This window comes from Amblyomma maculatum, unplaced genomic scaffold, assembly GCF_055883805.1.
Source record: "Amblyomma maculatum isolate TAMU_Amacu unplaced genomic scaffold, ASM5588380v1 scaffold_28, whole genome shotgun sequence".
Lineage (NCBI taxonomy): Eukaryota > Metazoa > Arthropoda > Arachnida > Ixodida > Ixodidae > Amblyomma > Amblyomma maculatum.
The window spans coordinates 1,823,341-1,967,519 of NW_028146753.1; the positions used below are offsets into that span (position 1 = coordinate 1,823,341).

General features: G+C 44.4%; 1 protein-coding gene across 2 annotated transcripts; it reads right to left on the minus strand.

Annotated features, from left to right (window-relative positions):
- Positions 1–51,990: 51,990 nt before the first annotated feature.
- On the minus strand, positions 51,991–118,057 carry LOC146170909 (uncharacterized). Of its 2 annotated transcripts, XR_014703078.1 has the most exons (9): positions 117,926–118,057; positions 93,509–93,654; positions 89,549–89,566; positions 87,196–87,213; positions 73,552–73,628; positions 71,162–71,254; positions 67,251–67,272; positions 58,002–58,088; positions 52,187–52,216 (listed from the first exon to the last, which is right to left on the minus strand). XR_014703078.1 is itself a non-coding variant. In XM_084586722.1 (8 exons), exons 1-8 carry the CDS (start codon positions 118,046–118,048, stop codon positions 52,044–52,046), a joined length of 735 nt encoding a protein of 244 aa, XP_084442848.1. In that variant the 5' UTR covers positions 118,049–118,057; the 3' UTR covers positions 51,991–52,043. The 2 variants fall into 2 exon arrangements, 1 of the variants encoding a protein (XP_084442848.1); XM_084586722.1 differs by lacking the exon at positions 67,251–67,272 and having other exon boundaries at positions 51,991–52,216.
- Positions 118,058–144,179: the final 26,122 nt, after the last annotated feature.

Genomic DNA, 144,179 nt, shown 5'->3' on the forward strand with positions numbered 1-144,179 from the left:
AATTGCGAGCTACAACAGACATCCACATTTAAGTAGTTGGGCTTCATATAGCATATAAGCTCTGTCTGCTCACGTCTTGCTGCTGGGTGCTCCGCATTACTACAAACCCGGGAGTATTTTGATGCTGGGACTTTTTGGATCCTCTATTCTGCATTCCCTAACTACCACCTTACATATTGCGTCGCAGCTTGGGGGTTCACCTATAAGACTTACCTAAACTCCATCATGGCCATTCAGAAAAGGCCTTTCAGCATTACCACCTTTTCAACCGCACTGATCCCTCAAAACCATTGTTCGAAAATCGCTACAGATTTTTCCATTCGAACACTTGCGCGACAAAAGCAAGCCTGAATGCGTACATGATGTCCTAAGGCATAGCCGCCCTTTTCATGCCTGTCTTTCAAATCGCTAATCGTATAACACGAGGTGTTCATTCAGAAAACTGAAATTTACTCCCAAATAATAACATTTATGGGTAGCAATTATTGAAAACTGTGGGTACTAAAGTTTCGAAATAGTTGCCGCTTCATGAAAAATGATTTCATTTTTCCAAACATCTGAGTCATCACTGCTTAAGATAGACAGCCACTTGTACTGCATAAAATGCTTATTTTCAAAATTCTTGTTTCTTTGCAGCCATAGAAGTCACGACAATAATGAGATTGGCGGTAGGGAAATGCAATCAGACGTTCCGCCAGCGAGAAAGGACGAAGTTAAGAAAGCATTAGAAACTGTGCAACGGAGAAAACAGCTGGAGAGATTCAGGTAACTATAGATTTGTTGAAGGAGGGGGGGGGGGATATTTTGCTAGAAAGACTGGCCACCCTGTATATGCAGTGCCTGGTGTCATCAACGGTAACGGATCCATGGCTGCCCGCAAACATTATCTTAATTCATAAAAAGAGACGCTAAGGACTCGCAAAATTACAGACCAATCAGCTTACTGTCTGTTACGTATAAGGTATTTACCAAAGTAGTCGGTTATAGAATTGGGGCAACTTATGCTACAATAAAGCAAGAGATTAAGCAAGTTTTCGGAAAGGATAAGGTACTATCGATCATATCCATACTATCAACCAGGTGATAGAAAAATTCTCGGAATATAACCAGCTGTTATACATAGCATTCATTGACTACGAAAAAGCCTTTGACTAAGTAGAAACATCGGCGGTCATGCAGGCTTTGCGAAATCAGGCTGTACACGAGCCGTACGTGAAAGTGCTAGAAGATATATATAGAGGGTGCACAGCAACCACAGGTCTGCATTAAGAAAGTAACAAAACTCCCATAAAGAAAGGTGTTAGGCAAGGAGACATGATCTCCCCAGTACTATTCACAGCTTGCTTAGAGGAAGTATTCAGACTTGGAATGGGAGCAGTAGGGATAAGGGTAGATGGAGAATACCTCAGTAATCTGCGATTTGCTGATGACAGTGCCTTGGTAAGTACCTCGGGGGATAAACTGCAAATGATTGATGAACTAGACAGAAAAAGTAGAAAGGTAGACTTACTCGATGTATATTACAAATACTCGATACTAGGAAAAGCTGTAAATTTTAGTGGCCACAGTGAGCAAAACAGCATAAATATTGAGAGCCTCGCGTAAGTCATATTGCTTGAAAATATATTGCTGGTGGGAGAATTTTGTGGTGTTTTGAGAAGAGTTGCTGTGTTTTTATGCGGTTAAAAATTCAATTTGCAATATTCCATACACACCAGGCACCATCAGAACAAACCTCTCGCACCGGAATCGCTGGAGATCCTCCAGCATTTGCGAAATAGTTGACGAACGCATATACGAAATCGACCGTGGAGAGAAGCGACATGAAGATGGCAGCCAAAAATTCAGGAGAAGGCTTCGAAAGAGAGTTTTTAAGCACAACTTCGCAATACCCATCTTCACAAGTTTAGAATTAGCAAACCCAAATGGGAGCATTGGCTTATTAGTGCGTGGTTCTAACTTCCAGTAAACCTGTGAGCTACAGGATAAAAGCCTGATATCATGAAATCAAATAATCTCGTCGGAAAGCATCTCGTTTGTCAGTTCTAAAGGCGTGAAGCCTGCGCGTTAAGGGGTTAGTGGGTTAGCGGCTAGTTCTTCAAATGAGTCCGAACTGCAGTCAAGGAAAACGAAGAAATCATCATCATACCTAAAAATCTTGGTTACGGTAAAACTTGGTAGACAGCTACAAAGGGCTCCGACAAGATCAGCTAAATGTAAATAACTAGGAACTAGAACTCTACAAGTATCAATAAAATCTCTTCCTTCTGCAGATAAGGCTGCCCCTCCCACTGGATAAATGTTGTAAGAAGTTCCAAGAAACTACTGCTGAACATCCCACTCTCAGTCATTCAAGCTACATCTCCAAATGTATTGATGCAGCACTGGACACATGAGAACACACCTGACTGAGGTAATGAATAGAACAGATCCCTAATGTCTACTCAGAACGCTCTAATATCCTTATACAGTAAACACCCAAGGTAATTCAAGACTGCGTCAGAATCCTTAACTAGGAAACAATCGCCTATGCTCAAATGTTTGAGCTTTTTCTAAATAAAAACGGCAATGGACTTTTTCCAAGGGCGTTGTTCGAGACAATTGACTTGAAGGGGGTGTCAGCCTTGCGCATTTGGATGCTGAAAAAAAAACACCTCTAGATAATTTTGGTGACCAGCTCTTATGCATTTAGCAAAGGTTTCTAGCTTCAGCCTGGCACAGAGCTTATTTTCATAGGTATTCAACCTTGACATGAATACGTTCTTGCTTGCAGTGAAAGCATTCGAAAGAGCTTTTAAGGCTTTTACTTAAAAAAACCGTGAGTCAGCACAGCGAAACTTCCCTACTTGTCAGCAGGTAGAACGTAAAAAGCGCGCTTTTCATAAATAATCTTTCAAAAAGGAAAAAACGCGCTTAACTGCTCCCTTCGGTACAAGCGGCTTGCAGTGATGTAAAGCATCCATGCCGTCGACACGCAGCGCAGACTCCTCAGCGGAGGAACGTCGATACACTTGTCGAACAAGGGAAAAGAGCTCCGGGGCTGTCCTCTCTTCTACTGCGAACTTCGTTCCCAGTACGATCACCTTCTGTACATCTTGAAACAAGCTCAGTTGTTCAGGGACATGGTAGTACTATGTGACACTGAGCGCTTCTCAGGGAGCGCTGAGACGAAGCTGCTTACATTCAAGCTGCCAGATGTGCTCAGTGTCTTGGTCGATCAGGACAGAAAATTCACGGAGCCGCTTCCTTCCGGTGGACGGGCCCCCGCTGTGCTGAGTTGCACTGTAAGAAGTCTCCTTTGGAGACAAGCTAGGCCATTCAGACCTCTTGATTCTTCCGACCCGGTTGCCATATTTGGGGGAAGGCAGGAATCCTCCAAACGAGGAGCGTATATCGTGTCGTAGAATCTTGTTTCTAATGCATAATGAAAGTGACCGGGCTTTGTAGACAGCCCCTTGTAGCCGTCTAGCAATCTTTAACGTAACCAAGATCATTAGGTATGTTGACTATTTATTAGTTTTCCTTAACTGCAGTTCGAACCCATTTGAAGAACTAGCTGCTAACACACTAACGTTTTTACGTGCAGGCTTTCTGCTCCTAGAATTAACACACTAGACGCCTTTTGACGACAGCATTTGATTTCTGAATATCATGCTTTTATTCCATAACGCAAAGATTTACTGTAAGTTCCAAACATGATCAAATAAGCCACTGCTTCGATTTGAGTCTGCAAAATTCTAAACTTATAAAGAGGGGTATTGTGCGGCTGTGCTTAAGAAACTCTGTTTAGAAATCGCCCCGCCGGGGCGGCGCAGTTGTAACGGTGCTCGACTACGGTTTTTAAGGATGCCGGAACTAATCCCGGCCTCTGCGGCCGCTTTTCGCTGGTCGCGAAAAGCAAGGTGCCCGTGTGCTGTGCGATGTAAGTGCACATTAAAGAGCCCCAGGTGGTCGAAATTTCCGAACTCCTACACTACAGAGTCCCTCTTAGCAGGAGTTGCTTTGGGAAGTTAAACCCTAGCAACCAAACCAAATGTCTTTGTATGCTGGTCTTAGACAACACAGAAATGGACCGACCCTTCGTATCCGAACTGCGAGGTATCCCAAACATGTCATTATCAGTGTCGCCGAAACCCTTATTAAGCGCTTGTGGTCAAAAGAAACTAGAAATCCACTGCCGCCTACAAAAACGCGGATTGCCGTGGTCCTGTATATTCATGGTTGTCCCATCGCAAGAAAAAAATTGGTGAACGAGGGAACGTGAAATTTGTTTTTTTTTTTTCTTTTTTGATGCCCGATAAGCTAAGGAAATTGTACAGACTGACTAGGCATGGTAGTTCGAGAAAATCAAATTGCGAGAGAAGCACCGAACAAAGTTTGTAGACTGTACGCATTGAGTTGTTGACAACATCCATTTGAAATGTGGGAAAAGCTATTTAGGACATAACGGTAGGTGCTTGAACGACAACCTCCGAATACATTGTACCAACGTGCATGAACATCGAGGAGGGTGTTTGGATGCACACTGAGGAAATGTAAATAAAACAGTACAGACAAATTTGGGAACCAGAAAAATTCAGATTAAATGTCCGTGTGCCAGTCTGCGTGCCAGGAATGCTCTTTTATCTCTAAAAACTGCTGTCAAATGACTAGAAGGATTCTAGAAGCCTAGATGACAGATTAATTGGGAGTGTCCTGCATGGCGAAGCTTCTGTTGCTCTTACACTTAAGCAGCTGGTATAGCTACGTCAAGATATGTACGTTTCACCTACTGTCCAAGTGTAATGAGGATATTTTCAGCTATATACAGGCCTCCGAGGCCCTAAATAAACTGTTGCAAGTCAGCGCTCGTGTGTAGCATATGTCTTCATTTTGTCGTCCGCCGCCGACCCGTTGACAATGCAAGCGCGAAGTGCGCGGCCGCCGGGATCCGAACGCGACCCACCTCGAGTGTGGGTGGATGACGGCAGCCGACATGGCGTGGTCTTTGTCCCTAAAGAACACAATCAACCTGGGCAACAGCATCATTGGGGTCAGCATCTTAGCCATGCCATACTGCTTCGAGAAGTGTGGCATAGTGCTGAGCTCTCTAGTGCTGCTGGTCAGTGGTCTGGTGACACGCATGACCTGCCACCTGCTGCTCAAGTCTGCCATCACAGCCAGGCGGCGAAACTACGAGTTCCTTGCCTTCCACACCTTTGGCCCAACTGGCAAGCTGGTGTTGAGATCGGCATCCTGGGCTTCCTGCTGGGCAGCTGCGTGGCCTTCTTTGTCGTGATGGGGGACCTGGCCCCTCCACTGACGTCGGACTTCTTCCTGCTGGAGGCCTCCCCACGGCTGCGGCTCACCGTGCTGAAGCTGCTAGGCACCTGTGTGGGCCTCCCTCTAGGGCTTTTCCGCCGGTTGGACAGCCTCACCTCCCTCTCCGCACTTTCCCTGGGGTTCTACTGCCTGCTGGTGTTCAAGGTGTTTGTGGAGAGCTTCCCGGTGCTGTGGTCCGGTGCCTGGTGGGACCGGGTGGCTCTGTGGCGTCATGAGAACCTGCTCTCTGTGCTGCCCATCTTTGTCATGGCCCTCTCCTGCCAACCGCAGCTGTTTGAAATCTTCGACACGGTGAACGATCTGTCGCTCAAGCGCATGAACTCTGTGGTCAAAGGAGCGGTCCAAAGGTGCTCCCTAGTCTACGTCATGATGGCTTGCGCGCACTGCCCCTGCTGCTGCTGCTGCTTCTGTCACTCGCTCTACAACCGATCGTCACCCCTGAGGATCCCTCTGCATTTGTGCAGAGTGGTGTGCGTGTATTTGCCCTGGCGTTTTTGTTTCTTTCATTTCCTTTTTGTCCGTAAATTCGGAAGAGTACTGGGAACCACATCTGATCTCGACGCACAGTTTGCTTTCCTGGCATCTTTCGTTGGTATCTGTGTCCCACTTGTGCCGACAGCCGAAGGATATGGATCACAGGACAGAAGGAATGGAAATAGTGTACATTATTGGACTTAGTGCTCTTTATATTGAATGGCTTCATGGCTGAAGTGTTGCTATGTTTGTGCATGCAAAGTATTACTCCATGTGTGTTTTGGTATCGGTCAAATATTTTTCAGAACCGAAGCGCAAGACGTGGAAGTAAACGCATTCAAAGGAAAGGTTTAGGGCGCTTTACCGCGATTAGATGATGAGCAGAAAGATAGGCTGGAGCTGTCAATAACCGCGTCGGAGGTCGAGCTTGCCATAGAAAAACTGAACCCGGGAAAATCTCCCGGCCCGGACGGGTTAAGCGCGGCGTTCTACAAAGCATACAAACATGAAATAGTGCCGGTGTACAACGAGTCCTACAAAGTATATGTATTGCCCCCGTCTTATGGCAAATCCCACACAGCGTTGATTCCTAAATACAATGAAGCAGATAAGTTACAACAGGTTACAGCATATCGCCCTATCGCACTCACGAATGTTAACTCCAAATTTTTAAAGGAAAATCTAGCCCTTAGACTACAGTCAGCAATTCAACAGTTAGTTGGACAACACCAGATGTGTGGGATCAAGGGTCAATCCATTGTTTCCAATGTGCATAAAGTGAGGAGTGTGTTTGAGTGCTGTGATCACACAAACAGTTGTGTAGCCATCCTTCAGTTGGATCTGGAGAAAGCATTTGATTGTGTTTCGCATGAAATCCTGTTCTGCATACTCGACCATGTGAATGTAGGGTCCATCATTCCCGAGGGAGTGGCCATGGCGTACCGAAGCTGCACAACAAGATTGATTGTAAATAAGAGTTTGGGGGCCCCCATAAACGTGCAGCGATCGGTACGCCAGGATTGTCCCCTCAGCCCTCTGCTATTCTGCATCTACATCGAGACACTGTGTTTAAATATGATAGAAAAAGACAAAATTCGTGGCTTCCAATTGCAAGCTACAGGGGTTAAGCTGCTGGCATATGCGGACAATGTGGCTTTATTCGCAGTGAATCGCGAAGGGGTTATCGAGGCCGTGTCGTCTGTAAAAGAATTCAATAAGGTTTCCAGCAGTAAATTTAATTGGTCAAAGTCCCTGGGGCTTTGGCACGGAGAATGGCCAACGACGCCCGAGAAGTTCGCAAACATGTCCTGTGTGACAACACCAGTAAAGTACTTAGGAGTCCCCCTAGATAGATATCGCGATAGCGAATCGTACAGGAGGGTATGGACTCAAGCCATGCGGGAAAAGGTGGAGGGGTGGAAAGGGCAACAATTGTCAGTTTTCACCAGGGCCACAGTGTGCAATATGTTTTTTTATGTCGAAGCTGTGGTACGTGATGCAAGTGTTGCATTCTGCAAGGATGAACGTACAGAGACTGCACCAGACATTTGCCATTTTTGTGTGGGCAGCAGAATGGAAACGATGTAGCCGGACCAGTTTGTTTAGGCGTGTGAAGAACGGTGGACTGGGTTTGGGGCATTTATTTCTACGACAGATTGTCAGAAGTTTTCTTTTTGTTCGCGATGTAAAAGATCCATTTTTGCGTACTGTGTGCCAACCCTAGTGAAAAATCCCGTATCGCGACAAACGGGTTTTAATCGGTCCTGTATTATCCCGTATAAATTTGATACCGGTGGGACCAGTCCTGTATGAAGCTTAAACGGGTTTATTTCGGACAGGTCATGTCCGGTATGAATCTCAATGCGGACGGTCCAGTCCGGTATAGAGTTAATACAGGGCAGACCATTTCCCGTATGCAACTTATACATGACATCCCAGACCGGTATGGATATGAATAGGGCGGACCAGTCCTGTATATAGCTTAAACGGGTTTATATCGGACAGGTCAGGTCCGGTATGAATCTCAATCCGGACGATCCAGTCCGGTCGAGTTAATATAGGGCAGACCATTTCCAATATGCATCTTATACATGACATCCCAATCCGGTATGGATATGAAACAGGGCGGATCAGTCTGTATTGAGTTCATATACAGGACAGGTCATGTCTGGTTTAACAGAAACCGGACAAATCCGATATGAATGAAACTGATACGGGACAGAGTATTTCCGCTTCTCAGTACAACTCTGGCGGATCATGAAGCTCAGCCAGGATACCACGTCGGACCATGCCTTCACGCTAAATAAGCATGAAACCATACATAATATACATTAAAACTTTTCTGTATATGTGGAGCACGCGTTGTTTCGTACATACCTAGAAGATATGAAGCCGTAAATGTGTGCGCTAGCGCAATACATACATGCATTGCGTTTTGTTTTTGCGTGATAACAGTCGCTGCAGCTTGTACGATCTTGCGGTGCATCTTCATAATCTGCGACTGAAGATCTGCCACCTTCAACGCGAAAGTGCAAGCAAGAACGTAGCGTTTCATTAGCGCGGATAAAATACGCTCGAGAATAAATGAAACATCGCTGACCATCGAAATATGCACAGGTCAGCCGAACATCGAGAGTCGCTTCCTCGAGTGTTTACGCATGCAAAACACTTGGTCAGAAGTAAATTCATTGACGTCGTGGCTCCGCTGGCAGCAGTTGAAGCTAAAACAAGCAGTATTACAAGTGTTGGTGCACCGCATATATCTATATATAGCAAAAATTAGATGCGTTCGAAGACGATGACAAAACACATCAGCACTAGTAAATTTTGACATTTGGAGGTTTGTCTGCAAGAAAGCGATACATTGTATAGATGCGGGAAACGGATAACCCTTCGTGATAGCCAGGAAAAAGATGCAGCGTGTTTAAAGGGCGATCGTTCAATTACGACCACAAATTCTACACCCTACAAAAATACACAAACTACAAAAGAGCAATCTCAACTACATAAGTAGATATATAACCACCACCACCGTGTCCTGCCGTGGTGTAGTGGTTAAAGTGCGTGCTTGCTGGCTGAAAAACCGAAGTTCGAAACACATGTAAACTTTTTTCCTTTTCTATTTTCTTTTTGTTTCTTTTTCTTTTTTTCCATTTTCCAATGTAGTGGTGTTATGTAGTGTTCAGTCTGTATCAATTACCAGAAACCGGATGAACGCGTCATTTCTGGAACTGATACCGGGCAGAGTATTCCGATTCTGGACAGAAGCCGGGCCGAATGACGAAGCTCAACCAGAATGACCATGCCGGACACGCCAGCGCACTAAATAAGCATGATACCAAACATATTATACAACTGTTCTGTATATAAAGGGCGCGCATCGTTTCCCAAATACCTCGAAAATGCGAAGCCGTCGAAGTGTGCGCTAGCAAGCATATACGCGCGTCGCGTCGCTTTTGCGCGTACAACAGTCGCTGCAGCTCGTACGATCTTGCGGTGCGTCTTCATATCTGCGACTGACGATCTGCCGCCTACAGCACGAAAGTAGAGGCACCAACGTATCGTTTCGCTAGCGATGACAAAAAACTGTTCGAGAAAAAATAAACAAACAACGCTGACCATCGAAAGATGCGGAGATAGCCGCACACCGGGCGACGCGTTCTCGAATGTTTACATATTGAAACCGCTCAGTCGGAAGTGTATTCATTGACATCGATGCTCCACTGGTAGCACGTGAAGCTAAAACGCCCAGTATTACAAGTATTAGTGCACCGGATATCTCTGTATGTAGGAAAACTTACAAGCGTTCGCAGATGATGAAAAACACATCAGCACTAGTAAATTATATCTTGAGGAATGCCTTCAATAAAGCGACGCATTATAAAGATGCGGCACATTTGTTAACCATCTTGATAACCTGCAAAGATATTCAGCGTGTTTAAAGGGCGATCAGTGAATTACGGCCACAAATTCTACTGCCAAGGAAAATATAAAAGTACGAAAGAGCAAAAGTAGCTACATATACTGAATAATAACCACTGCAATCGTGACTCGCCGTAGAGTAGTGGTTAAGAATTTCCACATTTCCACATTCCACATTTCCAATTTCCACATTCAATAATAAACACTTGCAGGATGAACATTTTACCCGCATAGTAAAAGAAGAAATTGAAAAAATAAACCCAAGTACAAATATGCACGTTTGGCAACAGTGGGAGCTGTGTAAAGAAACTATAAAAATTAAAGCAATAGAGAGGGCAACCTGTATACGGTTTGAGGAAAAACAGAAAGAGACGGAGGCAAGGACACTGCTCCGTACGTTGCTTAAACAGGAAGCTCGAGCGCCGGGGAAATGGATTGAAGATATACGGAAAACAAAGCAAAAACTAGAATTGATAGACGAAGATCGTTATCGAGGTGCGTTAGTGAGGGCAAGGGCAGAAGACACAGCTGCAGGGGAGGCGCCATCAAAACGAGCGCTGGGGTTCGAAAAAGCAAACGCTCAACGGAACCACATCGACCAAATAGATTGGGGCGGTATCTTGGCGGCGGACAACGACCACATCAAAGCAGCGTTCAACGCCCATTACCAAACCCTCTTCGCATCCCACACGGTAGACGCTATCACTTTTAAGAATAAGTTTCTGGCGACGATACCGCGTCTGGACGATGAAGTGAAAGAGAGATTAGAACTAAAGATAACTGAAACAGAAGTGGAGCACGCTATTGACAGTTTAAATGCCGGTAAATCGCCGGGACCGGATGGGTTCAGCGCGGGTTTTTACAAAGAATTTAAGTCCGAAATCACACCTATTTTGAACGCAATTTATAACGATGCCTACACAGTAAATGCCCTGCCTCCGTCATATGGGTCATCCCACACCGTACTCATTCCTAAAACTGATGAAATAGACAAATTACGCCTGGTAACATCTAACAGACCCATAGCACCTACAAACGTTGAATATAAAATTTTTATGAAGATTTTGGCCCGAAGGTTGCAAACGGTTATTAAGGATATAGTAGGACCACACCAAACGTGTGGGATAAAAGGGAGGTCAATAGTGACCAACATTCAAAAGGCGCGAAGTGTCCTTGAGTGTTGTGATGACTGGGATGGTCGGGTCGCCATGCTTCAGATCGACCTCGAAAAAGCATTCGACTGCGTCGATCACGAAATTTTGTTGTCCCTTTTAGAACATGTGAATGTTGGTTCAGTTATATGTAAGGGTGCGGCCCTGGCGTACCGTAACTGCACGACGAGAGTGATTATTAATAAGAGTCTGGGAGCCCCCATTCGACTGCAGCGTTCGGTGCGACAGGGCTGTCCCCTCAGCCCTCTTTTGTTTTGCATTTATATTGAAACATTGTGCATGAAACTTATGAATAATGTCAACATTAGTGCGTTTAGGTTACAAGCAGCCGAAGTGAAGCTGCTCGCGTATGCAGACGACACCGTTATTTTTACGGTTTACCAGGAGAGTATCACCGAGGCTGTCAAATGTATCCGTGAGTTCTCTCAAGTTACCGGTAGCGGGGTGAACTGGGCCAAGTGCCTTGGGCTCTGGCATGGACAGTGGCCGTCGAAACCAGATCGCTTTGCCAATGTTACGTGGACAGACACACCGACACAGTACTTGGGCGTCGAGCTGGATGCCTACCGCGAAAGCGAGCATTATTGGAAAGGGCAAATGACCGAACTACGGGAGAGAGCCGAGAAGTGGAAAGGCGCCAACATGTCGATTTTTGCCAGAGCTACTGTATGCAATCTTTTTTTTATCAGCAAACTTTGGTTCGCAATGCAAGTTTTGAGTTGTTCGCGCGTAAACGTACAGAAGTTACACAGGATTTTTGCCGTTTTTGTTTGGGCAGGTAAATGGGAACGCTGCAGCAGGACGAATTTGTTCCGTCGGGTAAAAGACGGCGGTTTGGGACTCGGCCATCTGTTTTTACGGCAGGTGGTCAACCGGTTTTTGTTTTTTCGGGATGCTTCGGACCCTTTCTTACGCACCGTCTGCCAAGTTAGGCTACGGCGCCTACTGCCGGAGTTTGTTGTCTCCACCGAAGAAGCTACGGGTGGGATTTTTGGTTATTACAGGGAGGTCGTCGCTAGTGTAAGATTTCTTTCAGTGCGTTTTTCTAATGAATATTTGTCCACTGTAAAACGAAAAAAGCTGTATCGCGATTTATGTGACATTGTTTTGCCACAACCCTTGTACAGAACCTTATACAGTGGAGGTCCGGGCAGAGATGTCTTGAAGAGAGTAAAGAAAATGCAGGTGTCGCCAGGAGCTAAGACATTTTTCTTTAAATTACACACCGGAACATTATCAGTAAAGAAGTTTTTGGAGGAAAGGGATTTCTTTTTACCGTGGGGGGCGCACTGTTTAATCTGCAAGCAGCCGGAAACAATAGACCATGTTTTTTTGCATTGTTGGGAAGGGGTTTATTTCTGGGATGTTTTGCAACGTACGATAAAGAAAGAATTTCCACTAGACTCCCACGGCATCCGGTATTTAAGCATTGATAATGAAGATGGCGTTCCGTATGATTTAATCATGCTCATGGGCCTCCACTCTATATGGCTCTCCAGAATGGCGGGCTATCACTGCGACAGGGATGCTCGACCCGCTAGAATATACTTTCGAGAAAGTGTGAATTGGTTTATTGCCATACGGAAAGTGGCTGCTGAACCTCCCGAATGGCTCTCAATGGTAGAGCCTTTGCTGTCGTTGCGGGAGTTTTAATGTACTGAGACGAAGCCAGCCTGACATTGGCTGATGATGACCTTCCAATATGTACTTTGTTTTGTGTTATTCGTGTTGTGTTCTTGTGAAATGGTATGAACCAAAGCCAGGAAGTAACGAAAAAAAAAAGTAGAGTAGTGGTTAAGGTGCCCGTCTGAAGACCACAAGGACCGAGGTTCGATTCCACATTCGGTAGTAAAAGTTTTATTATTATTTTTTATTTTTTAAAATGTAGCTGTTTTATTATGAATTTTTGCATGCTTTTTCCACCCTTGCGACGCGTTTCTTTCCGGAAACGAGGGCCATCAACAATACAGGCCAATCCGGTATCAGAGCTCCGCACGGTTTCATTCCGGACTTTCCAGGGCAGTACAGGAATTTGCTGAATAGCCCCCAATCCTGTATCCCAGATCCTGTACAGTAAACCTGTATACGATTTCCTGTACGAATTTTATACAGGAGTTTTCAGTAGGGAATTAAGGCTCGGAAATGCACTGCCGGACTTTGTTGTCTCGACCGAAAGTGTATCGGGACGCATTTATGGTTATATTAGAGAAGTTGTCGCTAGTGTGCGATTTCTTTCTGTTCGATTTTCTTAAGAATATTTATCTTGTGTTAGCAGGAAGAAGCTGTGTAAGGATTTGTGTGATGTAGTTCTTCCCATACCAATGTACAGGGCCCTATACAATGGAGGACCAGGACGCGACGTACTTAAGCGGGTGAAGGCGATGCAGGTGCCGTCAAATGCAAAAACGTTTTTCTTTCCAGTAAAGAAGTTCTTGGAAGGGAACAATTTATTTTTACCTTGGGGTTCGCATTGTTTAATTTGTAAACAGCCAGAAACTATAGACCACGTTTTCCTACATTGTTGGGAAGGAGTATATGTTGGGATATTTATTTATTCATACTGTTAACCCTTACTGAGGGTCATGACAGGGAGGGAATCAACAATACATATAAAATCAATAACACATCTAAAATTTCAAATGACAGAGCACAGTAACAAACATCTTGAGTTACGATTATACAAACAACATCTCAGAAAGCTGCTGAGCTGGATCAAATGACACAGAAAGCAAAAAAGCACATACAAAGTAATAAATAGTACGCGACGCACGGGCGTTCATTAAAGTATTGGTCTAGACTTTTCTGGAATGCTGTTTCACTGGCACTTTGTACAATATGAGTAGGCAATTTATTCCAGAGCTCTATCGCGTCAGGAAAAAAAGAAAACCGAAATACGTTAGTGCAAGCGAAGTACGGCCGTATGGTTGCATTATGATTCAACCTCGCGCTATGCTTAGCAGGTGGGTGGAAGTACATTTCTTTATTTATCTTTAAATCGTCATGCAGTATTTGGTGCAGTACTGTCAACCTTTGCTTTATTCTTCGCGTCTCCAACGGCTCAAGGTTGCAGGAGTGCAACATTTCAGTGACAGTCCTCCTATATCTGCCACAGATAAAGCGTGCCGCAAGTCGTTGTATTTTCTCGAGATTGTCTTGCAGTACCTTTTGGTGAGGATTCCAGGCTGCTGAAGCATACTCGAGCACTGGTCGAATGAATGTCTTATATGACAATAACTTCACATCCTTTGTTGCCCTCGACAATTTCGCTCTCAAAAAACATAGTTTTTTAAAAGCAGTCGATGAAATCGCTTCAACATGCAAGCACCAATTTAAATCATGTGCAATAGTTATACCCAAATATTTAAAGCTAGACACATTTGTCAAGTAATTATTACCTATAGAGTACTGGAAGGTAAGTAGATTTTTCTTTCTAGTGTAGGGGTGTGTTTATTCGGTGAACCCAGATGATTCCAGCCGCTCAGGGGAGACTCGCAGCGAAGCGTCAGGCGTGGCGAAAGAGCAAGGCAGCGAACAACTTCTTCGTCCTTGAGAGCGGCAGCACGCGACGCATGTCAGTGGTTATATCGATGAAGATTACCACACTACAGTTTCCCCCCGGGCAGAGAAGGAGCCATCCTGGCGACTCATGGTGCCGAAAGGACAGACGGATCGTAGTAGGGCTTGATTCGGTCCACATGGACTATTTCGCGTCCACGGCGACGCAAGTCCGCAGATGGCGTAACGGGCTCAACTACGTAGTTCACAGGAGATGTTTTTTGAAGGACTCGGTATGGACCGTGATACCGAGCAAGAAGCTTCTTTGACAGGCCGGCGGTTGTGGCAGGAACCCAGAGCCACACCAGGGAGTTGGGCGCATATGAAGGCGCCTCACCAGTGTCACGATGGTGTTTTTGTTGCCACTGATTTTCCTTTGTGAGCGAACGAGCGAGCTGACGGCATTCTTCTGCATACTGGGCGGCGTCCGAGAGTGGCGTCGATTCAGAAACATCAGGGCGGTAGGGAAAAAGCGCGTCCATTGTGCAGGTTGGCTCGCGCCCGTAAAGAAGAAAAAAGGGAGAGAATCCAGTGGTGGTCTGTATCGCAGTGTTGTACGCGTAGGTTACGAAGGGAAGAACGTGGTCCCAGTTGGAATGAGCGTCGTTGACGTACATGGCCAGCATGTCACTCAGAGTACGGTTGAAGCGTTCTGTCAGGCCATTCGTCTGAGGGTGGTAAGAAGTAGCGGTGCGATGAATGATGCGACATTCTTTCAGTAGGGCCTCGAGAGCGTCGCACAAGAAAACGCGTCCGCGGTCACTGAGCAGTTCCTTCGGAGTCCCGTGGCGAAGAATCAAGTTGTTGAGAATGAACAAAGCAACGTCTCTTGCAGAGGCAGAGGGTAACGGTGATGTTTCAGTGTAGCGAGTCAGATGGTCTACTGCCACAATAATCCACCGGTTTCCAGCAGGAGTAGTCGGAAGAGGGCCGTAGAGATCTATGCCAACGCGGTCAAACGGACGAGCAGGGCAGGGTAACGGCTGCAACGAAACAGAGGACTTCTGAGGAGTTTTTCGGCGTTGACAAGATTCGCAAGCGCGCACGAAATGTCTTACGAAGCGGTACATTCCACGCCAGTAAAATCGCAGACGTAGGCGCGTGTAGGTTTTCAATACGCCACCGTGAGCACATTGTGGGTCACCATGGTACGCAGCACAAATGTCGGCGCGGAGATGACGCGGGATGACTAGAAGCCACTTCCGTCCATCAAGCAAATAATTGCGGCGATAGAGAAGACCGTCACGAATAGAGAAGTGGTGGGCTTGGCGGACGAGCGCTTTGGATGAATGACCGGGAGTAGGACTTGAGAGAAAATTCAAAAGTGCATTGATCCAGGGGTCATTCCGCTGCTCGGTAGCCATGTCGATAGTGGTAAGAGTCGACAAATCGTAGGCACAGACGTGGTCAGACGAATTATCTCTAGGCAATGGCGAGCGGGAAAGAGCATCCGCGTCCGTATGCTTCAGGCCTGATCGATAAATGACATGAATGTCAAACTCCTGGAGACGAAGAGCCCAGCGAGCAAGGCGACCGGATGGGTCTTTCAGAGAGGCAAGCCAGCACAAAGCGTGGTGATCGGTCACAACGTAAAACGGTCGACCATACACATAAGGACGAAATTTTCCGATAGCCCAAATAATGGCCAAACATTCCCTTTCTGTGACTGAATAATTAGATTCTGCCTTTGTCAATGTTCGGCTGGCGTATGCCACAACATACTAGCTGTAACCAGGCTTACGTTGGGTAAGGACGGCACCAAGCCCAATACCGCTGGCATCAGTGTGGATCTCCGTAGGCGCAGCCGGATCAAAGTGGCGTAGAATGGGCGGCGAAACCAAAAGGCGGCGTAAAGTGTCGAAGGCTTTATCGCAGGCTGGAGTCCAGGCGGAAAGGTCGGAGCTGCCGGCAAGGAGCTGGGTCAGAGGAGCGATGATAGAGGCGAAGTTCAAGATGAAACGTCGAAAGTAGGAGCAGAGGCCGATAAAGCTCCGAAGCTGCTTCAGGGAGGTTGGCTTCGGGAACTCTGCAACTGCGCGAAGTTTGGTGGGGTCGGGAAGAATGCCGTCCTTAGAAACTACGTGGCCTAAAATTGTGAGTTTTCGAGCGGCAAAGTGGCACTTCTTCAAATTCAACTGAAGCCCAGCGCCGGCGAGACACGTGAGGACATCCTTTAGGCGGAGAAGGTGAGAAGAAAAGTCGGCAGAAAAAACTACGATGTCGTCCAGATAACAAAGACAGGTCTGCCACTTGAGTCCACGAAGAACAGTGTCCATCAGGCGCTCGAAAGTAGCCGGGGCATTGCAGAGGCCAAAGGGCATAACGTTGAACTCGTATAATCCATCCGGTGTTATAAAGGCAGTTTTCGAGCGGTCATTATCAGCCATCGGTACCTGCCAGTAGCCGGAGCGCAAATCCAAAGAGGAGAAATACTCGGCTCCCTGTAAACAGTCCAAGGCGTCGTCGATTCGCGGCAAAGGATAGACATCTTTGCGCGTGATTTTGTTAAGCCTACGGTAATCGACGCAAAACCGGATGGAACCATCTTTCTTGGTGACCAAAACAACCGGAGAAGCCCATGGACTGTTAGATGGCTGTATGACGCCCCGGCGAAGCATGTCGTCCACGTTGTCAGCAATGACTTGGCGCTCAGAGGCCGACACGCGATAAGGACGCTGTCGTAAAGGTGCGTTTGTACCAGTGTCGATTGCGTGCGTAACGACAGACGTGCGACCCAGAGCAGTGTGAGGAAGGTCGAAGGCAGAAGTGAAGTTCTGTAGAAGAGCAGCGAGTTGATCGCGTTGTGCGGGTGGGAGATCTGCGTCAATAGCTTGTTGAAGAACATCGGGTGGTGTCGAAGCGGTCGCTGTATCGCAAGAGCTGAGCACATTAACGTCTAATGAAGTAGGCGTTGCAGGAAGAGTATTTACAAGCGCGGGATCAAGTTCTTCAATACGACCGAGACACTCGCCGCGTAGCAGGACGGACGGGCACGAAAATGGATTTGAGACGTACATTGCACTAAGGCCATCTTCGAACTTGAGGACCGCAAATGGAAGCAGGAGGCAGGGATGGCGTGAAGCGGCGTCGGAAGGTGTGAAGAAGACAGTCGAACTAATAACGCTTTCACAGGAGAGTGGAACGAGGGCAGCAGAAAATGGAGGAATGTCTGTGTCACTGGCGACGAGGAGTTTTGCAGGCCGGGTAGGGACGTCACACAAGACGGTATCACAAAGAGGTAAAAAGGAAACTTCCGCGCGGGCGCAGTCAATAACGGCATGATGAGTGGAAAGGAAATCGTAGCCCAGGATGATGTCGTGTGAGCAGCGAGACAGTACAATAAACTCGATGGTGTATAAGACGTCTTCGATGAGAACACGGGCCGTGCACGCCGCTGAGGGATGAATGCGCTGTGATGAGGCAGTGCGAAGCGAAAAGTCGGAAAGTGCGGTGGTCACCTTACGAAGACGACGGCAAAGAGCTTCACTGATGACTGATACGGCAGCGCCCGTGTCGACTAGAGCGAGTACTGCGACGCCGTCGACAAACACTTGAATTACGTTAGTGGGAGAACACCGAGGACTTGAAGAGTTCGAACCAAGCGCAGTTCTTGCCCCGGGAACTGCGACTGTTAGTTTCCCTCAACGGTGCCGGTAGAACGTCGGAGTGGGGACGGGGAACGGCGACGAGGGGAAGGTGATCGGCGAGTTGTATACGTTTGATTGTCACGAGATACAAATTCGGAACTGGGCGGATTTCGAGGCGAGGGCTGGTCTGTATTGTAGGAGTAGTTCCATAGTTCAGGTCGAGAAGGTGGAAGGCGTTGGCGGCAAAGGCGTGCGACATGGCCCGGCAGCCCGCAAGAGTAGCAGATTGGTCGGTTGTCCGCGGTACGCCAAGGGTTCGTAGGGCGTTGGCGTACCCTTGGAATAGGGACATGGAATGCAGACCCAGGCAAAGGCGAAGGAAGGTTGGAAGGAGCGGCCTGGTAGGAAAGAGATGCTGATGGCATGAGCGGCCTGGCCGCAACTTGGGCGTAAGTCAGTGGTGCCGTTACTTGCGCTGGCACGGGGCTGGGCGGCAGCACAGGGCTGGGCGGGAGCATGGAGCTGGGAGGAAGGACGTCAGCGATGTGATCTTGAACGGCACGCCGTATGGTAGGGGCCAAAGACGGAGCCATGTCAGGAACAAGGCGGCCACTATCCTGTAACTGAGGGACCAGCGATAGCTGGCGGGCGACCTCTTCTCGAACGAAGGCTTTGATTTGCTGAAGTAAAGGGCTGTCCTCTGATGGGGTAGAACCGCCCAGCGCAAGTGTAGAGATGGCGTCGTCTCTAACACCGGACCGCCGGGTAGAAGCGCGCTTCTTACGAAGCACGTCGTAGCTCTGGCAAAGCTTGATCACGTCACTCACCGTGGCAGGATTTTTTACCCAGAGCATTTGGCACGCGTCGTCAGAGATGCCTTTCATGATGTTCTCGATCTTATCCGCTTCAGTCATTAGCGGATCGACACGCTTGCATAGGTCCACGATGTCCTCTATATAACTAGTGAACGACTCATCGACTTGCTGAGTGCGCTCACGCAAGCGTTGTTCTGCCCGGAGCTTGCGAACTGCAGGGCGGCCGAACACTTCTGCAAAATTCTTTTTAAATGCAGACCAAGATGGCAGGTCTGCCTCATGGTTGCGAAACCAGAGGTTCGCCACGTCAGTCAGATAAAAGATTACATTGCTTAGCTTGATAGCGTCGTCCCATCTGTTGTAGCTACTGACGCGCTCATATGCCGCCAACCAATCGTCGACGTCCTGGTCGGCTGTGCCACTGAAGAAGCACGGATCACGCTGCCGTAGAGCTCCAGAACACAGCACGGTGGTTGGGAGGGGCGACGATGTCGTGGCGGTGTCGTCCGGCATGCTGGAAGCAGAGGGTAACGTGCGGCTTCTTAGTTCCAGGGTGGACGGGAACGTACCCAGCAGCACCTGCACCAATTGTAGGGGTGTGTTTATTCGGTGAACCCAGATGATTCCAGCCGCTCAGGGGAGACTCGCAGCGAAGCGTCAGGCGTGGCGAAAGAGCAAGGCAGCGAACAACTTCTTCGTCCTTGAGAGCGGCAGCACGCGACGCATGTCAGTGGTTATATCGATGAAGATTACCACACTACACTAGTAATATGTGTGAAAGTTGTTTTAGCGTAATTAACTTGCATTTTCCAATTTGGACACCAGTCATTCAAAGCACTGAGGCATTGTTTAATTTTAATCTGGTCTTCCATAGAAGATACTGTTCCATGAATTAAACAATCATCAGCAAAAAGTTTAATTTTTACAGGCAACTCAACAGCAGCAACAATGTCATTTATATAGACGAGAAAAAGCAATTATCCGAGCACAGACCCTTGTGGTACGCCTGAGTGCACATCCAATAATCCAGAATTACAGCCATTAACGCGTACAACCTGCTTACGGTCAGAAAGGTAGGCCTTAATCCATTTCAGAACCTCATAACTAATGCCTATTTCATGCAGTTTAAAAAGCAAGTCATTGTGCGGCACCTTAGCAAAGGCTTTCGCGAAATCTACACATATAATGTCAATCTGCTGACGGTCATCTAAAGCCTTTGCAAAATCATGGATAGTTTCTATAAGTTGCGTGGTCACTGAGAGCCCTCATCGAAAACTGTGCTGGCGCTCATTTAGTGATCAATTAGCCTCCAGGTACACAGTGATATGTTTTGCTATGATGTGTTCCATGAGTGCAACAAACTGAAGTAAGCGACACAGGTCGATAGTTGGTTACGAGCAATCGGCTGCCATTTTTATATATGGGAATAACGGCCGCACAACACCAATCTTCTGGTACGGAATGCACTTGGAGCGATTTGTTAAAAATGGCAACCAAGTAAAAAGACACCCATTCGGCATATCTTTTCAGAAATGCAGTGGGTATTCCATCGGGACCACCTGCCTTCTTCGCATCTAAATCTAATAATAGCTGAAGTACGCCCCTTTACGTGAAAGAAATGTTTTCCATTGTACAGTCTTTTGCCCGTGCTAAATCTAAGTGATCAGTATTAAAGTTTCCGGCAGATCTCGTGAAGACGGTTTGAAAGAATTTATTAAAACCGTCCACTATCTCCAAGTTTGCAGTCAAAATCGTTGTTCCCAGTTTGATCTGGTTTTTACCTTCAGCTTTTTTACCTAAATATCGCCAAAATTTATCGGGAGAGGTTTTGAAATAGCCGGTTAATGTTTCATCGAAGAAGCGTTGCTTCGATGCTGATACAGCAGCTTTTATTCTGTGACGTAGTTCTATCAGGGTCGCAGGAGTAACGTGCTTCTTACGTAATCTATATAGTCTACGTTTCATGTGTATGATATCTCTGGTTATCCACGGGTTGTGTTTCCGTATCTTGCGCCGTGTGGGAATAAAACGATCCACGCAAAATTTTATTATATTTTTAAACCGCTGCCATAAGTATTTTACAAAGGACTTTAAAAAAGGAATTTCCATTAGACTCGCATGGTATTAGGTACTTGCCAGTAGAGAATAAGGATGGGGTGCCATTTGACCTTATTATGGTAATGGCCCTCCACTGTATTTGGCGCTCGAGAATGGCAGGATACCATTGCGATCCTGACGCACGGCCAGCACGGATCTATTTTCGGGAAGGCATGAATAGATATATTGAAATTCAGAAACTTGCTCCTGAAGCTCCCGAGTGGCTCGGAAGATTGTAGCCATTAGTGACCCTAAGAGAATTTTAGCATGATGACGCCACAACCCACCTGGCTTATTGTTGTATTAATGAATGCTCATTGTGCCCTGTAAGTGGTTTTGTGTATTGTGCCGAAGTCAGGCAATAAAGAAAAAAAAGCGGTGGCCTTGTGGTAGAGCATCCGCCTCTCATTCAGGAGGTACCGGGTTCGATCCCTGGTGCCGCCATTTACCCACCGGTTTTTTTCAATGGGTACAAGTTTTCCCCCGGCCTAGTGCTCGGCTCTTCTGGGGTAAATGCTTGGGAAAAGGTGTCACGGTCCAAATAGTTGCGCCGATGTGGCAGCCATCGGACAACAATAAGTCCGCCTCGCGCGGCAAAAGCCCTTTATGTGGCCGTTTTTTTTTTCTCGCAAAGTCAGACGGGCCGGAAATTCGGACTTGCTATGGGACTGCAGTGATCTGTGAGAAGTGAACTTCGTCAGTGACAGTGAACATTTAAGTCTTTCGACACGATGGCTTAAAGCGTTTCGCACTTGAAACAAGGCTTTTCTCAGTTTTCGCGTGTGCGGGACACGACTCGTTTTCAGTTTTGAACCCCATGAAACACGGTAACTCGAACCACCTTTGCAGGCTGAAGTGTTCGAGACTATTTTGCCCCAGAGGGAGCGCAGCGGGGTTTGCGGAGCCTCTTCCAAGCGCACACCCCTGTGAGAGCCGGGGGCCAGGCCGGGGGACGTCTGTACCCATTTTTACCGGTGGGTGTTCGGCGGCGGGTTTCGAACGAACCACCTCCCGCAGCCGAGACGGACGCCCAGATTGCTATGGTATTGACCTTTTTTTGCAATCAATGGTATTTTTCGTTTTCAAGGATAATATGAAGCTTTTTGTCGCTGAAAGGAGCATCATGATTAATGCGAAAGCATTACTCGGCTATGTCACCAAGGTTTGCGCGTGTGCGGAAAACGTGTATGGAATGTGTGTAAAGTCTAGCGCCTTTCTCGTATGAGTTAGGATGAAGCAAGTGGATGGAATATGAACAGGATAGTGCGAATATGCTAAATAAAAATTATATCAATAGGATTACTAGTTAGTTATTAGCGCGAATATTTGTAAATCAATCACTCGCACAAAAAGCCATATGGCTAATGTAAATGTCCAAGCGATGGGACGTCAAGCCAAACGGAAGTGGATGTGTTTCTGCCTTAAGCAGCCAAATAAATTCATGATATTGAGCACGAGTGTGTAATTAGTGTCGCCTATTAAAATAAAATACAGTTATGAGGTAAAAGACCATAGCATATTCCGAGAGCACTGCAGAGTATGCAGTAGAGAAATGCGTAAGCCTGCGTTTGCGATTTTACCCGAGATGTGAGCGCACTATTTAGCGAAAGACAGAGAGTGCGCCTTTCTTTTCTTCCACACCAAATACAGAATGGGGGTAACTTTGATGCGTTCAACGGAACGCTGGTTGTGCGATGTTCCGTGTGCAGCAAAGGCACTTACCGCCGTATTCACAAACGGAACTTATCTTATCTCTACGTGCACTTAACAGCGGCTTAACATGTTTCAGAATTCAACTTGTACAAAAGCCGAACTTTTTCGCGATCTTAATTTAATGATAAGTGGGCATTTCCAAAGGTAGCTTGGAAGCTATCTTAACGCGCACCTTTTGACGTCCAAGATGGCTACCCACCACGAAAGCTTCTCGGCGTTCGTCGACTTCGTCGCCCTCGTAAGAGAAATTGAAAACCGCGAAGGCCGCCTATATGTGACAACATTACGGCGCACATTCAGGGACCGCACCAACCTGACGGAAGAGTACACGGCCAGCGAGTTTCTCTCCCGATACCGGTTCTCGAAGTAGGCCATTCTGCAGCTGCTGGCAATGCTGCCGCTTCAAGCGTACACAGATGACCGTGGTAGCCCCGTGCCGCCGCTTCTCCAGTCGTTAGTGACATTGCGCTTCTAGGGCGCCGGAACCTTCCAGGCAGTGAGTGGGGACCTGGTGAACATTTCACAGCCCACGGTGTCGCGAATCGTCGAGCGCGTTACTTCGATGATCGCTGCCACACTTTTCCGGCACTCGTGAAACTGCCTGATTGCACGCGAGCACCGCAAGTAATGCAGGATTTTTATACGATGGGAGGTTTTCCTGGAGTGGTCGGGTGCATAGACTGCACTCACGTCCGCGTCAAGAGTCCCGGAGGCGACGACGCCGAAGTTTTCAGGAACAGAAAAGGCCACTTTTCGATCAACGTTCAGGTACGTGTTTTTAATCCCCGCCAGTTCGTCACAGGGGATAAACTTAAACGGAGATGCATTTTTTTTCCGGGTATACATTACTCGGAAAAACTCGAACTCTTGTTCTTTTATGTAAAGCACAGCGAAATATCACTTGAAATCATTAACAGCGATAATACATTCTCAATTGTTATATTTACCAGTCAGCCTTCTATTTGCGGTTGACATGCATAGTAGTTAACTCACTACTGAAGCTGATTCTGTGCGAGCGTCATATTGAATGATTTGAATCCAAGCAGTATCAAAGTGTCCCAGTTCTAAAAGCTAGCAAATTGGCTGTGTTGAATGCAATCTCTTATTTTTGCTGCAGAACTAGCAGTAGTCACAGTGCCTTGCTTACAATTTTTTATGCAGCCAAGGGACTTATACATTTGTAACATTACCCAAGCAGACAAAAAAGCTCGTTCCGACGTTCTGCCAACCTACTTTGGCCGACCATATTTTGGTCGTGCCGACGTTCGCTGCCAAGGTCGGCCCGAGTGTGGAGATTGACACTGGCCTTAGACTGGCCGCCGTGTCGGCCGTTGACATAAGGCCGACTTAGGTGGCCGACCTTACCGGTCGGTTCTTAGTTGGCATGCCGAGGTTGGCACGATGTCGGGAATTGACACTGACCGGGAAATGGCCGACCTTACTGGTTGGCAGGCCAAGGTTTGTCCTACGTCGGGAATAGACACTGGCCGGAGACTGGCCGACATGCCGGCCACGGACGTATGGCCAACTTTTCCATTCGGATTATGGGTGCATGCCCAGGTTAGGCTAGCATTGGGGATTGGTCCTGGCCAACCTGGTCGACTGCAACCTGCTTGCAATAGTTTGAGGCCATACAACTGAGGGTTCCATACCAATGTTTATTCTTCACAAGCCCAGAAATATACATCTCACCCTGTAAGATTGTCAGGAGAGTTTCCTCGTGCAGAGAATAGCAGCAAAACATCAAAAAAAAGAAAGTTGTGCATGCATTCCCTTTTGGGAGAACTGTCCTTGCCATATCGTGGCTGTGTAGTAAAACACCCGCAAGTAAAATGTAAATGAGAAGCTACATAAAAGATGTAGGCTTTGTTCTTCTTAGAATATTTTTCTTACTGCTAGATGAAAGCAGCAAAATAACAGGCTAAAAAAACTGCCTCATTCTTCAGGTATACTGTTCCAAAATTTTGCACTTTGAGACTATAGACATCAGATTTTTTTCTGTGTTAATTTGCTTGTTTTTTTTAAACGATGCTTTAGACATTAGCATGCATGAATCAGTTCATGGCATTCCCTTAACGGCACTAAAAAATGTACATTCGAATTTTTTCTCTTACTCTTCCAGTTTCAGCAGCCAAACTATATGGCTGTGACATCTAAGAAGTGTTTCTAATGTTGCAAGCGCAAAGACGGCACACACAGAAAGAGGGACATAGGACAAGCGCTACTTGCAACAATTTATTGAAGCAGATGAACAGCTACTTATATCGTCATTAGAGGGTGGGGGAAAGAAAAAGGGAACAAAAGGTGGTGAGCATGTGTGTGATCAAAAAGAAGGCACAGGAAGGGACATGGGTGACAAACAGTGCCTAAAACATATCTAAAAACTTGCACTCGTTTTTTACGCATCATGATCCAAGGAGTGCCTCAATAAATTGTTGCAAGTAGCACTTGTCCTGTGTCTCTCTTCCTGTGTGCCGTTGTTGTTGCACTTAAAATATTAGAATCAATGCACCACGCCCTGCAAAGTGTTTTACTGATGTTTAAGGAGTGTCTAGGTCATATATGTGACACACGAAAAAACTGCAATATAACCAGTGATACATCGTCTTGTTTCACTAGAACGTGTAAGCTATAACCTGTTTCAAGAGATGAAATAACAGAAAAAAATATGATTATAGTTATGTGAGTTTTTCATCACTCACAGGACAGGAATGTCATCTGCATCATTGAAAAAAATATGCAACTAAAATGATGTCTATAGCTATAAAACAAAGCATAAAATAGTAATGCACTACATATGAAAGACTATGGCATTATCATGAGAATAACCTTAAGCAAAGGTCGGCAGAACTCTGTTCAATTTATTGGATCTTAACCCGCCGTTTTCTCGGTGGGAAATTAGCACAGATAAAATTGTTCAGGTACAGTATTAATAAACATATATTAGCAGATATAAAAATTTGTGAGATGTTATCACAGAAGTGGAGAAATAAGAAAGCACATAAGTTTCCAGTTAAAATAGTGTGCATTATACAAATAGCTAAACAAATGAATAAACTGGACATTGCACTTTGCCCACCATAAGCACAGATAAAATTGTTCAGGTACACTAGTAATAAACATATATTTGCAGATATAAAAATTTGTGAGATCTTATCACAGAACTAGAGAAATAAAAAAGCACATTAGTTTCCAGTTAAAATAATGTGCATTATACAAATGTCTAAACAAAGGAATAAACAGGATATTGCACCTTGCCCACCACTTTTTCAACTCTACAAAATAGCACAGTAAAACACAAGTATAATATGAACTAAATCAAAGAATGAGCACCGTCGTAGACTTGACATTCAATACTTTAAAAATATTACTGTATGTGACATGCAAGTTGCATGAAAACATCAGCAAATAAAAACTTTTGTATGATAAAAAAAAAACAAAGGTGTGCATTTGGCCTTTGTGGCATGATAAAAACGAAAGCTGCACCTTTCGCCTTTGCAACATGACCAAAAAAGAGAGGAAGCTATGCCTTTGGCCTTGTAACATGACCAAGAAGAAAAAGCTACACTTTTGGCCTTTGTAATATGACCAAAAAAAAGAAAGCTGTGCATTTGGCCATTGTGACATGATCAAAAAATAAAGCTGCACCTTTGTAACATGACCAAAAAAAAAGCTGCGCATTTGGCCTTCGTGACATGATCAAAAAGAAAGCTGCCACTTTGGCATTTGTAACAAGACCAAAAAGAAAGCGAGCTGCACTTTTGGCCTTTGTGACAAGACCAAAAAAAATTCTGCGCCTTTGGCCTTTGACATGATAAAAAAAAAGAGTTGTGTCTTTTGCCTTTGCAATTCAGTGTTCATGGTTCCATGTTCACGTCAGGGCACTCGATTCCTTTCGCTTCGAGGTGTTGACCCTAATTTCAGTGCGGCCTCCTTCTCTGTCGTTAGCCCCTATCAGCCATCGCTTAACTACAGCACTGACTTCTCGCTGAGACGCTTCTTTGGCATGGTTAGCACTTGCACAGCCTGCACAACAAACATAAATACTTAATATAATAACACAAAATTCAAGAGTACACATTTCTTTTAGCAAGAATGGAAAACAAGCAGAGAGCCACAAAAATACTTGAGCAAGAAACTTTAACAAAAATAAAACTTTGTTCTATCTTATTCTCTTGTACCAGCAGCGCAAGGAATATGTCCTTATTAGAATTACTTTTTCTATAGCCTTTTAATGAAGCAATTAAGAAAAACCACATGACTTCCTTCTATGGCTGTTTCATATTACACAAACGTGCATCAGTATCATTTAATTTTCACTGCTTCCAATGAGGTAGTATGACAGCAGGTCTTGCATATTAAGACCTTTAAGGCACATCAAGACAATATGAATGACTTGCTCAGGGTAAAGAACACAGCACCTACCCAGTATCATGCCGTTCAAATTCTTGAGGCTGGCAAATGCATTCTTGCTTCCTCCTGCTCCTCTCCAGCTGAACTGGATTGCTGCACGTTTGGAGAGTAGCTGGCGGAGCAGCCTGCGAACGGTGTCAGCTAAATCCGTGCCACCATATGTCGAGAAGTAGCTGACCTGGAATATACGAAAACATGTTTAGTCTTGAATGGCGGATGCATTGCTCGAAAATATCTAATTACGTGATTAAGACCCTGGCAAAGAATCCCTTTGGTACTGGCAGGGTTATCACCAGAAAATGAGGGGTGGACATTTGAGGACTGCGAGTGGGTTGGAGGGGGGAAGAAGCTACAGTATTCAGGGAATAATAACACAGCAAACGTTTCAAGAGAAGAAACTGCAGCACAAAAAGCTATGCAAGTTTTCTTTTTGGACTGATCTCCATCATATAGCACGACTCCAAATTGTTGGCGTTGTGTACAAGGCCTCACTAGGGCCTTTAAACAAGGTTTACATAGGCCTTGCCCCAATGCGAGATGTTCAATGGCAACTCACCATGGTGAAAAACGAAACATTTTGAAAGCATAAATGTGCCAGGCAAGTAAGCACTGTATTAGGAAAAAGGAGAATGTAGCATCTCAGAAACAAGAAGCCACACTCTGAATGCAGTAAAATAGTTATTTAGGCATTCAGAAATTTGTTCGAATTTTCCAAAAGTTCAAATTGTGTAAAACTCTGAAAGCCATTTGCCTAAGCAATTTTATTTATTGAACATCTGACCTGAACATTGATTTGCGACGAAGGGTAAGCTAAAACGACCGTATTTCATCGACTCGCCAAGTGCTTTGTTGTACAGTGCACAGACTGTAGGGAGCACCCAAGCATTGCTCCAAAATTAAAAGTGCTACGTCGAGCCTTTTTGCAGTGCAGAGTAGTAGCAGTGGTGCTTTCTTACAAATGGCCTCATTGTGGTTACAAGATACTACACCATACAGACTGTGACCTGTCCAGTGATGCGTCCTCATAACTCAATGTTTCAGCCGATTCAAAAGTGGAGGCAGCATGCGGGCGCAAGAGAAAAATATGAGTAGCAAGTTGAACAGCGTGATGCCATTCCGAAATAAAACTAAAAGGCCAGTGATGCATGCTGCAGTTTCGAAATGGTATGTTTAGCCACATCACTACAGTGTATGGCAAGCGGCATTTAGGCTTTATGGCTTGAAAAATAAAACTTACCAGTCTGTCCGAGTTTTCTGACGATGAAAGGTAATTATCTAGTGCGAGCACGTCCTCAGCACAGGATGCTGGAAGCACTGGACAGTCCTCTGGCAGCCTGATTATCGCTGCCCCTCCTGATCCAGATGACTGCATCCCTTCCCGCATACTCTTGAGCTCAGACAAGATGATTATCTGGTTTTGGAAAACCTTCTTCTCAAAGGCTGAAATAAAAACAGCAATGTACATTAATTCTACAGGGTGCACCAACCACCAGCAAAAGTTAAAAAAATGCCTGGTGTGTGCTATTATATTTACATATGACTGAGAACAAGAAAAAAATTTACCCTAGTGTTTCTTTCTGCTCCAGTATAATGAGACCCTGATTCAGTCATTCTTCTGTGCTCAAAACTTCAGTAATTATTCTTTTGTAAAAGATTCTGATGCCCTAAGCGACTATGCCACCCCAATCTCTCACAATAGTAATAGCTGTGGCATCACTTTTGATATAACAAGCAAGCAAAGCATAATCATTTCACCAACTCGCTCCATGTGTACCCTCGTTACGGAGGAACCATAATTAACCAGTTCAGACAATGCAGCTACATTTGCATATAACTGCCGCTACATGTGTACATTCAACTTGGAACACCATGAAATCAATGTAAACATAGTATGTCTTAGCAACTAACCTGAAATTGGTGTATTGATGTTTTCTGCAATTTTTACTTCTCCGTAAAAAAAAAAAAATATCCAACACAATTGTAGCATTATCCCTTTTTCATGCATGCAAGGATCAACCGTTGAATGGTAAGTAGCAATTCGGGAGAAACATGCAAGATTATAGGATTTTTATTGGCTGATGCCTCACACAAATGCAAACAATGTCCAGAAGTAAGAGAACTTGACTCAAGGAGTGATGTTAAAAAGTTGACGAGCTTTCATGCACACTCACAGCTCCTAACTGATCTGTTATGACTCCCATCAGCTGTATTGAATAGCAAATCTCTAAAAACACTAAAGGGAAAAAAGGCACATAAAATATAGTGCTCATGATTCCTGTGCGAACAAAAGCCCTGCAAATTCAAAGTTTAGTAATGAACCATGAATCCAGAATGCATTCTTACCGACAAGACGTTCGGATACCTCTTTAATAGATTTGCGCACACCCGCTGGAGGAGGCTCTACTGATTCTGCAAAAAATAAAATAAAAGCACGTAAGCAGCACTTCCTACAATTATTAGATGAGGTAGTGTCTTTCTCAGCATTCAGCACATTATGAACATTTGTAATAGGCTCTAATTGAGGAAGCCTAAGAATATACATATCAGAACTCCACAGTGCTGCTAAAACAAAGAAAAAGATATTTTACATGTCAAGCAACCCAATATGTTTCTTGGCATTAGCAGACCATCCAAAAACGACTGGAGCATAGCAAAGTCAGGTTTATATACATATCACGTACAGTCACTTAAGATTGCTCTGCTGAAGCTAGACCTAGTTCTTAAACTTGAAACATCATTTATTGTATTCACCACAAAGAAAAGGTACTGCAATATGAAGGCAGAAGAAATATGTGACAACAGAAAAACTAGTTCTTCTATAAAATATAAAGCTTTTATAAGTTCTCATCGGTTCTTGTAGTGTTTTAGCTTGAAAACTAACAAACAATTTTATACCTGGCACATTAAGGAGGGCTGCATGTTTTCAGCCTTTAAACACATGTAAAAATGTTTTAGTAAATTATTATATCTGAAAAAAACAGTCAGGCCATTTTACAATATACGAAAATGAGTAAGCGCACGTGTACATTAGAGCACACCTCGTGTCACAGCTTCATATTATGACAAATGCGCTCAACACAAACCAATCTACTGCTTTGGGCTACTCTTACTACTGTTGTAAGGTACTCTACATTTAAAACCCTGTATCAGTATCAATGCAAATGAAACTATTTTCGAATTAAACAGCAGTAACAGTGCATTTTACTATGAACACAGACTGAAGGGCGAAATGGGCACTACCTGAGGAGTGAATACCTTGTTCATTCGTGGAGGTTTTGCTGAATTGATGTGAATAAAATCTAGCGCACGAGTCATGCATTCGAGTGTGGGAGGTATTTACCCTTTTCTGTGCATCCCTTGGGGCTGAGCCAGATGGTTGTGAGGCTTGTTGCACAGTTTGCTTTTGTGCACCTGTAACACACAAAAATGTCTCCTTAAGTAAGGCAACTTTTCAAATACTGATTAACACCGCTTGCTCTGGGTGAAGCTGCACATTGAAGTAAGCCATTTATTTACCAGGTTTGTGGTGCTGCCGCATCTGCTCTTTCCCATTATTGTACCGAGGTTCATCTCTATCGCTTTCAACTAGTATGAATGGGCTTTCACCTGCAAAATCCATAAAATGTACACAGCTGAGCTACATGTGTGTTACAATGAAATAATTGCATTAACATAATCCATACTGAACATCAGAGTCAATGATAGGCGAGTAATTACCCACTGCCATTCACGCCAAGTGCAGCTATATGCAATATAAGTTTGTAACTGAAGAAAAATGCATCCAGGTCTGGCATTTCAACCTGGGACCACCACCTCATCGATAAATGATCTAAATTGAGACAGCTATCATTTGGTGGGGCAAGAATGAATTGATCAACAATTCAAAGTGAGCTAGAATGGTCTTTGGTGCACTCTAAAGTGGAGTAGATTTTTCATCGGGCAGTAATTACTCAATAGCATTGTTCCAAGCACATCCATAGCTACAAGCTTTCTTTCGTAGCTATATGCAATTATATGAATGCTAATGATTACTTCCCTATTATAAACCTACTGCGACTTAATTGGGAGCTTTCTTTAAACAATGGACTATTCACAACCAATGGCATTACAAAAGAGAGTGGGTCTAATTTAATACAAAAAAAAACTCAGTGAATGCTGTTTCCATTCAAAAATCTCCAGAATGAATGCTCGGCAAAATATTTCTAGAGCATTTCTGACAAAACCACTGTGGAGTCGACCACTTGCACCACTTGAATTGATATGCATGTTAGAAAAATTACACAATCACGTGCAAAACAAAATGTCAGATGATACAGTAAGAGGAAGTTCATTATATGCCAATTTCATATGCATTTGTTGTCAATCGTGTAACATTTTTGCCTCCTTTGAAGTTAGCATTGCAGTTAACTTTGTGCATCAAACAATGTAATCACAATGTGAAAATCCCATACATTAGACCTAAGTGCCAGCATTCACTTTCTGGCAGAACAGCAAGAATACAAGTTTTTTTAACCTGTTTCAAGCCATTAATAACACGAAAAAAAAAGTTCACTACTAAGACATTGCAATTAATACTCCATCACGCCTTCTGTTTAGCTCCTCAAGGTGCAACTGCTATTTTCCTTGCTTTCCTTGCATCCCCGCCAGTAAGCGACAGGAACTATTTCCAACTTCTGCAGCTTGTGATGTATAAGACGTAGGGCTTAAATAGGTGTCTATGGTAAGGTTAAATTCAAAACATATTGAAGTATACAAGAAGCAAACTGTCAAACACTCACTCTGCATGAAGGAACTATGTAGGCTTGAGCTTGACTTGTCATCCTCACTATCAGTGAAAGTCCTTTTTTTTTCGCCTCCTCCTTGACTCTTTTGCAGCATCAGAGTCTTCGGACTCCAGATGAGATGTAACCAATGCGTTCACTAAACACTCCTTGGCTCGCATGTAGGTGCCTGGTTTCAAAAACGAAGGTCATTTGAAAGTTGAAGACAACACAACAAAAACCTTTAAGGCGACACGTAAGCTCAAGGAACTTTGAAAAATTACGTCCTACAACCTGACATTTCAAAACTCCGCCTATCTCACCACTAGTTCCAACTTACTTCTATGAGCAGGAACTGCAACAGTAACTGAGCAGGGGCAGAGTACTCTTTCCACATAAACTCCAAAGGATTGCATGCCACTTTGTTTTCAACTGCAATGATTTCACTTTTAGGCGAGAATACAAACAGGTACAATCAAGCATATAATTGGCTGCTTAATATTAAATTTTTCCAACAGTGACTAGCTGAAACATCAGTTCACAGCAAATATTACTTTAGTTCTAAAAAAAATTATTTTAATGGACAAAACATCAAGGCAGTTAAACGTCAGACAACAAGAAGCACTGAAAAATAAATGCAGGTGATGACATTTAATCCTTCCACACAGTTCCCCTCTTGTCATGAAATATCCGAATATTATATGACAAGCTGCTTACTTTTGGTGGACAGAATCCTAGCTGGGTACTGCTTCCAGCCATCCTCCACATCTGCTCCAATCTGTACCATGCGGTCAAATTCATTTTTCTTCGTTGTTGGCGGCCAGAAACAAACTGTTCCAGCCCCAGCTTCCTCGACCCAGTTTGTAGGAACGACATACGAGCTTCCCTTCTCTACCAATTCCACAATGTGAAACCTGCAAAATTTCAAAACCAACAACTGCAGAACTCCTTGAAACAAATAGCAACTCAATGTCAAAGTACATACTTGGCAAACTTCAGATTAAAAATGAAACACTAATTAAAAAACATGCAGCGAGACATACACCCCATTGACAGCTCCCAGCTTAAAAGTGATGGAACAAAGGGCAGAAAACATATTTCCTCTTGTATGGCAAAAGCTGCCCTTTGCAAACAATGTCTGCAAATTAAAATGTCTCAAAGCAACCAGCAGAAGATGATAGAACAAATACTGACAGCAACGATGACCTGTAGGGGCGAGTGTAGAGCTGTCCTTCAATTTTGCACAATTTGCCAACGATGACAATGCTGGATCCAGATGCAAGGAAGTTCGAAACTAGAACCACTCTGTTTTAGGTGAGCAATATGCAATTGTCAGGAGCCTTTGTGCCGATGCAACTATTTTTCCATGCAGCTTTACGGTACTGATTCCAGTCACAATAGGAGAGAACAGGACCAGAAGAATGGATAGAGGATGAAATAACCCCAAACTCTACAGCATCAGCATTTGAAGGAGTGCTAAATCTAGAATTCTGCTGTTCAACAATTCTGGTGTACAACTGCTGCAAAGGCTTATTACCTGATCTGACAAGACATTTCAAATCCTTTAGATGATTCTCAAATGGAAAGCAGCTAAAATGAATCAAGGCAGCCAAGTCGACAAGCATCATGGCACAAGTGTACAAGACAGTGAACATTATAAACAAGAGATTCTGGTCCATAGATGATTCTGCACTGCTGAACAAGCTTGTGAAGCATTTCATCAGCAAAGTCAAGAAAGCCTTTCATTAAAGGACAGCACATGACCGCTTTTCCAACATGCAGTAGCAGAAAGTGATGATACAAAACTGGTGGCAACACCTGTTTCAAAACAACGGGGCCAGAGTACAAGACAAAGTGTCTGAATTCTGTGGCTTTCCACCTCTCAAACATCTGAAGAGGCCGTAGCTTTCGAGCAAAGTCCTTGGGCACATGGCTGCCAAGCAGTTTCAGGATTTGTGATGCATGCATAATTGAGCTGTATGCAATGCGCACTTTCAGGGGACCTTTCACCCAACCAGCAATCAGTTTTTTCATCACACCAAGGCAAACGAGGTGCATATAGTCTAACGGAAATGCTGTGACCATTGGAATGCCAAGTGCAGTGAGGGGTGAAACGCCTGTATGATGTTCCTTTTGCTCTTGGTTTACAAATGACTCATCAGACCGCAGTGCACTGTATAAGCTTTGTTAGGTCATACGCCCAATGTAGACTCCTTCTTGGCAACATCAATCACATCCAAAATAGCCTGAGTACAACTTAGTAGCTTTTACAAAGGCCTATGCCGGTGCGTCACATAGTATTGCTTTCAGGAGAGCAACATAATGAATACCCTTGTAACAAAATCCATCTGAAAGTAGAAGCTGTAACTCTTCGACAAATTTGTTGAGGAAGTCATTGAGAGGGGGTGGTTTTGACGAACCACAGAATACACCCACTACAAACACAGAATCAAGGTGCTGACTAGTAGGATGGTGCAGTTGGACAAGAATGGGCCAAATCTGCTGGTGACTGCTTTTGAACAAGGGTAAACCATCAATGTTCACAGAAAAGAAAAGGCCTGTAACATCTTTCAAAGGAGGCCAGGTATCCATTGTCCGTGAAAGACCCTCAAAAATTCCGAAGTGCACATACTCCCCATCGCCCATTTTGACAACCGGTACATTGCGGGGAGTGGACAGCAGGCTTTTATAGCTGCGCGAAAGATTAGGAAAATGAGGCCTCAAAATTTTTAGCAAAGAGTCAATAGCTGCTCCTGTGATGTTGTATTTATCTGCCCAGGCTGCCAACTGGCTTTGAAAACTCTCATGCTGTGTAGAATGTTGCAAGAGTCCTTGAATAAGCTAAGTGAGTTCTGCAAAATCTAGTAATGAACCCTCAGAATGATGCTCAGAATGAAGGTCAGGTAGTGAATCCTCAAAATGATCTCGAAAGGTTGATGCTGCACCAAAGTCATCGCCTTCAATCATTTGTTCTGGGGTACTCTCTGAAAGAAACTCTTGAATTGATGGAATAACAGTTCCTGGAGAATCTGTCAAAGCAGCAGCCGCTTCTGAAACCTCATTCAAGCACTGCAGAACCACTTTTGATGCTAATCTAAGTTCTCGGCGACGCTTTGCTTTTAAAATCTTCTCCATGATGCCCCAAACTTCATCTGGTCATGCTTGTCCTTCCACAATGAGCGAGATCTGTGACAGCCTGAAACAGACCGGAACACTCCGTCAGAAGCTGAACAAGTCTCACATACAGCACCGTGCATACAGCAAACTCTCCACTCTCTCCATAGACCTATATATGCCCACCGTTACTGCGTGAAATCTGTATTGCTATATGCAGCAGGCACGTAGACAAAGTATTTTCTTTTACAATAGAATTGCCTGCAGTGGAGGAGGGGGATATCAGGTGCAGGGTAAGCAAGCTGAACAAGAATATGGGGAAGAGAATGGAGGGGTGGGAATGACTTGTGCCTCCATTGGTTAGGCACTTGATATGTAATATCGAGGGAACACTGCATGCACTGAATGAGAATAAAACTTTTGTCTTATCAGTGAAAACTCTCTACAATACAGCAGAATCTACCCACGTAAAAGCAGGCCTGCACTAGATTTTGCACTGCTCACTTGCTGCATTTACCATAATTCCATGCATGTTAAGCAATGTTAGGCAATGAGCTTTGGTCACTCCATAAAAAAATGAAATCAATAGGAAAATATCTAAACTGAGCTGTTACAGCAGCCTGCAATCCTTGCTTGGCAGCATTGGGCAACCCTATAAATGCAGATGAGGAATATGCCAAGTGAAAACAGCAAACACTGAAAGTTTTAGGCCTTAATTAAATCAAGAACTAAGGCAGTCCAGCTACAATGTCTCTACACAGAAATTGCTTCTAGTGCTCTGTTTCACTAGCACTGCCGGTGCCCACGAAGTTTAAGCGATATCTTATACATCTCGCTCGGACAAAAGGCTGTCGGCGTCATATTAGTAGTTGTTGTTGGCACCTCGTGTCAGATATAATCAAGGGCTGCATACAAAATTGTATCAGGGAAATTTGTGGTTCTAGTGATCGATGATTATTTGGAGTATGTGACGATATGAAAAATTAATAAAATCATGGTAAATATTTGATCAATCAAACAAATGAAAAATTAGAAGGGGGGGGTCAAAGGTTTTAAAATGCTCAGAACGAAAAGTCAATGCATGATACGAATTAAGACAGACTAGAGTGTAATAGACCAAAGAAGTGCAACAGTTGAAAGAAAAATGAGAAACTAGATATATTAGGGGTTCAAATGAGGCAAAATGCTCTGAACAAAAAGCCAATGCTTGCTGATGCTAATGAAGAAATCTACAGTGTATAATTGTTCAATTAACTAATTGCAATAATTTAAAATACAAAATGCGTTCAAAGGTGTCAAATTGCTCAGTATGAAAAACTCATATGTTTGCTGATGCGAAGTATTGGTGCACAAAAAAAAAGAAAGTAAGGGAGTAAAGAATACAAAATTAGAAAAGTCAAAAACGTAATCTTTTTGTGTGAAACGCTATCGCGTCATTCCCTTAATGGCGGTGCTTATAAGCGTCCCCTAATTTTGTAATCTCCAAATGACAGCGCAAGTAGCATTTGTGATATGCGCGGCTGCGCGGTACGATAAATAACGCAAATATATAACTCTGACTTGCACAGAGAAGAAAAGTGGGGTCTCACACACAGCTAGTGTACAGTATGCAGCACCACGCAACACGCTTGTGCACACACAGCAGAAAAAAAAAGCGCTTTTAACGCACTTCCTAACTCTCAGCGCGACATGTATAGAGCACGCTACATCGCTAGTGATATACGACCACGCCGCGGAGAGATCAAGCTCAATGCCTTGGCCACGAGTAAAGATAAACACTTTTTACAGCAAGTGAAACAACGAGAAGCCTTCGACCGCTCAATACATATAATAGCAGCACGAAACTATACATGTACAAAAATGGTGCTCCATCTGTTTTCAATTCTCATGCGTTTGACCTTTTGCGCCAACAGGCTTCTCAAGCCCCGTCTCAATAACAGATCAGACAAAAAGAAATATACTTGCCTGGACAGAGGTATTCCGCTGAGCAGGACCGGCACGCCGCGAGCCTAGACGCTTGACGCTTGAAGAAAAGGCGGGAAAGTGGTCACGTGTGGGAAACCCGGCTGCCGGCAGTTGCCCGCAGTTTAGCACTTGCTTTGGCGTCGTAGAGAAGTAATCATTATGCTCGGAAAATATGCATCTTTATTAGTGTCTGCTGCTGCAGTAGTTAGGTTCCGTTTTTATGCACATGATACTAAGAAAATTCATTTATTCTTTTACGAAACCTCGGCTACATTTTATACACTGATCGCGCTGGTTCAGCTTGGCCAACAACGCCGTAAAGAGGTTGGCTAAACGTTGCATTCCAACGTGCATGAAAAGAGGATAGGCTATTGGTATTCGCAAAACGTTGGGGCAACTTACCTTGCCAATTGCAAACCGACATAGTCGGCAGCCATCCACACTGCAAGCTTTTCCCTACCTTCGCTGCCCAACAAAATAGGCCAGCGACCAGTACCCAACCTGGTGTCAAACATTGGCAAGCAGTTGGAAGTTGGCCATGTCTGCTTGGGTAATCATAGCAACAAATAAACATAATGTATAAGGTCATTGGCTTATTCTCCTTGTGTTGAGAGTGGCTTGCTGCTGTTAGCCGTGTCGAGATGTCTCTAATAAAGGCTAGAAACAGGCCAACAGCAAGGGCATCTTTTTTTCACAAGCAGCCACTGGACGTCGACAACAGTTCCTTCACTTTGTTGTTGGCAAGAAAGCGTCAGACGTTTGTATAACTTTAGAAATTACAGCTCGACGTGGGGTAACCAGCTTGCAAACAAGAGTTCACATCACGCAGTACTATTGCGAATGCTATTGATAAAATGTTATCATATATTGTCTGTTTTGAGAGTGGCTTGTTGCTGTTAGCCATGTCGAGATGTGTCCCTTAACCTTAAATGAAGGCTAGAAACAGGCCAACAGCAAGGGCATCTTTGTTTCACAAGCAGCCACTGGACGTCGACAACAGCTCCTTCACTTCGTTTTTGGCAAACCAGCGTCAGACATGGTATAAAATTAGAAATTATAGCTCGACGTGAGTTAACCAGGTTGCAAACAAGTGTTCACATCGTGCAGTACTATTGTGAATGCTATTGACAAAGATGTTGTCATATATTGTCTGTGTTGAGAGTGGCTTGTTGCTTGTAGCAGTGCTGAGGTGTGCTGCTTGCCTTTGAACTAGGCTAGAAAAAGGCTGACCGCATTGGCACTTTCCTGTTGCAGGGAATCACAGGGCCTCAGCTACAATTCCTGGATGTTGTCGCCAGCTGGCCAGGCTCAGCTCATGACAGTCGCATCTTTGATAACAGTCGTGCTAGAGCCCTGTGCGAAGATGGTGTTGTGCCAGGAATCTTGTTGGGAGACTCTGGCTGTGCCGGTCGCCACTATCTTATGACTCCATTCAAGGACCCTAAAAATAGTGGAGAGCGAAGGTAAGCTGTAACTGGAATAGAACGTTTTGAACATTTAATGTTATATTGACAACTGCAGTACATCTGGCACCATATTTTTTTTTCTAGATTCAACACCTCACAGAAAAGTATTCGCAACAGTGTAGAGAGGGTGTTCGGCATTTGGAAATAGCGCTTTCCGTGCGTTGATATTAAACTGCAGATAAAGATGACCACTTCGGTGCTGGTGATCACAGCATGTGCTGCTCTCCACAACCTGAGCCTGCGCCTACAAGATCCAATCCCTCCCAGCATCCACCCTCCCCCATTACACTGGCCCCTCCTGCTCTGCTTTCTGCTGGATCAACAGTGGGGACAGCTGCACAGCCACAGCCTCAGGACACTCAAAATGGGTTCAGAGTCCGTAACCGAATTGTTAATCAGCACTTTTCGTCACAATCATGATCATTTCAAGTTTGTGCCACTAATCACACAGGGCTAAAGGTGTGGAGTAACCTTATTTATACCATAACCCTTCCAATACAACAGGAGGTAGAGGATGGTAAATAGGTTTTCAGTACTGTCCATCTAGCATGAGAAAACGTTGCAGGTAGCTTGGATTTGACTGATCCCACATGAATAGTATTGATGAAAAATCTCCACCGCAGACCTCTGGAAACATCAGGCTTTAGTGTATAACGTATATTATAGCACGTTTCTCATGCTCGCTGCGTCCTGAAGTGAGAGATTGAACAAATACGGATGCTTTGTTGTCAGCATTACTGCTTCTGCCACATAATTTATTTGCACTCAAATCAAATACTTCAAAACTGACTTTTTTTCTGCATTTATTAGGCTTTGCTCTGCATCAACTGCATTTGAATTTGCAATAAACTAGCCTTTGCTTTGGCATTCAATAACTTTTGTTCATTGAGTGCTTTTTTTTCTTTTCGTTCTACACGCATCATGCGCATGCGGAGGAGATGCTCTCTGCGCATCTTTACAGCGCATTTTAGCGAACCAGTGCTACAATCCTTGCGTAATTGATGGTGCGGCTTGTCGTGGTGTAAATTTGAGCGCATGGGTGTCTTGCGTTTGCTTATTTTATTGCTAACTCCTACTCTTTGTTTCATGCACATATACATTTGGTTGCCTCGAGAACGCATTCGCAAAGACGTCCGGTTCCGCCTTGCGTAGAGTGTGGACGCGCTTCACTCGGCTCCGTACGAAGACAGCAAAATTCGCCAGTCGCCCGAACCAGTGGCTTTTACTTCAGCAACAAGAGCCCCGTGAAGGTGAGCGCCACGCCAATACCACCTTTTAGCCCGATTTGGCACGTTTTCGGGCTCCCACAGCCCATTTCGTCTTGAGCTAACGCGTCGCCCGAGCTAGGCCTCACTCCGCTGGGAGCTAGGCCTACTCCGGACGCGACTTCCAAGCACAACGTCATCATGAAGGTGCAAGTGCTAGGCGAAGCTATTCCCCCGCGGGACTTCACTCCGCTGGACTGGACTCACATTCTCAGCGTTCTCGCCCGCACCCAGGAGTGACAGCAGAATCAATATATCTCTGCCATGCAGACCAATGCGGCAGACAAGCCAACCACAGACGCTGGAGCGGCACCAGCTGTCACCAAAAATGCTATCAAGGCCCAGACATCCTAGAAGCTGAGCGCCGCCCGCGCTGCCGCACAAAGGTCCCGACAGCAGCCGCCACTACCGACTGAAGACAAGAAGATATTTTTCCGCTCCCGTGGAGGACTTCACCTTACCTCAGTACCGCCACGACAGCTGCGCGTCTCAATCTTGAACGCCACCGCTTCAATCCAGGAGCCCACCTGCACCCAGCTACGCGTTCATCCCACCAATAATACGTACGCAATGAGTACGCCCCACTAGACCGACGCACTTCTGCTGGTGCAAATCACTAAAATTCATTACTAAGGCACCGACTATGCCGTAGCAGCCTACATCGCTCCCCCGGACGGCGGGTGAGAGGGGTAAGCTCCCTCATCCCCGAGGGAGCTATTGGAGGATCTCGTGAACAGCAATCCCCGTGCTCCTATAGTGGACGCTCGACGCATGGGTGCCACTCGATCGATATTAATTACTTTTAGAGAAGGAGCGGTTCCTCGCACAAGGCCACATGGACGCTTGTATCAACTGCACACAGCCAGGCCACAGGACAGATGTGTGCACGCTGCCACGTACGAATAACTACCCGAGGATGTGGCAAACCGCATCTCAAGGAAACTATCCCTTCCTGTACTCCCGAATGTATATTATGCGGAAAAGCACACATGACGGGCACGGTGAGATGCGAGGCTAAAGGGCGAAGACCTGAAACCAATCCTGTACCTCAACACCTCTCTCGTAAGGACAAGCCACCCGTCGACACTACTCCGAAGATAGCACTCAACACTACTCGCGCAACGTCGCTTCGCAAAGAAGAATGCGCAAAAGACCCACAAGAAATGTCATGGGGTGACCGAGCAACTGAAGTCATCTCCAAACAAACCCCGCGACCTCAACCTTACCAGGAGGATTCACGCGACAAGAAACGCGGGGCCTTGTGGGAAAAGGTAAGCCGCCTTTTCTCTTATACAGACCCCACACCAACCTTCCTCATCCACGCTCCTTTCACAAGCCGTACCTCCCACCTTTTCTCTAACATCCCCAGCCAGGCAACCACCCTTTAAAAAGAAACGTACATCGGAACCGCCACCTGTCACACATGATAAATGTTGAGCAAGTTGAGGCAAAATTTGAATGAAGGCTCAAGGCTTTAGAAGCCCGGATAGATACCAAAATTGACTCCCTCTTCACCCAACTCGAGAATAAAATTGACTCGATGTTCTCACGCTTGGTTGATACGCTCGACATGAAAATGACCAGTATAGACACCCGCATGCAAACCTTAGTGCACAACCAAACCATTGTCCTGAAGCACATCAATCTCCAACTACCCCCTCTTCATCCCTCGCAACCACCACTCTCTTCAACGTCTAGCGCTTTTGGTTCCCAATCGCTCCACTATGGCTGGACAGAAACATAATTTACCCATTCTCCAGTAAAATTGCCGCGGCTTCCGGGGCAAGCAAGCGCTTTTCCAATTACTCGTTCCTCATCCCCAACCCCCCCCCCCCCCCCCCTCCAAGTCATACTTCTCCAGGATATGGCCACTAGAGCATCACTGTCTATGTTTATGCCCTACCACTCAGATGCCACAGACAAAGCCAGCATATTCACTCTTATTCACCGTTAAATCACCCACCAAACACGTCAGAGACACCCTGCGTTATCACGGAAATAATGCATCAAGCACACACAGTACCCTCTATCTTCTTTGCGAATATATACCACCCCTATCTCATCCCATGTCTTCCCTGTAGACGCGCTTGCGGTACCTCCACCAATTCGCTGGCAAGCACCCTCTCCTCATCGAAGACTCCAACTGCCAGCACACCGACTGGGGGTACAGCTTAACTACGGGCCGTGGTCGACGCCTCTGGTCGTTAGTCCAGGAGTTGCGCCTCACTACACACAATTTCCACACACCCGGATCGGCACCAGCGTCATCATGGACACCAGTCCGGACCTAAGGCTCAGCAGCTTCCTCAGTGGCGTCACCTGGTCAAGAACACAACACACACTGGGAATCGATAACTATCTCATTAATATATCGATCCCCTTTAAGCAATCCCGCCACACACACATCACCCACAAACTGGTGAACTGGGACGCCATTCGCGCATTGCGGAAGGACGACTCAAACACACCTATCACGGACATCGAGGAGTGGGTGGAATCACTTATCACCGATATCTAACACAATGACCGACTGATTACAACCGCACAGGACACCCCACTCTTGATTCCCGCCTCGCCCACCTCTGGGAGGTGGTAATGGTGGTGGTGAAAACCTTTATGCAACGTTGGGAGCGTTAAGTAATTACATCCTAATAACGGGTTGGCTCTGGGCTGCGTCTTGTGGCTGGAAGCTGGTGCTTCCCAGCGACACCCAAAGCCCAGTCCGTCAGCCGCGTTTGAACGGCCGGGATAGAGCTGAACACCGCAGCCTCCTATCGCTCGAAGTCGGAGTGCTGCCAAGTGGCTGGAGGGTGGAATTACAAGAATTTGATCATGATGTGTTCAAACTCAGCTTTAGGTGCCTCACACAGGTTGCACAGGGTGATCCATCCAGAACTGTTCTCAACTCTGGGAGGCGTACCACAGCTAACTCGAGCGTTGGAAACGCAACTAGTTAAACAGAACGCTAAAAATTGACTGGCCGCATTCCAGACGCAGATACAACAACATGCAGAGGAGGTCTGCCGCTATAATATGAGTCAAGTGTGCGAGAATCGCCGGCAAACTGCCTACCAAGCGAGCTTGGAAACTTCTGAGACATCTCATAGATCCCACACAGTGCAAATCCGCTACACAAGAGCATGTTACACGCCTCGTACACACACACACAACAGCAACCCGGACGCTCTCCTTGACACACTTCAGTGGACATGCACCTCACCCGGCACATCCGATTCCACGCCCCTTTACTCAGGAAAACCTAGCTCGAAATTAGAGGCTGGTATTTCGGAAAGGGAGGTAAAAGTGGCCCGCCTGACTCTCCACACAAATTCAACACCAGGACTGGGAAAAATCTCTAATTGTATACTCCGCAACCTAGATGACAAATCAATCACACATATTACAGACTACTTCAACAAATGCTTGGCGGAGGGCATCCTCTCCCAGTCCTGGCGACACGCCAAGGTAATATTTATACCAAAACCGAACAAGTCTCTTAAAAGACAACACACTAACACTCATAGCAGCGCTTCAAGACAACATAAAAACATACAACGCCCGTAACCCGGAGCATTGGCACGTTAAAGCGTGCCGGACGAACTATGGCAGGCAGATGCTTCGCTTCAGGCTTCCTACCATATTAAATCAATGCTTTGCTAATAGTGGTCAAGATTTCTCTCTTCCTCCCATTAATTAATCCGCGAAATGTTTCTATAAATACATATTTTTAAGTTAGGTGTTCCGTCTTGCGGCGTTTCTGTTTTATTTGCATGTATTTTTCATGATTTACCTAGTGCTTTTTTGTAGTCTAATCATTTCTCCATTGATTGTTTACTCACTACTTGAGCGTGACTTTCTCTGCTGTGAAATGCCGTCATATGCAGGGGCAGCCGCCCCGTCAAGATGCTCTTCGAAGCAGCTTTTTAGCGGCTGCTCCTTTTCTTTCCTTTTAGTAAAGGAAACATAAAGTATTATTATTATTATAAATTGGAGAACCTGCGCCCACTCTCGCTCACCTCGTGTCTCAGGAAACTTCGAGCACGTGGCAGTTCCGAGATTGACACTTCACATGGCGGACAACGACCTTTACCCACATAGCATGGTGGGATTCCGCCCCCATCTCTCTGCTCAGGACGCCATGCTGCCGCTCACTCACGACCTCTTCCACCCAGCTATTCCGGGCTACACAACGGCAGTTCTGGCTTTGGATCGGTCCAAAGCTTTTGATCGCGACGAACATCAGGCGATCATGACTGCCCTATCTCCCCTGAACATAGGTGTATGGATGTACACTTACATTCAGGCTTTTTATTTCGACAGTGATACTACTTTCACTTTTCAGCCCTTCGCGTAGTGAGGCGGTAGCTACCATTGACCTTTAGCGTGACCTTCGGCGCACCGCCAAGCAGAGCTGTGCAAAAACAGGGGCCCCAACTCGCGCCGTCAACTCGCGAGGCGGTAGCTGCCACCCGCGGCATAACTCCCGCTTCCTCCGTGAGGGAGCGCTACAGCCGGAATGACGTCAGCCCATCTGCAGCAAAAACAGGGGCACCAACTTGCGCCGTCGGCTCGCGAGGCGGTAGCTACCAGCCGCGTGGCCTCCGCGATGAAGCGCGCTGCGCTGCGCCGGAGCCGATCGCGGTGGCCACGCCAGCCGCGGCCTAACTCCCGCTCCCTCCGTGAGGGAGCGCTAGAGCTGGAGTGACGTCATCCCATCTGCGGCAAAAACAGGGGCTACAACTCGCACCGTCGGCTCGCGAGGCGGTAGCTACCAACCGCGGAGCTGCTGTTGTGCCGCATGCTCCTAAAGCTAAGAAGAATTATGGGGCTGGAGCCGCAGCTACCGCCGGGGGTGCAACGTTGGATACTATAGGAGGTGACCTAGTGGCACGTGAAACCAATGCAGTCTCCACGCATGCTTTCATTTCTGCTGGAGCAAAGAATGCCGTTGCAGCTGTTGCCAGAGCGGCAGTTGGACATTCTGCCTTAACCTCACCCACAACCAAGTATATAGTTGCAGCCACGGTACTCCTTGCCTCGATACTAGTTATACATGGAATAACCAGGAAGCATCCCCCAATAAACTATAGTTGAACCATATGCCGTGGCCAGAGTGAATCACTGCATAACCATAAGCATAACCACAAGCACCACAACCAGCTACACCACCAGCTGAACCTACGCGTAGCCATGGCTATTGCTTTCGCAATTGCCAGGCTTAATCAAGCTAAGTCACTGCCAATTTTTTTTTTTAACGGACTGCATGGCTGAGGTTCATTTGGCCCCCTTGCTTGCCCACCCTGCACCCTGAGGAGCGTCGGTACTCCACAGGGGTCCGTCCTCTCTCCTTTCCTATTCAACGCCACCCTCATTCCCCTCGCCCGGAAACTCTCCACTATACCTCATCTTAGACACACGTGCGAACATCACACTATAGACCACACATGATAGTGATGGCGACGCCCAAAGCATCGGACTCTCATGCTCCCCAGCGAAGTCTGAGCTAGCTATACTTCGCCCCACGATCCGCGGATGCCCCACCCAATCCATTGTCATTGAAGTCGATGGCCGTGCTGTCCCAGAGGTGAATACGCTCCGGGTCTTGGGACTTCACATCCAGAACAATGGCAAGAACACCTTGACTTCACGAAACTAAAGTGGGCGACAGGTGCGATATCGCATCTCATCGGCCGAGTTTCCGGCCATCACAGAAGCATGAAGGAGAACGACCTATGTCGTCTAATTCACGCCTTCGTCCTCAGCCGTTTCTTATACACTCCCCTATTTCCGACTCAACAGGCAGGAAACGGACGCCTTGGACGTCATGTTGCGCACGTCGTTCAAGACGGCTCTACATCTTCCAATAAATACTTCCACAGAATGCCTTCTACAGCTTGGCCTCCACAACACAGTTGGGGAGCATGTGGAGGCCCATCGCCAAGCCCAATACTTCCGTCTCACGAACACCTCCACCGGTCGTCATATTCTGGAGACTTTAGACATTCGCGTCCCTGCAAATGACGCTACCTCCCTTCTCACACTTCGCCTCCTCCACCGAGACCTTCTCATCAAGCCTCTCCCTCGCAACATGCACACCCAGTATCACGAGCAATGCCGCTGAGCCCGAGCAGCGGCGCTCCAAAAATACTACGGCTCCGACACGGACGCTGTATGGATGGACGCCGCATGCACGAATGAGGGAGCGGTATTGGCCGTCACCAATTGCTTCCTGCAACTTGTTGCTACTGTCCCCCTTCCCTCGGTCACCTCCTCGGAGGCAGCCGAGGAAGCAGCCATCGCCTACGCGCTTGCACACACGGAGGCACGCTACATAATTTCGACTCTAAAACTGCGATACTAAATTTTGCGCGTGGTAGAATACACGTTTCTGCGTTCAGCATACTGAGCTCGCCCGTCGCTAACCCACCCCACTATGCGGAGCTGATATGGGTGCCTGCGCACTCCGGGAATCCCGGTAACGAGGCCGTCAATGCATTAGCCCGAGCTTCTTTAAACCGGGCGCCGGCGGCCGCCGATCCGGCATTTACACGTGATTGCATGTACTGCTTCAGTGAGCTAACACAGGCCTATCGGGCAGAGCGAGGTCTCTACCCTCCACCTCACCCATCTTTAGACAACTACCACCAGACTCTCTGGCGACGACCACAAAAGTGCACCCGCCCTTCCCCTTATAGTGTGTCTCGCTACCACCACATCCTCACCGATCCCTCCTGGACCCTTTGCAACAATACCATCGCCACCATCGCCACCATCGCCACCATCGCCACCATCGCCCACATCCTGTTCCAATGCCCGGCGGATCCTCCCCCGCGGGGTCTAGAGCACCGTACCACCTGGAAAGACAGGGAGACCCTGCTGCACTCTGCGGACCCGGTTCGACAGAAGATCACCACAGATTGGGCTGCCGACGTCATAAACCATAGGAACATGAACGATTGAGTGTAGTGGGGCCGTGCGGGGGCCCAGGGGCATGCATGCCCCGAACTCCTCTGTTTTAATACAGTTATTACCACCACCACCTTTCGAAAACATGTGATGCCTTCGAAAAGCCTGGGCGCTGCGTTGCCTTTCTGTCTCTCGTGTGTATTTGCACATACGGTATCGGTTACGACAAACGCGTTCTCTATCAATTCTTTCAGGAAATTTCTCTCCTGCGGGCAGTCTGTGGTCGAGAAGCGTGGTAGCATTTACCCTATTGTGTCGTATTCACATGCTGCTCAGCCCCTCGTCCCTGTCCACCTTTCGACTACACATTTCGAACTCAACTGCATGTGAGAAAAATGAATATTGGAGGAGGGATATGCTTCTGCACATTTTCGAGTCTATTAACTTGAGCAGGATATAAAAGACACTAGCCCTCTCTTAAAGGTGGTAGAGTTGTTTTCTAGACTGGGGTACATAATATGACTGTTATATGTATTTCGCTGTTTGAATCATGTTTCCTATTATTGCATTTATATTTATGTAAAATATTTTACTACTTTTTTTTTAATTTCAGTTAACTCCTTTAAGAAGTTGTTCTATTAAATCTGGTATTCATAAGATTTCGTGACCATAATTTGTTTATACAATTTCTGTGAACCATAACATCCTTTCATTAAATGTTATCAGTTCTCATTGTTCTGATTGTGTGCTTAATAATACAACTGAAGGGGCCTGCCATCTCCACCAATCATTGGGGATTGAAAGGCTAATGAGCTTGTGCAGGGCGGCGAGGGCTCCGCCCGATGCATCTGTGTGGAACATGTGGTCCAGAGATTGCCCGGAACACTGTCGAGTCTATGACGCTGAGCATTATCTTCATTGGCTCAGATAATAAAAGGACTACTTCACGGCAATTATTGCTAATACCGTCTTTACCAGACAATAGTTGCTTCCCAGCTGCAATGTGGATCCCAGTAGCACCCCAAGAGGATAGAACATTTTTTAATACTAGAAAAAGGGAGCTCTGTGCTGTGTGGCATGATTAGGAGATAATCTTGCATTCTTGGTTAATTTTATCAAACTATGCATCTGCAGGCCGTGCAAAAATAGCTGGTGCAAATTTTTATTAGACATTTATTAATTTATCACTTCAACTGTAAGCGTAAACCTGCCCATATCTAGCCTATATCCTCTCTAGCAACGATTGTTTGAAGAAAATAATTTTTCTGTGATTTTGATACAAATACGATTACAGATAAAAACACAGAGTTGAGATGCGCGACATTTGTATCACATCGAATCAGTTACCTACCACTTGGTGCGTTGTGCCTTGTGAAGCTGGCATATCTTAAATTGTGGACCATTTGAATCATAGGTAGGTGACAAAACTCAATTGAACGCTATCAAAATGAAAGACTGTAATTTCCAGTTATAGTTATTTCATATTGTGTGAATTTCTGTTTGATGAATCTGATTTCTAGGCTCCTAAAAAAAACTACGAAGAACACTTTATTACAGTTCCTTCACAAAAACGTTTGTGCTTTCATAATCTCATTGGCAGGATGGAAACATTGATTGTGTCGTCGGGTCTTCTGTAAAGTAGTTCGCAATGTGTTAGAGTGGCGTTTTGTAGCTGAGTGCGGTGCTTATCCATGTTTTTAAACACTTCATAATTTTGTACGTTAAAACCTCACTCAACTTCCGGCTGCACTAAAGGTTTAAATGTGGGGACAATAATAACACTTCTTTTGAGCAATTTGTAGTGCCTCATGACACCACGCACTGTATCTACAGGTTTTAAAGTTCGTCTCTTATCTTAAACGAGTTAGCCATAGAAGTAGGCTTTCATTCCACCTTAGACAAGCACATCAGCTTATTGCCAACCTCTTCCACATTTCATATATCGTTCAGAATTACGTTGCTGCTAGTTTTGTTAAGCCCGGCAAAGATTCACTTCATCGAAGATATTTGAGTGTATTTTTCTGTGTTGATGTATCATTATGCACGGATATTGATTAATGTTGCATGGATACTGCTAATAAAGAGTGGTTTTTGTTTGTAACACAACACTGTTTTGCGTGCAAAAATATTTTTCAGTTAATATGCATGGTAATGTTATAAATGAGGGTTCTGTAGATATGCCGCACACATGCAGATGATGCGTGCCTTCGCATTTCTGATGCACTGTCCTGAGCTGCTTCATTTATAGTGCAGAGGGCAACCCCCACGCATCTGTACAGAGGAAATTGAGAGGATTTCTGACCATTTTTGCGGATCCCCCTTTGATAAATGCATACTGGAAAGGCATTCCACCACTCATTGCGCTGCATAGACTAACATGGGCTTCATTGAGAAATGACGATTACCAGAGATCCGTCAGCTATAACATGACACAGTATTGAATGCTCACAATATTACTTTTCAGTGGCTGCCAGAACACTGTGGCATCAAGAGAAACCACAAGGTGGACGAGGTAGCCCGTTCTGCCCACAGCGACGACGTTTCTGTTAAAATCGCCATATCGAGATTTGATGCAATATATGTGCTTCGTTCTTCGGCCCGGGACATCACAATTTCACCATGGAACACGGGAGAGTTTTGCAACGCCTCATCACGGCACTGGATCCTGAACTGTGCCTCCGCCTTCTCCGTGAGATTGCTCGCAGAGAAGCAACGTTTATATACCGTTTATGGCTTGATTTTGTGTTCACCAGCAAGCATGCTTTCAGGATTTGAACGGCTGAAAGCCCTACCTGTCAAAATTGAGGCTGTGAAGAGACAATCGAGCATCTCTTATGTTAAAGCTCTGTATTTTTGAGTGAAAGACATAAGTTGGGTTGTGCGCTGGACCGCCTCTATCCTTTAACGGTGGATAAGATCTTTGGTCGTGGCCACGGCAGCCGACCGCCTTTAGGTCATACGGGGCACTGTTTAGTTTTCTAACAGCCGCCGGCTTGTCTGACAAACTCTGGCTGTGCTCCACGTTTCCTTTGTCTTGCCTTCTTAATCCCCTTATCCCTTTCGCCCAGTGTAGCGTAGTCAACCGGAGGTTTTATGGTTAACATCCCTGCCTTCTATACTTCCCAGTCGGAAAAAACTACAGAAAATTTTCTGATTTTACGAAAAATTTTTGTGCGGTTTTTGACGGGAAACTAGTTGTGACAACCCAACATTCTGTAGTAACATCAGAAATTTCTGTAGTTACAAAAGAAAAGTGCTGCAGAACTACAGACAACAAAAATATACTACAGAAAAACTACAGAACGACAGAAAACTACTACAGAACTGCGGAAAAGTACCACAGAACTACAGAAAATTCTGATGGTTACACAGAACTACAGGATTTTTGACGTATTTTTGACGCAGTTCTGTTGTTTTTTTCGACTGGGTTATATTTACCTATCTATATATATCTACTACTACCTGTTAAAGTACTTAGAGTGTCTTTGTAAGAAAGCAACCGAGTACTGTGGAAAACAGGGAGTTTCCATATTTTTGTCGCTGAGGAGACAAAGATCTTCCATGAAACCAATCGGAACTTTACTCTGGCATTGCACGGAGCAAGGTAATCGGAGACGCTTCCAGTCTCCTGCTCTGAGCTTCAATTGCTTTCGATATATCGGCTTTCAGACCTCCTTATGTTGTTGTTTACAGGAGGTAACTGTGGATAACACATGGGAGTCATAAGAAGAAAACATTTAGTTGCGAATGCGAGTGTGGAAGGCGGCGATGAGCCTGAGGCAAGAGGAAAGACGGCATCCCGACGGGAGATGTTTTGATACCGCTACCCCAGACAGTGTTGCTGTATTTCTCTCTGACTTAATTCGTATTCTAAAGAACATTGCAAATTTGTCATGGAGAAAACTAGTTTACGAATTCATGGTGCTAAACATCATCAATACCCCTTATTCATCAACCCACATGTTTAAGAAAGACTACCACCGAGACTTTCTTCCAGAAGTATTTTTATAGCCAACATTACCTACACAGTGCACTCTGAAAAGTTTTACATATCATACCAAGCCATCACCACTGCAGCAATTGCGCATTGGTCAAAACAGACGATCATATTCTGCAAATTTACATGCGTGACCAAATACAATTGTTCAATAGGATTTCATAAACGTTCCGCTGAAGTGTCTGTTACATAAGACTATGTAGGAATACTGTGAGCCTTTCTGGGAAATCAGAGACGCACTTAGTAATTTTATAATGCATTATTTTTCGAATGAGCTCAGCTACAGTCCTCCTTTTTTATCATCATTGCGCAATCTGCAGGCATTGAATTTAGTAAACCCAGTTGTAAAACATTACATTTCATATTTCTAGTTTACTCCTCCTAATCAAGTCAAATCAACGTCCGTGGTCTGTCTTCGTTGCACACGTTCTCCTTCTTTATGCCTCGATTAATTTCTGTACCTCATTGATTGTGTCTTTTTCTGTCCACAATCTTTTACACACGTGGACCGGCAAGATAGTGGATTTCAGATGGGCTGAACTTTGTTTATTCCATAACGAAGGTCGCTTTGGTATGCTGCATTGTATCTTCATTATTATACAAATGCTTGTTTGTCCACAGCGCTCGCTAAACGACTTATTATAGTCTATCAATAGCGAGCGATGACGACGATAGCGCATCTTCAGTGTTGCTTCAACGAAGCAGCCTTTCTGTGTTCAGTTATTGTAATGTAGCGCGAAAATATTATGAGCAGCTAAATCTAGCCATAAAACCACATTTATTTGAGTATTTTCAAGATTTTGATGGAGAGCCGCTTTCCTCCTTATAACGTGACAGCATTAAATGCCCCATTCACTGAAAATCCAGCGTCGGCGGCGTTCGCCGACGTTGTTCTGAGCAAAAAAATCACGAGCATGTCTGTAGAAGGTGGCACCTGCCAGCTGACATGGCACAGCAGTGACATTAGGTTCTGAGTAGCTGATAATTTTATAGTCTCTTTTTTAGTATGCAGTGGCATACAAGAATCTGCCTGTCAGGAGACTTGCACTTGCTTTACCCCTAGGTAACTCTGGTACATTGTTACGGTTTGCCTAAAACTGGGATATGCTATTGTGTCAGGCCCTTAGATGCGAAGCTCATGTGTCGTCTTAGTTTTTCCACCCTTTTGCTCTTTTGGGTAAACTGTACGTTCTGAAAAGGATATGACAGCCGCATTTGCATTGACTTCAGTTCCTTTCGGTATCATGGCGGCTTTCACAGCGAGTGATCATTGTATCTTCTAGTTCAATCCGTCCAAAAGGGTGAAACATATGTTTCTATATATTCTTTTGGGCTTCATGAAATAGCAACCTTCGTAGCATCAATTTTCTTAACCTGGATGATAAATAAGTCATAGGCATAATATACTTTCCCCATAAAACTCAGGAGAACAAATCCAGAAGTTGTTAACGCTTAAGCGAGAGTTTTATTGCGCCATGCCCGCATTCGTACGAACACAATACTATCCCTTTGCAGTTTTCCTGGAGTTGTCCAATATTCTGCAAATTTGTGTGCGATTGTTCTCCCATATGTAGTAATCGTACACTTGGGGAGCACACAAGGCTAAAATAGCAAACTCGCAGCAATCTGGAATATTTTTTTCTGGTTCCGTCATCCAGAGGGTGCAAGCCTTCTCTGGAAATGAAAGAAACGCATAGAGAAGTAAGAACTTAATAGGAAAAAGTCTTTTATTTGAGCGGTTCTTGTAGCTGGAATTTAAGTATTCAGATATCAGTATTTTTCAGCCTTCACTGAAACAGGAATTGGCACATTGTCATTCGAACTGGCTTTTTACCGCATTTTGTTATTTCACAGCAGTAACGAAAAGGGTTAAAAATTTGTGGTAACTATACTGATTCCTTTTCAGATGTGAGATTAATTTAGGTATTCAAAGCCAAACCAAAGAATGTTAATCTCATGCTGCGCATCAGGTCAAGAAAACAAATGCTGTTTTGGGCTTACCGACATATAATGCCGCTTGTGCGCCTCGGGGGTACGAATAATATAAATTTTAATCTGAGCGACTAACCGCTAGTATGAAGGGAGCAATGTAATAAACAGGCCGCTCACTGCATATAATATATATTTTTGCACACAAATACATATGATATGACATATGATAAATATATTTTAGACATCATGGTATAATTTTCAGGTCAGCAACCGGATTCGCACCAAGATTCTATTCGGATATCAAGTCGTGTTATATTTCACAGAGAAATTTGCAAGAGCGAAATTAACTAGTAATAAAACAATAAAATAGCGCACTATCATTTAATAAAGACAAAAATGTGAACAGATTTCTTATCCTGTTATTTGTAAGCACACAAATGTATGAAAAAAGTAAACAGATTTTTTTTCCTGTTTTGTGGAAGCACACAAACGTACGGCAAATAAGGACATGGTTATATAATATAAGAACCCCTAATTATTTTAAATTTTTTACTTAATAGCTTTCATGAGTTTTTTGTTCTGACAGTCTTGGAGCAGGAGCAGCATAAGATGGTGCTCTTATAGGCAGTAGTCTACATCATAATGAAAGTTTCACTCGACTCACTTACGACTTGCACACTTTTCCATATCCGGAGGTCATGGCTGTCACCAGCGTCGTGTGTTTTTCTTCTACTGAGTATTTCATTTACTGAGCGTACACATTGTTATGCTATCACGGTTATCAGGAGAAAAAATATCATAGAGGAAACAACGCCTTCTGTGTCAAACATAATGGAAACATTTATGACTCTTTTTATTTACTCACAATAATTGCAACACTTATTATAAAAAATGCTAAATTGCAAATAGTCTTCTACTGTTTTATAAAAAATTTAACTTCTAAACTTGATTGAGAACCTTATTACTAATGAGGCAGATTAGGCAGCCTTTTTATTCGTATCCGCAGCGGTTTGTGTGAAGTACACTCTTGCTACCTTTCAAGGAAGACTAATCCGTTGAAGAAGATTACATGCTAGAGTTGTCATTTGGTTCTATTTTAGGTTTATGTGGCCGCACAAGAGAAAGAAAAATAAACCGCAACGTTTCATTTTTCATTGCTGTCACATCGAATACATCTACTCTCAGAACGCTGCAATCGAATCCCATATTTCACTGAGTGTTAATGCCGAGAATTTCGGCGGAGTGAATTCCGCGGCGCTTTGTCAAGACTCTTGCTAAACCCTGTCGCTCACTTAGGTTAATCCAGAAATGACGCTTCTTGGCAGTGGCAATTTGATCTGATTCTGCTCGCTATATTCGTTCTGTTGTCTGAATGTATGTAGCTAACTTTTACGTACTGTAGTTTCGTACTACTACACAGATAATATATCGTCGTATGTTTATAGCGTATCACTAAAAGTTGCAACCATAAAATTCCCCGGTGTCTGTCAGAAGGTGATATTTCGCTATCTCCATCCCCTTGAAACCCGAAAAGGAAGGTCTCGATGTAGGCGGGTTAGACAAAAGGGTCGATGACTAGAAGAGCCTTTTTGAAGCGAAAGCTTTACTGAGCAAGCTGCGGCGCGTTTCTCTTACGCCGCTGTTTGTCCCTCAACCGACCTTCAGCCATCTGCTTAGAGGTGCGCAGCGTGCAAGCTGTCCGCTTCTTCGCACGTGTTCTGCACAGAGCGGAAGGAGCTGTGATTCTTGATTTCCTTCGTTTTTTTTATATCGCACACCTGCTTATTCTTAACATACCCGGCCAATTTCATTCGCGCAGGTACATACCTCCACAAATATACCATATTGCCTGATGCAATGCCACAGAGTCTTCCAGTCTCCTGTAAGCCCTTCCACTCCACCGCCAGCGCTATCCATCTGGCACGCCTCATGGTACTTCCCATTTCAAATTGACATCGACAACTTCGTGCCGTCTAGACCTGGCTGTGGCGTACTTGAAGTCTGCAGGCATGCATGGAAGAGACGCTAACTACAGCTTTTTATTTGAGGTTTAGCCGTGTTAATATTTGCCTTATTTTATTTAACACAAATATTTTGGTACGTACCCAACGCTTCAGTATTATCAACCGCACAATGTCCCGATGTCACACTAGGACCAACTCTACTTCGAGTGGCGGATCCTTTATATTCTTTATAAAGGATCCTTTATAATGTAAAGGATTCTTTATAATGTAAAGGATTCTTTATAATGTAACTCCAGCGTCAGATCTGAAATTACTTCATTATACATTATCAATGCTTTGTTCTACAGTAACATATTTAAGCACATGTTGGGCCGCAAAGCTGTACTCAAATGCAATAAAATGTCAATGTTTTCACGTGAGTAAAAGCCATTCCTTCCTCTGGGAGTGTGTATTCTGCAATTTTATTTAGATATAGCCATTGTTAAAGCGGATGTGTCGGTATAACAAGCTCCACCCATAACGTGACTCAGGAAATAATTTTGAATCTTTATGAACTAATCGACTGCGAAAGTAGCGATGATTATTTTCAGCGTGTGAAGGTGCATAACCTCGTAAAATGTTCATGTGGCGCTAAAAGGGTGTTTTGTGCATTTCAATATACCGTCGGGCCTCGCTGTCTTCTTTGTGCTTTCCGGTGTTCGCTGCCCATGAAAAGTATCAGATGTCTGAGGCGCTAGGGGAACCATTAAATTCTACCTCAATTAAACGCAGTCTTGTAGCATCAACCATCCATACCTGTAGTTGTCTGTGGTGCGGAGGTGTGCCCTTTCCATCACCTCAGCCAGACTTTTTGACCTGAGTTGAAAAACGTGCTTTATATGAGCCGAACGTGCCTTCCACTGTGCATTCGTCGCTGCAGCTCCTTTTCAGTTCGCCCCAGAACACAGCGCTGGAAACAAAATCCTTGGCATGATCATCGAACCGCTGAGTGCCACTCAAATCTGCTCGGATGGTGACACTGCCGCGCTATGCTGTGCGACCTTCTGTTTGCCGTGCCTACAACTTTATAGACCCCGGTTGGCTCACCTGATATGTCAAAATTCCTATCGAATGTCGCCGTTGAAGCACGAACTAAATTACGAGAAATTTAGAGATGCAGGATAAGGTGCTTGTACATCAGCCGTCCAACCCTTGCGCTGCTCCCGTAATTCTTGCCCAAAGAGAGACGGCACAAGCGAAATTGCTTGTGCCATCACCAAAAACGCCCCATACACTTTCTCGTATTGGCGATACCATAGACTGCCTCTCTGGTGCTTCATAAATTTTCCGCGTAGATGTGCGACTAGGTTGTATTTGACTGGAGGTAATTAATGAAGTGGCTCCACCGCTGCCATTTACCGAGGATCTGCTGTGATTCCTGTAAAGTTCGCGAGGCGGCCCAGGAATAAACCCTTCAAGCGGTAATTCGAATTCAGGACTAATGCGACGTTTGTCAGCCGTCCACAACACAACCTAAGCCATTCTTTGTGCTCGTGGAACGTTTGTTCAAAAATGACGTGGTCAAGAATGCATAGACATAATTCCGATTTCATCCCGCCCACTATCGTGTCCACAAATTCCTGAAGCGTCACAGGTGCACTGTGGTGTTCAAACGAAATAACATTAAATTTTATAAGGTCAAAGTGCTGGCATTGCACACAGATGGCTACATATCGCTCGATTATTGTACGCATCTTAGGCCATAAGATCGCTGCGGTGTGCGTTGGAGTCTTTGGGCCACTCCCAGGTCTAGAACTGTGACGGAACGACAAGAAGCACGCGTGCTCCCCCAGAGGAGACATTCATACCGTAAAGCACTCCTTCGCGATTGCTAAACGTGTTCTTCAAAGGATCGTTGGTGAAATCAAACAGAGAGGTTAATGTTTGGTCTTTGTGTTGCTCTGTTCGGAAAACTCGGAGATAGGGGAATGTTTGTGAATTTCGAGCCAAATATTCATCGAAGTTGTCTGCGTCGTCATATGTCGTTTGAAGCAGCAAACGTGAAAAACAATTAGCATCTGAGTGTTTATGGCCGCTTGTATGTACCACAGTAAAATTAAACTCTTCTAGGCGTAAAGCTAAACGAGCGAACCGCCGACTGGGATCACGAAGACTCGCGAGTCAGCAAAGGGAATGGTGGTCGGTCACAATCGTGAAAACATTCCCATACAAATTGGATCGAAAGCGCTGTACAGCGAAAACAACGGCGAGACATTCTTGCTCCGTAATCGTGTAATGAATTTACCGTGATGCCGTCTGGAATGTGCAATGCACCGGTGACATTCGAACAATCTATGGTCACGTGGTTTGAAATGGGAGATATGCATGTACTACCTAGAGGACGTCATCAACTATGGAAGGACATTTCGGGAGTGTAATCAGCGACTTAGCCTTGTTCTGGACTGTATCCGAAACGCTGTACTAATTTTGAACTCTAAAAAGTGTCACTTCGGCGAATGGCCGACCTTGGGGCTTGTAATTTAATAGAGGAGGAAGGTATTCGACCCGACCTCCAAAATATTGCTGCTGTGCGAGACTTTGCAGAATCTCAAAACGTAAAACTTTGAGAAGCTTCCTGGGGCTATGTTCATATTTCCGGCGTTTCATTTAAGAATTCGCCCAAATCGCTCATCCGCTCACTTCCCTCCTGCAAAAGGGAAGTGAGTTCATTCCGTGGACCATTTGTTTGGTCCACGGAATGGGAGTCATCATTCCGACAGCTGAAGTTTCTGCTCACATCTATTCCTGTTTTACGTCATTTCGATCCCGCAGATTATGACTAGCAGCTTACAGCTAGTATCGCTTAAGAGGAAAGTATACAATAGTTGCATCTTACCTGTACTCACCTATGTGGCTGAAACGTGGAGGCTAAACAAGAGGGTTCTACTTAAGTTGAGGACAACTCAGAGGGCTATGGAACGAAAAATGGTAGGGGTAACATTAAGAGATAGGAAGCGTGAAGAGTGGGTTTTTCCCGTATCAGGAGGCGATGCTCTAGCCACTCGGCTTTGTAGCGGCACAAAATGCGAATTGAAAAGCAGTACGTAACTCTAAAGAACAGCAGTGTACTCTTTGTGCAGAATGGTAATGTTTTGTATCAAATTATTTAAAGGAGCTATATTTATAGAACATTTGAAAATTTTTAGTAGCTGTAGCGACTAAAGCCTCGCTTCTAAAATAAAAGACCCACTTTTATATTAAATGTTTTTCTCCATTATGAAGAACATATGGCAGGCAAATGCGCAAAGCCTTTTCCTAGAAGGCACATTTCTTATCTGAAATAATAGCAAAAGAGTTTATTTGGCACTAGAGATATCCCGTTGAAAATTTAAATACATTGAAAACTAGGCAACACGAATTTATAAAAACCCTATTCATTCTTTTAGTTTGCTGTGAATGAAGAAACTTTATCGTGACAGCGGTAGCATGAGCTTCTCAGTTATTTTTTGTAGACTAATTAGGAGGGGCACAAACAAAATGTTTACCTTTAAGTGAGCATAATTACAAAAATTCATTGAACTTACCATCAATTTCTGAGTATCCCAGGACGATACAACTAGGTGTGGCGTAGAGCACAGGTACGGTGTGGTGGGCATTTACGTATAATTTTCCTGAATATATAATAATAAAAAAAAGAAATTTCCAGAATGATATACACACAAACTTGAGGCAAGATATTGTATAAGTTAGGATATTTATGCTTCATGCTTATCTTTGTTTATCTCGGAAGCATTCATAAATTATTGCGTGAAATTGCAATATGATGCTAATTGGACGCTTCTTTCAGTAATCATAGGCTACCCTTCTTTCTACCAATGCGCCTAGCATTTCTTGCAATGGTCACTGTAATCTATACCGGCTCTGTAGCTGGCTCCTTGTACTCCTCTGAGTATTATTTTCCTGCCCTCTGTAACATAACTAGTCTGTTTATCTGATTTATTACGCGGTAGTATGCGAGTCCTCTGGGACATAGCTCTGTGCAGTCTATATCCACGGCAGCACAAGTCTTAAAGCCATTGCTGATATTCAGTTCACAATGACAGGCCCTATGTTGGAAAATGCCAAAACTGGTCCAGGATTTCTGGTGGCCCATCCTGCCGCTGCCGCGTCGGTTATGTTGCACTGATTTGCATGCGTAAAGGTCAGAAAACAGGAAGGTCGTTCAGGATTGCGCTCCTCAGGATAAACTTTCAGTTAGTATAATCGCCGAGGTTTTCCAGAATATTTGGCGCGTTTAGCCCAGTCTTCCTTCTCAATTCTCCCAACGTGTTCTGATTCATTACTGCCGGCTAGACAACTGAATATCACGCATATATAATACGGCATGTTTTTGGTTTCAAAATTTTTATATCCGGTTTCCAGCGATACTGGTGGTACATCATTTTATCCTGTATAAAGCATGTATATTTTGAAAGTGACATTTTCAGCGATGTGTATATGCGAATAATCAAAAGCGCTACAATTTGCAATAGAGCTTGGCTACAATAATGGAGGAGGAAAAGGAGAATCGGAAGGGCTAAGCCTAAAGATTACCTCATTGATCAGCGTGAGCAGAGTGGTATTTGTGGACTTAATTAATCGAGTGATACAAAGCTGACGATATAGGCCACTGGTGCCAGTTGCAGTGTTTTCTGTCTCTACTCTTTCCAACAGTAACTAGACAGCAACATTTTTTTAGCTCTTCCACCATGGCTAAGCGGCCGAAGTGATATTTGATGCTTTCGTCCCAGGAAAGCCCATGGTGCAACTAACAGTAGCCCCTCTCCAAAGTACAGGCTGAATGGAATACAAAATTATTTACTCTTGAGTCTCAATACGGGCACAGATATAACACTAAAAAAAAATATGTGCATATTGATCAGAAATCTAGGTGCTGAAATAACCCCATATCTTATTTTTTTGTAGCCCTATGACTGCAATCGTGTTACTGGTAATTTGTAATTACCATTTTTATAAATGAATTTCCTTCTGAAGTATCCGACTAAAGCAACTGACAAAGGTCAATACGCAAAAGCTTATAAAGCGGCGACGCATGCAGACTTTGCCTTGCACATGTAAGTGCCGGCATAGCGTTGCTTAGTGAATGACCTGCGCATGAAATAGCAGGAGCTAACGGCGCATATAGCCTGGCAGAGGCTCCTGCCTCTGTTAGCACAATTCGTCATTTTACCGCACACCTATTACAAAGCGAATGTAAAAAGTGAGCAGCTTCCAATTACATGTACCGACTCATTACAATTCTCCCGTGAAATACTACGTTCAACATATGACAATGCATGATATTACAAAAATCTATACAATGGACAACTATTTTTCGTGACGAGAATAGGTGAATAAACATACAAATATAAAACTTTACCAAACATAGTAATATAATAAAATAAACCTAAACACGCATCCCAGCACTGTACAAAGAGGCGCATCACATGGTTGTCCTTGATAATTTTCAAATATTCGTTACACCTTTTTTGAAAAACCTTTAGTTTTTTTATAGTTATACATAATGACAACATAGAGTAGGAAAGAGAGGAATACAATGGTCGCTTTAACCACAGAGGAATAAGTTTGCTAATTCTATGCTTACAGCCCACGGTGTTTCCTGACTCTGCAGCTAATTTATTCATATGTGTATTTCAGGACATATATATAATTTTGAAACCATATTCAAAAAATGTTTGGGCTGTAACCTGATGCAGTCGCGTGGGGCGAAACAATATTTTAATATTTGCCATAGGTGGTTTATTTATAAGTTGAAATAGGATTGAGGCTTCGTTCCGCTTTTTGTTTTGAACTTGTCTTCTTCCTTATAAAAGGACCTGCCGTCCCGATGCAGCGCAACTCCGCTTAATATAGCCGTGGTGGCATGAAATTTAAATGAAGCTCTCGTATTCGCAACAATGTGTTCAACTCTTTTCAGCATGAAATACTTTATAATTCTTTTTGCTGGTGCTCTGCCTGTAACACTGGCGCAGAGCGGAGAAAAGGGGCTAATTTATTATCAAGTTTCCAATGTTACGTGGGTACCTACAAACTTTACTGGCATTGGAAATGGCGGCCGTCAAAAATTCTTAAAATTCTGTTGTGGTCGCACCCTGCGCTCAACGCGAAGGGGTCATTGAGCAGCCCATCAACAATTCTTGCGACCCATCAGCTGCTAGGCGATAGTGATGCGATAGCCAAAGTAGCCGAAGAGTTCTATATTGATCTGTGTAGTAGCCGATGTAGCCAGGAGAATAATGAGATAGGCCGTAGTGAGAAGCAGTCGTGCGTTCAGGCAGTGACGAAGGACGAGATTAAGAATGCTTTGGAACTATGAAAATGGGAATATCAGATAGGGAGGCTCGGATATCTCAAAGCTAGATTATTGAAGAAAGGGGGGGGGCGGAGTATTGCGCTAGAAAAACTGGCCACACTGTATAGGCAAAGCCTGATGTCATCGGCGATACCGGAGTAATCAAAGAACGGTAATGAGATGTTAATTCATATGAAAGGGCGGACACTATAGACTTAAAACAGTACCGGTCACCCAGCTTACTATCTGTTACATGCTAGATGTTTACTGGGTAATCGCTCAAGCTTAGTCTTAGATCAAGTTTTACTGTCCATCATATTCATAGTATCAATCAGATAGAATAACGCTCAAAATATAACCAGCCCTTATACATAGCATTCATTGATTACGTAAAAGCAATTGACTCCGTAGAACCCTCGGCAGTCATAGAGGCATTGCGAACTGAAAGTTTATAATAGAAGTATGTGAAATTACGGGAAGATATTTATAGTGGCTGCACATTAGCCACAGTTCAGGATAAAGAAAGTAACCAAATTTTTATTGGGAAAGGTGATAGCCAAAGATACGCAATCGCCCCAGTACTATTCATAGCTTACTTAGAGGAAGCATTAATACTTGGAATGGCAGCAGTTAGGGTAAAAATGCGATGGACAATATCTCAATAATCTACGATTCGGTGATGACATTGCATAGAAACACAGGGGATGAACTGCAAAGAATAATTGATGAGCTTTACATGAAATAAAGTAAGGTAGGTTTGAAATTCACACGGTTATAAACGGCAGTTCACAATAGGTAGCGAATCACTAGAAGTGATAAGCGAATATGTCTAATTTAGAAAGCAGTAACCGCATACCCATAACAAAACGAGAAATAACTAGCAGAATAAGTTTATGATGGAGTGCCCTTGGAAATTATTCCCATATTATGATTAGCAGCCTACCGCCATTGCTGAAGAGGAAATTAACTATGTAACAGTTGAATCTTACCTGTACTAACCAATTGGGCTGAAACATGGTGGCTAAATAAAAAAGTTCTAATTAGGTTTAGGACAAGGAAGAAGGCTATGGAACGAAAAATGTTTAGGTGTTACGTTAAGAGAGAGGAAGCGTACAGAGTGCGTCAGAGAAATAACTCACGTTACTGACATTATAATGTAAATCAAGAAAAAATGGGCATAGCCAGGGCATGTAGTGCGCACAGTGGACAACCGATGGCTGCTTTGTAACAAATTGCATTCCAAGGGAAGGAAAGCATAGCAGGGGAGTCAGAAAGTTAGGTGGACGGAGGAGGGCAAGAAGCTCGCAGGGGGCAATTGGATACAGCTAGCAAGAACCGGGTTTATTGGAGGATATGGTAGAGGCCCTCGCCCCCAGGGGGTATAGTCAGCTGCTGTTGATGATAATTTATATAATGATAATGATAGTGACGCGTCATTTTACGCAGTTATAAGGCACGTACAAAGGGCAGATGAATATAACGCCTGTTTTGTGGCGCGCCAATCTGCAGGATATATTACCGCACAACGGCGCAACAAGGACAAAGCGCAGCGACAGATGCTTCAGCTTTGGCAATAGCACTCTGACTTTGGCCTGCGACTTTTGCCTGCGTTAGCGAGTAGGGCTTGTTCAGCTATAAATCAAACTAGGTATTCTAGCTTTAGTAGCTGTGCTATAGAAATAAATACATTAACAATTCGTCATACGCAAATGAGTAAACTATTTATATCAAGATTGTGTTTAGAGTGGAGGCCTGCCGCTTACTACGCGGGCATGCAACGCATAAGCCGGGAAAGGTCGTCATACGAAGGTGCTCTCTAGGCGGGGGCCCTTAGTGCACGTGTGACGTGGCGCATTTCTTACCGCCTTTCGTTCACGACGTGCAAAGATGTTATAGCAATAATGTTTAAAATTTAAAATAAAAAGCAAGAACAATTATTAAACACGGAATTAAAGGCCACCTTAAACGCTGCTATCACTTTTATACTTTAGCGTCCGCCTAGCGCTAGTAGGGTAATATAAATCTGGGGTATCTCATGATACTTTGTTACATCCAGGATGACCTGTTCACGATATAGACCCGAAATAAATATTTTACGGATGCACATATCCCGTAAAGTTTCCTATTGAGTACTTTCCTATGATTATACTTAGCGGTATAGCAGACATTGAAGTGAAGATTGCTTTGAAAGAATCTGCAAAGTCCGTATTATTTCCAACTGATTTACGTGATGAAATTTCCGAAGCCAGCAAAGTGAAAGAGAATAACAAAGGTTTTCATATTTTTACAAACATAACTGAAATTTATTTATAGGGATTGCAATGGTAAGCGAGGAGGTCACTGTAAACTTTCAAAAAAGACACTACATCTTTTGTAATCTAGCAGAAGTCAGCATGAAATTACGGCCAGGTTGTATGCTATGCTCAACGCCTAGCGGTCTCCTCACACCAACCATACGGCCATTCACGCCCCTATAGAATGGACGCATGTAAGGACAAATGCCAGCAAGTTTTATCACGTGCAGTGCAGACCTAAAGTTGAAGATGCTTTAAAGTAGCGACTCTCATGCATAGAGTCTTGCTGACCTTTGAGTGCGTTCGAGGTAAAGACAGCGTCACGTAAGCTTATGAGCGCACGGTTTAGAGGCAGTGTGAACGGCAGATACAGCAGCTCTGAACGGAGACCGTGACGCTCCAGGGCTGCTCATTTATGCTTCGCCATACATCTTCTTTGGAAGATGCCTACAGAGAGGCGAGTTTTGTGCACTTTTCCTTTTTTAAACTTCACTTTGTTTCGCTTTCACGGATACAGCTCATTTGCATATTCAGTGAGGAGTTCGAACGTGGATCAAATTTATAGCTTTGTAATAAGGAATTAATTACTCATCGACAAGTCTCAAACACAGTCATATGGCCAGAAAGGAAAGATTTAGAGCTTTCCCACAGAGTTCGTCGCTTAAGAGAAATTCGTCCTGGTCCGGGTATCTAACCCGGGATACCACCTTTCCGTGGCAGTCGCTCCAAGAACTTGGCTTTTTAGGACGATCCGCAGAACAGATCATTGGGCGAGAATGAATTGATCGTTAACTACAAGCAGAAAAAGTGTTGGCCAAATATTGGCGCCACAAAGCGAGCACAGAGCAGAGAAGACGCTGGTCGAACCACGAGTTACTCCTGCTTAACATTAAGTACCTCGAGGTTGAGTAAGACTGTCAATGTTTGGTTCGCTTTGGGCTCTCCTGTTTCTTTCCCTCTGGATATTAAACGTTTTCGCCGGCAGCCACAAACCACAGCGCTAAGTTAATTTCAGGAAAAAAAAACTAATTCGTTGGAGACACGTAGATACCTCATAAGCGCGCTAAGTAGAAACCTTTTATGCGAGTCTTTGCACTTATTGGCCGCGTTTTCAATAATTTGCGCGTTTTTACTCATTTGCCGCTTTTCACCACATCCATTTCTTTTACACTCATTTGGTTCTTTTTTATTTACATGGCTTACATTTGTGCTCATTTCCTGTCTTTTTAGTGACTGTTTTTAATTTATCTTTACAGATATCCCGCGTTTTTTTTTCACGATTCTGGAAACCTTACACTGCCTTCGAGTCTGTCCGCAGGATGTGACGTTATCATCCAAGTCTTTCGTTTATGACACATCCATAGTTATTTCGGGTATTCGAAGTGCTATTTACTCCTAATTGGAAATTCTTAATTTTTAATGAAAAATGCAACGTTTGAAACCAAATTTTGACTTTTTTGTATTATATCCGCGTCCGAGCAATTTTTACGTCCCCTGACATCAACCTCCGGCGCTATTTCGACGCAAGTTGGCATTTCTGGCTCTGATAATTAATTGCTCTGCATTAATCAAACTTGGCTTCAGGAGTAATGTTTTTCTGATATATCTACTAGAATTATAATTTCCTCTTATCTATACTCGTTCATGTGTTAGCACGGGACCCGGGTGGACTCCTCGCACGGACACACAGTTTATGTGCACAGCCATCAGTCTCTAGAAAGGCTCTCGCCTTAAATTTGTGGTCTCCTCTCTAGCAATATTTCGCATTCTATTGTATTGAGAAAAACATAAACCCGCGAATACTGACTATTCTTTTCAAGTCGCTCCCGGCTTCCCTTGCATGTTTGTCATGACGCAGCATTTTGTTTTTCCAAAAATTATTGCCTGTTTTCATTATGTCTGTGAACACATTACCAAGTCATGTGGTAATATTTGGTTAAAAGCCAAGTATTTTGACATTTTTCTGCCTCTATATGTGCATTATATAAGATTAGGTATGTGTGGCTTATTACACAGGTAGGCAAGTCTCGTTCGAAAATGTTTAGAATTCTAATGTATCAAAGTTTGTGAGACGACACTAATTGAAGATTCTTAGTGAATTTTGCGCGAATCTTTCGGTGTTAACAACCCCAAATTAGGCTCGCAATCCCGAGTTCAACACCACTCCTTCAATTTTCTCTACTAATGTGTCACTGATTTTTGCAACAACATAATTTTCTGGCCTAGCCTTACCATACCAATATAGTTAACCTCAACAACGCAGGAGGCTTATTGCTGGCAAAGTGTCGAAGCTGTAGCTGAACAGTAGCTTTGCTGATATTTTATTGGAATGCAAATAAAAGTATTTCCTGGCTCTACATTTGTATTTTTTGTCTTTTGAACATTTCATTGTTGATTATTCTGAATTATTAGATTATCGAGAGGTTTCATAATGGCACAAAACACGTATTGTTTGCGTATTGGGCAACCACGTGCAATTCATTCGTGGAGGAAATTCTTGAGGGGTCGTTTCCAACATTCAAGGAGTGTCTTGGGAAGAAATTCAAATGTAATATTAACGTTTTCTTTGCCATTGTGAAAGTGTTTCCTGTTTTCACATTATTTCTCAGTTCAGTTTAAAAAGTTGTTATAAATGAAACCTAAGAAACCATGGCTGGAGCAATCGCCGCCTCTTTACCTTAGCCATTCACTGTCATCAAAATGGCTCCGCAATACTGATATCCCTCCTGCAACAGTGCTTGCTATGGGCATTGTCATGTTGACCAGCTTCGCCGTGTCATGTCAATTGCATTTTCGTTCCTGTCAGGGGTGCGCCCGACATCCTTCGTCATACGTTTTCTTTATCTGCAAAATTTGGGCCGGTGTTTCTTCCCTAGCCGTGGACGAGGAAAGGCAAGAGAGAGCAGCTGCCTATTCAGTACATGCCTTTCCATCTGGCTTGCTCACAGCCTTGTTGTCCGCTCCATTTAAAGGCATTCGACATTTTGTCTTGTGTGTTTTGAACCTCCATGTTTAGTGTCTGTCAAGCAGCATTGATTATGATACATGCAACTATTTTATCCCCACTGCGTTCTAGAGAATCGAGCGGGTTGGCATTATGTTTACATTTAAGTTATATTGTTTTATATCGGATACTGTTCACAAGAAATCTGTGGTAATTCAATGATGTCGATTTTTCTACGTCCTTACTTGTGGCTTCCCACTCTACTAATTACCTCGCCACAAGCTCAGTATTTGTCTTGCTATCACAGAATCACATCCCAGCACTAAGACTTTTGCAAGCTTAATGTTACAAATTCGGTGTTCCTGCATAAATAATATTTGAAAAAGGATTTCCTTTCCTCCTAAATATAAAAAATAACGACTTTCCCGGGCCGCGTAAACAGTTTTCTCCTTTATGCACGGTATCTGCCGCACCTTATAGTCTCATGCATCACGTTGTCAGCAGACTACCCATGCTTGAAATCCTGGATGCGTTCCAAACAATTATTTGTTCTTGTTAGTGCCATATGAAGAAAAGAAAGGATGAACTGGGCCCTCCTACAGTGCGCACTTGCTTTCAAACCCGTTTACCCAGGGGTCGTGGTTGGAAAGAGCCAGCCGTTATTTAAACGTCTCTAAATATTTGGTTCATAATTTGGCATTTAAGCTACAGACATCAATCAGGACCGTATAAGCGGTGGAATAGCAGTTCATAGACATCTGAAAATTTACCGGGCCGGAAAGTTTTCCGTCTTCTTTAGCCTCGATCATCGCTTTGCTCAACGTCTTCCCTGCAACCTTGCCTGCACCGAAAAGGGGGTGAGCTTGTCGACTCATTCAGAGGTAAGGAGCGGGATCATAATATTGCAGGATAAGGTTGAAGTGGAGGATGTCAGATGCAGGGAAGGAACATTTGATGGGAGGAGCCTAAAGGTTCAATGAGGTAATTTATTGAAGTCTGTCGTATACATTAAGCAGCCCATGGTAAGTGACGGTGACCTTGCTAAAGGGTAATTTTAACAGGGTATAATGTGGGGCCAGTTGGTAAGAAACGGGAAGGTAGCATTTTGACAGGACAATATGAGAGACGAGATCAGGAGGGAGCTGCAACATACAACTGAATGAAAACTTACGACGAAAGAAAAACGTCCCATCTTTAAGCAATAACACTAAAGCGCGAATCTTGTAAATAAGGATATACGTACCCATCACTAGTAATCTAAACACCTGTTGAAAGAAAAACAATCATAAAAAGGGGAGCAACCTAAAGCGTCAAAAACGTTTTTTTTTCTTTTTCGTTACATAAACAGATGATGTATAATGTTCATGTCACTACTGCATTTGTCAATTTCATTCGCCTCCAAAATTATCTTCGCCAAATGATATTTACCGCTTCCCAAGATATTAGTAGAGTTCAGTAGAAAAAAGCGGCGTTCGCATCTCTTGGAGGGCTTTACCAAGTGCTCGTCAGTCTTTTGACGATTTTGACGAAGTGAACAGGCATGTGCATCCAGCCTCGTCTGTCTAATGTAAAACACTTGCAATCTGTAGCGCTGTCCTGTCCTCATGTTCCTTATTCTCCTGTCAAAACGTTTTCGTTGAGCCTGCTGAAAAATCCTGCTCTAGCTTTGAATATACCCAGAGCCATACGTCAGCGTTGAGAAAGAAGGTGTTAGAAAGACCGTTGCCGCTGCGCGTTTTAATGCTCCTCTGGTCTTCTCAAAATCAGAAGGGTTTATGGTCGACAATATCTGGTCTTCTCAAAGCAGTCAGGGTTTATGGTCGACAATATCGACTGATTTGATCTTTTGGCAGTCCATGGAACTCTCAAGAGTCTTCGCCAACCCCACAATTCAAACGCGTCAATTTTTCGACGGTCAGCCTTTTTCACAGTCCAACTCTCGCATCAATACATCACTACTGGAAAGACCATAGCACGAGTTATACGGATCTTTGTTGGCAGACTAATGTATCTGCTCTTTACTAGGCGGTCAAGGCTAACCATTGCTCTCTTTCCCAGAAGCAGGCGTCTCCTAATTTCATGGCTGCAGTCTCCTTCCGGGGTAATCTTGGAGCCCAAGAAGAGAAAATCTGTCACAGCTTCCACTTCTTGTCCCTTGATGCTCCAGGACTTGATAGGACAAGACGCTATGATCTTTGTCTTTTTAATGTTCAGTTTAAGCCCAAACTTCTCACTCTCTTCTTGTACGCGCATCAGAAGTCTCGTGAGTTCCATTTCCCTTTCTGCCATTAAAGTGGCATCACCCGCATATCTAAGGTTGTTGATACGTTTTCCAGCAATCTTCACTCCAGCTGAAGACTCGTCCAGACCGGCCTTCCTTATGATCTACGCAGTCAAACGCTTTTGCATAATCAATAAACCAGAAGTAGATGGGTTTCTGGAACTTTCTTGCTTTTTCCATGATCCAGCGAAGGTTGGCAATTTGGTCTCTAGTTCCTCTTCTCTTGCGAAACCCAGCTTGCACGTCCGGAAGCTCCCGATCCACATACTGCTGCAGCCTACATTGGAGGATTTTCAACATCACCTTGGAACATTCTTTGGCACTGCCTTTCTTTGGAATAGGGATGTAAACTGACCTCCTCTAATCCTGTGGCCACTGCAGGGTTGTCCAAATCTTCTGACATAATGTATGCAGAATGTTAACAGCGTCATGGTTGAGGTTTTGAAGCAACTCAGCTGGAATGCCATCAATTCCGCTAGCTTTGTTCTTAGCAAAGCTGGCTAAGGCCCATTCAACTTCACTCTTCATGATGCCCGGCTCGAGATCAGCAATCACAACCATCTTATGTTGGGTTCGCACATTCGGGTCCTCCTTGTACAGTTATTCTGTGTATTCCTGCCACCACTTTATCTCTGAGGCTTCAGTGAGGTCCTTGCCTCGTTTGTCCTTTATCACGCCCAACTTAGCACAGAAGCTTCCTTTGATATCTTTGATTGTCTTATACAGAGCTCTTGTGTTTCTTAATTGGCTGTTGTCCTGAACTGCTTGGCACTCTATGTTCAGAAAGGCATTCTTATCTCTCCTTGCTATTTTCTCAAAATCCGCATTAAGAACCTTGTATCTTTCTCTTTCCCTCATAACTTTTGCCATCCTCCTTTCCTCAGCTATTTGCAAAGCTTCTTCAGATAACCAGTTTGCTTTCGTGCATTTATTTCGCTTTGGAACTACCTTAGTAGCAACTTCTTGTATTATATCACGAACATCAGTCCACATCTCTACGGGCTCTGTGTCGTGTAGATCTAATTCTTGAAATCGATTCCTCACTTCCACAGCATATTCTAGTGGAATTTGATCCAGATCATACCTGAAAGGCCTTCTAGTTTTCTGCGTTTTCCTCAATCGAAAAAAAAGACACTGGGTTGGCGGCGCTCGCTCAGGCGTTAGTACAAGCCGGGAAACAGCTTTGCTTATACTACTGCCAGAGTAGCAGGGTAGCAAACCGGAAGCTTTCCTGGTTAACCTCTCTGCCTTCTCTCTCTTTCTCTCTCTCTCTCTCTCTCTCCTCAATCGAAGCTTAATTTTGGCAACAAGAAGCTGATGATCGGTGCCACAATCGGCCCCAGGCCTTGTTTTTACTGCTTGTATAGCGCTTCTCCATCTCTGCCGGCAAATAGTATAATCGATCTGATTCCTGTAGAGACCTTCCGGTGAAGTCCATGTGTACAGGCGCCTCTTGTGCTGTTGAAAATGAGTATTCGCTATGGTGAGGTTGTTTGCTTGACAAAACTCTACTAGCCTCTGCCCAGCTCCATTTGGCTCACCAAGACCGAACTTGCCTATAATTCCGGATATTTCATCACTCCGGACCTTAGCATTCCAGTCTCCTATGAGAAAAACGACGTCTGGTGATGGGGTGCGGTCTAAAAGGCATTGTAGGTCCGCATAAAATCTCTCAACGTCAGCTTCTTCAGCAGTAGTGTTCGGTGCATAGACTTGGATAACTGTTATGTTGAAAGGGTGACCTTGGATCCGAAGTGAAATCATTCGGTCGTTTTGGGGGTTGTACCCTAGCCCTGCTTTGCCTATTCTTCTGTTTACTATGAGAGCGACCCCATTCCTTCTCTTGGATTCATGCCCACAATAAAATACATAATGGTCGCCGGAGTTAAATTCTCCCATTCCGGTCCACTTGAGCTCGCTGATACCCAAGATATCTATGTTCAATCTGTCCATTTCTCGCTTGACGACATCCAGTTTACCTTGCGTCATAGATCTTACATTCCATGTTGCTATGTGATATATCTCCTTGCAACATCGGACTTTCCGGTCGCTTACCGCGCATCCACAACTGAGCGTCCTTTTGGCTTTAGCCCAGCCGCTTCATTCGTCATGGAGCTACAAGGAATCGCCCTTTATTCATCCCCAGTAACATGTGGGACGCCTTCCAACCTGGGGGCTCATCTTCCGGCGCCATATCATTAATGGCATTGTGACTGGCCATAGGGTTTTCTTGGCAGGAAATACTGGAGTGGGTTGCCATTACCTTCTCCAGTGAATCACATTTTGTCAGAACTCTCTGCCGTGACCTGTCTATCTTGGGTGGCCCTACACAGCAGAGCTCACGACTTCATCGAGTTTCGCAAGCCCCTCCGCCACGACAAGGCAGTGATCGGCAATGAAGAAAGGCAAGCCGCTGCCGTTTCCTCTTCCTTTAATATGGGCTAGGTACGGTATCACGTACAGCGAAACTGAACAGAGATAATTGGTCAAAACAAAGCAATTTTCTCTTCAATTTCTTATACTATGCCTTACGTATCAACAATGAGTTCGAAATATAATTGCAGTGTTGTCTTGGAAAACCTTTCAAAGTGCGATTAAAATTCATGAATCTCTCATAGCATAATTTGTTATCTCCTTAGACCCTTGTGCGTACGCTCACGTGGTGAGGGCAAGCAGGCTACTTGTTATTATTGAAATGCAATGTCCTAAAAACAAGTATTTATGACCTGGCAGCTTACCAATTCGATTCTAAATTACCTCTCGCAGCATATTTTGAAATATGCTGTATACACCAAAGGCAAATAGTTGAAGCGACAAAGTGAAGTCAAAGTAGAAAGAAAAAACGTAAAAACTAATGCAATTTTTAGACTTACCTGCCCGGTCAAGGCTTCGTGGCGCAAATTTTCGAGGTGGCGTTTTCTTTCCTTTCTTTTTCTTATTTGGTTGTTCATCCGGAGGATATTTATCTATATGAATTAAGAGATTTGTCTTACATTCTCAGAGGCTATACTTAATACAATTGCTCAAAAATGTGCCTTGTTGGCAAAAACCCACAGTAGATGAGCAAATCGAGTTTGAACGGAAATTTCAATCTACCATATAGTTCATGCGGTGCAAGTATACAGTGCAATAGCTTTCGTTGTGGTAATCAAAATAATTTGAACAATCTAAACATTTATTATCGGGGAAAATATGCAATATTAGGTTTTCTAAGATGCCCATCAAAATGTACATTATAGTTATTCGTAAAATAAACAGCCAGACATTATTTCACTTACGTGTGTAGTTTCGGCCATAAATGTTTGAATTTGGGTAAAATCGTACTCAGTGCGTAGTTACATTCCTACCAATATTAAACACATCCGTGACATTATACATCAAACACACTCCTACAAGTATCCAATGACACCGTCTCGGTTCAATAATCTGCTGTGTTCCCTCCTGGAGATACCTGGGAATTAACATAACCTGCGAGCTTACGTCGAATGACCACATTTCGGCGGCAACAAACTATGATAACCGACGCCTTGGCTTCCTTCGCCGTCATCTAAAACTCGACCTCCCCCGCCCCTCTGTAAAACGTATGGCCTATCTAACTCTCGTTCGACCAAGATTAGAGTACTCATGTGGTATTTGAGATCTGCGCCAATCATACCTAGCGAACACTAGAATTAGTACAAAATCGAGCCGCTCGCTTTGGTTACTATGATTCGGCTACTTCACTAGTGTATCTTATCTAAAATATCAAGCTAACCTCCCACTTCCCTCTCATCGAAGTAAAATTCTTGACTATGCCTTTTTCATACATTTTAACATTCACAGCTATCGAACTCTGTCATCCTGCCCTCGCAAAGGACTTCCCAGCATATCTTCCACAGAAGTGTTTATCCATACTACTGCGCATCTTTTCACATTTTTCACTCAGACTGCAAAGAACTGGAACGAGTTTCTTACTACTGCTGTGCTGTACTCCAGTGCACAAAATTTCAAACAATATATTGACAAAATAATTTACTGATATGTGGACTAATATAATGTTCTATGCTGTACTGTTATCCCTCAGTTCATACAACCTAAATGGTTTTATTCTAAATGAAATAAATTAATTAATTATAAGTCCTTTTTGTGGTCAACGCTAGAAAGCTTGATCCTGCGTAAAAGGTATTTTAATATTGCCGTAGAAAGCTTTGTTTTACCACATCAAAACTTGAATGCTTTCCTATAAGTTTCAGCTCTAACGCATTTATTATTCAATTCTAATTTTGCATATTTAAATTACCTTTCACAGTAGCCATAGCGGTGCGGCGCGACGTCAAAGAATAGGCAGCAAATTTACCTAGTGCACTGGTTACCTAATTCAGTGCTGTCATATTTTTGTAGATAGTGAAGAATCTGGAAATAAGTACTGTGATAGCGCTGGTTACTACTAATACCTACTTCTCCTTTGATCACGCAGTATACAGTAAGGCTCCATCGCTACGCATAAACATATTTTAATAAATATCATGCTGGTCCCCGAAACATGCGTAATGATTACAATCACAGTTATTCTCTACAATATCCATCATTCAGGCCAGCGTGAATAGCGCGGTTTTCTGTCTGTCTTTTTTTGGAGCAGGATACAGCAACTGTCTTCTTAAGGAAATAGATCTACTCATGGGCCAGGTATCTTTTCAAGCTACTTGCAGTAAGAGATGTGCCGGTGTGGTACGCAAATGCTCTGAACAATAAACGTTGCGTTAGAACAAAAACTGATTACTGACCGCGAAAAAAACATCGTTTCTTTTTAGACTCTATTACTACGTATATGTAGTATATCGGGGTATTCGACAGCAGTAACACAGAAACTACTTGAAGCATTTCATAAATATTTGTTTGCCTTGCTCGTTATATGATATCCCTCTTTAGTTCTTGAACAGCAGTTGGTGCCAAGAAAGAAATTTATTATACCTTTCAAAACAAATCTAAACATCAGTACAAGGTCTGGCCAACTCGTGTCAGACACCGAGCAAATTTAGTTAGGCATTGATGTACCTCTACAAAGGCTCATTTTCCCATCATTGGAACAAGGGAAATATATCTGCCAACTTTTATTTAGGGTTAGATGAATGCAGACATTTTTAGACTTCTGAGCAAATAAAAGTACTGAACCACAAGTCTTTCACTAGAATAGATTGAACTTTGACATTTCAACCTCATACATTTTGATGTGCCCTTTTCAAGTATTTGAGTTCATCTTAAAAGATATGAAAACAGGTAATACCTCCTTTGCTAAATTCCAATGCGTCAATAAGTGTCTTCTCTCCTTTGTGCCTAACCTTCATAGATACATTAAGTGTCCTACAAAAACAAAAGTCATTTCTTGTTTCATAATACTAACGTAATGTGCTGCTCTGCGCTGGGCATACAAAACCTGTTTACAAAATGATACCGCGGCCAGCACTTCAGAAGCTCAAAGCTTTGAGGTTACATTCATGTACGAGGATTTCAGCGCTTGCCATAAAAAAAAGACAGGAGCATTGCTGAGTCTTCCATAGATAGATCAGATGGAGTTCACTACGGCTTGTTCCTTTGAAGACGTTTTCACTAACAGCCTTCAATACGCATAACGCAGCCCTCCTCTACGCATCAACCCGCGTTGCATGAATACAAACGGTGATATGCTCCCGCCATAGTTCGGAATGCAACATTTATTATGTGCTTCTGGAGAAGCTACAAAATGTGTACGAAACAAATGTTTACAGCAGTTAATGCGTCACCACTGTAGGTGATATTACATACAGCTGTCTACCAAAAATATACTTACTAATCCCCACCAAAATAGCAAATGAGAACCTTCATGTGGCTGCTCGAGAAGTAGTATAACGATTTTACATTAGAACATGTTACGACCCTGTCAGCCGTGTTTCCGTTTGTCAAATATTGATTGAAATAGTAAAAAATATTTGTTTCTTAAGACCTCTGGTGGTATTGATAGGGTAATATTTAGATGAGAAATAATTTATTCTGCCACAAGTTTTATTCTTTGCAAGCGCTTTCAGTATTTACACTTTGCTCAAGTGTTTTTTCAATCAACCCATTCTTGAGCGTCCATTTTGTACAGATGTCGAAAGGTAGAGCAAATGCGATGTGATCGAATAACCCTAAAAGCGTCCTTTATGGGCGGGCTGATAATCTGAGAATGGTGTGTCATTCTAAAAGATTAGATTAAGACTCCAAAACTCAACTTGAAGAAGAGTTAGCGACTTTAGAATACATAAGAGGTACGATAGGTTTCTTCTATCAGATCGCTCTAGTTAACCGGTGGCTGGTTTCAGCGTAACTTTGTTGCTATATTTTCGCGAAATTTGTAACTTTACTCTTTCTTGCATCGGTTGAAGCGCTAGCTCCCCTTGCAACTTGTTTTGGATGAAAATAAAATCGCCTTCCAGTCATTTTATACTTCCAGGCATCTAAGTTGCAAAGGCAGCTGCATCGAATATTTCACTTCTTTTTCACGCTTCAAAGGTGTTGAGAGTGAAGAAATGACCAAAAGCCTTCGCTCAATTCATAAGTTATTGCACAGTTCATACCGACTTCCCCAAACATACCAGTGCGAAAACTTATTTTCTTTAGCCCAGCCTCTTTCTAATCTACGGCGTGGAAATTTGTAAATTAGGTTGTTACGGCTTAAGTCTATGGAAGATTCATAGCTCATCTGCAGCTGGCGCCTCTGGTGATGAAAGAGAAATTTTGTGGGGTACATACGCTGTGAAGAGAAGAACGTCTGCTACCCATCGATAAAAGCGTACACTCTCTTTCACTAGGAATCTGTGCCATAAATTTACCTTTTCGAATTGTTCGCAGCGCCGATGGCATCTGTTAAGGTTTAATGTACCTTTCCAAAAGAAGTCTGTCAGGTACTGCGGCAATGAAGGTTCCATAGCATTCGGCGCTACAAGAAATTCGTTTTTTTGGATTCAGCGGTGTTCAGTGCAATTGCTTTCGGCTAGTGGCTGCGATTTCGTACCTATTTGTTACTCTCAATCACCACTCAGTCAAGTGCACAATAGAGAGTTTGAAATTCTTAAATTTTTTTCCCCCTCTCTATGCTGCTCACGATTATTCTAGTATTTTCCTTCATGCGCCGAACGCAGAATCGCGCGCTGGCAAACCCCTGGTATGAGTCCGTGCAACCATCTGTCATTGTCACCTTGTGATATAATAAAGTACATACCAGAAAATTAACATATATTACTAACGGCCCCTAATACGATTAAACTAATAACTAAGCGCGGAGGTCAGATTATCTGGTCGGTGCATTATCCAACTAAGCCACCCACCGCAGCTTGAAACTCAAAATATTACGCAATCGATTACTCGCACTGGCGCTCTGGCAGTCTTCAGCCACATTTCACGTGCATGCGTCCAAGAGGACGTCCAAGCATGCTCGTTTTACGGCCAGGCGAACGTTGAAAGCGTGGCCCCATTCATTTGTGCTGCCATGCAGCCCCGCAGGCGACGGCCTCTTTTCGACTTCTCTTCGTCGTCCCTCAGGGAGAGAGCAGGTGTAGATAGCAAGGCCTGCCGTCTGCGCTATAGCCTTAGATCCGCAGATTTCTATTACTACGAGCAACTAAATTCCCATCAAATAAATGATAAGTGTGAGCGCGTAACATACGTTTTTTATAAATCACTGTCTCTAAAATACGTGGTTTGTAAACTTGCCTATTGCAGCGATAAAAATTCAAAACTCGCTACAGTGGCATTTATTTTTATAGCTCACGTGTAGACGGCTGTGTCATCAGCGCATATACTATCATGTCTTTTTCCACGCTCTCGAGTACAATCATATGCTCCTGGCGGTGGTCTATTTTAAAAACCGGTCACTTTATGAACGTGAGAATATCGAAAGCGAATGATGCCTTGATGCGATCTGGCCGCAGACGCTATCTGCATCTTAGGTTATCAGCAAGGAAGCAGAGGCTAAGTTACCAAAGCACACCTCTTCTGTCAAAGCGCTACCGGCACGCGGGAGGAACAGAAACAGGAGATCTGGCTCCGCTGGCAATGCACGCCATGAACCTGATGGGTCGACAGGTCCTATCTCACACTGATCTTTTGGGCATCAGATAACCTATGGGGTTTATTCCCGAGCTCGTAAATTAGTTTTCATATCAACGCCGCTACTTTGTCGCGCTCTGCAGGGTAACTTGAGTACTTACGGTCTGCACTTACAGACGCGAGGAATTACGGCTAGGACCCAGCAGCGGCAACTATGTTTCTGTAGATGTACTTAGTTCAAATTAGCAGAACCGAGGTAGTCGAAATTCTCCAGTTGCCCAATACGGCCTGCCTCAAAGGATTATTTCCTAGATGTTTAACCCCATCAATGAAAATTATGAAAAGAGGTGAAAGAGCTCAATTACGAATGAAATGTTGTTTCTAGTCGTATATTCTATCGCTCGGAGTCGTATATTTTCAGGAGTCGCATATTCTATTTCTCCATCTTGCAACCATGCATGTTCTTTCATTCTGCAGTAAATTCTGCAAGTGCTCACTTTCATCGTGAAGACTGAAATAAATATAATCCAGGTCTATTATGTTTTGATTGCTTACGCTTCAAGCTTTGCTCCCAAATTGCGTGAACGCTAGAATAGTTGCACACAAAAAAACAATTATGGCAGTAGTCTTGAAATAATTCAAACAGCTATCACTACCAACCAGAGAAGGCTGTGATTGCGTCTCCTAAATACGTCTCCTGGAGGAGCACGTACCTGCCGTGATAAAAAAATTCAATTTCGGTTTAGATTTTGCACCGGTTTTGGTATTATCCTTTATTGCACCAAAGGCCACCATCAAACACTGCAATGCATTGCTTTCACTAAGTATGTTCGCTTGTGTTTTGCGCCCGATTAAATTTTCGCAGTGGTAAAAGTTGCCTCATATCATGTTTTATACTTATACCTCTACAAGAATCTCCCGCATGATAAATGTCGCCTCAATTATCCAATGTTAACGCTTTTGTCGCAACTGTCCAACCAGGAATGCTTCACGAAGTTCATTGTGTATGATAATTTTATCGCAGGTTAGGCGCAGGAGCGGTTTCTTCTACTTCGCACACATGTTGCTTCTTCACATGCCTGGCAAACGTGGATCGTTCTGGTACATAACTTCACAAATACAAACATTGCTTGATACTATTCCCGTACACCGTCGCTGCTGCCAGTTTGGCTCACCTGCTCAAAACTCCCCCTTCAAGATGTCACTGACACCTTCGTGTCGTCGAAAACCGGCTGTGGTGCTCTTGACGTTCGCAGAAAGCCGTAGAGGAATTGCAAGCAGGAACAGTGCTCCGGCTACGTTTGCCTGACTTTGGTACACCGCCATGAAAAGGTTTACCCTAGGAAACCATATCCTACAACGCTTAATCGAAGTGCTGCTGTGTAAAATAGTTTCAGGCACGCACTAAACACGGTGGTGTGTCAGCCTATGTGTGCGAGACCATTGTAAGGCATCCACTTTTGCTTCAGCGCTAGTGTACCCTCTTCACCACGGTCAACAGTCCCACACTGATGACGTATTTCGACCGCTCGTACAATTTTCCGAGGCTTTTGTTTTCATTGGTATTCGTTTTTCGATGTACCGACTGAGTGCCAAGAAAACATGGCCAGTAATTTCAGCTAGGATACTTTCGGTGCCTGACGTATTTTTTCCGATGCCAGCCATACTAGGATCACTGCGTATTAACGAAGCGAAAAAGCATGAGATATCATATTCACTAGCGATTGATGTCTCCCAAGCCGACACATTGCTTATGTGAGTGAACTTATGTTGTTTTGGCGTGAGCACCGGAAGAAAATAACTCTGGCGCATGTTATTTCAAGACAACAGACTTTAAGCGCACGGTGATAGAACACATAATGTACAAAATGCGAAAACAAAACATTGAGATTGATAGACAGTCTATGCGAATTAAGGAGAAGCCCCGCTCGCGAAGCTACGCCTACTTCTAAAGCAAATTCTGCGCTTAATCACGTGGTAAAAAGAGCTGAGATAGAGATAAAATTGAAATAGGCCATTTTAAATACTTATCATCAACTAGACTAGGCGATGCATACCAATTAGGCTGCGAAATGATATGACACCAGCCGCAAAGCTGAAGCTGTGAGGGGAACAGTTGCGTCAGAATGTTTATAGGAAAGACGAAAAACCTAGCGCCAGATGAATTGGAGGTCAGGTCATGACTTTTTAGGAGCAAATGGCGCGCAATAAGCGCAAAATTGGGAAGGGCCCTGGCAAAGAATTACGTTTGTCCATGTTGTCCCACTCATCGCTTTGATGGCTCAATAGCGGCACGCGTGATGGTTGTTATACTGCCCCGAGCGAGGGATTAAACTTCATGATCTTTTCTGAAAACGTCAGTGTCATAAGAAAAGGTCACGATAGAAACTTATATAATATTCAAGATAACAGTGAAGATACGAATAATAAGCGCGGTTATATGGTTGAGCAAAACGTTATTAGGTTGATTAAGATTGGATGCGTTCTAGTTTTCATCTTGGTCGGGCTTGAGGGCGTAGCGTGCAAAGCGGAGCGGAACACGTACCGCTTCATACTTCGTTTTATAGCTTTCCCTATAAAAAGATTACTTTTTACTAGAGTGTTAACGAAGTAATTACAATTGGTAGGTCATATTGGCTACTGTAATGATTCATCTAGTGATCTAAATAGTGACCACTGCTTGCAAACAATACTACGCAAAACTAGTGACAGGCGCAAATAGTTTTTACTGCGAAGAAGAGAGGCAACTAGGGCATTTTGCAAAATTCAACATATTCCTGCATTCTTTTATTTGACGTTTATGTGTACAGGACATTCTGTTCTGACGCCTATATTATTTCGATCAGTTATTTAGAAACACTTGGAAGAAGGTATTAACAGCGACACCTAAATATAGGTTAAGCACCATCTTGTAAACACTTCGTTCCAGAAAAAACATTCTTTAAAATTTCTGAAAGTGACTGCTTTCTGTGTGGTGAACAACACAGCTTATAAATGAGTTAGTAATAGTCAGAAAGCTAACAACAACGCAAATAGCCATGTTCATATTCTCACGTGGTGGTGACAAGGATTTAAACACCAAATGAAAAAGCTGGCGTAATCGCACTAGCATTAAATCTTTATTGGGCTGACTTGCGCCCGCAAAAGAACTAAGCAATCGGCGGTGGCGATAGCAACAAACGTGTTCGGCGTTCGTCGATCAAAGAATGCTCGCCGCACGCGCCAACACTCAATTTAATGGCGGCAAGAAAACTTCGAGAGAAAGCAGCAGACCGCGGCTAGCGTAGTCTGAAACACTGCAGCAACACACGCGAGTGGTCGGAGTCTTCTGGATTCCTCTTGATGCATTGTGAGCGACAAAGAGAATGATAAAGCAGCATCTCGCGACAACGAGCATGAACAAATTCACAGGGCAGAATCAGTCCTAGCCTAGCATCGCTGCGATCAGACCGCATACCGGCGGCTGTCAAAAAAGGACAAGACTTGAATCGTTAGCGGCATTACTCCCTCCGTAAAAAGACATCGCCTCGATATTTATGAAATAAATACAGAAAGGTAAACCAAACACTAGAAATTGAAATTACTGTCCCTTAGCGCGCGACGAAATAAGGCTTCAGCCGCACCACATGGACGACTTCTTGGTGTCGGGAGTGAATTCATAATCAAGTTGTCCTGTGCACCGAAGGGCTTTATATTGTCCAGAGTATCGGCGTAGTAACTTTTCACTCAGTCCATGACGGCGAATAGAGTCACAATCCCCACTTGGTGTCCTGGCTTATAGTCTGCTTGGCGTCGTCGTAAGCTATACCGTCAAGTCGCTGCGTTATTGGTCTATAATACACAGCCGTGCGAGTTGTCGCTATGCCTCTGTACGCTGTAGGCAGGCGGCGACGTCCGAGTTCTCCTTGTTGCTTACGTGCGGCCGCAATATGTCAAGCGCCATCGGGGGCTGTTTACCGTACGTAAGTTTGAACGGTGTCGCTATGGTCGTCTCTTGAATGGTCGTGTTATACTCGAAGATCCCATACGGCAGGGTGGCGTCCCAGGTCTTGTGTTCGGCGTCTACGTACATGGCTTGCACTTCTGCAATCGTTTTTTTGAGGCGTTCTGTAAGTCTGTTGATCTCGGGATGGTAGGCAGTTCTCCTATAGTGCCTAGTTTGATTATAGTGCAAGATGACCTGCGTGAGCTCAGCCGCAATTGCACTTCCTCTGTCCGCGAATACGTAGCACCTCAGGAGCGCAGTGTCGCAGGAGAATTCGTTCGACGAAAAAAAATTATCAACTTCTGGTGCTGTATCGTTGGCTTTGACTTCGGAGTAGCGGGTTATGTAATCGGTTACCACTATGAACCATTTTTTTCCCGCTGATGAATTTTGGTAGAGGCCCAGGAGGTCAATTTTAATTTGTTGAAAGGGCTTAATCGGCGGCAGTGTTGGGCTCAGCAGACCATCAAGTCTCGTCGAGGGTGGCATTCACGCACGTTCTCACATAATAAGCAACGTTGGCAAGCAACCCTGGCCAGTAATATTTCTGTTGTATTCTGTGCAATGGGCGAGCAGAACCGAGATGCCGTGCTCTCGACTCATCGTGCAGTGCCTCCAAAATCTCGTTTCTGAGGTTTTTGAAACATGAGGCTGCGCGTTTTGATTGGCTGCGAAGTCCTTCACGACGGCCTCATTGCTCAAGGCAAATCACGATAAGTGATGCCGGAACATAGCAGGAGGGGAAGCTATCTTTCCATCGAGGTAATCACCTAGGTTTTTCAACTGAGGATCCGAGCGCTGATGCCGTGCGAATATGCTGGCGCTTGCCGGTCTCAACAAGACGTCTTCGTTGTCTTCTTTCGGCGGCACATCAACAGGTACTTGACAGTCTGTATCGGAGTGCTCGCGATCGGACCTGTAGACTACGGTGATTTCGAATTCTTGAAGACGCAAGCTCCATCGCGCAAGTCTTCCGGAAGGATCTTTCAAGTTGGTAAGCCGGCAAAGAGCATGGTGATCGCTCACAACCCTAAGTTGTCATCAGTACAAATAGGGCCGACATTTTGGTGTGCCTGAATGATGGCAAAAGAATTCTTTTTCCGTCATCGAATAATTTGCTTCAGCTTTCGACAGCAAGCGGCTGCATAGGCGATAAGTTTGTCCTGTTCGGCACTCTTTTGACCAAGAGCAGTACCTAGGCCCAAACTGCTGTCTCGTCGTTTTCGTCAGTGGCCTGAGACAGGAGGGCACAATAAGCGGCGCTTATGTTCGGCGAAGGCTTCTTGCTCCGCTTCCTATCGAAAAGCTACCTCCATCTTTGTGTGCTGCGTCAAAGGTTCGGCGATAAGTGAAAAGTTTCCCACATATCGTCGATAGTAAGCGCACAGCCCAAGCTACCTGCGCGCGGCTTTCTTTTCTGTGGACTGTGGAAACTGCGAACGCCGCTGTTTTCTCTGGGTTTATGCAAACACCATCCTTGCTAACGATGTGATCTATGAACCGCAGTTCCTCGTAGGCAAAGTGGCATTTCTATGCTTTCAAAATTAGTTCTGATGATTTAATAGCTTCTAGTACTCTTCGACACCTCTTCAGGTGGTCTTGAAAGCTTGAGGAGAAGACAACTTCATGAAGTATACCAGACGAATCTGTCCTTCGATTCCCGCCAGCATACTTTCCATTACTCGTTGAAACGCCGCTAGTGAGGAGCAGAGGCCAAATGATATCACCTTGAACTCGAAACGGCCGTCCAGTGTGATGAATGCGGTCTTTTCGCGATCTCTTTCGTCGACCTCGATTTGACAATAGCCGCTCTTCAAGTCCATTGATGAGAACTACTTTGCATTGCAGAGCCCATATAGCCTATCGTAATGCGAGGACGAGGGTAAAAATCCTTCCTTCTTCGTTATGCTGTAATTAGGCGGTGGTAATAGACACAGAAACGAATTGTCCCATTTTTCTTCTTTACCAGAGCGACAGGCGCCGCCCTGGGGATTTTTAAAGGCTGGATAAGGTCCTCACGAAGCATTTCATCGACTTGCTCGCGAATGGCTTGGCGTTTTCGCGGCGATACGCGGTAGGGGCTTTGGCGCACAGATCGGACGTGTTCGTCATTTATATTGCGGTTTTTGCCAAGAGGTGTGTGTCGCATTATAGATGATGACGAGAAGCACTCATTGTATACCTTCGAAGAAGACTGCAAATCTGCTCTTTTCTGCTGTGGAGTAATTCCGGGTTGATTTCAAACGCAGGCTGAGGAAATGTGTTAGGTGTGTCGTCCAGGGGTTGGTCGGTGAGCGCGAATATATACTGGGTGTCCGCTAATTCATCGAGACAATAGATCGTCGTCTTCTTGTTCGGGTGCCAGTATTCTTCGGGGAAGTCCGCGACTAGAACCTGAACGTGTCCATGACGGAGATGGACAATGGCTCTTGCAATGCTATGTTCTCTATAAGACACAACTTTGTGTTTCCTTCGATGACGCCTTCGGCGGTTTCCATGTCTGAGCTACCCCTACATACTACGACGCTTGATCGGGGCGGCACGATCAAATCTCTGTCGAGGATATTTAGAGCGATATGTTGCACCGACGTCGTTGTAGCCAGTATGGCTTTGTCCATCAAGAGCTTGATGAGCTTGGCTCGGAGGCTGATCATCGCGCGAATTCGTTCAGTAAATACTTGCCCAGAATCACATCGCGGGAACACTGCTGTAGAACGATGAAGCTGGTAGGGTAGATACGTCTATTTACTGAAGCCCTTGGGGTGCATCGCCCAGACAGCGTAATGAGGTGCGGATTAGCGGCCCATCCCAAGTGGTCGTCAGTTTCTTGAGCTGAGCGGCGAAAGCTCCAATGATGATGATGATGATGATGGCTTCGATGTCTACTAGGGCGGTACTTTGCGACCGTAGACAGTAAAAGCGAGGTCACGTGCTCGTTTTCTCATATTGCATGCTGGCTTCGGTGTTCGATTTATTTTATCGTTTGCTCAGGTCGCGGCCAGGGCACGCTGTTGTCGCTTGACTGGGTGTTAGTGTAACGTGTGGTCGCGTGGTCGTCAATGTCCTCGTCGTGCGTAGCGGCGGGGTATTGGTTGAAGCATCGTCACTCGTCGTCGGCGGTGGATGATCTTCATTAGTTTGCCGTTTAGCACCCTCACCTCCTAAGGTTGCTGCCTTTATTTCCCCTACGGGGTCCAGAGGGCCTTCCTAGCATAACGTCATCGTATTTGCGCCCTGGCGACGCAAATCACGGCTCTACGGCGATAAAGAGCGGTCCCGACGGCTTGGTGAGTCTGCCGTTCGCACGTAGTTCTGGATTTCAACCGCTCGTTCGCCAGGACGGGGTCGTGGGGCGTCGATGGCGAATTCGCGCTGGCAGGTGTGTCTTTAAGGGCAGTGGCGTAGGATTTAGCCAGCCTCACCGCAGTGGAAGCATAGTTGTCAGTTATTAGACGTCCTCTAGGCATCGCATTTCGTTAGGCTTGTAGGTCGTGTGTAGTCTTGGCAGGCGAGGGCCAAGGGGCGGCTTTTAGTAACAGGGCGGTAGCGACGAGGGCCTGGAAGGTCACGTTGGGGTGTAGGACAATGTAATGCAGCAGCATGGCTCATTACTGCTGCATCTTACACTGGAGTCGTAGAAGCTTTAACTTGAGGAACACCCAGTGTCTGATGGACTTCCTAACCGATAACGACCGTGAGCGACGTAACCTGCGGCTGCACTTGCGAAGGCAGTAGTCGGAGCAGTTATTCACGAACGACTTGACGGATGAACTCACGGAGGTTATCTTCGTTTGTAAATGTGGTGTCTTTGTGGCTTGCAGACAGTGTTTCAAGAGGCCGGTTGTAGAGTTGCGTCCTTGCTTCTAAGGTTTTTAAGTGTTTGCCGGTTCTTTGCAGAACTCGGCAACCGTCTTTGGAGGCTGGCGAAGTATCCCTGCATATAGCTGATCTTTCACACTGCGCTTCAGTAGATTACCCTCGTGTCTTCTATCATGCAGGGATCTGCGCCGCCGAACAGACGCTTCAAATCATCAACGTATACCAGGAAACGGTCATTTGGCAGCTGAATTCTTAATTGGAGGAGTGCTTGAGCTCTTTCGTTTCCAACAGAACTTGCAAAGGTCGTCAGAAACTCCTCTTTGACCGTCTCTCAATCCTTTACAGAACTCTCGTCATTTTTCAATCAAACTCAGGCAGGTCATTGAAAAGCAAAGTAGACTTTCCTGTGTTTCGCAACGTTGTTCCAACCATTGAATTCTACCCCACGGTCGAAAAGGGCCATACAGGCTAGCGTATTGTCAGTGGGCTGTCCTTGGAAGATGAAGGGGGGAGGGGGGAGGGAGGCTCCCGGAGCTGCACTAACACAACCGGTATTGTTCACTGGGCCAATTCTAAATACGCTTTAGGACTTCCGAGGTCCAACAGAGTCTGGCAGGAGACCGTCTTCGTGGTAGAGCATTTGAAGTCGACGGCAGCCACGGTGACCTGCAGGTGGGCCCCCCAGCGCAACAGGAATGATGCCGAGGTCTTCACTTGAAGAGGTGGCCCGGATCACAAAAGGCAGCAGCACCCCCGTTGTGGTGGCAAGGTCGTAAACACCAAAATGCAAGACAGGTTTAAACGCACTGGAAATAAATATTTTTGGGCTGACTTGCACCCGCCAAAGAACTAAGCGATCGGTGCAGGCGACAGCAACAAACGAGCTGGACGGTCGACGAGCAAAGAATGCTTGTCGCACGCGCCAACACCCAATTGAAAGGCAGCAATGAGACTTGGAGAGAAAGCCACAGACAGTGACAAGTGTAATCTGTATCATTGCAGAAACACACGCGAGTGGCAGGAATCTTCTCTATTCTTCTCGACTCATCTTGAATGCAAAGAGATTGATAAAGCAGTATCTCGAGACAACGAGCATGAACAAAAACAAAGGACAGAATTGATTCCAGTGCTAGCATCGCTGTGGCTCAAGCCGGCGGCTTTCAAAACAGAACAAATAAAGATTGTAATTGTTCGCGGCAATGTCTCGTTTTCTTCGTTTATTTATTCTCATCGCATTTACTATTAAAGTTTTCGTTGCCTTGTTATATTGCACTGAAAATCTTTTTTTTTTTCTGTTATATGCATGTATACATTAGTGAAATGCTATTTATAGGTTTTAGAGAGATTGCAAATGGCAGCATTTTAGTGCGTGTTGAAGCAGATGAGTTAAACATATTTAAGGAGCATATTTTCCACAGGCCTTTGAGAAACCCATGGTTTTCCAGGTGTAGGCAGTGTTAAAGAAGACTATTTCTAGTTAGATAAACAAAGTTGTTTGGCACAACATATACTGCAAAAACTACTAACTCGAAAGACCCGAATATCAGTTAGCCATCGAAATATTATTGTTTAATATCTCACTCTAAGTGCACGGGAATTCAATTTCTTGCGCAGTATGAAATCACAAATGCATAGAGACCACCCAGGCATAGGTAGGCGGGTAATTGGTTAGTGCAGTACAAAAAGGATGAACCGAGTCAATAACATTTCTTATATTTTCACAGCATTCAAATATAGTCGTTCCTCTCACAAAATTTCAGTGAAGAGAAGTTTTAAGCAACTCCGAACAAGGCCGTTTTCCTCAAGTTATTGGTTTCAATTTACCTGCTCTTACCAAAGTTTCCCTAATGTCGCACTCCCACCCCGAAAATTTTAACGTCCTCTAAATGTCTATCGCAGCGAACTACAGGATATATTTTGAGGAATGCTGTCACGGTGTTTCTGTCTTAACACATGATGTCACTGTGTCCAGGCTGTGTACCTTAAAAGTAAAGTAGACTTGAATATCTTTAATCGATGGAGAACGTCAATGCGCAAGAAGTTTTCATGAATTCAATGGGGACGCAGCAATCTAGCAGTTAAACATCATACAATTCGCTGGCGTATGGAAAACCCTTTCACATATCACAATGCCTAGAAATGTCGAATTGGTACATTACTTCGAAACTAATTTGAATAAAGAGAAGAAACTGCATATCGGTGTCGTTTTGCTAATTGCTGTATCTAAAACTGAGGGAGCGCAAATAAATATAGTCCCGTGTCTACAGGTATTTAACCTCTACACACTCCAGTGCTACCTAATAATGTAACCTGGATTGGTATATATATTATCTATAAGCTCTATAAGCTGCGTAATTTTCGAAAGAAGCGCCAGCGTGCGGTACCTGCTGCTCAAGAACTGCTTAAGAACCGAGAGAGCCACATGCGAAGAAACGCCACAAAGCAGATACCGACATAACAAGATTATCAAGAAAAACATGTTGACGCGGCAGGAGCTGAACGATACGCAGAAACACCTCATTTGGCAGCTATTCCGGGTTGAAAGAGAGATTAGGACCATGCTCCTTTTCGAGTCTAGAAAACAAAAATGTGATGATCTGCCTCTTAATCTTTAATGAATGCTCCGAGACATCGTTATGCACGTTCAGAAGGCCTAGATTCAGTACTTAAGAAGAGAGAGAGCGCAGGTGTAAAAGCACATGTAAGTATTAAATCACACCCTCTATGTATAGAGATGAGTACTGGAATACCGAGATTCGATGAGCAGAACATTTACCCCAAACGATATTCATGAGCATGCACATAATATGTTGATAGAAACTTTTTGTTAACACTCTGCCGTGGTCACTTACCGGTTAGGGTATTGCTTTAATGAGCTCACAGAGGCTCATTCCATTTGGTTGTACTCTGGATTGTCAGTCTACAGAAATAACCCCAGCACTCAATTCTCCGAGCCTTGCATGCATCCTCCGTCCTACTACAGATCGTTTCATAAAATATGCCTGCAGCATTATACAATTCAGCTAAAAACGAAGCTACAAACAGCAAACTCATACTCACACATATTCAAATCCCATCCTGAAAAGATTAGAAAGAAAATTTGTCATTTCAGACAATAGTTCAATTATTGTCCAATTATTGTTCTATTACTCTGTACCTTGTTTCCACACCTCAGGCAATTGTGGATATGTGTGGGGAATGTATTACACTGAGGGAAGACAATCGGTTACATTTCACTTTATTTATCAGACTTAATTTCAGGTAAGAACTGATTCGAGGTTACAGCATCTGCTTTGTTGAGTTTTGTTTTCCTCGTCGGGGCTTATTCCCTACATTTACAACGTAGAGATTCTCGTCGTTCGGTACATTTAGATAGACGGTGTGTGAGAAGTGGTAGGAAACGCCTGGCCAAGAGAAGAGCACTCTGGGCAAATCAGAAGCTGCTCCCTTTACTATATTACCGACCGGATGGGGTGCAGTAGCTTGTTGTTACTGTAAATTAGTAGAAGGGTCAAATGTTACTGTTTTGAGTGTCGAACGGGGACATATTTCTGACAAGGTCGCTTTAGAGTGTGACTTAAGGTGAGCGTCAGTTGGTTGATTGGTTGATTGGTTCATAGGAAGGGAAAGGCGCAGTATCTGTCACACTTGCTCTGTGGACACCTGAACCGCGCCGTAAGGGAAGGGATGAAGGTGGGAGTGAAAGTGGATAGAGAGAAAGGGGGGCCGTAGTGGAGGGCTACGGAGTAATTTTGACCACCTGGGGATCTTTAACGTGCGCTGACATCGCACAGCACACGGACGCCACTGAGCGTCAGTACAAGATCAGTTTTCTCATGTAAAGATAAAGACCGCTTCTATAGATTTAGGCGTCCACATGCTTTTTCTCAAATCATTGCTGCTAGCTTGTAAACCTGATCAACTGCCATTATCAGGAATGCACATCTGTGTAGGGTATTCTTTAAATTGTGAATGTAAGCCCCGCGAACTCTTTTGGAAATTTTTGCCTCTTGGAGCCTCTTAGTTTCAGCTTGCATTTCATGTGCAAAAAATTTAGCTACATTTTCAATATTATAGCTATCGTTATTTTGCAATAAAACTAGTTACTTGGTTTCTCAGAACTAAGGCGCACCCGTGCGCTTGTCGTGTGAAAAATGGTGGTCCCTGCTGTCATGAAACGGAACTTTGTCTTCTCATAGACGATGATGTATAACTTATCTCTTCGTGATATTGTGAACGTCCATGCTAAAAATAGCTTATCCAAAACCGGGAAGAGGATCTTTAGAACTTGATTATATTAACAGATAATGAAATTGCTTTCTGCACTCTACAACTTATTCCAGGCTTGCGAAGGAGAAAGAACGCGTTGTGATTGAAGCAATGTTGTTCATGTCGGGATGCTCTGAGGTGACTCTCGCTTGCCACTCAACACAGGTAGAGTTATGTTTGGGAGGGAGGAATATCATTTAACACTGAACTGCTTGACGGGGTTGTAGATTATAGGGAGATCAGCAGCGCTCCGTGCAGAACTCTTAGGTAGATTAACGTGTAGCACATGAAGCAGAAATGTTGCCAGTATTGCAAGGTAGACTCTATTTGTAAAATCTCAGCAACTCCTTAGGCGCATGTCCTTAATTTTGACAAATCGGTGCTGTACGTGTGGCTAGATCACCCAAATAGTATTTTTGGAATTAGAGTGTTTACTATTGATGAACGCGGTTGTAGAGGCGCATGGTCAGTAATTATTATCAGTTCACTGGTTATGTATTTGAGCAGTATATTCAGGTAGGTTTAGCGCTTGAAGCTTGACATCTCTGACAAGTGTGGGAAGCGCATAACTAGGAACTGTGCAAACTTACGTACATTTATTGATTTATTACAAGTGAGGTGATAGGAGTCATTTGGAGGCCGTGAAGAGTGCAAGGTTTTGCTAACTTTTCATCCCATGTATGAGGTGAAAAAACATTGCATGATCTCCTACCTAAATATCTTATAGCACAAAAGGAATGTTGGGTAAATCGCAAGCAATTTTCCAAGAAAACAAGTAGGGGTCACTTTTAGCTAATATATAAAAGACTGTAACGGCAATATCGTTTTTTTCTAAGACAAGGTCACAGCTGCTAAAAACATTGGAAGCATCCACAGCTAAACCGAAATCAGCTAACTTATTTTTGAAATTACTTCCTAATACTGATGCAGGTGAATGCAAGAAAGCTACTTGCAGTATAGTACCATAACATTGAAAAAATACACAGCTTTTAGAAAATGTTCTTCAGGCCCCCACTACAGCATTCCCCATTGCAAGTGTCAACATATAGATTATAAGATTCGCTGCAAATACTGTAATCTAACAAACAATATTCTTCCGCAGCATGTTAGCTGAAAATTTAGTTGTGAAAAAAAATTTACTCACATTTTACCATGGGCCGTCCTAGAAAAAAAAGCAACAAGTAAAATTATTCTTACGTTGTATGCGGAAATTTTAATTGATTTGACCTTAGCTTGAAGACCTGTCATTCGAGCAGCATTGGTAGAGAATAACATTAGAAGACTTGTCTACTTAGCCCCTGATGGGGTTCGGAACTAACCCACTGCGACCACATTTTAATTCATATGGTCCGTAGTTACTCGCACTGTTGAGAAAGGTTTGCAAACTGAGAGAACCTTTGTTGGGAAAATAAATGCACCGCCACTAATTTGATTTTCTATATTTGACAGCTAGTAAAGGCTTCGGCCCACTGAGTCCTTAGTAAGCAGCAATCGCTTCATTGAAGACATTTTTTAAGTGTTTCTTTGCCGTATCCAAGGGTCGAAAATTGGTTTTTCAAGACTTCGAAAAACCTTTCGTGCCGTTCGACTCTCCGGCAGTGTTGTATTTGCTTTCCTGATCAAAAATTGCATAATGTTGTGGCTTACGTTTAGCGCTTCAGGCGCACACTCCACAATGCAACGATCATGCTTAAGGACAGGACGCTGTATAACCAACGGTCAATATGCGGTTTATTGTGCCTTGAAGTACAACAAGAAATCACTCCTGGGGTGTGGCACTACAAACCAAACCCAATTCAATGACAGCGCCAGATTGTCCTGTCCTGTAATACCAAATGAGTTTATTTATTTGGAAACCTTGCATGGTCGTTTTAAATTGAACTTTTCTTTATAGCATGAAAGCCTCTTGGCAGAAAAACGTTTGAAATGGCTGGTATGTTAATTCACTACGATTGTGGCGTAGTTCCGCGAATACTGTTCTAAATGGTATCTATCAACATTCGGTTCATAGTAGGACACGCAAGATCACAGTGTAGATTTACCTCAGTGTTTCTTTTTTCAAGGCATGGACACATTATCGCAACATCGAAATAAAGAATATAAAAATCGACATGCAAAAACAATCGTTGTAAAACGTAGGAGACTCTAATAAAGTGAAACAGGAATAATTATTTGTGTTCTTTCATCTACACGGCAGATTCAACCAAGGTTCAGAGACACGGTACACGGGGCCAAAAAGCAGATACCTGATTTTCACGTTCATTGCTATGTGGTCATTTTTTTATTCGTCAGCAAGTGGAACTGCAAAATCTACCTTAAGTGTTGAAAATGAGAGAAATATAGAATATCTAGCCCCACCGCTTTCGTGCAGTGGTTATAGGCGCTCGAGTGATGCTCCCAATGATGCGAGATTCAATACCCACCGTGGCGGCCACGTTTCGATAGAGGGGAGAAGCAAGGCTGTGTGATGTCAGTGGACGTTTAGAAATTCCCCCAGGCCAAACTTTCTGAATACCTCTACTACGGCGTCTCTCATAGCAGGCCTGACTACCTTTAGCTGGCTAACTCTATAATTCAAACCAAACCTTTTGCTTCTTGTTTTTTGTTTGTTTTGCATAGCGTGGAATTCTGATTTTTGTATAGCGAGTAGCCGATCTGAGAATTTTTACACTTATTTTTCTACAAGCATCCTATATTTGAGAAATAGCCTCCGGATCTTTTAGACCAATGACATAAAACATCAAAAATAAAAATTAAAATGCCTTTCCCGGGTCCGTAATATGTCTATTGCTTCAATTGAAATGAAAGGAATAATTGATGGGTTAGAAGAATTCGAGTGTCAAATGCCTGCCTATTGTAAAATCCTGAGAAATAAGGATACATAACGTACATTTGACCGGTACAGTGACCAAAAATAAGAGAGACTGTGCAGTAAAGCACGAAGTCTTCCTTTTTCAGTAAACGTCCAGTGAAACTTCACGGTCAAATGTTTGAAACTGAGGGCTTACATCACAATGCATGTAAAAATTCATTGGTGCGGCCAAAGATGTATGATAGTAGGCAAAGCAGCAGAAAATAAATATGCTACAACAAGAAACGTTTCTGTTCTATTGAAGTCGCACAAAACATATTAGTTTTATTCTATTTGAAATAAACCATTACATCATGAGGTATGAAAACATCTGTTTCACTTTTATGTTTCACGATAAACTGTGAATGCCGTTAGTGATAGGCATTTTCTAATCATGAAGCAATTTAATCCACGAAATACCTTTTCAAAGTCTAATTAGTAGGATGGAAATCATAAGCGGCAAAATACTGAAACCGGAAGCGAAATTATTTTTTAGTCCAAATCAGTTTGCTTGTGGACAGCTAAATCACAATCAAACATCTGCCTACGCTCCAAATCGACGCTCCAGAAAATACCGAAAAACCTTTTTTTAGACAGAAGAAAGGGCTTGAAGGCAAAATCACGTAATAAAAATACGTCTACAAGTTAATCCTATTTATCACAGACAATAATAGATTTTAAGGTACTTGTTTGCCAGCCTAGCCACATTTGCCTGTATTTGAGATTTGTATGTACGCTTGTACACAAGGTGGCTTAATACATATTCCTAACTTTTCTATGAAATCTGTAAGCAGCACCTCTTGTTCAAAACTTGAGGGTAGTATAGATAGGAGGGGGTTACCAACTTATATAAAAGTGTAGCGGTTGAAAATTGCCAAAAATCAGTAATCCACAAATTGTCAGAGACATTCACCGGGGTAGCCGGTGCGGCATGCTCAGGAGGGTAGTAGAGAAAGACGTACATAAAAACCGTTACACAGCAAACTAACTAATATTAATGTAGATGTAACTAAACAAGATTTTCGATAGCGCCGTGCAGCCTCCGCAAGAGGATAGTATCGTACGATAGGAATTATGGATTGTATGAGACGAAGAGGTAAGTAATCGTCAAGCTTTTTCATACCTCAGTGAGGCCTACGCAAGCGGGCAATGCATCAAGAAAAATATTACTAACTGTTATAACTCAAAGAGACTATTAGCTACCTAAAAGAGCTAATGAGCATGTTTAATGATACTAAAGTTTGGCGAGCGCGGAAGTGTGGTACAGATAGGCGAAAAATGTCGATTCTATAGAGCGAAGGGATATTTACCCAAAGATATTAATGAACATTTTTCTGGTTCCTCGGTATGGTGCCCTCAGGAGGATAGTACAGCGAAATTGACATTTTGGGCGTTACAGAGGAAGTGAATAACACATATTCATCTTAATGTTACTTCTCAAAGTGTTTTCTTTTATTCTTATTGCGGCCTACGGACGAGAGTAGTGCAACACTACAAACAATATGGACTTTATTGTGCTACGTGGTTAACAATTGCCGAAAGGTACCTAAAAAAAAACTTTTTTTTTTTTGGGGGGGGGGGGGATGGGACCGTGTGGTACCGCAAGGCGGTACCATCAAACTTGTGGTTACCTCATACATTCTGTTCACCAAACATTTGGTGTTAAGACATGTTAAGAGGCTATGGATGTTGTACTAAACTTTCTCTCCACTTTATCTTTAAAGTAACTTTTCGCAAGTTTTCATTTAGGAAGAAAACGTTATATTTACGAGGAAGACAAGTTGCAAATTCTGCCCTGATAACAAGAACAGGAAGGTTACAAAGAGTTTGTTATGTGGGGAACTCTCGAATTAGCAAGGCGGTACCATCAAACTTGCGGTTACCTCATACATTTTGTTTATAAAACATTTGGTGATAAAATATGTTAAGAGGCTATGGATGTTGTACTAAACTTTCTCTCTCCTTCATCTTTAGAATAACTTTGAGCAAGATTTCATTGAGGAAGAAAATTTTAAATTCACGAAAAAGACATGTTGCACATTCTGGGCTGATAACAAGAACAGGAAAGTTACAAAGAGTTTTTTTATGTGGGGAACTCTCGAATAATACAGAAGTGTTCAAATTAGAATATTTTCAAGGTAAAAAAAAATTGGTGAATTATGCGAAATTTTCAAAAAGTGGATTTGCTCTACATGCGGTTAAAATGAAGCAGGTCTCAAAATAGGTATACTTTTAAATTGCTCTACCACTTACGTGCCTAGGGCATAAAATTCAATTGTTCGTTTATATATATTTCCCGATTCCACACCCAGAAAATTGGACTTCATGCATTTTGCATTATCTCTTCCCCAATCCCTCGGCGCTTGACGAAGAAAGACTGTGGACTGATGTCTGAGTATCTGAAATGAAAAAAAAAAAAAACATTTAGCAAGCGGCTCATAGCATCTGCTTGCCTGGAAATATAAAATCAAAACCCGCATGATTTTAACTTAATTGTAATTGTACAGCAGCGCCATCAAAAAAATCCAATGCCCACATCCCCGGAATTGAAGAGTTTTGAAGAGTACAAATTGCATGCCTTGCACACGAAACCATATATGCCTGGCCTTTAGTTCTGCAACGAGCTTCACTCACAGCACGAATCACATGTGATCCTCCAGATATCCACATGGCTTACATAATTGCACTGCGTGCTTATGATAATATGTGTCGCAATCATCGAAAGGCCATCGGATTGAATTCCCTCATTATCGAATTTTTTTATTCGACACCCAGTGTTTGAACATGTGAACATTTTAGTCTTCTGATATATTTAATTGCGTATTAATTAAAGTTATTAACATTTTGCATCGCTCTAATTTTATGCGTGCTTTTTGTGGCGTAGCTTCAACTTCAGCGTTAAGATTATTCAAACTCTGCGCGAGTTTATGTGCGTGCGAAGTTTCGCGGATCCGGAGCGTCGATTTTCAATAACTATGGAGGATTTTGGTCCCGGTGATCCATATTTTGCTTGAGAAGAAAACGTAATTCTTTCTCCGACCTCAGTTGAATAGAACTCATTAATCCTTTTGAGAGAAGTGGTTTTTAAATTTGAATTTATTTAGAACATTTTTTGTTTGACAAAGTATTACATAAAAATTGTCATCATTTAGGCTCTGTTATTTAGCGTATCTAATCAAGAACATTTCATACTCCTTTCAAAAGTGTGTTCTCGGCAGTTCGCAGAAGTATATCCTGTTCTTCAACAACCAAGAAGGCTGCGAAGACACATCCTCAGGAACCGCGAACAACCTTTTACAAACACCTAAATGTATTTAAGAAGTCCTTGGGCTTAGGCTAGTTGGACCATATTTTGTGGAATACGTGCGCTGCTTGGGCTTCCAAGGACAGGGTTAAAAGACTACAGAAAATACCAAACACAGTCGACAAACTTTCTTTCGTTCATTTTCAGAAAAGGAAAGATAGAAACACGTGAGCATAGACTGATAGATATAAAAGATAGATAGAAACAACGCAGGAGTACAATGTACAAATAGGAAGTCGTAAAATTAAAACACATGCAATGTAACTGATGACTATGAAGCTTGGCTGGAGAGATAACGGTGCTGCCACATCCTCCCTGAGCATCCAATACACACATATGCGTTAAACATACTCATGAATTGTTTTCATGTTCTGGGCGATATAAATCTCAATAGGTGTGACAGCAACCAGAAGAGAAATAGTGTAGTTGCCTTCAGAGCCTGATAACGTTGAGGAGGCTACTATTACTGACTCCCATTTTTTGTTGCCTTCAGTCGCGGCTACGTTTTGCAGGATATGCAAAACCAGGCGCGCTTGTGTTTGAGACAGCGGTTCGCTCTATTTTATGGGCTCATCACAGAGCGGAAATTTTTTTTCTGTACTCTAAAGGACGCTCGCTACTAAAACTTCCAGCTTGCCCTATTTTAACGTAGGGCTTGCCATAGAAGAGTGTAATTTTATATTGTGTTGAGCAGATAACGAAAATTCGAAAATGGCAAACCCCACACCTTTTTTTCTCCGCTGTTGTTCTACCCTATTACCTTCCTGCATGTCCTTCCAAATTTGTGAGAGAAATGCAGTGCAACCAATAACCTAAATTTCAGTTCAATCTTTTTCAACCTGTGCGGAATTCTACGAATGTTTAACAGCGACCGAAATAGGCTGCTTTTCAGCTTTTCAACATTTATGTTTTTCAGAGATTGCTGTCTCCTAGTTAGTAAGTCTTTCAGGTAAGTCTCTCTACACAAGGAAGAAACGTCATGAGAAACCGAGAGCCACTCTGACTAACGAATTTACAATCGCAAGCTTTCATTCATTTTATTCGGACATAATTTAGTCAGTATTTACTTCACGAAGGGGGTTGCGTACCCTCTATTTATAGCTTTGCGTTCTCGAATTCATACGAAACAAAGAGAATTGTATTGTTTCTGGAGGCGTCCGACTCGACAATGGGTTCCTCGGCATAATTCAAGCACTCATATACATTCCAACAAGGTATTTTAATTTGAAAATTCTGCAATCACTATTCTGGCGTAAATATACCTCCAGAGAATGCGTGGTGTTTCAGTAGACATCATGACAGGGTCATAAATTGTATTGCAGGTTTGCACATCTGTGAATAATATACAAGTCTGCAATTGTACTCGCACATTTTAGTGTCTAAATAGCGTGCATATTACAAAAGGTACATAAAAATTGGAATCGGAAGACTCCTAACACTGGCAAAGTCCGCCATTTTGAAATGCTCGCGGGACGTCAAAAGAGCATTGACGGCAGAGCGTTACCTGAAATGCAGGTCACTCTATCAAAGGACATGTCTCCTTTTCTTTTGTGGACGATAGGCATAGGGGTCCTCCCTCATGCAGTAGTGTTAGATAAACGTGCCACTGCAGCAAACCGTAAAGATTAAGGTATGTTTTCTTTGGCATAGTTATGGCGTAGTCACAGCTATTAGTCTGCGTGCTAAGGTATTCCTCAGATTAAAGACGCAAGGAACAGGTCACATTGCACCGGCTACGAAGCCAGAACGGCCTATGATCGCCTATCATCATAGTTTGATGTTTTCGACGCCGCAACACCGATAGAGCCTATCAGAGGACGGTAGCTTGATATATTTTGGTTAGGTCGGAGGCCGAGCGACAATTTGAAGCCCGATCAATCAAGGGCCTGAACAGTTAGGCTTGTCTGTGGCGTAACCTTGTTATAAACAGCTTCACTTCATATGTTGACACTTCAGCACTGATTAGAAATGAGCTTGGCCTGAAATGCCAGTCCGCGCCGACCTGGCGCCGACCGCGCCGGGCCGCGAGGTTCGGGTCTCAAAAAGGGTTAGTACAAATAGCGCATTCGCAATGTTTAGCAGTTGCATTTGGCCATCGAGTGCAGTTTGGCAAAAGTGACTAAACCTCGACGACTCTTTATATTACCAAACGCATGCATATCGAGTACGAAGCGTCCATGTACCCTGTCTGGCGAGCAATGCTGAAAGAAGCCGGCAGTTGCCTGCGCCGCTTGTGGACACTCGGCGCTGGCACGAAAAGTAACCAATGTAGCATCATCGGCGCTTATTAATTGGCGCGTGGTTGTAATTAACAAGTAAAGCTGCAGCTGGTATCAAACGAAGAGAAGTGTTTCGGCACTTCTGGCTCAGTTTGCGTTTTGCCGTGCATTCGAGCATCATACAGCCATTTGCATAATAATGCAATGTTAACGTACATGTTGGTGACGCAGTCATAATCCACGAATCGGAACATTCCTGCTGGTGGTTTAGGCTCCCGCACGAATTTGCAAAGGTGTATGTTCACGTTAAAGCACTCAGGAGTCACTTAATGGACCAGTAGAAAAAAATAAAAACAAGGTTAGGCTCTACAGCCGGCCGCAGTTGCACGCGCGCTGATGCTGGGGAGGCCAAACGAAGACAACGGCGGCTGCGCGATTATTGGTCCGCGCGTGAAAGTGTGCGGGTAGAGAAGTATTAAAATTGCGTTGGGCTTCGTGATAATAAGAGAGAAGAGGTTGAGGCCTCGCATTCTTTCGTGCGCTGGCCGTGACAATCTGAAAATTGTTCTGCAAAAAACTTCAACCAGCCTAAACTACCACGCGCATGCAAAAATAACGTTATCTCAAGCATAAGCGAGGTACCGCTTCATTGAAAAATTTTCCGTGCTAGTCTATTGTCACAAGGTATGCCCTCGCGTCAACACATGCTTATTTGGATTTTGTTCGGATTTGTCTCAATCAGCAATCACCAATACGTATAGCTCTAACTCCTCCTTTCTTTCGGGAGCGAATGGTCGAAGTACACGTTGGGCGTGTCGCTTTTAATATGCTGACGCGCTTTCTACTATAAACTCAGGTTGTTCTCCTAACATACTACTACTATGCTGCGGATTGTAGGCTTACAAATAGAGCATAAGGCATCGATTTCGGCCTACTCAACAATCTCTAGACGAAACCAAGGGCCAAGTTTGCAGTTCTCCGATGATCACAAAGCTGGTCGTTTATAGTGAAGGTTTCTAACAAAAAGAGAGAATGCGCTAATAACTAATTTCGCTCAAAAACCTTCGCGACCTTCCGCAGTCCACGGTGTATGGAACCATCTCTGTGCAGCTAAAGTCAAACAGCAGATGACACGGGGACGAGATGTCGTTGTGACATTAGCAATGAACGCACCCCAGACAGCAAGCTGCTTTTGAAATAACTGAAAACATTATCTTCAATATATCTGATGTACTAAGGAGCTCATATTTTGAGGATTTGGTCTGGGTGGGGAGCTTGACGTTCCAAAGGGACTCAGGTTCTGTGAGGCGCTGCAGTAGAAGGCACAAACAATTTCGACTACGTGGGGTTGCTTAACTTGCACTGATAGCACACAGCACACGGGGGCCTTTGTATTCCCCCCCCCCCCCCCTCCGAAAAACGGCCGTCGAGGCCGAGATTCGATCCCGCATCCTTCGGCAGAGTATTGGACACAGTATATTTTGATGAATTATAATTTCGCATGTGTGGACTGAAGTCAATAGCCAGCTTATGCTGAAAAGTTAGCTGTCTTCACCTCTTTCAACAAAATTAAAGCGTACATCTGTTCCTAGTTTGTTAAATTTTAATGCTCTTACCTTGATCAAGGGAATGGAATGGGTATTGGCGCATTCATTGCATCAATGTAGAGCCACGTGTAGTTTACAGAGGCAGTCGAACGCTACCCTGACAACTAACTGAGCTTTGAGTTGTGAGCACGGTCCCGTATGTTGAGAAGGTCCTTTTTTAGCCGAAAGAAAAAGTCGAAACCGTTTTATTTTTTGTGCGTGTGGGCCATGTGCTCTAGTTGGATTCCCACAACCAGCTTTAGGGTATGGAGGAGAAACGAATACTTGAGTAAGACTGCGGATTCAAAGAATAATCACGGACTAATCACGGAATAATCATGTAATGCAAACCCTAAATAAATAGTGCCTCCAAAAAACTGATAAAAAGTTGTGACTTCATAGCGGAACTCTCTGTGCTTGTGGATACTTGAGAATAATTGTTGGGTAGGGGAAACTTATCGTAAAGAGTTATAAATAAGCTGATAGTTTACAATGACAAATATAAATGCTGAAAGAGAGCTTTTGTCGTGCTTCCTTATATGAAGGGCATGTCTAATAAAATAGCATAGATTGCCGAAAGGTTCAAAGCCAAGGCTGTACTCACTATTCCTCGTGTATTTAAAAGCATACATAGAAAGGTTGGTCGGTTTCAACCAGCAGTTGAGGAAAATGGGCACTCTCGTTCAGCAACTGGCACATTTTGTAGCATGCAAAAACGCGGCTTTAAAATAGACTCCCCTTTATGTTGTGGCTCGTCTTCCGTAGGACAGCCATGACGTTACCTAAACGAGAGGCTACATGACCACAAGAGAAATTGTCGCCCTGGGGGTCGTAAAATTTGGTCAACCACTATGTTAAACACAAATGAAAACTTTTGTTGCAATTGCTGAGCTCCAGCCGCGACTAGAAAAAGAAAAAAGAGACAAACCGTTTAAGCGTTGCGAATATTATCAGACTTTCAAGGCAACTGCGTTATTTCCCTCTAAGTTGCTTTCGCCCAAACGGAAATTGAAATTTTCCGACGTGACAAAACGTTTTCATGAGTAAGTATACGCGCGTCTATGAGTTTTGGCACGCCGACTCAATGTTATTACGCCGCATTTGCCTCAGCTGAGCTTCAGAAACATTTCTTAGATTTCATGCCTTTTTATTTTTTAGATCCCTATCTGTGCGGTTCACTCCTGTGTGACATACGTTGCCAATTTTACTTTTGTCCAGCTAAACGCACGCTCTTCGCTCCTTTTTTCCAAACACGACTTGATTTTGCACAAGTGTATGTTTCTTTTTGTCGCTACCTCTTTAAAACAAGATAAAAGTAATTATATCACTAAATATAGTCTGTCCTTTGCTTACTATATATTTCGAGATAATGCAAATTGTTCGTATTTCTATGAAGAATATAAATATAGGTAACTGATTAGGGGGTATATAGTTACGACATAGAGGAAGAACAGTTGCATGGCGTTAAAGAGGTCTTCCAAATTCGAGAGGTTGGAAAAGCACATTACCGCGAGAAATATTTTTTGGGATCAATTCTGCTTTTACACGCGTTCCAAAGGAACCCTGGCTAGAAACAATGTACACAGTTGTGAAAAAAAAATAGCTGCATTAAGAAAGAAAAGAGAAAAAAAATTACAAGGGTTCAACGCTAGTGAAGCAACTATTGAGAGATAGCCTTAGCTGCGGGTGGCCGAGCGTTCATTTTCTCTTTTTCTTCTTCTTCAGCCCATATATAAACCCCCTTTAACCAACCCTTACGAACGTGCAGTAGTGGCCTATAGGGGTAACGTGAATGCCAGGGTCCAAGCAGGCTGATTCTGACATAACCGATCCATGTGAAAAGAGAGACCCAAGTTGGCAGCTCCTACCAGCCCGTGTGTCCCGTGGGGTGTAACGTCAGAACGTCACGTGGGCAAGACGTAACTGCAGTCGGGTCACGCGAAGGCTTGAAAGTGCGAGTAGTATTGATTTCACAATAAGAGAATTGAGTTCGAAATAGAATTCGAGCTTCCATCATATGGAACAGCATCCTAGTAAGCTCGCCACCAGTCCCTGCCAAAATAAATAGAAAAAAGGTGGAATTACCTATAGGAAAACTTAACTGTGCGGCTTAGCCCACCGTATTTTTTTCTGAAATATACAAACTGAGATCACAGTTAGTGAAATCTCTCTGAGGCGATAAACATGTGTTTTGTACACGGGAGCAGCCAACAAGGTCTCATGCCGTCGTTACACGTTTTTTTTTTCGACACTTTACATATCATGCCACATCCCCAGTCACGTGGGTTACTTTTATGATGGTGGAAAAAAATGCATTCTTTTATTGACTCAAGCCCCTTTTCAATACTTGAGGTCCACGTGAGAAATAGAGTAGTTGCAGTGATTGCAGCGTGTTATTAGCAGTACGTTCGATGAGAATAATGTGTCACAATGTGATTATTATACATATAGATAGGTTATAACTCAATGGCCTTATGAGTTCGACGAGAATATAGAATGACAAATATATTCGTAAGAAATAAAACATATTAATCACTTATAAATTACTTCTAAGTGTTGTGCCCTCAAGAACAAAACTTTTCAGATCAAAGTCTAGCGGATCATCATGCTAAACAAGACTAGATGCCTTTTTTATTATCGAATGCGTTTTGTCAGTCCTGTTGGCTTCCTAAATATACTTAGCTATCCTGCTTGGGCTTCACAGTAGACCGGCCCGTTAGGCTTAAGCTCCAAGCCGGAAATGACAATGATCAGAGAAATGCGGGAGGACCCTATGCCAACCATGCCCTTACCGCCTAAGCCATTTTTTTTTCAATAAATGTTCCCTAGAACTGTGACTATATCGTTGAAAATGTATAAAGCATACTTCAAAGCCATCGCAAAGGACACAACAGTATTGTTTAGGACGTTAAGAATATATCAGGCCATACAGGTTGAGAATTGATCGTTAATATTTGCTAGCCAATTCCGGCCAACACAAGGCATGTTATGTGCAGTTTTTCCAGCCGTCAAAACTCAGTGGACAATATCGACCACCATTACCCAGTCATATTCATTGTTGTAAAGTCGTCAAAACTTGCGGGGCCACATCCACCACTGCATGCCAAAATATATTCAATGTAAATAAGCCAGCTATAAACCGTTTTCGCGGCGAGGAGGAAAATAGCCTCGAACCGGAACGCGCTGCGCGGCTCCTCCTGTCTGGTATGTGGGGACGCGGGGACAGCAGCGAGGGCGGCAGGGCATTCTACAGAGAAAGGGGGCACGTTGCAGTCTTTTGCACACAGAGTGTCTTGCATAGCCGCACAGTACCTAAGCTGATTAGCTGATGCGAGCGATGTGATTTCTTTCTCTGTTCTTTCTTCTTTCGCCCCTTTCTTTCCCTCATTTCCCTGAACGTTTCATTTCCGCCGGCCGCAGTTAAGCTGCTAAGAGCTGCCGCGGTTAACGCAATCTTTTTTTACTCAGTTGTTTGCGTTAACAAAAAAAAAATAACAACCAAAAGGAGATGATTAAGAGAAGATAAAAGTATAACAGCGCTGGTATGCTTGTTCGTTGCTCTACACTGTTCCACTTGCAACTCACTCAATTGGGCTAAAACGAGCAGCTTCTGAATTTCAAGCCCCAACTGAAAATGTTTCGCTTTGGCAGCCTTTCGTGAGAGTTCCAAACACTGTGTTTGTGGAGTAGGGACCGGAAAAACTGAATACCCGTACAACAGCGGCAGACTTTGGGCAACAAGCGGATGATACACCTTGCGGCAAATATTTACGAGATGCCGCCAGTTAAAGAAGAACTATTTTGATTCAGTCACCTGAGGTTAATGCAAGTATGAAAGAACGTGTCCCACTTGAAGACAACGATATACTAATGAATTGGTTGTCAACTTATTTAGTGAAACAGCGCTAAAATATTTTTTTTAAAAGCACGCATCTCGTAAGATTTTGCTGCCTATAATAAATGAGATAATGATCATAGGAATAGCAGCGATTGCTTGCAGTAAGCAAACCTTGCGACGATAAATGGACTATATAATTGTTGACAAAAGTAACTTTCGATGAGGTCATTATAGGACATAATTTAAGGTCCCTATTCCATAGGTATCATTTGTCCATTTTATCTTTTATTTTAATGTCAGCATGACGGCAGCGTCAGACAAACGCAACTAACGCCCAGTCAGAGAAATTGCAGGATAGCAGCTTCCGCTGTTGACAAGTCATCGCCACTCCCCGCACATACCGGCAAGAAGGTGGTCGAGTCATGTAGGCAATGCTGAAATCTGATTGCCTGGTAGAGGATGCTTGAACACCCTGCCTGATTTTCACCCAACAGAAGTAGCCAGGGTAGAGTAAATGGATCCGAAATGGATAATGGATACTTAAGAATAGAAAAAAGTGGAGGTGTGGGAACTTCCGCAGTAGCAGCTCAAGCACTAAAGAGTATATGAAGGATCGGTTGACCCAACAAATCTAGCGCGATTAGCATTGCTCCTAAGCGTGACATGTAACGGCTGCATTCGCTTTCTTTCTTTCCTCAAATTGTTACGGTAAGTCGTCTCTAGAAATCATTTAAGAATAAAGAGTAGATCGAAAGCTGCCATCACTGCCAGTGGTGCGCCGCCGCCTCTCTGTGCCACATAAAAGTTACACACTAATTGAAATCAGGCTTGTAGCCTTCAGCCGACCAGATCAGGAGCATAATTTTTTGTCATTTCTGACCGAATAGCTTCGCTGCTACTGAAAACTTTTTTCTTTCAGCTAGGTGCTTTCAGAAACAAAAATTTGAACGCGAAAGCTCAAAACAATGCCGATTTCCGCTACATGCCGCCTGTTCCGCAGATGGGACCCCACATACACGCATGGCGGTTTTTCGCAACTCGGCCGCTAGGTGGCGCCACATACACAAAGTGGCAGCGCCCATGATAAAACGGTCTGTACTAACAGGATCATGTCAATCAATGCATACAATAATGAGTGCAATGTTGGCGAGCCATCGCAGCTACCCATAAAGTATCCACCACTATAACCCATAATAAATACAATATTGGGAAACCATCTCAACAAGTAGTAAAATATTTACCATCGTATAGCAGTGAATATTTCAAGTTGACAGGCCATCAATGACGGCAAGAGAATATTGATTACCCTCGGTACAGATGTATGGTAATTTGACAAGCCATAACACTTCTTCAGGCAAAATCGACCATTGTAATTGCGGATATACAATGCTGGGAAGCTAAAACGTCTGGCGAGAGGATATTGACCAATGTATGCCAAGATACATTCGATGCTCACAAGCAATCAATACTGACGTTGCAATATTCACGAATGTTTGCCATGATAGCTGAAATGCTGGCCAGTCGCCACAGCTCATTGGGCAATATTGCCCACTAGCACCAACAAGTATACACGGTTGGGAAGCCACTAAGGCCGGTTGGGTAACAATAAACAATATGTGCCAAGATAAATTCAATGTCGACAAGCCGGCTATACTAGCAGGACAATATTTATCATTTTATGCCATTGTCGACCATATTATTTGCTGATATCCAGAATGTTGGGAAGCCGTCACGTATGTATATCGAGATATATTCGATGTTAACAAGCCGCCAATACTGGCTGGACAATATTTACCAATACATGCCATGATATGTTAAATGTAGGCCAGTGAACTCCCTTTGTTGGGCAATATCGTGAAACTGAAGATGCATACAATGTTGGCAAGCCACTAAGACTGGCGAGATGATATTGACCAATGATGCCAGGCTATATTCAATGTCGACAAGCATATATACTGGCAGAAAATATTTATCAATGTATGCCTTGATTCGCGAATTATGGGCAAGAGATTGCCGATGGCTGGGTAATATTGGTCATAATATATCGTAGTGTATACAATGTTGGCAAGCAGTTCTATACGCAAGGTCATTATTGCCTGTTGATAGCCGATGAATGCCAGTCATGGGGGAAACATGTAAATCACTGGTCTAAGAGAGTTCAATGTTATCGCATGGCTGCACAATTATTGGTCCATCATTGGCAACGCCGGGCCAATGATGGACCAGGCGTCGCCATTCAATATCCAATATCGGGCCGATCGCACGTGCTACCTGGGTTCCTTCCTAATGACAGAGCTAGTCTTTGACATGCTATGGTGCGACAAAGCAAATAGCTGACTTAATTTGACTCGAAGGAAGCTAGGTGTTTTTTTGGCGTATCGATGGCGCCCTCGCTTTACGGTCTGACGAGCCAGAGATTAGTTCCCCTGATTTCAGAAGAATTTTTACTTATTTGCTAATTTGTATTGTTCTCGCCGAGTTCTTTCCGAGCAAAACAACAATGCCTACACAGATTTCCTTTAACTCGGGGTCCTTAAAGTTATTGCTTTTAGGCAAACCAGTTCTTAAAATATTTTCGTTGATACTGTGTGGTATGCTAAAAACAACTACTCCATAATTACATGTCTTATCACCTCATGAACTCTAGCTATCTATTTACAACCGCAGTTACTTCTCCGGACAGAATAACTTCCTCTTGAAAATTAAGAGCAGTAAAGGCGAAATGACGTCCTTTTGCGCATTTCATTTTGCTGTTATATGGCATCATCTATATATTTGGAATTGGACGCCTTCTTATCACTTTAAAAATCGAGATAGTGTGTTGGTTATTTGTTTTTAGAGTTCATCGATTTACTCATGCTTGAAGCTGATAAGTATGTTTTGTTATCTTACATTCGTGTTGTTCTGTTGCAATATATACCCCGTATTTATTGTACTATTATATCCACTGACGACTTGTAATTTGCAGTCGAACGTCGCTGCTGAGTTTGAGGCTTTCATCTGTACAATATCAGACCTGTATTTTATTTCCTGTAACAAATAAATATTTATTTTATTTTAGGTGGTGCGCTCTCACGTTGCCCAGTCCTATTATAATATACTGGTGGAATGTCTGGTTCATTGTACGCCACTAGACAGCGGCTTCAGGCTTCATTACTTCAAGCCGCACAGAAGGCGCTCCGTAGCAGCAAGGAAAATGTTTACCACTGTTCCGTTCACGCTTGCTGATGTGCTGTTCTCTAAACATATAATGTGTAATGAAACTGATGTCTACAGCGCGGTGGCCCGCTTCTACGCTGTTTTACTTGGACTGGATCTCCGCGGCAGTTCGAGAAACTGAACAAAAGCTTCATGTGCTGCTACATAAAACCTAACGATTGATGAAACAGCTCCTGACACGCACGCAAACACATGCACACGCGAACACGCAATACCTATACAAAGAAACGTACGCGCACATGCAGACACGCACGTGCCCAGACACTCATGCTAAGACATAAGTCGCCAAAGCGCGGAAATTAGATCGCAGATAAGCACAAACATGAGAAGGTGTGGACGCATGCACTCATACGCGCGCAAACACAGGTGGGCAAACTAACACGCATTCTCGCACTCAGTTCAAGATACACACGCAAACACACAAGCGCGCGCATTCGTACGCAACGACAAACCACAAAGCAGGCCTATGCTGTACAGTATATGCAGCTTATTGTTTACGCCTGTTTGTGGGACCGCTGGTGGGGAAGAGAAGAGCGTTGCGACTGAAGCACTACAAAGACCTAGGCAGGTGGCGTTCTACACAGCGCCGGCAAGTAGTGGAGAAGGATAAAATCTATGGAAAGAAACAGTGTGTGGAACTATTTCGAAAGTGAAAAGGCAGATCAGGAAGGAAGCTTTCTTTGATAACTCAAGAGGCAGTGCCATACGTTTTGAATCAAGATTGGGGTGCCTTAGAACTCGCAGCTACAAAACCAAATTTAACCGTGGAGATGACACAAGTGCAGTATGCGGTAAATCCACAAAGACAAATAATTATTGTATACTCGAATGTGATGGTAGCCATCCGGAAGTCGTTGCAGGCGTTGTAACTCTTTTTGAGGCCCTTGGGTTTCCCTCCAGCTTCGCGAGCCATTCAACTAATGAAAACTGGTGCTTATTTCGAGATCAGCTAAAATATACAGATTCATGTGTGCCCAAATGTACAATAACATCTCGTAAAAGCGACCCATGGTTCTCTCGGGATGTTGGAAGACACCTAAACAGGAAGAAGAGAGCGTATAGAAAAGGTAGTCGGTCAAATGCCCATGAAGATTGGCAGAAATACAAGGAAATTTCCAGGCTTGCCGAAAAAACAGTTGCTGATGCGAAAAAGAAATATTTTAATTGCACTTTCCCAAATCTTTTAAAAACAGATCCTAAGAAGTTCTGGATTATGGTAAATCCTAAGCAAAATCAGTCCATTCCAGCCATGACAGGGACGGATGGCAACATACTACCACCAGAGGAGTGCGCCGAACACTTTAACAGGCACTTTGCCAGCGTATTCACACAAGAACATCCAATCTCCGATTCCCTTACGCTCCCCAGGCTAAGAATCCCGTTCGCATACCCGTCCATTATCATCACCGCCCATGGCGTGAAGTGCGCTATAGACCGTCTACCGTTGAAGATTAGCCCAGGGCCCGACGGCGTGAGTGCTAAACTTTTAAGGCTAACAAGTGAGTTTTCAGCTTTTATACTTTCCCTTATATTTCAACAATCAATTGATTCTGGATGTGTACCTGATGACTGGAGATTAGCCTATGTTCTACCAATACCTAAATCTGGCGATAATACACTTTTCAGCAACTACCGGCCTATTTCGCTAACTTCAATCAGTTGTAAACTGCTCGAGCACATTCTTTACTCCCACATTATGGCCCACCTGAACCAAAACAATTTGCTGATAAACAATCAGCACGGTTTCCGTCCGAAGCTTTCATGCCAGACTCAACTTTACGAACTAGTAACAGACATTCACACTTCATTGCATCTGATTCATTATGTGGATGGCATCTTTATCGATTTTTCAAAGGCTTTTGACCGTGTACCTCATAAACGATTACTAATGAAAATACGCAATCTGGAGTTAGATAATAAGACAATAAAATGGCTTGAATCATTCCTCACCAATCGTCTTCAGGCCGTTAAACTGAACAGTACTATTTCCAGTCCAGCACCAGTCAGGTCTGGTGTCCCTCAAGGTTCGGTAATAGGCCCGCTTTTATTCTTAATATACATTAATGATATAACTGATAATATTACTTCTACAGTTCGGCTTTTTGCCGATGATTGTATAATCCACAGAGATATAAGCAGCCCTAACGACACAACTAATTTGCAATCTGACTTAGACAAGCTGACGGCATGGTGCTGCAACTGGCAGATGCAAATTAATGCAGAAAAGGCTTAACATATAAAGTTTTCTATAGGTTCAAAGTCTTCTCCCAATATCGACACTATAAATAATGGTTTAATAGACTCGGTCTCCTCGATTAAATACCTTGGCGTCCACCTAAATTCTACATTAACATGGACTGACCACATAGAGCAAATTACGTCTAAAGCCCCAAAGAAACTTGGCTATCTCAAGCGTCGCTCATATCTCGCCGACAGGGACACCAGACTTGAAGCTTATAATTTCCTTGTACGTGATTCTCTGGAATATGCATCAATAATTTGGCACCCTTATCAAATCACCCTAACTAACATTCTTGAATCCGTCCAAAATAAAGCTGCTCGATTCATCTTGTCATCCTATTCACTATATCAAAGCGTTTCATCTCTAAAGGAAACACTCAACATGCCATCCCTATCAGTGCGCAGAAAAATCACCCGTTTATTGTATTTTCATACACTTTATCATAATAGCACACCGTTCACCCGGTCTCATATTTCTCCAGCCCTTCATACGTCACATCGCGTTGATCATGCCCATAAAGTTAAACCAATTTTTGCCCGGACGGAATAGTACAAACATTCACCATTAATCTTATGAATAAAAGAATGGAATGAACTGCCACCCAGAATCGCCGCGATAACAGAATCATCTTTATTTCAGTCAGCATTGAAAACCTACCTTGAATCATTACACTCACAGTAAATGTTTTGGACCACTCTGCCGTCTCTTTTCCTACCGCTGTCTTCTTTCTTTTGCATGAATTTTCCCCGCGATTGCACTAAACTCAGTTTCTAGGATATAATGCTATGTTATCTCTGGGTGTGGTGCTATATGAGTGCTACTTCACCATCTCCATTGGTCTGTTTGTTCTTCTTTTTTGTTGTTGTTTGTTTGTTTGATTGATTGTTTCTTTAACAATGAATTGTATTCTGGCTTATGTTCCCCCCCTATGTAATGCCCCCAGCGGGCCTTTAGGGTATCTGAATAAATAAATAAATATAGGGGGAAAACGAGCACGATAGTAACTGATACGACCCCGTTTTAAACGGAACGCTCCTGTATTCCATCCATCCATCCATGTTCGACATGCTGAAGCATGTCATGAAATGCTGAAAACGCCGGTGTGGGCTTGGACTACCGTGAGCGAACAATCCTAATGAAAGCTACGAAATGTTAATATTCAGGAGCATGTCAACAATGTCACGGACTTTTTTGGGCATGGGTGAATGGGAATGAAAAAGAAAAGCAATTTAAAGTTCAGCAAGATGTTGAAATTAGCTTGATTTCAACTAAAATTATCGATGCGTTTATTCTAATCAAAGAAAAGTAATTGCGCTGTAAATATAACTGGGGAAATTCAGGTTACGCTGAGATTAAAACAGCGGACGGCAAGACGACACATAGGTAATAACATTTTGCTCCGAGCTGGTAAAAACTGTAATCTAGTGAATCCCTCTCATCTGACCTAATGCCTTTTCTTATAGGCGACTACAAAGATGTCCAAGCGATTACGAGCACGCAGAGGAATGATATGTTACGCAAGAAGACAAATTTTATCACAGCGCATGGCGTGTAAAGTATGCCAACTTACGTCACCTCATTTGAGTCCGCCAGCAGCTTGAACGTGGTAGCCCGTACAAACAAATAGTACATTAATTATTTCAGAACTCGATGAACTCCTCAAATTCCTGCGCAACGCGATTTAGAGAGTGACAAAAGGTTTCCAATCGATGTTGACGCTGGTTGTATTTACACCGAGCGAATAAACAGAGGAGAAAGAGAAAAGGCGGTTAATCGTGTGAAATTTTCTGCGCGATTAAACTTGACCATTGTTAGTGCTCAATACTGGGCGTGAAAGAAAACCGTAATTGGTATGGCCTTTACCTCTTACAGGCATACTTTGCATGACAGTAAAGTTTTTGGTCATTGTTACCGTGACGCTTTATGTATATTATTTGCTCTTACGGGTGCTTGAAACATCCCATCGTTGTCGCCGCGAAACTCTTGCCTCTATGTTTATCATGCTGATTCCTATAGTAGGTACTCAGATAATTTTATTGGCGCCATTTTGCGGTTCAGGGCAACAGGTGAAGGAGTGCACGCCACAGAAGGCGATGGTAAGACGATCAGTTTTACTTCCAGCATTTCGCTGTGCTAAATGCGCCACAAAATGGCTGCCACTATGATGAAGGTGTGTATAGTCCCTATGAGATTGGCTGCATGCATTCTATCTTTCAGATGATCTCGGCGGAATTGCTACTGGGGAGCTCACTGTCGCACTTTTTCTGCAATCAGACCATCTCAACTGACTTGATATGCAGTATTTAGCTAAATAAAGGCGGTCAATATTCTATTTATTTTGTAAAAACACTGAAGCAAATGAACCATTTTAGGAAGACGAATGTCTCTATTGAGCTCGTTCATGTTCATTGCGTAACAAACGACCGTAGGCAAAGAAATACTTATTTGGCTCACATCATCGGTACCAGGTTTGATCCCTGGTACCGCCAAGTATGATCACCCGTGCCGCCGGGTACACATCGGTCTCAAATGGGTGCAAGATTTCCCGCTCTTCTGGGCTGAAATACTTGGGAAAAGGGGCCATGAACTAAAAATGTTGGTTAAAACAAAAGCTGAATTGTGACCGACTAATTGAATAAGAGGCAGACGCGTAGTGTATTGCTTTGTGGGTTTAAGCGAGAACGAGGCAAAACCATGACCCTTGTTTTGGAAGAAGTGTTTGAAGGGAGCTGTTGATAACTGGGCAGCTGAGTATAAGTGCTGGTTCGTGCGCTCCTTTGCGCCTTATCACCGTATTCTTGTCATATTCTTTTTTTGGTTATTCACTTTTCTGTTGTTACGACCCTCTCACTGTAACCATAATATTCCGCAGCGGGAAGCGCTCATAGCATGGTCTTTTCGGCCGAATAAATTAAAGATGCAAATATCGATTGTTGGCTCATCGAGAATGCACTTGGGTAATTTATACTAAATGGGTCACTCGTAATCCGCAACGAGGAATCTTGCAGCTGTATATAAAGCCTGTAACTACACTTTGCGCCTAACACGGTATTTTATTCACGCTTTTTTCACAGAGCGTCACTATTTATTTTGCTTGGTCACTACAACGACCACTTTGCGTGTCCAGCTCGCTAAACAGCCAAGAGTGAACGCGAAGTATAGACATCGAACATGCCATAAAAAGCCTGCATCTTAAGTGAACATGTATGATGATGGAGGTGTGTATCCTTCGGCTGCATTCTAAGCGGGCACTCTGGCCCTGCGGGAAGCATTTGTGTTTTTGCATTCAGTTATATTACCGAGATCACTCCCCCACATCCTGCTTAGAGTTGTCAAAGATAACATTTTAGAAGAAAAGAAATATCGGTCAGCAGTCTAACTTCTCCTGACACTTGCACTTTGTTTTATATGATTTGTAATATTTGTGTTCGTGTAATGATATGCTGTAGTGTATATGTAATATTGTAACAGTTGTGACACAGAAACAACTACTGTGGCCGCTGAGCGAGAGCACCGAGACAGTTAAATCAGCGAACGTGGGCACCCGGAACGGGGCCCATACTTTAACATTGTCTACTTCGTCCCATTGCGCTCATTCTTCTTTTAGCTCTAATGCACGTGTCACTGCCCCCTCCTCTGGAGCATCGCCCCGATGCTGTGTTACCGTCAGACAGAAGAACGGGGTGAAAAAGCATTCAAGAGTTACATCACGAGTTTGGCATCACAGAATAGACTACATGCAGCCTTAAAGGCAGTAGGGGGTTCGCTGGTAGTATGGCTTCATGCGCACCACATGCACAACACCACTGCGCTTGCCGTTGTGCGATAAATGAGCCGGCGAGACTGGTGCAACTTCATACATTACGTTGCTGAGGCGGCGGATAACAAGGTAAGGGCCGAAGTAGCGGCGCAGTAATTTTTCGGACAGCCCGTGGCGACGAACGGGCGTCCAGATCCACCCGTAGTCGCCCGGGTTGTAGGTAACGTAGCGGCGTCCAAGGTTATTGTGGTCAGCATCGATCTGCTGCTGGCGGTGAATACGCTGTCTGGCCAGTTGCCGCGCTTCTTCCGCGCGCTGTAAATAAGTGTCGACATCGACATCAAGTTAAATCTAACAGTCAGGGAAGTCCACGGGTAGCATAGCATCCAGGGGGGTGGTTACCTAGCGACCGAAGACTAATTCCAACGGAGTGAACCGCGTCGTTTCTTATTGCGCGGTATTATATGCGAATATTGAGTATGGAAGAATTTGGTCCCATGTTTTGTGCTCGACATCAACATACATGGAAGGCATGTCGGTCAAGGTCCTGTTGAGGCGTTCCACCAAGCCATTTGTCTCTGGGTGGTAGGCTGTTGTTTGTCTATGGCTGGTGTGCGTGAGCCTCAGTGCGGTCTGAGTGAAGGGAGCTGTAGATACAGGTCCACGGTCGGTAACAATAGCTGCAGCAGCGCCATGACGCAGGACGATGTCGTGGACAAAGAATTCGGCGACTTCAGCAGCAGTACCCCTTGAAAGTGACGCAGTTTCAGCGTACCGTGTCATGTAATCCATCGCGGCCACAATCTACCGTTTTCCAGTGGAAAACTTCGGAAAAGGGCCGAGGTGGTCTGTGCCAGTCTGCTGAAAAGGGATCTTTGGGGGTGTTATAGGCTGCAGAAAGCCAGCTGTTCTCAGAGGAGGAGATTTGCGTAGTTGGCAATCACGGCATGGTGCTACGTATTTACGCACTGATGGTAATAAATTCGGCCACTAGTACTTCAGCTGAATCCCCAGTGGCCGGTGGTAGGTTATCATGACAAGCGATCAAGTTACCGGGCTGTACCTGGAATGGCACAACAAGCGGAAACGTCTCCCTGGTGCTGTCAAATTTGCGCTGTAGAGCACTCCACGCCGCAGAGTGAAGGACCGCAGCCCACGACGAAACAAACGGGGCACACTAGCATTAACACCCTCCAGGCACTCAATGAGTGGCGACAACTCAGAGGCGGTCCATTGAAGCTGCGCAATACGGGAGATGCTAACGGCACAGCGGATAGGGCAATCTTCGGTGACGTCTTGCGTAGCCGGTTACACGGGCGCTCGTGATAAACAGTCTGCGTATTGGTGCTGCCGGCCCGACTTATAGAAACTGTCATGTCGTACTCCTGTAACGGGAGGCTCCACCTGGCCAACCGCTCAGAAGAATCTTTAATGCTGGCTAGCCAGCATAACACGTGATGATCACTAACAACACGAAACGGTCACGTGTAGATGTACGGTCGAAACTTACTCAGAGCCCAGATGACGGCAAGACACTCTTTTCTATCATCGAATAGTTCCTTTTCGAACGACAAAGTGTACGGCTCCCGCTCTTTAGGCGAAACACGGTCTGGACGCTGACAAACTGGTGGCGAGGCCGCGTCGATGACGATGCGATGCTTGACTACCGGCGTACGTCCGACCTTGAAGCTCGTCGCGAAGCAATCTTTAAAATCAAGTAGCAGGGACGACAGAAGGTTCTTCTGATCAGGTGACAAACCCGGGTTGATTTTAACCTTCTGAAGGGCTTTGCGTGGTGCGGCATCGTCGTGAAGATTCATCTCCACGGGGCACAGACTCGGCAACCAATCTACATCGTGGAGGAAGGTGACAGCCGTTCCCTTTGCGAGGTGCTAAATTTCATTGGTGAAATTCATCAGGAAAACTGGCCCACAGCCGTCATTCAGGTCGACAAGACCCCGCACAATAGCCATTCCCTTCTAGAGCAGCAGCGAAGTGTTACTGCCTTCAATACCTTTGTAGTCGTGAAACCAGTCGTTCCTTACTAACAACCAGCACACTGGACCGTGGTGACAGCATTACGTCGTCTTCGACAATACGCAGAGCGTTGACTCCTAGGACTTCTGTGTCACTGTGCGCAACGCTTGCTTGGTCGAAAGTGTGACTCACGCCTCGTGTAGGCCGATCACAGCCCCGTTTGCCTGTATAACGCCGAGGTGCAGGATCAAATCTCTCAAACACTCACGAAAGACGACGAATTTGCCGACGTAGACGAAACCGCTGATGCTGATTCGGGCTGTGGAAATTCCGGCCAGACTAATGAGGTGAGCTCCAGCCGTGCGAATGCTACGGCCCAACCATGGCGTCAAAATTTTGCTCACGTCCTGGGCGATGGCGTGGCTTTTTCACCGAATAATCTGCACCAGTATCAAGTAAAGCGACAGCGTCAGTACCGTCAATTGTCACACACAAATCAGAGGTAGCACGTCGGATGCGGTCACTACCCTGCCCCTGTGAGAAATCATCGTTACGGCGTATCGGCTGCGGAGGATCTTCAGTTTTCTCGACAGCAGCGGCCTTGCCTCCAGAGACAGCTGGAATTAGTTTTCCCGACGAGGACTGGGAGAATGCTTATCAGGATAGCCGGTGTCTCGGCGAGGACTTGGGGAACGGTAACGCCGAGGAGACGACGATCTAGTGTGATAACGGCCGTATGTTCCAGGCCTCTCACGAGACGACAGATGAGCTTCAATTTCGAATGGTCGTTCGCCGTTCCGTGGGCAAGAATCATCGGGCGCGAAACCACGCATGCCCACTCGGCGATATAGGCAGGCCGTGTAAAGATGACCCGCCTCACCACAGTGGTAGCAGAGGGGCCGCCGGTCTGGTGCACACCACACTTGACATTTCCGTGGCCGCTGATAGGCTGGTCGAGGAGGCAACCCGGCAAAACCAGACTGCTGCACTGCTTGATATTGACGGTACGGAAGTCCTAGCCAGGTGCTCTCGCCCGGCAGAGAACATATGCAAAGGTAGGCCTGACCTCATTCTGGGTAGAACCCTCAGGGAGTTGTTGCTGCGCTGCTAGGCGCACCTCGTTCCGGACGACTTGCGACAGCGATTTAATAGAAGGCGCCCTGGAAGGCCGCTGGAGGGCTTGTAGTTCCTCCCTGACGAGCGAACTGATTAGGTCACGTAAAGCGGCCACATCGCTCGCTCACTAGCGACACCGAAGAAACACCGGGGCCAAGCGATGTCTCATGCCGATTGTATTGCCTGGCTCGTTGGAAGATCGTTGTTTCCATGGTGGTCGCCTCAGTGAGGAATTCGGCAACAGTACGAGGTGGACTGCGCCCAAGACCGGCAACAAGCTCCTGCTTGACCCCACGCATAAGGTGGCAAAGCTTTTAACCTTCTCCTCCGCCATGGAGGGTCGGCACGCTTGAAGAGGCGCGTCATGTCCTCCACATACATGCGGACGCTTTCGTTGGTGCGCTGGTTGCAGGAGTGAAGCGCCGCTTCCGCTTTCTCCCGGCGGTCTGCGTTGGGGAATTTAGCTAGGAGATTTTGGCGAAATGTCTCCCAGGTGGACAGGTTGTTCTCGTGGTTCTCGAACCATGTCCTAGCGGAGTCTTCAAGCGCAAAAACACGTTATGGAGCTTACGGTCGTCGCTCCAAATGTTGTAGCGGGCGACCCGCTCAAAGGTATCCAGCCAGTCTTCCGCATCTTCGTATACATCGCCGTGAAAAATGGCGGTGTTGGCGACGTATTGTAGAGGATGGGTGCCGGGGACCTACTATCTGTGGCCATTTCTAGTGAGACCATCGGTCGATGCTGCGTCGTCCTTGTTGGGAACGTAAGAGGTCCGAATTCAGGTGACTGGCCGCGCAAGCGGCGGCTAGGGCGCTGATGAACCGGTGGGAGCTCCGTGTTCTTATCTTGTAAGCGTACGCAGGTCGAGAAGTGTATACCCAGCACGACTCCACCAGATGAGTGACAGTTGTTACAGAGAAACAACTACTGTGGCTGCTGAGGGAGAGCACCGAGACAGCTTAATCAGCGAACGAGGGCTCCAGGAACGGGGCCCACAATTCAATGCCCTCTACTTTGTCCCATTGCGCTCCTTCTTCTAGCTCTAATGCATGTGTCAATGTGTGGTTGTGCTGTACATCGTCAGACCAAGTGGTTCCTAATATTTGTGAAAAAAAACGTAGCGCCCGCTCCTATGCGGCGCTAATGTCTGCTTTATTGTATGTAATAAAAACGTAGGGGGAGAGGCAACAAAGCACTTCGCGTTCTTTTCCGTCTGCAGAGGCCGATATGAGGTGGACTTGCAAATGCAGCTGTGGAGTTTATTTAGAAATCAATATTTCTGAACCCACAACCTGCAAGGACATGACATAATTTAAAACAAGTGTGACTACACCGTACACTAATTCGTGATTGCGTCGCAATGCAGCCGCTGATTGTCAAACACATGACATCGGGAGAATATCTTCCTGATAAAATCGTGCAGGAGCAGTTGCTCCGCCTTTCGACCATTTTGCGCTTAACTGCTTAATTTAGGTGGCAGCTTAGCAACGCCATATTCAAAGCGCTATTGCTATAGCCCACATTTGTCGATTTATCGCTGGTTCTGGTCTCTGGCCGGGAGTAGGTCGTAGGCAATTAGAACCGGCATCCACCAATTTCGGTTGCATTAATCCGGTCAGTGATCGCTGTAGAGCCGTCCCTATCGCTGAAGCCAAGTTGAACTCAACTTGCTAGAGCACATCATTGGAATCTGCCGAATTTAGCGAAATCGGGCGAAACGTTCTTATATACAGTATTTGTAAAGTGTATCATTGTTACTCCTAATAAATAGAAGCAGGCCTTTTTCCTAATTTAAGTACAGGAAGGCATTACTAAACCACCAGAGCTCACTCCAATATAATTTTAATGGAGCTTCCAATCAGTGCACATTGGTACTTATCTAATAAAAAACACCTCCTTAGTTTCCTGTGCAGAATAACATTACAAAAAAACATGTTAATGTCTAAAAATTCATTAAAGTCTCTGGCAGGATAACCTGAATGGGTGAACAATTTTCTTACTACACATTTCAGGGTGCTAGTAACAGCTATTGGCATTATAAAAACAGTTCCATACTGACATACAACATTGACACGTGGGCGAATATATCAGAGACAGGCAGATAGTGCACACGACGAACATATAACAACATGCATAGTTCAAGTGGCCAGTAAAAGTATTCAATTGTTGCTGCCACGTTTGGGCACGCAGAACATTTTTGCGTAATGAGGAATCCTTAATTATGATGGCAATATTAATAATGTTTCCTTGATCTGCTGGAATCCGGGCACTTATTTAAAGCGTATTCTGCAAACGTACCGCAGGAGGCGTTTGCGGTTTCTTTCTGTCAGTGGTGATCAATGTATAACGTTTGTCTCGAATTTTTCTGCATGGGAATTTTCGCTCAATATATTCTACTGCTTCTGAATAATTTAAAATTCAGATCAAGCACACAAAGTAGCCCCCACAGAACCTTTGGTAAAGAAGTTAATTCTTCTGTACGTTTTCTTCCAAATAATAATGTAAAATTGGTCACACACTTGGTAACCACTGTGAACGTATAAAATATGTCGACAGTGGAAAAATGATAACTACATAAGTACTCAACTACTCAACCTCAGTCTGTTGTCTACAATACATTCGCTTTAACATATTTCCTCCTCCATCGCTACTAGTCGAATATCTCTGCGTTGCGGAAATAACAAAAAAACTTAACACATACAGTTTCTAAGGGTGCTTCGCTCAATATCATTCAGTATGCAAGTTGCATTAAAACAGGCACTTGGTGCCTTGTTAGGTGATCACTACACTATATTAATTTCATTTGATGCAGCACCAACAATGCGTATATACTTGGAACGTGACAACCACTTTCTGTTGTAATATTTTTCCAACTTGTGCCACTGCAACCTTTGTAACAAACGACATGTAGTCATTTGTAATGTTTCTTTTGTTGTAATCTTATGATTTAGTCTGATTTGGCATATACCCCATATCGTACTACCGTGCTGGCTTAGTGCTACTTTTGTTGAAACGTGAGTCAGAAGCAACGAAGGCTGCGCCAATGCGCGCTTATAGAGAAAAGTGAAATACAATTTGCCCACTATTGTACTATGCAACTTCAAATTGAAGAGCCCTGGGATGTTAAAATTGCTCACAAATATTCAATGCAGCCAGTGTGTCGTTATAGCGATGAATGAAATATTCAGTACCGGTATATAATGGATGTTAGGAATGGTATTGGAGCTGTGAGATTATTGTGATACATGTGTTACTCTAAGAGAGTTTATAAACAAAGGCCAGCATGTTTTACTTAACACCGGACAGTAATATGCGTGGCTCAAACGAAGCAGCGCGAACACTACACTTGGAATAGTACGAAAAAAAAAAAACTGCTGTCTAGTTGAGACACCAATAAAGGTTACATACAGGTCTTGGATCTTGGTACTTTCGTAGTCTACCAAGAGGCGAAAGATGGGGCTTCAGCTCATTGGCATAGATAATATTCTCAGTAAGCAAAAAAACTGCACTTATGACTATCACGAAGCTCATTGCTGAAAGAGGAGTAAAAAACGCTCTCAGTGTCGTTTTATAAAGAAAGGTCGCTGAACTTTCCCGACTCAAGCTGTTGTGACTTGATACATAGCGCTCTTTGCTTCTACGGAAATAAATCATCCCTTCTTTTGCTATGACCGGCATTAGATACACCAACCGATACAATTAAATATACGTCGTAAGTTTCCGATATGAGGAGCACTTGCACTTGATTAGACAGGCATAAAAAAACCAGGTGAGTTAAATGAGGACAGAGTATTTTACAGTATAAGGATTAGACGACTCAAAAGAGGATCTCTGATGTGATTTTTGGTGTGTATACTGCCGCCATAATGCAACAATGAAAATATTGAAACACATTATTCATTTCTTGTAGGCTGTAAACAACTGTAACTTGTTAATTTTGCTGTTATATGCAACAAAATTCGAACGTTGTAATTCTGTTTGACATATATCCCAAGGCATTTATATCCAGAAATTTGTCCTAGGCATTTGTCGCTATTACCAGCGAATAAAGGAAGCCACGTTGGGTGAAGACATCTTGAGACATCCAGTTGATCAGTCTGTAAAAGACTCTGGGCATTTTTAGCTTCTTATTCTACTTAACCTACTGATCAAAAAGATTATATGCTTAGCATTTCCAAGTAGGTCGACGTAATATTTCTTTTATTTTTTGAGATATCATCTGCCTATTACCTGAAGAAATTTTCATACCGATGATTTTTTCAGTTTGCTGGGGAATTAAGTATCATACTTAAGTTATTGATTGCTGAGACATAAAGTGAACTTTTTTTTTCTGTAAGCATATGCTTTCTGGTATTTGCACAGATTAATTTGCCAGGCTGATCACAGAACAAACCAATGATAATCAAGATTTGATAATTTTGAGCTGTGTGAAGAACAATAAAATACCATAGATAACAATGATACGGAATGCAAGATGCAAACCAATGTGTAAGCTAATATCTATCGTCGGGAGTTTTCACTGAATGATGCGAGAAGTGGGCCTGGCGTAATACGCTTGTTGAACGACAGTTAAGAACTACCATTTTGCTTTTAGCATATCCAGAATACGAGAGACATTTGTCGCGCTTGTAAAGCAGTTGCCATTAATTTTCTTTCTATATATGCTCGGTTCATTGGGCTCATTCAATTCATAATTATGTGTGCTAAGTGAACTAAGCAAATCTCTTGAATGGGTGACGGCATTTATCAGGGCCTCGAAGCGGTAAACCTTTGAACGAGCGCTTAAATATATTTGAGTCACTGCTCATTATCGGCGATGTTAATAGTGACGTACAAACCAACTTCTAATGATGCTTCGCTTAACAAGACTTGCTCCAGGAATGTGCGATGACAGCAGAGCTCGCACAAAGGTTGTTTAAATTTATGTGCTTACTAGTGAAAAGAATGATTAGGATTACAGCTCCCCAAAAAACTCTATGAGGTTACTAGAATAATGGACATCACGGGAGGAAAGCGAAAAAATGTTTTTTTTTCTGAATACACATGTTTTAGTACACCAGTCGTGGGGACTCGTATTCGACTATCTATCCTACTATAATGCCCCGCCGCAGTTGTGCAGTGGTTAAAATGGCAGACTACTGTGCAAGAGTGCTCGTGTTCGACCCGAACCACCAGCTGCTGTGTCTCGATGGAGGCGAAACGGACGCAAGCCTCACAACCCACCATAAACGGGCCAAATGAGGTAGTGCAGAGTAGGGCATACCCCAGATCGACGCTTGGCCAGCTTCACGAGGCTTTAACCTGTCGTTTGCCGGCTCCTTAATAAAGTTATACATTCAGTTCAGTTCAGTTCATTCGTTTAGTCGTGTCCGACCCTTCGTGACCCTATGAACCATATCACGCCATGATTTCCGTTCTCTCACTATCTTCCTAACATCACATCACTTCATCTGCAGCACCTCGAGGATGCCATCTAACCATCGAGTTCGCTGCCTACCCATTCTCCGGTGACCTTCAATCTTTCTCATCGAACCTTTCTCCACCGACTCCTCTCTTCGCATCAGATGACCAAAGTAGCTGAGTTTCGATTTAGTATATGACCCTCCAATGAGCAGTTAGGGTTTATGGTCGACAATATCGACTGATTTGATCGTCTCGCAGCCCAAGGAACTCTCAAGAGTCTCCGCCAGCACCACAACTCAAACGAGTCAATTCTTCGGCGGTCAGCCTTCTTCACAGTCCAACTCTCGCATCCATACATCACAACTGGAAAGACCATAGCACGAGTTATTCAGATCTTGGTTGGCAGTGTAATGTCTCTGCTCTTTACTAGACGATCAAGGCTAGCCATGACTTTCTTCCCAGAAGCAGGCGTCTCCTAATTTCATGGCTGCAGTCTTCTTCCAGGGTAATCTTGGAACCCAAGAAGAGAAAATCTGTCACAGCTTCCACTTCTTGACCCTTGATGCCCCAGGGCTTGACAGGGCAAGACGCCATGATATTTGTCTTTTTAATGTTCACTTTAAGCCCAACCTTCTCACTCTCTCCTTGTACGCGAATAAGAAGTCTCTTGAGTTCCACTTCACTTTCTGCCATTAAAGTTATATCATCCGCATACGTAATGTTGTTGATATGTTTTCCAGCAATCTTCACTCCAGCTGAAGATTCGTCCAGACCGGCCTTCCTCATGATGCACTCTGCATATAGGTTAAATAGGCAGGGCGACAGTATGCAGCCTTGCCTCACTCCTTTCTCGATCGGAAACCAATCAGTAAGACCGTGTCCAGTTCTGACTGTGGCCTCCTGCCCTTCATACAGGTTCCTGAGGAGACAGATGAGGTGAATTGGAACTCCCATCTCTTGGAGAGCTTGCCACAATCTGCTGTGATCTACGCAGTCAAACGCTTTCGCATAATCAATAAAGCAGAAGTAGATGGGTTTCTGGAGCTATCTTGCTTTTTCCACGATCCATCGAAGGTTGGCAATCTGGTCTCTAGTTCCTCAGCCCTTGCGAAGCCCAGGTTGCACGTCCGGAAGCTCCCGATCCACATACTGCTGCAGCCTACCTTGGAGGATTTTCAAAATCACCTTGCCAGCATGCGAAATAAGCGCGATTGTGCGGTAGTTGGAACAATATTTGGCAGTGCGTTTCTTTTTATTGAGGATGTAAACTGACCGCATCCAATCCTGTGGCCACTGCAGGGTTGTTCAAATTTGCTGACATAATGTATACACAACGTTAACAGCTTCGTTATGGTTGAGGTTTTGAAGCAACTCGGCTCGAATTCCATGAATTCCGCTAGCTTTGTTCTTAGCAAGGCTAGCTAAGGCCCATTCAACTTCACTCTTCAGGATGCCCGGCTCGAGATCAGTAATCACAACCGTCTTATGCTGGGTTTGCACATCCGGGTCCTTCTTGTACAGTTCTTCTGCGTATTCCTGCCACCTCTTCTTTATCTCTGAGGCTTCCGTGAGGTATCTGCCTCGTTTGTCCTTTATCACGCCCACTCAGCACACAAGCTTCCTTTGATATCTTTGACTGTCTTATACAGAGCTCTTGTGTTCCTCAATTGGCTGTTGTCCTCAACTGCTTGGCACTGTATGTTCAGGAAGGCATTCTTATCTCTCCTTGCTATCTTCTGAAAATCCACATTGAGAACCTTGTATCTTTCTCTTTCCCCTATAACTTTTGCCATCCTCCTTTCCCCAGCTATTTGCAAAGCCTCTTCAGACAACTAGTTTGCTTTCTTGCATTTCTTTTGCTTTTGGAACTACATTAGTCGCAACTTGTATTATATCACGAACATCAGTCCACATCTCTTCAGGCTCTCTGTCTTCTAGATCTAATTCTTGAAATCCATTCCTCACTTCCACAGTTCATACATACATACATACATACATACATACATACATACATACATACATACATACATACATACATACATACATACATACATACATACATACATACATACATACATACATACATACATACATACATACATACATACATACATACATACATACATACATACATACATACATACATACATACATACATACATACATACATACATACATACATACATACATACATACATACATACATACATACATACATACATACATACATACATACATACATACATACATACATACATACATACATACATACATACATACATACATACATACATACCCCGCCGGGGAGGTGCAGGGGTAAGACGCCCGATTACTGTGCCGTAGTGCCCGGGTTCGAACCCGACTTCGGCGGCTGCGTTTCGATGGAGGCAAAACGAAGTGGCGCCCGTGTGCTGTGGGATGTCAGCGCACGTTAAAGATTCCCAGGTGGTAAAATTACTCCGTAGCCCTCCACTACCGCTCCCCTTTTTTCTCCTTCCCCTTTCACTCCCACCTTCATCCCTTCCCTTACGGTGTGGTTCAGGTGTCCACATAGCAAGAGATACTACGCCTTTCCCTTCCTGTGAACCAATTAAAAAAAAAACCGACTGCCAGTGGCTGCGTTTCGATGGAGGCGAAACGAAGAGGCTTCCGCCTGCTGTGTGATGTCAGTGTGCGTATCAGTGTACTTAGGATGTGATGACCTTGAACTCCGCCTGACGCCATGTGCATTAGCCTCTTTAGTCCTCACGCCTCAATTTAAATGATCTTACCTCCCTAATAAACCAAAAAAGGAAACTTGGTGCATCAGACAGGCTCTCAAAAATCCATGTGCACTATTACCGCGGGCCCCGCCGGGGTGGTGCAGTGGTAAGACGCCCGACTACTGTGCCGGAGTTCCCGTGTTCGAACCCGACCACAGCGGCTGCATTTCGATGGAGGCCAAACGAAGTGGCGTCCGTGTGCTGTGCGATGTTCGCGCTGTTGTTGCTGTTGTGGCTGTAGAAAGAAGGAAGAGAAAATGCACGAGCCTGCTACTCGCTCTGTAGCTGAGCCACCTCCGCGCGTCGTGCGGACAGAAGAGAAAACACACAAGAAAGAAAAAAAGAAGAGGAAGAGAAAGACGCGCGCCGCAACAACAGCCGCCGCCCACCACCACCGAAGCGGTGGCGGGCGCAATGATGGCCTACAATAGACAAAAATTCAGTGACAGGCAAGCCCCGTCGCAAGCGGCGGTGACCCACCTGTCCCAGCCCCATCATAGCCCCGTCGGGGTGGTGCAGTGGTAAGACGCCCGACTACTGTGCCGGAATACCCGGGTTGAACCCCGACCTCGGCGGCTGCGTTTCGATGGAGACCAAACTAAGAGGCGTCCGTGTGCTGTGCGATGCCAGCGCACGTTAAAGATCCCCAGGTGGTCGACATTATTCCCTAGCCCTCCACTACGGCTCCCCTTTTTTTTCTCCTTCCCCTTTCACTCCCACCTTCATCCCTTACCTTACGGCGCGGTTAAGATGTCCACAAAAGAAATGTGACAGATACTGTGCCTTTCCCTTCCTGTGAACCAATAATATCATTATTATTAATATTATTGACTATTACCGGCGTAGCGGAAAAGGTTTTAACTTAAAATTTCACAGTTATCTCATAAACCTTGGAGTCCTGTATGCAGTTTTTAACTACAGAGCCGATATTCGCCATATTTTGTGGGGTATGTCGGCAGTCACCCCAATGAAATTCCGGCAGCCGGCTAGATCGGGATCCCCGTCGAAGTATCTGCATTTACACCATTCTTGATTTCAGGTTCTGCATAATTACTGATTCCACTAGTTTATTACGTTAGCATTTTTATATTCCATGCTTATTTTGATCTTAACGAAGACGCCCTTCAATGCCGAGAAGTAACAAAAAGTGCTTATTAATATTTCAGGCCTGTTGCTTTTGTCTCCCGCGATATTTAGCGATAGATGTTGACGTAATTTCATCTTTTGACATATTACGTAAAGCCACCCACTCTGCTGTGCGGCAGGCAAAACGTTGTTTAATCATTGCCACGTCTATATTACCAAACTGTAGAACGCATGCGTGAAGTTGAATGTGTAGGCACCCTGCATACAAAAAAAAATTTTGCGATAAAAGGTTTTAGTAAAAAGATAATACTGCTTGTATAGTAGCTTCAAAACACCGAAATAGCAGCACCGATGATGTAGATTGGTTGAACACGTGTTATCACATAATAATAAGAAAAAGAATTGGTTCACAGGAAGAGAAAGGCGCAGTATATGTCACATTTGCTATGTTGACACCTGAACCGCGCCGTAAGGCGACGGGATGAAGGTGAGAGTGAAAGTGAAGTGAGAGAAAGGGGTGCCGTAGTAAAGGGCTACGGAGTAATTTTACCACCTAGGGATCTTTAACGTGCGCCGACATCGCACAGCACACGGACGCCACTTCGTTTCGCCCCCATCGAAACGCAGCCGCCGTAGTCGGGTTCGAACCCGGGAAGTCCGGACAGTAGTCGGGCGCCTTACCACTGCACTACCCCGGCTGGGTTATCAAATACTCGCCTGTTATCGGTGTCTTCGACACAGTTTGTACGTCCTTGCAGTGATTGATTCTTCTTGCGTCTTCATCTGCGACTCATGCTTCCCACTTACGTACTGAAACCCGAAAATGACGCTCCACATCTTCTCCACTCGCGGGAGAGATCCCGACAGTATCGGTCTTAATATAGTCTTTAAGTAAGCAACAAATCTCCTCAAGAATCTATTTTACAGCATGAACAGTTGTGATAAGCAGACATGCCGCCAGCCACGCATACCTGCCGAATGACAATTGGCTATTAACGCAGCCATGAGATAACCAGTGAGCGCGACACATTTCTCGCACAGTCAGCCAATTTAGTTAACGTCGGGCAGGATGCGAGATCGCAGTTTGCGGCCAAATGGTTAAATGGACCAAAAGTTTCAAAACGCGTGTGTTTTTGCCTACCTGTGAGTATTATGTGCTTGAAATCATTTTCTTCCCGCAAGATTTTTTTATAATTTTGATTTTCATCTTTTCTCTCGGCTAGCCTCGTTTTTAGGAATGCTGCCGTCATTGTACCTGCTGGGACCTATGCGTTAAATGAACGTCTCCCTCTCATTAGAATATGCATTGCGCGCATTTAGCACCACTAGCCTAATTGAAGTTCTTGTTGCGGCCGACATTGGGGCCACCTAAGAATGAACTAATGTTATTAGTGCGATGGATATAATATTGTTACGGGGTAGTTCAGCTTGTAGCAGAGAGCGGACACCGAAGACAAGGCTTTCCAACGGACGTTCTCTGTAGGCACCAGCCGACGCTGTTGAACGTCGTCTTCTCTCAAAAACTCACGAGAGTCTTCTTCTTCTTTCCTTATGCGTATGCGTTCTTCTTTCCTTATGCGTTGCACCGCCTAATGTGACACTACCCCGCCGGCTGAAAAGCACCGTCCCGGTGCGTACTAGCGTCCAAACCAGGGTCCATGTAGTACGGTTTTAGGCGTGCAACATGGACCGTCTCGGTGCGTGGTGTAGAGGCATGGCGGACGGGATGCAAGGGCGCAATTTCGTATGTCACTGGTGTCACTTGTCGTAAAATACGGTAGGGTCCTGTATACCGGGGCAAAAGTTTTTCCGAGAGGCCAACGCGGCGAGCTGGAGTCCAGAGCAGCACGAGAGAGCCGCAAGAATACTCGGTGTTGCGATGACAGGAATCATAGCGACGTTTCTGGGAGTGCTGAGAGGCTGTGAGTCGGTTGCGAGCAACAACGCGGGCAGCATCAGCTCGGGCTATGGCGTCACGAGCATATGAGCTGGCAGTGGTGACAGACGGGAGCAGGCTGTCAAAAGGAAGCAGAGGTTCACGGCCGTATAAAAGATAGAAGGGGGAGTAGCAGGTAGTGTCGTGACGCGACGAATTGTAAGCGAATGTCACAAATGGCAGCGTTATGTCCCAGTCACGGTGGTCATCAGAAACGTACATAGACAACATGTCAGTCAGTGTCCGGTTAAGGCGTTCGGTAAGCCCGTTCGTCTGTGGATGGTAGGCAGTCGTGAAAGAATGACGAACGTTGCACAGCCGTAGGATCTCGTCGACTATACGAGCCAGAAAGCAACGGCCACGGTCGGTGAGCAGTTGGCGGGGAGCTCCATGGACGAGTATAACGTCGTTGAGGAGGAAAGCAGCGACATCAGTTGCACAACTGGTTGGTATTGCTCGTGTGACCGCGTAGCGTGTGGTGTAATCAGTGGCCACCGCAATCCATTTGTTCCCCGATGCGGACAGTGGAAAAGGCCCTAGAAGATCCAGACCCACTCGAGAAAATGGGTCTATGGGGATGTCGATTGGCTGCAGAAGTCCAGCTGGTAAAAGTGATGGCTTTTTCCGGCGTTGACAGCGCTCACAAGCAGCTACGTAACGGCGGACTGCGCGATATAGGCCTGGCCAAAAGAACCGACGACGCACACTGTCGTATGTGCGAGAGACGCCTAAATGACCCGCTGTAGGAACGTCGTGAAGCTGTTGAAGGACGGCTGAGCGTAGGCGCTGAGGTACTACTAGTAGAAGGTCGGGGCCATCAGGTCGCATATTGTGCCGGTATAAGGTGCCATTGTGGAGCACAAACAAACGAAGGGAAGGGTCATCGCGATCGGCGCTGAGGCGATTGATAATTTCGCGAAGCTGAGTGTCCTGGCGTTGCTCATGACGAATGTTGGAGAAATCAGAAATAGAGAGCACGCAAGCGTCATTGTCACATTCAGGTTGGCTTGGCGGGTCGACTGGATGACAGGACAGGCAATCGGCGTCTCGATGCAACTGGCCAGACTTATAAATTACTGAAAAATTGTACTCCTGAAGGCGCAAGGCCCAACGTCCAAGGCGGCCAGTAGGGTCTTTGAGTGTAGAAAGCCAACACAGTGCGTGGTGGTCAGTGACTACTGTGAATGGTCGCCCATACAAGTAAGGGCGGAACTTTGTAATGGCCCAAACTAGGGCTAAGCACTCACGTTCAGTGATGGAATAATTTTGTTCGGCCGCAGAGAGGAGTCGGCTGGCATAGGCGATGACGCGGGGTAACCCGAGCTGACGTTGTGCGAGAACGGCACCAATTCCATGACCACTTGCGTCGGTACGTACTTCTGTGGGCGCTGACGGATTGAAGTGAGCCAACACTGGCGGACCGGTGAGGTGGCCAATAAGAGCGACGAAGGCGGCCGATTGTTCGTGGCCCCAGGTAAAGGAGACCTCTTTTTTCAGAAGCTGCGTGAGCGGACGGGCTATTTCTGCGAAGTTTGGTACAAATCGCCGGAAATATGAGCAAAGTCCGAGGAAGCTACGGACGTCGCTGCTAGATTTCGGTTTAGGGAAATCTCTTACAGCGCGAATTTTGTCGGGATCCGGCTGGATGCCATGGGTGTTGACTATATGTCCTAGGACCTTGAGTTCCCGGCGACCAAAGGTACACTTCTTGGAGTTCAACTGAAGGCCAGCTCGTCGGAAGACGCTAAGAATAGCCGAAACCCGATGGAGGTGGCCTTCAAAGGTTGATGAAAATACGACGACGTCATCGAGGTAGCACAGACATGTGGTCCATTTGAGCCCGCGTAATAGGGAGTCCATCATACGCTCGAATGTCGCAGGGGCATTACATAAGCCGAAAGGCATCACTTTGAATTGATAGAGGCCATCCGGGGTGACAAAAGCCGTCTTTTCACGATCTCTTTCGTCCACAGAGATTTGCCAATATCCAGAACGGATATCGATGGAGGAGAAGTAGTTAGCACCATGCAGGCAGTCGAGAGCGTCATCGATCCTTGGAAGAGGGTACACGTCTTTCTTTGTTATCTTGTTTAGGTGTCGATAATCAACGCAAAACCTCCAGCTGTTGTCTTTCTTTTTGACGAGTACTACCGGAGACGCCCAGGGGCTGCTCGACGGCTCAATAATGTTACTTGCCAACATTGTCTCTACTTCTTCCTGAATGATCCTGCGTTCGGAAAGAGCAACTCTCTAAGGCCGTCGATGAATAGGTCGGGAATCTCCAGTATCAATACGATGTGTGACGACGGACGTTTGGCCCAGGGATCCGTGACCGAAATAAAAAATGTCGCTGAATGACCGCAAAAGGCCGGCAAGGGCGCTGGCATATTCGGGACGCAGGTCAGAGGCAACCATGGCTGAGATGCGGTCCTCCGGACTATGTGATGGGACAGGTTGTGCCGGTACGTCGGCGTGACGGTCGGACAGCACTGCAGAAATGGTAAAGCTGGACAAAGGCGACAGCTCGGCAAGGAAAATGCCCTCCGGGAGAACTTGTGAAGACATGCTGAAGTTGAGTACGGGAATGTAGGTGAGGTTATTCTCGACGTGTACAATGTTATGAGGTAGTACGATGTTGCGCTGTAGAGTGACGTCGGGGATGGGGTTGACAACGTAGTCGCCGTCAGGAAGGGAGGGAAAAGGTGACATGGGCACGTATACTGCCGCCTCGGGAGGTAGGCGAGTAAATGTACTGGAGCGGAGGCGAGGCTGGGATTGGTCAGCACTGGGGTCGTGAACACAATAGGGCAGGGCTAGGCGCAGAAGTCCGGAGGAACAGTCAATGAGAGCGGAATGGGCTGTTAAAAAGTCTAGGCCTAAAATCACGTCTTGAGGACAAGTATTAAGGACGGCGAAGAGCACAGGGACATGGTGGCCGGCGATGCTAATGCGTGCAGTGCACATTCCGATGATGACAGCAGTTTTTCCATCAGCAACGCGAACTGTAGAGGTGTTAGCGGGCGTAAGAACTTTTTTGAGGCGCTGGGGAACGACGAACTAAGAACTGAAATATGGGCTCCAGTGTCAATGAGAGCGGGCACAGGGACTCGATCTACGTGGACATTGATCAGGTTGCGGCGTGGTGCGATGGTCGAAACACAGTTGGCTGTCCGGGTTAGTAACGCAGCGTCATGTCCGGGCGCTGCGTTGCCTAGTTTCCCGAGTAGGTGCCTTGGTACGTTGGGCACAAGCTGCGGCGACGAGTAGGTAATCGGGAATGGTGGGCTTGAGGCGATGGAGAATGGCTAGGACGGCGGTCTTGCTCTGCGTTCTCAGTACGAAGATGTGCTGGGGTGACAGAAACGCGTCGTGGTGCATAATAGTTATGGCGGACAGGGCTGCAATAGGGTTGAGAGGGGGGAGCCGGACGACTGCGACAATAGCGGGATGTATGGCCAGCTCGACAGCAGACGAAGCAAATAGGCCTATCGTCAGATGTGCGCCACTCCGCAGGATTGCGGGTAGGGTAGCGCGGTGTGTAGGGCGGGGTTCTGGCAGCAGCAGCAACCACTGGGATTGGCTGTGGTGCAGGGGGTGGTGGGGCAGGATTTGAAACGAGGCCCACATTAGCGAATTCTTGGCGGACAACAGCCTGTATCATAGCTATTGTTGCCTGTGCAGGAGGTGACGTATGTGTAACAGGAGTCAGGGCCTCGATTTCTCTGCGGACGATGGTAGTGAGGTTACTCTGACTTGAAGGCTGCTGTAACGTGGGCAAGTCGTCACATGAGGATGTAGTCGCCGTGTTGGGAAGGCGCTGAAACCGATGGACGATGCGGCGCTGCTTCGCCTGTTCGAAACGGCGACAGACTTGCAGGACTGAGTCCACCGTAGAGCAGTCTTTGCAGAGAAGTATATTGAATGCGTCATCAGCGATACCCTTAAGTATATGGCCCACTTTATCATCTTCGGTCATGGAGGTATTCACCTTTCGACACAATGCGAGAACGTCCTGTATGTAGGCCAGGTATGACTCGGTTGACGATTGAGCCCGAGTAGCCAGGTCTTTTTTGGCTGCCAGAGCTCGCCCAATTGGTTTGCCGAATACGTCCTGCAGTTTTTGTTTGCAGATGTCCCACGTAGGCATCTCCTGTTCGTGATTGGTAAACCAGGTCTTCGCCGTTCCCGCCAGATAGAAGATGATGTTGGCAAGCATTATGCTAGCATCCCAGCGGTTATTCTTGCTGCACCTTTCATATTCGTCGAGCCAATCTTCAACGTCCTTGTTGTCTTCGCCGTTAAATATAGGCGGATGACGGATTTTGGTTAAAACCATGGGGGCAGCTGGAGTTTCCGTAGCGGGCGATGCGTCCTGGGATGCCATGCTTACTGTGGTAGTCGGTGGGGTGAGCTCAGGGAGATGACGTCCACTGCGCAAATCCAGGTTTCTGGCGTGAAAGTACGAGGAGCTGTGGCAAGGGGAATCAAAAGTACCTCCACCAAGGTGTTACGGGGTAGTTCAGCTTGTAGCAGAGGGCGGACACCGAAGACAAGACTTTCCAACGGACGTCCTCTGTAGGCACCAGCCGACGCTGTTGAACGTCGTCTTCTCTCAAAAACTCACGAGAGTCTTCTTCTTCTTTCCTTATGCGTATGCGTTCTTCTTTCCTTATGCGTTGCACCGCCTAATGTGACAATATTATCGAATTTTATTTCCGCTGAACGTTTATTTAAAATTCTTCGAGACACGTCAGTATTAGTGGCATTAAGTAATATACATCAAAAGAGCGGAATGAGCTTCAACATTTGGTAGCCGGCTGAGGGAGAAGGATTCAAAGCTGGCGCAATAAATTTGGAAGTAATGATTGCTTTAAGTATATGGATTACTTCATTGGTACAGGTTGTTCAACAGATTTATTTGTATAATCTCTGATGTTAACTCAACGCCAGGGCATTTAACGTTCTATGAACGATGCTTTTTTTCATGCCGGGTGTTATTGCATCATTCTTAGGAAAGCTTAAAAATACCTCATAATTTTATTGTTTATTGGTGGCGGCGTTCATCAGCGCATTGTGCTGTGTAAATGTCGAGACAAATCTTTCCTTTTCGAATGACAGAAAAAGTTTTAGAGACAGCAATTTTATGCAGTAAAAACTGCCGACACATAGTGTAGCAAAAAAAACAGTATCACTTGTTTTATATTTTGGCCTCTATCTATATTGAAAAATAAAAAGAAAAAATTTATAACAAAAATATACTTAATTAGAACAGAAATATGCGAAAAAATAGATGAACAGGGATGTGAACCAGCAGCCTTGGAGTAATGCTCACAGCTCTGGACACCCCCATTGCGCACCTGTCTAATACATTGACAATGCTGTTTGCGTTGCCAACATTGTAGCTTATTTTATGGTACTTATTATTACTCAGGAATAAAAAGAAAAATATTTGGTAGTCTAATTAATATTGAGAAAAAAAGTGAAACATACAGCCACATGCTCTTAAAGGGAGGTGAGCCAGATACCCCCTTCATTGCGTACAGCTCTCGACATAGCTATGCCGCCGTCTGTTCAATACATTTACAATTCTTTTCCGTTGCCGGTAGTGTAAGCTCTAAAGCTTTTACCAGCGCCTATCTCTACATAGCGAGCACTTACTAATTCGGTTTTACATCCAGTGCTTATACAGACACGTATTAACGGTGACAGTGGGATATCCAGGAAAAACGTCCGCCTCGCATGTCAATAAGGAAGTCATATAACAGGGTTTTGTTTTGCTTTTAGCAGCCCAATAACATAGAAAAGGGTCGCCATTGTGACGTACGTTAACACAGCGCTCAGAATAGAGCTTTGCAGATATTTGCACGGTATTGCTAGTGTGCACTAGAACGGAACGCGATCTGTGTCACAAATCTCTCATTGGTCGAATTTCTAATAACCACTAAGGGTCACTTTACACTGTTGTGCACTAACTAGCCGGCAATGCATGTGACATCACAGGCACACGTTACAGCATCGGGATGTCATGTGCTCTGACAGGAATTTTTTTTTATTTTATTTCACTGGTATGTTAGAGTGCTGGCTATTTTCAAGGTTTAACACCTCCTGAATCCACCTCACAAAACATCATATATAGGATTGCATTGAATAAAGCTCACGTCACATGCAATTGCTCAGAGTGGTGGTAGGGTCAAAGACATAATTAGACGGTTGGGTCTGTTAGATTGAAATGTACTTAACACTCATGACACACGCGTCTTAATCACCATGAAAATATCCTAAAAGAACTGGATCACAATCTCAACATGTTTTAGGCTCTAAAACAATTAGAGCACGTTAATTCACAGTGATTAAAAGCAGATAAGAAACGTTACTACTACAGCGCACATTCAACTCTTATGTTCACTTACCCTCCCGACATTTCCTTAAAACACAGGGCAGGAAATCCAACTGTGCTGCCAATCGTACACAAAGCTTGAGAAAATGTGTTGTCGTAAATAGAGTAATTACATAATGTTCATAATTTTCATTTGATCAAACAAGCTTCTGCACAAATTTATTTGGAAAAGCTAAAACCATTCGACATTAAGAGATATTTTTTCTACAAACAGACCAACACACTTACGACCTAAAGTATGCACACTTAAAATTTCAGTCCCCTTCACATTGTCCGCGAGAGTCACAATGAACGCCTGCTTGGATACCTTGGTCAGTGTTAGCAAAGCATCATTATCAAAATTTCAGTTAGTATTTCTTCTAGATTGCCTGGTTATACGTAACGCCGCTCGAGCTTTCGTATTTAGTTAATGAAACTAACTTTACAATACTCAGCGCTAAGAAAGCATAGTATTCACTGTTACACGTAAATTCGGGCTCTTATCGCAGAACACAATAGGTGAGCTTAAGCAAAGTTAAGGTGCATGTGAAGGACACTGGTCCCAACATGAAAATAAACTGTTTGGGTTGAATAGTTAGGCGCATATAAATCAGAGCAAATTCGCGTTATTTAAAATTTTCACAATCAAATGCCTCATGCATGAATGCCACTTATACTATGCGGTAATAATTAAAAATATATCAACTAAGCTAAGCAATGAATAACTTATACATTTTCTTAAGCGGCTGAGTTTCGGATGCACATTATCATTATTTTCCTCGGAGTCTCTACCCCACTGTCTGCTTAAGGCATGCACAGAGTACATTCCTGGGCTGCGCATCCTGCGTCGTGAAAAAATTTAAAATGCCTAATTTGGTAACTTTTCTATAGAGAAAATTAAGAGTCATAAAATTAAGAACACACTGTCTGTATATGTTTTAGTGCTGGCTCTAACAAAATTAAAAGCCAAGTGTCATGTGCCAAGCATTTTACCTTCTGCAGACCTGAATGAATTCCTTCCAATAAATGCACACTACAAGCAGTGTTAAGCAAACATTTGACCCATTTTCTAAGCATCTGACCGTGACCTATATTATTTACCTTTGCCCCTAAGTGGAAGTGCAACCTATCAGGTGGAGTTCGGTAGATGACATGGCGGAATACTGATTAGTATATGAGTTTTGTGACGCAATGGTTCACATTGTCACAAAGGGGGACAGAGCTGCGGACTAGGGTCTTCATCTGAGGGAGGGAGAGAGATCTATCTTCAAAGGGAGAATAGATGCCTAGTGAGACGCGCTACTCCTTGGACACGCCGGCACGTTTATAAAACTTCTTTAAATTAGGTGTTCTATGTGGTTGCCTAAAACCAGTAGCTAGATCACATGAATGCTGAGAACTCGAATGCAACTTTAGAGATCAGGTGATCGCATTATATAATGAAGCCACCGATCATCAGTTAATCCTCTCATGCACCAAGGACTGAGTCAGTTAGATCGTGAAGCTCGCAATAATGCTACACATGCGCGTCGTTGAAGGAAGGTGGAATCAGATCGCCCAGCGTACAGCTCAATGAGAAAAGGATTCCCAAAGCGACTTCAACACATGCAGGCTAATAGAGCAGGCAAACTCCAGAAACGCGAGAAACGGCACTTGCCACTTAACGAAACTGACCTGTAAACGAAAGCATGCGAAGCGAGCAGCCGGAACGGTCGCCCAATCCAGTGCACAAGCATTTGATGTCAGCGAAAATTAGAAAACCTATAGAAAACCACAAGAATCTCTCACTCTATTGTCTTCGTGACCAATTTTAACCACTCCGAATATGTTTGTGGTACTTGGCATTTTTTTATGCTGATCAAAGTGCAACCATGAATTGTCGCATCTCAAAAAGAGAAAACCCTAACTGGAGGCCAGAAATGCCGCTAAAAAGCGCCGAATTCAACATCCTTTAGTTTACCGGTTTAGTTCAATATTTGTTTTTGTATTTATTATTTATATTGCTACGAAGATGACGAAGCGGGTAGTTGCGCGGGGCAGAGCGCTCGCGGCCGGGCCGCTGGCCATTAAAGCATATTTCGTCATCATGTCATCACATCATTCTGTTTCTGTTGCGTCGCCGTGTTTCATCGCTTATGATGCCACCACGTAACATTTGCTTGGAGGTGCGGTTCATCCCCATCCTCGCCTTGAACCGTCGATGCCAACCGTACGCCGGGTGCATCTGCCGAAAGCCCGTGGAGACCGCCGCCCAGCTCTGCCCAAGCCCTTTTTGCTCAGACCCGACCAGCCGCTGTCCCCAGCCCTGACCACAACACATGACTACCAGGAAGAGCCCAAAAGCCGACCCTACCGACCCCACGACGAAGCGACGTCACGACTACTCGAGCGAAGACAGCACCCCTGCCCAAGTCGTTCGGCGCGTCCATGAGTTTTGGCCTTCGGCAAACGGTGAAGATTGGACTTGATGCTCCGGTGCAAGGATTCTTCCCATCTTCGATTCATTGTTGTGTCCAGCGTTTCATGTCCCAATCCTGTGTCTGTGTTCATCGTCACGTCATGCATTGGATTTATAGCAATCGATCGGGACGATCGCTCGGTGGCCCCGGGTACTGCTACCAAGATGACGAAGCGAGCAATGGCGCGGGGCAGAGCGCTTGCGCCAGGCCCGTTGGCCTTAAAGCATATTTCATCATCATGTCATTACGTCGTTCTGTTTCTGTTGTGTCGCCGTGTTTCATCGCTTGTCATGCCACCACGTAACAATGTTATTTATTTATTTGAAGTGCCTACAGCCCTCATAGGCATTATTAAAAGGGGAACAAATATTTTCCTTTAGCAAAATGCCAAATATCGGAGAAACAGCGGCCGGCTAAGAAAACATGTAAATGAGTAAAATACTTGTTTCGACAATGATAGCATAATATCTATTGTACTTTCATATGTCAAAAGAATATAGAAAATAACAGAAAATGTAGACATGGAAAAATAAATATACATCCCATCTCAGCATTGTTATAATAATGTAGAAGCCACTTTTTTCACAAGAAACTTCGAGCTAGGAATACTAGAATCGCAGGAATATATCGCCTACTTTCTATAGGTTTAATGTTGCAAAAGCACTTCTCTCCCTGACCACCAACAGTAAACTGCAAGTGATTTCATTCCCTAAAAGACTTCGTGTAATTATTCTTGGTTAGCCGAGCATTCTGCAGGTGATTACTTCCTCCTACCACCGGTGCGAATCCTTCATTCCTACCAAAGTACACAATCATACGGGGCCCCCTTTTCAGGTGTATTTGTGATAAGTGAGCACTTCTAGCATCGTTTTCTTTGCATTAGGAGCCCGGCTCAAACAAATATGATCAGATTTATCATATCTGTCAACCAGAGGTTCCCTGCCCATATCTAATATTATTTAGTTTACTCAGCATGCTTCCGACATCGGCTTTATAACAGATCAATATCAGCTTGAAAAGATCAAAATCGGCCAACACAAACAAGAGATTTACGTGGGATGCATCCCTCTACCTGTTACTTCACTTGAGAATGGAGCTGAGCTTCCAGTTTGTTCAAGGTTACGAGATCAACTTTTTTATCTGTTTTGTTTTCTCGGAGATGATTTCCGAAAGAGGCAGCGACGATCCGTTATACATAGAGCGTTCATTTGCGACTGAATATTTCTGGGCTGAGTATTTATATTTTGGAGCCTGCAGCCACTGTTTCCAAGTATGTGGGGAAATTTATTTCTGCACATACTTCACAAGTCACAATCTGCTGCCATCATTTGGGGCTACCGCAGACTACATGCATTTAAAGGGCCAAATAAAAGAAATGAAAGCTAAATGCTTACGTTTGCTGCCTTGACACCTCAGTGACGTCAAGCTCTAGCTGACGTTCTCCTGTAAAAGTGAGTACAATTTTAGACAGTTTAAAGAACAGAAAATATATAGCGCCACCCAAAGCCGCTCAGAAAAAAATCTAGCAGGGACGTTTTCTCTAGCAGGAACGCTAGAGCCTGCCGTCACGCTAACCTCTGCAAGAACGGCGAATTTGCAAACCTCCACGCATGCTACTGTTCGCGGAGTGCCCTTTAGAGTTGCTGTTTCTATATTGGGAGATATTTGATTGATTTATCTATTTATTTCTAATATATGTCATATGGGCGAACGTTCCGTCAAAAATGGTTTAGAGAAAGGGTCCTCACGATCAAAGCTGCAGAAGCCAAGATATGTTCGAATTATCTGGCAGACGGTAGTCTTGAAAAGAAATGCTATTTGCTTAGAAAATCATTACTTCTTTTATAATGATATAGTGGGTGTTCTCTTTAAAGCATTTAAATTGTACAAAAAAAATGAAACAGTCTTAAATCCCCATGCAATATTCGTTAAAATGCAAAAACATCAACAATCATTTTTTTTTTCATAGGATGATTTATAGGCAAGTTAAGACCATGCGTAGCATAGCAAGGCCTGTGATATGCGCAGTTATTTAGCGACAGCATTACCGCCTCCGTTTATATTTCTGAGATTTTCCTATAATGACATCAATAGGCCTTATCCCTTTCGATTCTTTTAGTCACTGTGCTCCTCGCGACAGGTACATACACCAAGAGTGACGGCCTTTGAGTGTTTCGACGGGTCAGAAGTGTAATGAAATTGACAAAGCCACACCTAGTTATGAGTACTAAGGACAAAATTAGTCCATACGATTGTCAAAGTGTCGCACACTACTGATATTTCAGTCATTTCCGCATGACGCCTCACTCGCGGGAACTCAAAGTCCGGCAAAATCTCCTCGGATAAGGTATTGGAAAGCATGAGCCGAGGAGGTGTGAAATTAGATTGTTCGTGCAAACGATATATAGCCCTCTTAAATTTTTTCCATTGTGAATGCCATCCTTTTCCGCAGAACAAATATTTTACGGACATGATTACTGCGATGATGAACAATGCTCATACTGGCTTTTTGTTTAGCGGCTAGCTTTTTCTTGGTGTCCAGCTCAGATCTCTTATACTTCAGAATTCAAAGGCCTGCAAACGGGGATACCGTGCTCAACATACAGCACGTGCATGCTCGCGGTTTCACCAGTATCCAATTTTGACACAAAACTGCTTCTAGACGTTCAACTCAGAGCGAATGAGAAGAGAGGAGTAGCTGGAGAAAGATTTGATGTTGGAAAAGGTTGAGGGTCGCCGGAGAAGGGGTAGGCAGCGAACGCGTTGGTTAGATGGCATCCTCGAGGCACTGCAGATGAAGTTATGTGATGTTAGGAAGATAGTGAGAGACCGGAAAGCGTGGCGTGACATGGTCCATAGGGTCACGAAGAGTCGGACACGACTGAACGACTAAACTGAACTGACAACGGCAACAGACTTCCTCAACATCATAATCCTTTCTTTTTTGTTTGCTGTATGGAAGTATACATGGCAAGATGGAGCACCAATGTACAGTTAAGCTTTGGCCTGGTTTGCCTTCATGATCAGTGGGTTGCACTACGAGTATATAGTGCATGAATTTATTGTATAGTCATTTTAAGAACAGCATATTGATCGACCATGTTACCCTTAAGGACAGAATGCTTTTATAAAAGAAAGCTATTTTCGCAGGTGAAGACCGTTTGGGCACATTGCCGCAAAATCCAAGAGAGCGGAAGCCTGTTCAACCATGTTTTGTTTGCTTCAGTCACCAAAAAATGAAAAAAATATAACTCTGGAGCATTCTTGCGAGGCGCCTTAATGCCGCTTTCTCAAAGCATGAGCCTCTGAATGATTTTGTGTTAACAGCTGGTCACATACGGGCTTGATTATTCAGGCGGGAGGCCCGATTTCTATCCTGGCCGCTTTAGCCGTGTTTTCAAGCAGGCGAGACGTAGAAAGCCTGTGTACTTTCGCTTCTTTTGGCCCGTTGAAATCCCCGTGTAGAAGACATTATTCGGAACTCTCCTCTACGGCGTCCTCAGGGCAGTAGTAGCTTTCATCCGCCAAGGTACATCAGTGGTGAAGACACTTGGCTACTGAATCGAAGCATCCGAATTGAAATCCAGCCGCAGCGGCCGCGTTTGGACGGAGGTGCAATGAAAGTGCATCCGTGTCCTACGTATCGTCAGAGTACGTTAGGCTTGGCAGGTGGTTGAAATTATTTCTGGACGTCCTTCTCCTTCATTTTACTCCCACCTTCTCTTCCCGCACGAGGCTGCTGAGCGTTCACCATGAACCATGGCAGATACAGCGACTTTCTTTTCCTGTAGCCAATTTTCATTCTTATTTATATGCAGCTTTGGGACTTTAAACCCCAGACAGGGTACACATGACACCTACGATCTATCATCAGGCTACTCAGTATGGGTTTTCCAAAAAAAAAGAACATTAATCAATAGCTTGAAGCAATCAGCCTGAGAACGTTGAAATCCCATTGCGAAACTCTGTTTACTTGCACATATTTCTGCGCTGAAAAAAGCAAACGAACAATTTCTCTCAGTTTCCTTTTTTGTATGACATTCACATCTCACTTTTGATGACGATTATCATTCGTTTCTTTTTCTGCCAATGCATTCTGTGCCGTCAAAAAACACAAGTCATGAATCATTGGGCAGGCGTTGCCAACTACGGTTTGAACAATAGATCAGAGGGTGAGATCAGAATGCAGACACTGTGAACATTTGAATCCCTAATTAGCTATGCTTCAAGGCAGCGCATGTACATTCGTAAAGCTGGTTTAAAAAGCAGCTTCAGAGCTGTGTCCACCGCGAATACGTAAAAAATTCTAACACGATTTTACTGTATTCCAACAGCAATTTGTGACGTAAGCCAAATGCGGTGGGGCTGCTGTCGCCAGGCTGAGCGGACTGGGGGCGAAAATAAGGCTTAGGTCTGATAGCAATATATTTCATCAAAAGATTTTAAAGCAGTTTAATGTTTCACAGTGCACCTTATTATGTCGGAATTCGATGCAGATAATCTCTTGACATCGTAGAACGCACTGTTAAGCTATGAAATCGCAGAGGCAGACTATTTAGCAGGCACAGAGAAAGCTAGGAGCGTACAAGTCTGGAGCATGCCTATAGAAACGCAATCTAAGAAACTTGGCAAATAATTTTCCGGTTTTGGGGAGCACCGATGTAGAGGTTTACGCTTGGATAAATGGATCAGCCTGAAGAGTGGTTATATCAACAAGCTAATTGAGACTTGCATACAAATTCGAGTTGTAAATTGGATGAGAAAATGCGTTGTTCTCTAACGCGATAATTGTTTCTATTTGTAATCCACTTTCAAGTTAGTGTAATTAAATGGGAGAAAGAAACTTTTGCACTTCATCCTGCAACTCTAGGGAGATAAAAGCTATCAACGCTCTTAAGAAAATTTCCCTACTGACGACAGGTTACCTGTCAGAGAAATGTCTAACGGCCTGATGTTTTCGCATGGAAGAGTCTCATCCTCGCATAAAATAATAAAGTAAGAAAGCGCAAAAGTAGCTGTGCTACGTCTAGTACTCTGACGGAATATTGAGGTGTAACGAAAACTTCGAACTGCCTATTGCAGGGGTCAATTCGTTAGCGCCAACAGCGTCAACCCTCTCGGTCACATAGTGACCTGGTCACTTAGGTATTCAAAGATGACGGCCCTTTAGGCGTGTTCATAGCATTCTACTCCTTCCTATCGGTTTGGGTTCTTGCCGCTTGCGCTTTATTTAGGTTTCGCAGTAATTGTTGTGATATACGTGGGCAGAATAGGAAGAATCGTTGGAACACCGTCTTCCGACAATGTTCGCTTCTCGTAAAAAAATTATATTGTTTGTTTGTTTGTGGAGTTTAACGTCCAGAAGCGACTTAGGCTATAAGAGAGGCCGTAGTTGAGGACTCTTGAATATTTGGACCATCTGGTGTTCTCTACCTTGCACTGAATTGCACAGCACACAGGCAACTTGCTTTCCGCCTCCATGGAAAAGCGGCCGCCGTGGCAGGGATTCGATCCTGCATACTTAGCCACAGTACTCCAGAGACCCAGCAGCTGCCCCACCACGACGGAGTTAAAAGGTAAATTGGTTCACAGGAAGGGAAAGGCGCAGTGTCGCACTTTCTCTGTAGACACTCCAATCCAAACCAAACATTGGACAGGGGAGTCCACGAAGGTTGCATACCCCGAAAAACGTCAAAATTAAATCGGTTTTTCGTACACATGCTGCCCCACTTGGCAGTGGCAATAGCTGTTGCGAGCTGACTTTAAGATGGACCCAGCTACAGTCCCTTAGCAGCCTCAAGCTTCTCTGACAAGAGCAGTTCGAGCTCAAAGCGTGAGCCGCAAGGGCGGAGAGCCCACTTCCTAATAGTCTAGTGCCCTGTAATTGAGCTAGAATACCAGATGTGTGATAACGGTAAGCACGTGAGCCCAGCGCATAATTGTAAATGATGAATGCTGGCTTGCTCTAAAGTATACAATGAATTTGATGGTAATCAATAGTGCCTTTTGTTTCTTATATTATCACCACTATAATGTATTGGCTCTAATTTGAAGGTAACCTGCCCTTTACACCGGGAGAAAAAATCCATATTATTACTCTACAAGGCTGTTGTAGGCAGATAACATGGCCAGGAAATGATTTGTGGGTGGTTTGCGAGATTTCACAAGGCTGCATGAGATGCGACCAACTCATGTAGCTAGCAAGAAGAGGGAGGGTATTTTAAATTAAACTTTCGGGGCCTACGGATCCTTGTCAGCACTATTCTTCAAAGGAACAAAGGCAGGTGTTTGGTGCTTGATTAAAGCGGGGGCTCCAATCCTGATCAGAGGTTTTTCAGGCATCGTGATAGCACACTACTGTACTGCTATCAGCATGTGTGAGATAACTTAAGAAATTTAAGGGTCTGAACGCGCACCTTCAGTTTCGCTGTTTCTCTTGTCTCTCCATTCGGGGTTAAAATCGTTGTACTGTCTCGCGTATTTGTGGGAATCTCTCCGCGCTTTTTCTTCCCAGCAATTAAAGAAAGCTAGATGCGGCCTAATATCTGCCCTTCTATCACCTTGACTCCTATGCCATGGAAGTGGTGTACCACAAGCCTGAAGTGCCACAAAAGCTGTGCACGGTGCGTTTAGTCTTCTGTAAACAGGAGTTTAGAACCCTAAGCAGCTTTCAAAAATACCATGTGGACTGTTCTTCTCGGGCCCGCAGGGGTAGTGCAGTGTTAAGAAGCCCGACTACCGTGCTGGAGTTCTCGGGTTCGAACCCGACCGAGGTGGCTGCGTTTCGATGGAGGCAAGCGTCTGTGTGCTGTGCGATGTCAGCACACGTTAAAGATCGCCTAGTGGTCGAAACTACTCCGAGACCCTCCATTACGGCTCTCCTTTCTCTTTTCCCCTTTAAGTCCCACCTTCCTGCCTTCCCTTACGGCGCGGTGCAGGTGTCCACTGAAATAAGTGTGACAGATACTGCATCTTACCTTTCTTGTGATCCAATTAATATTATTTTTCTTCTCGGAATTGAAACAAATCAAGCAATAAGAAAATCACAATAAGGCCGCTTACGTAAACTGAATAGAGAACAATGAGCTAGACATAGTAATTGTTAACGGCAGTAAAGAAAATCACTTACTTAGCCTCGATATCTCAATGAAATATGTAAAATATACATTGACACTTCATTTATTCACTTCTAATTTTTAATGGGGTATTTTGAATGTATACATTGTCCTTGGTACATTTTCTTACCATGCCAAGTAAATGTTTAAATACGTAACACTACAAAAATATTGTTTCGCCCATCACACTCTCGCCTCAACGCAGCTCAATGTCTGTCTTTGGGCCAACGGCGGATATAGATGCGTAACTGAATCCTTATGTATTCATCGTATCCAAGCAACAAATTACATACTTTTGTCACATTATGTGCGCAGTGAAAATATCTGTACTGCATTATACAGACTACAAAAGCAGTGTTCGAGAGGAAGGCGTGTAAACCTGAAGACTGATACTATGAAGAAGTATTCCCGACACAAGTACAGCCCGATTTCAGGAATTCAGGCGCTATTTTACTAGTGAATAAATGTTTTATTTTCGAGGGCACTAAATTATCATGTACAAATTTTTTGAGAATGTAATTTTCCGTCAAAGGAGCTTTTGTTTTGCTAACATACCCAACTTCCTTCGACTTGTCTTTCAGATAAATTATAGAGACGAGTAATGTTCACACCTTCTTTCCTATTTACGCTACATACTCTTCATGCTTTGTGAAATAGGAGTTGCAGTGCATAACCGCCCACTTCCTCGATGCACGCCGAGCCTCCCTCATGTGGAGGTTCGCAAGAAGCATCTTACCAATCAGAAGGCGTGCCTTCGTCCCTGCGACGTCAGGAATAATTGACCTGTGTCCCTTCTGCTTGCCCCGAGAGACAGCGGAGCACATCTTTCTTGACTGCCTAATTCCCGCGGCACTCCTAGTGCGTCTGAGAGATATGTTCGGCCTCCCGAGGATCCCATACCCCACTGCGCGCTGTTTCAACCCGCTTCGAAATGGAGGGCGCGAGCTGTTTGCCTTGACACTGGCAGAGGTCTACTATCAGGTGTGGTTGGCCCGCTGCAAAGCGGCCTGCTCGACCAGGACTCCGAGCCTCCGTGAAGTGAAGGCCAAAATCAGAAAAGAACTATGGTTCCATCTAGAGAGATATTAGAAGACTTACTCGCGTCAGACTTCGACCCACCGGCGTGGTGCGGACGTGGTGCATATGCACTGCGACCCCGCCCCGGTGGGAACAGGCCGGATTGCATGAGCCCCTTGGCTGGGAAAAGCCCGCTCCCCGAAACAAAAAAAAACCCCAAATCTTATGGTGCGGGAGGCCTCGCCTGGGGTAGCCGTAGGATGATGATGGTCGCAGGTTGAGGTCTGTACCCTCACAGGAGGATCGCACCTAGTGCATCCTTCCTTCAATCTGACAAGTCTAGTAGTTGCAGGCTAGTTTTAAAAGGTTGCAAAGAAAAACAGCTCTAATAAAATAAACTTTTGAACAAGTGCACGTACAAAATTTTGAATTCATTTAAGATACGCTTTAAAAGTGACACTCTATAGGGCATTTGTCATCGTTTTTTCTGACATACTTCCCCGCACGAGTACTCATACACGGGCAAACTGATATACTTATGTGGCAGTGGCTGTTGCGGCGGCTACCGGCATCAAGACAACGGCAGCGAGCGTGCGGTGCACGGACGCCACAGACGCCGAGGAGGTTCCCATCGCTCTGGCGATCTCGGAGGCCGAGTGTCGCACTGGGCTTAGCGACTCGAGGAACACTGTGCGCAACTTTGCCAAGGGGGAGTGTGCGCGCCGGCGACCGCCATCATCAGTAGGCTCGAGCTCCAAGACCGCGGTAACACTATCCGCATAAAGTGGTTCCCGGCGCACGCGGAATATTGTGCATCCTCACCGAATCACAACGAGACGGCCAACTCGGCGGCGCGAGCGTTTACCTTCCGCGCCCCCGAGAGGGACCGTTCCGAGTGGTGGTTCGAAACAAAAGACCGAATACCGAGTGACCAGTTACGAGGAAGTGACCACATTTTACCGTCTAGCTCGACGGACAATGCCGCCTTCTCACCCGACACTTAGTCGGGAGGAGGCGGTCATCCTAAGGCAAATGCAATCTGGGTCACGCCTAGCCCCGGCAGTGCTACACGTCCTCCACCCAGACATCTACACGAGCAATATGTGCAGCGTTTGTAAAAGGAGTCCGGCGGAATAATGGCACATCATGTGGAACTGTGCCAGATTCCCGACCGAAGCTGCATCCAGGACATACACGCCGGAACTTAAAAGTGCTGTTCAAATTACAGACAAGGACATTCAACTATGGGCCGTCCAGCAGGCCCGGGGTGCGCTCGAAAAGCACAAGCCTCACAACCCACCACAAACTGCCCAAATGAGGTAGTGCAGAGTAGCGCATAGCCTCTGGTCGACGCTTGGCCAGCGTCACGGCGCTTTAACCCGTCGTTTGCCGGGTCCCTAATAAAGTTATATATGCCTACATACATACATACATACATACATACATACATACATACATACATACATACATACATACATACATACATACATACATACATACATACATAC

What these genes read in the sequence shown, in the direction of transcription:
- LOC146170909 (XM_084586722.1), bottom strand. Translation starts at nt 118,048, where the DNA reads ATGAGCTTCGTGATAGTCATAAGTGCAGTTTTTTTGCTTACTGAGAAT. An exon ending in AGTACCAAGATCCAAGACCT is followed by an intron (nt 93,655 to 117,925) that starts GTATGTAACCTT and finishes TTTTCATTTCAG; the next exon opens with ATACTCAGACATCAGTCCAC. An exon ending in GGGATACTCAGAAATTGATG is followed by an intron (nt 52,217 to 58,001) that starts GTAAGTTCAATG and finishes TTTCATTTCCAG; the next exon opens with AGAAGGCTTGCACCCTCTGG.